Source organism: Sus scrofa, chromosome 8 (genome assembly GCF_000003025.6).
Source record: "Sus scrofa isolate TJ Tabasco breed Duroc chromosome 8, Sscrofa11.1, whole genome shotgun sequence".
In the NCBI taxonomy this organism is placed as follows: domain Eukaryota; kingdom Metazoa; phylum Chordata; class Mammalia; order Artiodactyla; family Suidae; genus Sus; species Sus scrofa.
In genome coordinates, this window is record NC_010450.4 from 19,529,553 (window position 1) to 19,673,731 (window position 144,179).

Genomic DNA, 144,179 nt, shown 5'->3' on the forward strand with positions numbered 1-144,179 from the left:
CTGACCTTGCTCAGTTGGTTAAGGATCTGGCATTGCTACAAGCTGCAGCAGAGGCTGGCAGCTGCAGCTCTGATTCGACCCCTAGCCGGAGAACTTCCATATGCCTCAGGTGTGACCTCAAAAAAAAAAAAAAAAAAGAAGAAGGCTGCAAAGGAACAGAGTTGTAGGGGAAATTAAAACACACTGGCAGAGTTCCTGTCGTGGCTCCGTGGTTAACGAATCTGACTAGGAACCATGAGGTTGCAGGTTCGATCCCTGCCCTTGCTCAGTGGGTTAAGGATCCAGCGTTGCCGTGAGCTGTGGTGTAGTTTGCAGACGCGACTCGGATCCCCCGTTGCTGTGGCTCTGGTGTAGGCCAGTGGCTGCAGTTCGAATTGGACCCCTGGCCTGGGAACCTCCATATGCCAAGCGGCCCAAGAAATTGCCAAAAAAAAAAAACAAAAAACCACACTGGCTTATTTTTTATTTATTTATTTTTTGCCTTTTTGCCATTTCTTGGACCGCTCCCGCGGCATATGGAGATTCCCAGGCTAGGGGTCGAATCAGAGCTGTAGCTGCCAGCCTACGCCAGAGCCACAGCAACGCAGGATCCGAGCCTCGTCTGCAACCTACACCACAGCTCACGGCAACGCCAGATCCTTAAGCCACTGAGCAAGGGCAGGGAACGAACCCGCAACCTCATGGTTCCTAGTCGGATTCGTTAACCACTGAGCCACGACGAGAACTCCCACACTGGTTTAATATTAGCAAATATCAACCAGAATTTCATTTCCTTTAACACCTGTGCTTTTATTTAACTTTTTATATTTCTTGGTCTTATTTCTGCAAGTAAGTGAAATGCTTTTTCATCCACTGGAGTTTCATACACTGTTATTTACACAGTAAAGGAACATTAGAAATAAAATTTTACAGCTTCAATGAGGTATAATTGACAGGAAATATACCGCACATATTCGAAGAGTAAAACCTGATGAGTTTTGAAATATGTCTACAGAAGTACATCCATCATCACAATCAAAATAAGGAAAATATCACTCTGAGACATGCAAAAACATCCATTCTCCTACATTCACTCCAATCTTTACATGTTCTAGGTAGTCATAGAGTAGCTGGCATTTTCGAGAATTTTATGTTAATGGAACAATTTGATATGCATCTTTTTTTTGGTCTGACTTCTCTCATTAAGCATAATTACTTGATGTTCATCCACGTTTTTTGTGTATCAGTAGTTCATTCCTTTTTATTACGGGATAGAGGTCCTTTTTACGGATGTATTGTAATTTGTTTATCTACTCTTCTGTTCATGGGCATTTGGGCTGCGTCCAGTGTAGGGCTATGACAGAGAAAGCTGCTATGAGCATTGGTGTACCAGTGGACACGTATTTTTATTTTTCTTGAGTGAAAACCTAGGAATGGAGTGGTTAGGTTGTATGCGAAGGAGGGTTGCCAGATTATGTAAATAAAAATGCAGAACTCCCAATTAAATTTGAACCTTAGATAAACAAGTAATTTTTTAGTATAAATATGTCCTGTGGGATATTTAGGACATGCCTATATTTGTTCACTGTTTATGTGAAATCTAAATTTGCTCACTGCTTATGTGAAATTTAGATTTAACTTGGTATCTTTTATTTTGTCTGGCAACACTAAATTTTGGAATATACTACTGACTTTTTAAGAAACTGCCAAACTATTTAAGTGATTGTATCTTTTTACATTCCCATGAGCAAGAAAGGAGAGGATCATTTGCTTCATGACCTTGTGAGCACTTAGTGTGATCAGTCTCCTTAATTTTAGCCATTCTGGTGAATATGCCGTGGTATTTCAATGTGGTTTTAATTTGCATTTCCATTATGTCTAATGACATTGAGTGTATCTTCAGTATGCTTACTCGCCATCCCGTAACTAGCTTGAGGAGGAGGTTGTTTCATTGAGTTTGTTTCTCCCTTTTTTTTTGTATTGAGTTTCTGGTCTTTTATTATTGAGTTGCAAAAGCTCTTTACATATCCTATATTCAAGTCCTCTGCCATATACATTTTTGTTTTGCAGATATATTCTCCCACTTTGTGGCTTGCTTTTTCATTTGTGTAACAGTGTCTTTCAAAGAGCAAGAGTTTCTCATTTTGATCAAGTCCATTTACTGATTTTTTCATTTACAATTTGTGATTTTTTGTGTCCTACACACACACAAAAAGTCTTTGCCATATTCAGGAATACTAGTATACTCTTCCAGATGCTTTACAATTTTAGTCTGGACATTTAGATCTATGATCCTTTTTGAGATGATTTTTTTTTTTTAGAGCCCCACCCACTGCATAAGGAAGTTCCCAGGCTAGGGGTTGAATCAGTGCTACAGCTGCTGTCCTGTGCCACAGCCACAGCAACTCCGGATCCAATCTGCATCTATGAACTACACCACCGCTCTCAGCAACGTTGGACCCTTAACCCACTGAGCGAGGCCAGGGATCAAACCCGCATCCTCATGGATACTAGTTGGGCTGTTACACTGAGCCACAACGGGAACTCTCTATGAGGCTGATTTATGAAACGATTTTTCTTTCAGTTTTCTTTTCTCGTAATATTTTGTCTGATTTTAAAGGTAATGCTGGCCTCATAAAATAGGTTCAAAAGTATTCCCTCCTCTTCTATTTTTATAAAAATATTGGTATAGGGTTAGTATTACATTTTTCTTAAATGTTTGATAGACTTCACCACTACAGCCATCCGGGCCTGGAATTTTCTTTTGGGAGGTCTTTAAACTATGAATTCAATTTCCTTAAAAGCTGTACCTCAGCTTATCTATTCCTACATTAGCTTTGGCAGTTTATGACTTTTCTATTTTATGTAAGATGCCGTATTTGTTGGTATAACATTTCCAGAATATTCCCTTACTATTCTTTTTGTGTCTCTAGAATTTGTAGTGAAATCATTTATTTCTGACATTGGCAATTGTGCGTCTTTTCTCAAGAGCTTTATCAGTTTCACTGACTTTTTTCCAAAGAGCCAGCTTCCCACGGTGTTCTTCTTGGTATTATGGGCTGAATTGTGTCCTCTCAAAATTCATAGTTGAAGGCCTAACACCCCGCTCTTCCCCGCCTGACTGCAGCACCACAGAATGTGATTGTATTTGGAAATAGTGCTTTTAAAGAGATACTTTTTTTTTTTTCTTTTTAGGGCTGCACCTGTGGCATAGGGAGGTTCCCAGGTGAGGGGTTCAATCAGAACTCCAGCTGACTGCCTACACCACCGCCACAACAATGTAAGAACCAAGCCATGTCTGCGACCTACAACACAGTTCGTGGCAACACTGGATCCTTAACCCACTGAGCGAGGCCAGGGATCGAACCTGCATCCTCATGGATACTAGTCGGATTCGTTGCTGCGGCTCCACGATGGAACTCCAAGAGATGCTTCAAGCAAAATGAGGTCATTAGGGTGGGTCCCCATCCACCAGGACTGGTGTCCTGGGAGGAGGAGTGACTAAGACAGAGACACACACAGAGGGACCACCACGGACGTCACAGGGAGAAGACAGCCTTCCACACACCAAGGTCTCAGGACGAGCCAGCCCTGCGGACCCCCTGATCTTGAACTTCTAGTTTCCATACTGCAAAGAAATAACTTCCGTTGCTTGAGCCACAGTCTGTGCTACTCTGATACGACTAAGCTGGCTGTGCTCCTTGGAAACAGACTCTGAGGTGCCGAGCTGTACGTGAAGGTTTATGGCAGCAGTGTCAGGAGAGCCTATGCGAACGCTGGGATGGGGCAGAGGAAGAAATTGAACTCTAATGACAGCGCCGCCAAGGTGTTATTCTGGAGTAGGGGTGATGCTTCAAGGACTGTTCCAAACCGAGGCAGGGAACCTTGGCTTTCCTACATCAATCATTACCAAGGTGAAGGGGGGGGGTTGATTTTGCTCCCCGGGGAGTATTTGCAATGTCTGGAGACATTCTCGGCTGTCACAGCTGGGGGGTGGGGGGATGGCTGCAGGCACGTCTGGCATCTAGTGGGTAGAGACCAGTAATCCCACTGCTTTACAACCTAATGCACAAGACAGGCTGCCCACAGCAAAAACTGCCTGACCCCAAAAGAGCTGAGACTGAGAAAGCCTCCTGACAGCAATGAGCCATTGGCCGTGAGCTGCTCTTGCAAGGATTTAACCTTGGGCAGCTCCCTGCAGCTGATGGCAAAGCCCAGGGAAGGATGCGGCCGGGAACTGTCCAAAGCCTATGTTTCCAGCAGCTGGGGAATGGGTGTGCTTGCCACAAAGAGGCTCTAGGAAGATCAAAGAGCCCTTGATCTGGCTCCTCAGACTTCTCTTGCTCATAAATAACCACCAATCTTGTCCAGGGCACTGTCCTGAGAGTTTTACATATGTTCTCCCGCTTAAGCCTCACAAAAAGCCCAAGAGGTGGATTTTATTGCCCCTAGTTTAGAACGCAGTAATCCGAGGCTCAGAGAGGTTAATCACTCACCCAAGATGACTGAGCTGGTAAGCTACCTATCAGAATTTGAATCTGGAGCTGTCTGACTCCAAAGTCTGGCTCTTTCTCAAGCAGGAAGGCCAGCCTTTGCACAAACAAGACCAATACACACAGCATAGGCAGGAGAAAGAGGCTGGGCCACAGACTTAACCCAGAACCGATATCAGTTCAGCCTCAGAACAGCCAAAACAACGGCTGATGCTGTGCAAACATCACAGGGCAGGGCCCTGAGCTTGGGATTCTTGCAGAGGTGCCTCTGGCCACCTCTATATCCACAAATGTTAATGGTTGCTAGAAATAAGACCTCTCATAAAGGAACTTTTTTGCCGCCTTAAGGAGAATGCATGGACCTTAGGGCTTTGTATGATGACAACAGTACCTATGAGAAAGAAAAAAAAAGCCACTTTCCAGGAGTCAATGGTATAAAAATAATTTTTATTTACTACTGTAAATAAAGTAGTGCAAAGAGGAGTTTGAACCCACAATATTGCATTACTGATTTATTTATTACCTTAGCAACATACAGTGTAGATAGTCTGCTCATCCCCAATCTCTCTCTCTCTCTCACACACACACACACATACACACAGACACAGACACATACACACAGACACACACACACCCCTACACAGATGCAGGCAGGCATAAAGGGTGGGGAATGAGACTATGAGCTAAAGGCTTATTTCCTGCCTATTCCACGGCTGCCAGTCTATTCTAACGGGTGATTCATGGAGAAGACTACACTTAAATACTAAGAATTTTCTACATGTTATTTTACGGATTGCAATTGAAAAGTAAACGATTGCCAACAGCATCATTAAATGATTCGGAAGCACTACGACCCTAGAAAAACTCAAGGAGAGAAATGTAAACCGATTTACAAAGCCATCGCCTTCCCTGTATTTCCAGCCATAACCTATTTGCTTCAAGATGCCTTAGAACTGCTAGGTCTTGGAAATCCAACTGAAATCTGTCCATGGGACTGCGAGGAGCAGGGCAGCGGCAAACACAAGTACCAAAATATTACCATGTTCTGTTCTTTAAGAAAAGGGAATGAACAAGGGATGGAGATTCTTAAAATACATTTCGGTGTGTAAGGATTCAGATGCACCTTATACACCCTATATGTCTACACCTTATACAGGGCAAACTCTGGCTTCCCCCACACACATTCATCAGCAGCAGACATCTCCGTGACGCAGTGTACCTCCTGGCATGCCTGCGACCAGGAAGCTCCTTGTATTTATTTGATAACCTTTGGTATAACCACTGTCTGCTCTGGGTATTTCCTTGATTAAAAAAAAAAAAAAAAAAAGATAAAGACACCAAGTGCAAAATTCGCATCCAGTTGACAAGACATTTAAGGTGCCGAATGCCCTGCCCAGCTTTCCAATACCAGCGGTTGAAAGGCTTCTTTCTCATCAGGAAGGACCTGGAGGGCACAGTTCACCCACGTGGCTCTGGATTATTAGTGAGCGTGGGCTGGTCCTGAGCAGAGGCATCTGTAGCTGGAGTCACAGCTGGACTTGCAGTGGGGGCAGGAGGGTCTGAGGAAGACTGGGCTGGTGTTGGATGGGAACTGCTGGCTGCAGAGACACAGGCACAACAGGGGCTGAATATTCAAGACGGTGCATATAGGACACACCCCCATATCTCGACCCTAGCAAGCACGGTGGTCACGCTCAGTACAAATGATTGCTAGTTTGCTTTTACGCAGTGCTCTTAATCCAGCTCGGCAGCCCTTGAGTCTTAGACAACCTTCAGTAGGTGGGACCATTTTTAAAGGTTCCCAGAAATTCCTGTCGTGGCTCAGCGGTTAACAAGGCCAACTAGCATCCATGAGAAGTAGGTTTGATCCCTGGCCTGGCTCAATGGGTTGAGGATCTGGTGTTGCCATGAGCTGTGGTGTAGGTCGCAGACGTGACTTGGATCTCATATTGCTGTGGCTGTGCCGTAGGCTGGTGGCTACAGCTCCTACTGGACCCCTAGCCTGGGAACCTCCATATGCCTTGGGTGCAGCTCTAAAAAGACAACAAGATATAAAACAAGAAATAAATTAAAAAGGTTCCCAAATGTCCATCCTGAAATGTATGGACTTGCAGAAGATGCCACTACATATTGACAATCTGACTTCTAGATAAACCCTTCTGGAGGAGTTCTACCTACAAGAGGCTGTTCTAGGAAATTCAGGAATAGGCTTGAACGCCCTTGACCTCTTTGAATATGCAAAGGAATTCTCCAAAGAGCACCTTCTAGTATCTGTAGAAGACCTTATGACTCCAGAGATTGTTCTGAAAGAATAGGACAGTGGTCGCGGTGGTGGTGGTGATGGGAAGGCACCCAGGGTTGAATAATAAATGAGGCTTCTAGGTCAAAGCCGTCACTTTGACAAGCGATCTGACCATGGCAGGGACCATGAGGCCCATTGATGGAGTACAAAATGATTTGCTGGAGTCAGGAGACCTGTTTTGGGCAAGTCTCATTTATCTACCAATAACAAGTGACTCTGGGGTAGATATCGAACAGCAGACACCTCAGTCCTAAAATCAGGTCTCAGTTTCCTCATCTGTGAATTGGGGGGCTCAGATCAGGCAGTATCCAAGACTTTTTTGGGCCCTAAGATTTATCTTTCTGATGACTCTCTGCGAAAGTTAATGAAGTACGAAGGCGTGTATTTTTCCTTTTCCAGCTCAGGGAAATGTTTAAATCACCATGGTAACAAGATAAATCAGCAATCAGTTTTCTGATTAAAACAAAAAAGTGCCAATGAGTAAATGCAGAAGGAATGCCTAATTACTGTTGCCACCGCTTAAATCGTCTTGTTGGAGCAGAATAAAAATGCTCCATGTTTCAGCAGTAAGTTTGTTATTATCCATGTGAGAACTCTCGAATTTCCATCGGGGATTTGCAATCATGGACAAAACCCCCCACAGCCCATCATAATTTTAAAGTGGCCTCTTTGTCTCCACTCACCTGGAATCCGTGCTAATTTGATTACCGGACTAGAATCAAGGTAACCAGGAAAATCAGCAGGCTGCTTAAGAAATTACAGCATATATTCCAGAGCCAAAGAGAAGTGATTTTTTGGAGCCTTTGCTGCTTGGGGGACCATTTTCAGTACATTAGTGAGAATAAGCAAGAGCTGGCCCTGAGCTGGCAGACTGCAGCCCGGCTGCCTAATGTGGCTTGCTGCCTGTTTCTGTCTGGTTTGCCATCTAAGAACGGGTTTTTGCATTTTGACATGATTGATCAAAAATCAAGAGCAGAGTGTTATTTTGTGACATGTGAGAAACCTATGAGATTCAAGCCTTCAGGTCCACAGGCAAGTTTTATTGGAGATGAGCGGAATTGTTCCCTGTGTTTTCCAGAATCATCCATGGCTGCTTGTGCGCCATAATGACAGTTGAGTGGCTGTGACAGAGACGGCCCTCACAGCCCCAAATGTTTATTATCTGGCCCTTTCACAGAAAAACTTTGCCAACGTCTATTGTGAGCCAATGTAGGAAAAGTATCTGTGTGCCAGTTGACCAGATGGGAGCATAAAGGAAAGAAGAATAGGAGAGAAAATATTGGTTGAATCTGGAGATAACAGAATAGCTACAAAGGGTTTGCGGGGGAGTGGGGGGCAGGGTACAGAGGTGAGGGAGGAAAGTTCTGGAAATCATATGCTGTGAATCAGATCTAGCCTCTGGATCCAGAACGATCCAGTCCACGTACAAGATCCATGTCATTTCAACGTGTCTTATGCGTCAAGACACCTGGAGGGCATGAAGGGTAATGAGACAGGAGAAAAGTAAAATCTCACCATTAAATCACTCTGACTTTAAGGCTACTGCTTTTTTTCATGAGCGCCACTTGGTGACATTTTGCTGTAATTTTAGTAGAAACCTCATTAACTGGAAATGCGGAGGACAGGAGAAGAGTCGGAAAAGGTTTAATGAATCTTGTTCACATCATCTGACTCTTTGTCAAGACCACTAGCCTCACCACTTAGACGAAAAGGATGAGTAGGCTTAAATTATGAATGTTTTGAATAGGAAATCATGAATGTTTCCAACATGCCGGCACCGGTGCGAAAGGATGCTCCCGGTGCTGGGGTTGTCAGATCTTGCTCCTGGCTGTCTATTCTGTTTAGACATGATGGTCACACTAAGACTAGGAAGGCAGGACTCTCTCTTCAAAGTGGTTGTTTACATTTCTTCCCTCTATTCTTTTTGTCTTTTTAGGGCTGCACTTGTGGCATATGGAACTTTCCAGGCTGGGGGTCGAATCGGAGCTGCAGCTAGCTGCCAGCCTATGCCACAGCCACAGCAGCACAGGATCCGAGTTGTGTCTGTGACCTACACTGCAGCTCAAGGCAACACTGGATCCTTAACCCACTGAGCGGGGCCAGGGATCGAACCCGAGTCCTCATGGATACCGCTCAGGTTCTTAACCTGCTGAACCACAGTGGGAACTCTGTCCCTCTATTCTCTGCTTGATTTTCTGCCAGGTGGCCAGCTGGGCTCCACACTTTTTCGGTCTCAGGGGAGATTTGTGGCAGGACAGCAATGGAGATGGTTCTAGACATACTTTGGGATTTTTTTTTTTTTTTTCCAAAAGCCCGAGTCCTTGAAGGCAGTTATGCTCAGTGTCCTTGACAGGCAGGGGGAGGGAAAGTGCCTGAGTGATGCAATGAGGCTGGGCAAGCAGGCTTTCAGAGTGTGGGGAACTGACTGAGCCTGGCTGCGGGGGTACCCACCGTGGAGCCCTCACCTTTTCCCTTTTGCAATCTGAGAAAGGAAAACCTGGATGAAAAAAAGGCTAGGTGCTCAGCTTTCGTAAAAGATGATGGGCCTCGTAGGTGCCCAGGAGCTGCGAAGCCGATGGACCTGAGAGAACAGGGTAGGTCTGGGGCAGTAGTGTATTCTGCTATCAGATGGCTGAGCTGCCCGTCTGAGCGGTTAGTGCTGCGCAAGACCTAGGGCCTTTGCACTTCCTGGGAGGCATCAGCGTCAAGAAAGGCTGAGCCCCCTGGTGGAATGCAAGCTAGGAATCAAAAACAAGTTTCCATCAAAGAAAAATGAAAGAGGTTTTTTTTGGATACAATATTTTTTGTGTACTTGTTTTGGTATGCTTGCTAGGCTCGTCAATGTCTTGTTTAGCTGTCTTTTAAAAAAGAGTTTTATGTCTTAGAAAAAGTCCAACAGCCTAGAAAAGCATGCTAGACTCTGGTAATAGTGTCTGCTACTTACTAAGGTAAACTAAGCGCTCGAAGTGTGGGTGCTACCTGCTGTCAGGATGCTTGAATTGCAGGTAAAATGCCCCAGAGAGCATCGTTCCTTAGGAGCTAAGAGCTAATCTTTCTTTTTTTCCCTCCTTTCCTCTTCTTTCCTCATTTCCTCTTCTTTTCTCTTTTCCTTCTTTCTTTCTTTCTTTCTCTTTCTTTCTTTCTTTCTTTCTTTCTTTCTTTCTTTCTTTCTTTCTTTCTTTCTTTCTTTCTTTCTTTCTTTCTTTCTTTCCTCCCTCCCTCCCTCCCTCCCTCCTTCCTTCCTTCCTTCTTTCTCTCTCTCTCTCTTTTGTCTTTATAACTGGCTTATTCTTTTCCCAGCTAAGATTTCTTGAGTTCTAAGTACTTTATATGTATTCTCTCAACTACACTACAGAGGCAGATATACTACTATTTCCACTATTTTAGAGAATGGGAAACTGAGGCACAGAGAGGGTCCCTCCCTCGGCCAAGGTCACACAGCTTGTGGCGGGCCAGAATCTTAGCAGCCTGTGCTGTTAGCTACTGTGCCGCATCACTGGCCTTCTGAACACAGGGCAATTTAATGTGGCAAATGTGCTGAAGTGTTGACTATATATCACAAAGTGTATAAACTCAAGAGGCAGAGGAAGGTAGCTGGAGCTGAACACAAAATGGATGGACAGCTCAATTTAAAGGTTCGACCATAAGTCATTCGTTTTTAAAACAACTGACTGGGGAAAAAATGCAAATCACAAAATGATAAAGATCCCTAGCTTACAGCACAAAGCAACCTGAAAGAGGTTTCTAACTCTTAAATCTGGTCTCTCTACGCTGGCAGTCGGCACCCAGGCTGCATTCCTGTGTCTGCATCACTGCACTAAGGCTGCTGCCAGCAGCGAAGACACCTGCCCCCTTTCCATGGGGAGGCTTATGGCACTGGCTCATCAGGGAGGTGCCAGTGGTAGAAACGTTGCCCTCGGTGGGCCCGACACAGTGCACCTCTCCTGCTTTTTTGTGCCTCAGTGGCCCCTGCCCCGTCACCCACTCATTGATGGAGCACCCTCTTATTTCAAAGTGACTGACTCATTTGTACTTATGTTGAGGACTTTAAAAAAATATGGAAATAATTTACGACATAATTTAAGTCAATGCTAGTCCTTACAGGGCTGGTAGGTGCCCCTGTGGGGGAACATTTTGGAACTATGTGGAGACTTTTTATTTTTTTATTTATTAAATTTGGGGGGAGCGCTTTTGGGGGCCACACCCTCAGCATATGGACGTTCTCAGACTAGAACGGGGTCTAACTGGAGCTACAGCTGCCGGGTCACAGCCAAGCCTCATCTTCGACCTACCCCACAGCTCACTGCAAAGCCGAATCCCCAATCCACTGAGTGAGACCAGGGATCAAACCCACATCCTCACGGATGCTAGTCGGATTCATTTCCACTGCAACACAACAGGAACTCCATGTAGAGACTTTTTAAAATTTCTAGGCTCTAAGCGTGGCCCACGGAGTGTCAGGTGGTCTAGGTGGACATAACCTGAAGCCTTGTAAGAAATGCTGGATCCCAGAGCCATCCCCAGACTGACTGACTGACTCAGAATATGCATTTAGGAGTTCCCTTGTGGCATGAGCAGGTTAAGGATCCGGTGTCATCACTGCAGTGGCTCGGGTTCTATCCCTGGCCCGGGAACTTCCACAGGGGGGAGTTTGGCCAGAAAACAAAACAAAACAAAAATAATATGAATTTAATCAGATCCCTGGTTGATTCCTGTGCACATCAAAATAAGAAGCATAATGCTAGAATTTACATATTGAAATACTTATTATTTTATTATAATTGCTCTCTTTCTATTTCTTCTTTATATTGCTGGTAAGGCATTTTTGATTTGTTTGTTTTGGCTAAGCCACGGCATACGGAGCTCCCTGGCCAGGTATCAGATCCAAAAGCTGCAGCTTTTAACCTAGGCTGCAGCTGCAGCAATGCCAGATCCTTAGCCCACTGTGCTGGGCCAGGGATCGAAGCTGCATCCCTGTGCTCCAGAGATAACATCAATCCCGTTGCACCACAGAGGGAACTCCAAGGGCATTATTAAAAGAGAAAGTGTGGGAGTTCTGTTGTGGCTCAGTGGGTTAAGGACCTGATGTTGATTCTGTGAGGACGTGGATTCAGTCCCTGGCCTGGATCGGTGGGTTAAGATCTGGTGTTGCTGTGGCTGTGGTGTAGGCAACAGGTTTAGCCCCTCGCCTGGGAACTTCCATAAGCCATGGGTGCGGCCATAAAAAGAAAAAAAGTAAATGAAAGCATGTCTGCAAGTGTGTGCTTGCCATTCATTTCAGGGTACCGAAAATGGTTGAACAATGCATCTTCTGTAAGGGGACATGGGTCAGAGACAGATGGTAGCCACTGTTTTAAAGTATTGTGACAGTGAAAAAGTTTGCAATTCTGCTGCCCTTCATCTTTTCCTGCACTTTATTTTGCGGTTTCGGGCAGACCACTTCATTCCTTGAGCCTCAATTTATTTATCTGTAAGATGATGGGCACAGAATTAAAATTTTTTTTTGTCTTTTTGGGGCCGCACCCGTGGCATATGGAGGTTCCCAGACTAGGGGTCTAATCAGAGCTGTAGCTGCCAGCCTACACACAGCCACAGCAATGTGGGATCCGAGCCGCGTCTACAATCTATACCACAGCTCACGGCAATGCTGGATCCTTAACCCACTGAGCGAGCCCAGGGATCAAACTCACAACCTCATGGTTCCTAGTCGGATTCATTTCCACTGTGCCACGACGGGAACTCCAGAATTAAATTATTTTGAAGGTCCTATCCTGACATCGCCAATGTGTACCAAGAGTGGAAGAGGTACTTAGAGGAAGAAGTGAGTGAAAAAGTTTGAAAAAAAATGTGTGAAAGAGCAAAGGATACAGAGAAAGAGGAAAATATATCAAAAGGTGGGAGGGACGGGGAGATGGGAATGCGGAGGGATTGATAATGAAGCCGGAGAAAGGAAAAAACAAGACGACTTCTGATAAAAGCCATTCCACCAGCCCATGAATTTTCATGGCTACCAGCTGGCATAAAATCATAAAGACAATTTTCAGCTCCTCTAACGGAATTGCATTTGTAATAATCATAACAATATTTCTACAGAATAAAAATGACAAAGATAATTTGAAATGGAAAACACTGACAAGATGCAAAATAAATGTGCTATACCTGGCAACAAATTTAGGGACAGGACAGAATTTGCATGAGGAGAATTTATCAGCCAGCATAGCACAGGGCATCTAAGCTGGAAGGGCTTTTGATGGTTGCCTGTTAACTTCCTCAGGTAAATCAGGGGAAATGATTCTGTATTCACCTCTCGGAACAGAGGCTTCCGTTTCACCCTCCAACCTGTGCTGAAATGCGCTCCTTTTGCTTTTCATTATCCGCCACGCAAATAACAGCAGCTGTGCCAGTGCTCCAACGTCATGTCCAGTCCTTACAGACCCATTTGTAAGTGTCCCTACTGGTCTTGGTGAGTGATTCTGACCCTCTGCAGCCATTCAAGAGGGTGGGGAACTGGAAACCTCCACTGAGAGATGTTTGCAATTTTTTTTTCTTTTTTTTTGGTCTTTTTGCCATTTCTTGGGCCGCTGCCTTGGCATATGGAGGTTCCCAGGCTAGGGGTCCAATCGGCGCTGTAGCCACCGGCCTACACCATAGCCACAGCAACACGGGATCCGAGCCGCATCTGTGACCCACACCACAGCTCATGGAAACGCCGGATCCTTAACCCACTGAGCAAGGCCAGGGATTGAACCCGCAACCTCATGGTTCCTAGTCGGATTTGTTAACCACTGCGCCACAACGGGAACTCCAAGACGTTTGCAAATTTGTGCACCTACTAAGGGTGAGGTCATAAGAGCTTCCTCTGACTCAGCGTATGGTCTCGTAGGGAAGAGGAGACGCTTGACAGCTATCCTTATCCGAGAGGGTTTTAGCTGCCAAATAAATAGAACAGCTAACATTTAACTACCGTAGTTATTCTGGTGTATTATGTGCATTTTTTTCTCCCACTGAACCTTCTTAACATCTCTGAGAAACAGCTACTATTATAACCTCATTTTACTGATGAGAAATTGAGGGGTCGGGAAGGTGAAACAATTGGCCATAAGTTACATAGCTAATGAGTAGCTAAGCCTGGATGTTAGATCCAGCTGGAAAGGACCGGGGGTCCATCTCCTTAACTACTGCCTCACACTAGCTCAGAAGAGTAATGGTGCCTGGGAAGCCACACTAGACTAGATGCTGGCTTTACAGTCTTCCTGGCCCCTCCCTCCGAATCTAAATGGCTGAGTATTTTTATTCATTGCAAGTGCTTGTTTATCGTCCACACATTCCTTGACTAGGATAAATAAAAATACGTGGTGCTGGAGGGGGCCTCAGAACTGTGTTTCAAGGCACACAAGATGTAGTTTTGAGAGCAGGTGTATTTTCTTCTTTTTGAAGCTGTACCTGCGGCATATGGACGTTCCCAGGCTAGGGGGTCGAATCAGAGGTGCAGCTGCCAGCCTACGCCACAGCCACGGCAACTTGGGATCCGAGTGGCATCTGCGAACTCTGCCACAGACTGTGGCAATGCGGGATCCTTGACCCCCTGAATGAGGCCAGAGATCGAACCCATATCCTCAGGGACACCATGTCGGGTTCTTAACCCACTGAGCCACAATGGGAACTCCTTTTTTTTTTTTCCTTCTCTAGCAAGTGCATTTTCAGTGGGAGGGACATCTTTGTTGAGTTTTTTAAGCGTCTTATTTAAAAAAATACTTGCTTCCTTTGAAGAATATAATTGGAGCCTCCCATCAGCCAGAGATCACGATACAGCCCTAGGGGCGACCCCCACTCTGTGAACGACCCTTGTAAGGAAAGGAAATGGCATGGCCAAGGGCAGGAAGAGGGAGAGCATCATTTTTCTAGTAGGGAAAAGGAATCCTTTCGTTTTTTATATTGCCCTGGCTTGTTATAAATCTTTACCTGAGACAGACTGGACATACTGCACAGTCCAGGCGATCAATACAGACAGCAGGAAGGTTCCCAGAAAGTAGATCTGCAAACGTCCAAAGCACATGTCAGATGACCGATAAAAGGCAGGAACCACGAGGGCAGGGCTGCGGGGAGACGGTTCTTACCAGGGCGGAGTGCAGGACGGCGCCCCACATAAGCCGGAGGTTAAGGTAAAGCCAGGCCAGGGAGCAGGGGCTAAAGGACTCCTCGCTGCTGTGGCTCCAGCACCTGCACACAAGAAGCACAGGGCATCCAACACGCTGGCAGACCTTGGTAAGCATTACTTAACGACTGGTATTTGCAGACCCTTGAGCCCACGCCCTTTCGCTTTGGGTCCAACAAGCACATGGAAGATGAGAGAAAAAAGGAAGCAAGCCAGTTCTGAGAGGTTTGAGCCTCCCCAGAAATTCTAGGATCCTGGCAGAAATCTCAGAAAAAAAAAGTCAGTCCAATCCTTCATAAAAAGATAGGACAAGGAGGTCCTTGCAGCCTGGGGGCTGCTGAGCAACACTTTGGTCCAAAGTCCAGACACTGGAGAATTCCCATCTTGCAGAAAAGCATCATCTAATGGGACATTTTAACTTCAGATCAAGCACATTCTATATCCTAAGCCTCAGAATCTGAAAAGGGAATTAAGTTTGGGTCCAGCTGACTGTTCGCTAATGGAAACAAATCCTGAGCCCTTTAAAACCACCTACATGAGAAAACAAGCGGGAAGACCAACTCGAACCAAAAAGCAAACACCACCCACTTGGCTTCCCCGCTGCAGCTGCCCCAGGATTACAGAGACTCTGAACTCACCTTTCGTACAGTTCCTGGAGGATGGAGATGTTATTAGAATGGATGGTCGGGTCAATTTCTAAGAAATCCAAAATATGATGTGGGATTATAGCACCTTCCTCGATTAGCAGGGCCAGGTTAAAAAATCCCTGCAAACAAGCCACAAACCAAACTCCATATAAGAAAACTTGGACACGCACCCTTCAGCAGAATGTCAACTTTTACAACCTCGAGATTTTTGTTTTCCAGTCCCTAGAGCCAGATGGTTTTGTCATCCGTCACTGATGAATTGTTTCCCTAAATATATGCATCTGAGAAACTTATTTGCAGGAGAACCAGGAGGCTTTCAGAGAATGCTGTGTCCCATCTGCTCAGAAGCCAGTCAACCGGGGGCATCTGTCCTTTGCTGCTCATGCTTTCAAAACAGAACTCTCTGGAAAATGTGCCCTCGGATCATCTACAAACCGGAATACTGAGTCAAGGGTGACGTCCATCACAGACCATACGCTGGGTCACCATTCGCATGTCAGCAGTGTAGCTAATTACGGCTGGGGCGCTGCTCATGGCTGACCTTCCAAGTAGACAGGGTCTCTCTGCAGAGGATAATGCACCAGTGTCTGTCTCATCTTTCCTAGGCCAGGATGGAGAATGTGCTCTCTTGATGCCCCTTGGCACGCTGGCACACTTTGCTACCTTTTCTTTATTATACATCGTGTTCATGGCTCACAGGGGTAGGACCTGCCTTATTGGGCTGCGCAGGTCCAATAAATAACAGTTAAGAGCCTGACGGTGAGGTGCTTCATCAAGGATGGAAACTATTCGAGCACCTGGAGGGGATGGACTGTCCATCATGAGCTGAGCTCGTGGCCAGACCCCAGGAAGAAACAAAACACGACACGTTGCTTATCGTTAGAGCTTTATAAATCCCCAGAGCATTTTGCCCATCAAAGAACTGAGTCATGCTTTAATGACTTATATCCTCCCTTCTTCCTTTCCTTTCTTTGGTTGATTCTGAGTAAAAATCACCATTCCCTACCCTGTAAACACCAGGCCTCTCACAAGCATGCTATGTAATGATCACCATAAAAATAACTGCAGCCAGCATTTCCTGAGCGTTTGCTGTATGTGAGGCATTGTTTTTTTTCTAGGGATTCATTTAATCCTCCTAACAACAAACTGAGATAGGCTCTATCATTGTCTACACTATTATTACGAGGCCCTGGGTTAAGGAATTTGCCCTAGGTCCCACAGCTGGAAAGGGGATTAAAATGCAGACAGGATTCAGTCTCAAATCTCAAGCTCCATCAAACTGCCAAATAACCTTTAAATTGATACAAGTGTTAGGTATCTTTAAATTTCACACACACACACACACACACACACACACACAAAATAGACTGTTTCTCTACTTCTGAAAAGATTGTACACTTAAAACCTGAGATATTAGAAGAAAAGAAGAATATGACTTTCTAAAAGTTTAAAGTCTCTGAACAATGGCAAAATAACAAGATTAAAATAAAGTGCGGGGTGAACTAGGGGAATGTTTGTATGCAAGGTAATAGCTTAAGGCTCATCATCTATGGGCCAAATGTGTAAAGAACAAATTATACTTTAAAAAAAAATCTGAACTCCAACAGATAAGCAGACAAAGAGAATTCATGTAAGAACATATGAGGAGTAAATTATCTTAGAGAAGAATATGTAGAAGTGCCAATCCCCAGTAGCCGCTAAATAAACGCAATTTAAAAAATATGGAAGCATTACCTTATCATCATTCAATTATCAAAATTAAATCATGAAAACATCCAGCACTGACAAGATTTCAGTTATCTTTTTATGCTTAAGCACTGCTTGGTGGTGTATTAATTGGGAAACAGTTTCAGAAAGCAAGTTGTTAATATACTATTACTACGTAGCCATAAAACCATTTAGACTGTTTGACTCAGTAATACTACCTCTCAGATTATAACAAAATGATTCAAACAAAAGCAAAAGATGGAAATACAAAAATGTTCACTGTGGCACTCACTGTAATTGCAGCACAATGGAAGATGACTTTCATGTCCTCCTTAATAGACTCTAAATACCACGAAGGCAAAATATTTCACTCTTGTGTCCCCACCACTAAGCAGTGGTTCCTTTCGAAGCTCAGCAGTAATGAACCCGACTAGTATCTATGAGGAGGCAGGTTCGATCCCTGGCCTCGCTCATTGGGTGATGGATCTGGAATTTCTATGAGCTGCAGTGTAGGCTGCAGACGTGCCTGGGATCTGGTCCCATGGCTGTGGTGTAGGCCGGCAGCTGTAGCTCTGATTTGACCCCTAGCCTGGGAACTTCCATTTGCCACTCTGCAGCCCTAAAGGAGAAAATAATAATAATAATAAAAGACATGGCAGATGGCAGAACCTACATACACGTGCCAAGTCATTGGATACATCAGCAAATGAGAATAAATGTCCACCCATAAGATAAAACTTAGTAAACTGGAGCTCCCGCTGTGGCACAGTGGGTTAAGAGTTGGACTGCTGCAACTCAGGTTGCTGCAGAGCCAAGGGTTTAATCCTCAGCCCTGCATCCTGGGTTAAAGGATCCCGCATTGCTGAGGCTGTGGCTCGGAATCCATCTGTGGCCCGGGAATTTCCATGTATTGCTGGTGAGGCCCTTTCAAAAAAAAGGTTAATAAATTACAGTCTACCAACTCAACAGAATGAGGGCAGCAGTTAAGTCAAAGCTGCAAACACTAGGCGATAGAATGTACACGTTTGTATAGTATGTGAGAAGGGGCAGACTTTTCAAGCGGCCGGTGTGCTCTGGTTGCTGTTACAGTGATCCTCTTGCCTGTGGCCGGGACTAGAAAGGGATACGAAGACTCAAGGACTAAGGCCCCTGACATGGAATTGTGGGTGTGTTCTCCGATTTTTTTTTTCTCTTTACAAATTATTCTTTAATGTTTTTAATAACATTATCTTTCAAAAAAATTAAAATCAGAATTAAGAATTAGGTCCAGGCTGGATTCGGAGTAACAATTAATATCATCTAGGGGAGTTTGGCTCTCTAGCCAATCCTTTGAGGCACCAACTCTTATTTCCTTCTGGAAGAAATAGTAAGAGAATAGATCCTGTCCACTGAGCATGAGCAGTGCTGGGCTCCAAACATGTCACCTCATAACCTAGGAGGTTCACGAATGAGAAAACAAAGACTCAGGGACTGCGTGACTTGCCATGTATGTATTTCTATGAAGGTGACAGAGATGTGGGTAAAAAAAAAAAGTACCTCCTTAAAAAAAAAAAAAAAAGACCGAGTAGGCATAAGATTCCAACTTTTGTTCTGTGATCAGATCACAAATCACAATGCCACACTGAGAGAGGGGAACACAGCTATTCCAGCTGCCCTCGTGAAAGAGCCCTGAGAGCCTCACAGGGAAAGCCGACTGGCAGATGCAGAAGGAACGAGAGAAAGAGAAAAGGGTCGTTAGCACCCGGCAGCTGTGGCAAGATTTACCGAAGGAGACGAAAGTCAGGGGGCAGGAGTCTGGGGGGAAAGAGAATACTCACATCGCCACAAACGATCTCCCCAAGAAATCTACAAATCAGAAAGAAAAACCCGGCAGAAACCACCTTCGCCGAGGGACTGAGATCAACCTCACCAGTAACGCGACATCCTGACGTCACGAAGGCCTCATATGACACAGTGAGAAGGACGCATGGCATCCAGGCTCTTCTTACCCCAAAGGCAGAACCTCAATCCATTCATAAGAAAGCAAAAGTCAGCCCCCAAAATGAGGGACATTCTACAAAGTATCTGACAAGTATTCTTCAAAGGTATCCAGGTCATGAAAGACAAGCAAAGATAGAACCTGTTCCAGATCGAAAAAAGACTAAGGAAATAGGACAAATGAAATGCAATGCGGGACCTTGGGTGGGACCCTGAGACAGAAAAATAATCTTAGTGGAAAAACAAGTGAACTTCAAATAAAGTCTCAAGTATAGTTAATCCAACCAACATGGATTTCTTAGGTTTTTTTTTCTTCTTTTTTCTTTTTAGGGCTGCGCCCACGGCATATGGAGGTTCCCAGGCTAGGGGTTGAATTGGAGCTACAGTTGCCAGCCTACACCACAGCGTGTGACAAGGCTGGATCCTTAACCCACTGAGCAAGGCCAGGGATCGAACGCACGTCTTCATGGATGCTAGTCAGATTTGTTTCTGCTGAGCCACGATGGGAACTCCTGCTATGCAACTTTTCTATAACTCAAAAAACATTCCAAAAGAAAAGATCCTCCCCCACCAAAAAAAAAAAAACAAAAAAAACAAAGGTCACCCAGAGGAAAGTCCTGTCGCCAAAGTATTGGCCCAACTATGCAAGTAAACTGCTTCTCATTTTGACCGTTTCTGATTTCTTGAGTTCCTACCTAGTGAGTGAGTTTGATGGAATCTGGTAGAAAGACTCCTGGGTTTGGCTCCAGAAGACCTAGGTTCAGGCTCTGGCTGCTTCACCTGTTTGGCACTGAGCAACTTACCACCTTGTCACAACCTTGGTATATAATCTCCACTATAAAATAGTCTCCATTCCCACGAGATTGCCATGAGAATGGCATGGCCAATACAGTACATGTTCAAGAAAGGTGCGCCATTCCGCTGAGAGTTGTCCGACAGGTGCTGGAGGGGCTCATGAACCTGGATGAGAAGTGACTTTGCAGAACTGACGCACACACAGACAGCTTGGGAGGACTCCCAACCACGCAAATGAGCATCACCAGCAGCTCCTTTTTGTTGCTGTTTACCTGGGAATCTCCATCCAGAGCTGCTTGGGCGTACATCTGCACAGACAGCTCCAGGTCTTGGGACTGGTTTTGGTGGCCGTAGTAGTAAAGGTCTCCCATTTTCAAATAGGCTGCAGGACAAGAAGCACAGGCTCGTGGGTGAAGTGGTCTTATTTCAGATCGACATTTTAAATGATCGGCCCATTGGCATGACTGCAAGGGAATTTGAATAGGGATCCATCTTTAGGGTTCCCTGATGTCAGAAGGGGGAAAAAAAGGTTTTTGCACTGGGTACCCCCATTTCTAGACATATTCTTTTTTTTTTTTCTTTTTTGGCCACCCCATGGCATTTGGAGTTCCCTGGCCAAGGATCAGATGTGAGCTGTAGTTGCATCCTACACTGCAGCGGCAGCAACGCTTAACTTGGGCCGGGTATCGAACCCGAGTCTCAGTGCTCCCAAGACACCGCCAATCCCACTGTGTTACAGCGGGAACTCCTCTGGACATATTTTCTTGCTTGGCTGGGTAGCTCTCCTGATGGGTCTCTTGGTGAGAATCACAGTCTGCACCTCACAGTCCAACCAGCCAAGGTGGTTTGGGGCACCAAGATTTTGCTGCCTGGGTCTGAGGACTGACAGATAGGGTTTTTTTTTTTTTTTTTTTTTTTTTTTTTTTCACTCTGTTTAAGCTATATGTTTTATTTTCCCTCTGAGAAAAAAAGTTTTGTTCAAAAGTGTATGTATCATCATTCAACGTCCAATGAGCAAAATAGAATCCTCTTCAGGTACTTCAAAAGCAGGATTTTAAAACTGGGAACCAGTTACCAGGATGTTGGAAGGGTTGAAAGGGCAAATGGGGAACAGCAGGTGACCCAGAGATGAGCAATGCCAGAAGCTACTACGTTCCTAGGGCTGGGGGCCAACTGAGCTACAGAGGAGAGACCTCCAGGCAGGAGCTGGGGCCATGGAAATTGCAGCCATGGCCAGAGACACAGCCCAAAGCAGAGAGAGAAGGGGAGAAATACTTGGCTTCTCACTTCTTCCCACCCTGCACTTTGCTGCCAGTGACTCCTATTGGCTGAAATTAATCAAATGCCTCAGCGCAAAGCGGTCTGGGAACTGTAGTTCCTGAGGGTCTGTTTCCTATCAGAGCAGAGCCAGGAAGACAGGGAATCTGTCTGAGGGCAAAAAGGCAGGTGACTGGCCCAGGGAGTCTCTCCAGAGTAGCTGTCTCTTTTGAATCCCTGCTGATTCCTTAGAAATGCCGGGTCCAAGCATTTGATGGACAGTGGAGGAAGAGAAGTACATTGCTTGGGGCTGAGAGCAGAGTTTAGGCAAGATCTTAATAGCTGAGATTTTTCACTCTCTTTCTTAATTGTTTAGAAATATCACACTTCACACAAAGCTGTTAGATGTTCCCTGTTACTAAAGATTAAAAGCCTCCAATGGTTCAATTTAGCACCCGTTTCTCTATACATACCAAATGAAGGAGCATCGATTTGAAAAACAGAGAAATTATAGTATCTCCAAACACAATTAACACCCAAGTATCTCTTGGCCAGGTCCTGAGGGGGCGAAGGGGGAGAGAAAGTTAACTCATTAATATTTCTGCCAAGTGGCTAATTTTGCCTCCATAAACCCCAATTCATTCTCCTTAACCTTAGAGCTTCTATCTGAGAAGAATACATTTACTTACTGGCCTCTCCTCACAGATGTGTGCTAAATTTGTCTGTGACACTTCAATTCCAGTTTCTGCTGCTAAAACATAATACAGCAAAGCTTCGTGCCTAAAAATAGATGATTAATAATAAACTTCACATAGTGGCTCTTACTAATATTCACAGAGGGCTTTACAGCCGCACATAAGAGGGCACAAAATAAGCATTTTTTTAAAACCACAAAATCATGAATTTTTTTTTTTTTAAATAAACACTGTTGTTAAAAATACTGCACTGATTTATTTTCTCTCTTAAAGGCTGAACTCACAGATAAGGTTGGGGAGCTGGTTGGTACAACAGCTACCTCTACTGGCCGAATGCTATGTCGAGGGCTGGCTGGGGAATAGTCTATTAGCTTTTGGTCCTTGAATCCTTCCATCCTCGCTTAGAGGAGATAAGTGGTATTAAGAAAAAGCGCTGCGCTTTCGAGTCCTGTTTTGTGAAAGGCTTTATGGGGCTTAGGATTCTGAACAAGCTTAATTAAAGCTGAGCTTTTGTGGTACATTAAAAGTTTGGCAAAGGAGAGGCAGTTTACAAGGGGCTTGATACCAATGGCCAAAAACACGTCTGAAAAAAATAACTGTTTGACACCACGGGTAATTGAATGATTGCAAAACAATGAGACCACTTTTCATCTGTTGAAAGACTGGCACCCAATTCATAATACAGATAATGGTAAGAGCTTGGAAGAGCAGATAATATACTCCTATAACCACTGCTAGTGAGAAGCCAATTAATGCCACGCTTAAATGGGGAGGGTCTTAAGACTGTACATGCCACCTGGCCCAACAGTTTTTGCCTCATGAGGGTTATTCTACAGAAACAATCAGAAACATGTGCAAGGAGTCATGGCAACAGAGGTCGTGGTGGAGCTGTTTATGTGAATGAAAACAATTTTTTAAAAAATCGAAAAATCGGTGACTAGTTAAATTAATGGGACAGCTCCTTTCAGGCCAGGCCATTTAAAATGATGTTGAGGAAGAGTATTCAAAAAAGTAGAGAAGTTCCCATTGTGGCGCAGTGGTCAATGAATCCGACTGGGAACCATGAAGTTGGGGGTTCGATCCCTGGCCTTGCTCAGTGGGTTAAGGATCCGGCGTTGCCGTGAGCTCTGGTGTAGGTTGCAGACGTGGCTCGGTTTGCATAGCTGTGGCTGTGGCGTGGGCGGCGGCTATAGCTCTGATTAGACCCCTAGCCTGGGAACCTCCATATGCCATGGGAAGCGGCCCTAGAGAAGGCAAAAAAAAAAAAAAAAAAAAAAAAAAAAAAAAAAAAAAAAAAAAAAACCCAAAAAGTAGAAAGATGTCTATGCAAAATTTTCCATGGGCTGAAAAACAAAGCAGGATCAAAAACAATGCAAAATTCCATTTCTGTAAAACAAAAATAAAATTGAATATACACGTGTACCCACATACACACATGTACAGGTACATATACGTAGAGAAAAAAACCCCAAACCCCCAAATGATCTACCAAAATGCTAACAGTACCCATCTCTAGGTGACGAGCATGCAAGTGATAATTATTTTTTTGGACTTATCTGATTTCCTCCATTTTCTTTGCGTTACTCATTTCATGAGTTGAAAATTTATCTTAACCATAAAGAGTTGTTTCTAAACCTTTTTTATTTTCTCATTTTCAGTAGCTGACATTAAGAACTCCTTCTTAATCTTAGCCCCATCTAGGAACTGGTTTAAGCCAGGGCTGGGGAGGCTGGGCTGGGGGAATAAGGATGCAGATCTGAAGGCATCTTTTCTACACGGTCAAAGCAGCTGCTGGCAGCCTATCCCCTGGGGACAGACAGAGGTGACGGGGGAGGTCAGATCAGGACAGGCAGACCTGCAATCAGACCTGCGGCGGGTCACGGCCATGTGGCTGCTGAGTGTGCTGATTCTCCGCCTCTGAGATACTCAAGGAGGCCGACCAATTAGTCATGACTCACGCTAAAGAGACGAGCTGGCTAAGCAGCATCCCCAGCACAGACAAGCCAGATGACAAGTCCGCAACTGCAACAACGCAAGAGACCCCCAGGCATTTTCTCACACAGCCTGCAAGAATCATGCTTGGTGACAAGAATCCTCAGAGCACACCCCAGATGGAGGACGTGTGGGGCGGGCTTTGCAGGACGTCTCCACTGTTCTGTGGTGAAGTCCGGTTCCAAAGCATGATCATTTCAAGCTTCTTGGAGACACGTGGGTTTGCACCTGTGCCTCAGTTTCCCCCAAAGACGGATGAAGGAATGAGATGATTCCAAGTCAAATATCAGGCCAGCAGCTTCTGCTGCCGGAACTGGATGGAATGGGGCTCCTGTGACTGCAAAGTAACAGGGCAAGTTTGTCCTCAAGAGCAGTTGGACAGACTGTTAGAATTGGGAGGGGGTGTGTCAAGGTTGACACTTCCTGTAAGAATAGAGTGACTATGATAAAGCTTTTCTTTCTTTCTTTTTTATTTTATTTTTTTCCAGCTGCGCCCATGGTATTGGAAGTTTCTGGGCTAGGGATCAAACCCACATCACAGCAGCGACCCGAGGGGGATTCTTAACCTGCTGTGCCACAAGAGAAATCCCAAGAACAGATTCACTACGAAAAGTTTATCAAGACAGTACCTTGCCTCTAAAGCTACTTGGGTGACAGGGGAGGGAAGAGAAACACGTTTTTAAGGAAGATTTCCACGGTCCGATTATTGCGTAAGCCGAGAGGAAATGTCACAGAATTCTCAAGCGTTTCCTTTGAGGAGGCACTGAAATCACCCGGCAGAGGTCTAAACGCATGGATATCAATAGAAGCGCTGCACAGAGCGCCACCTCTGGCTTCCATCTTGCAGAAGCCACGAGCAGAGGTCGTGGACCCCAGACCTACCACCAGCCGTGTTCCTCCATGGAAGGTGATCTCTAGGCGGGGGGTCAGAACGCTGAAGACCAGACTTTCTCAGCTTATTAAAACTTCGGACACACGACAGACACCCTTGCAGAAACCCCACGTGCATTCAGCTTCCCCGCTTTGCTCTCACTTCATTGTGTCTCAGCTGAAAGTGTCTGTAAGTATTAACTACAGGTATTTCTATCCCTGTATTCCCAGGACACACATTTACTCAGCATTTGCTCCGTGCAGGAAGCCCAAAGATAAACCACAACACTCTACGGTCCTTCTGCGAATGTCCTCAAGGTTTAGGAAGCCGACCAGGGCATCCAGCTCTATTTCCAATGCTCTAAAGTGCCCTGGGCCATCGTTCTGATGGGCGTGGGTGCGGAGAGAGGGGGTTCAGAGTCAAGAACGACTTTAGAGGCACGTTTGCTACCCGCTCACTTCTGACTCAGCCCATCCATTTACAGAACATTTATAATGCTGCATTGTAATCTCCCACCCTTTGGCTGCTTGCTGTGAATCGTGAATTTGAGTATCTCTGAGCGGTTTCTCAAACAATTCTATTTTTTTTTTTCTGTGCTCTTTCCCATCAATGCCTGAAGCAGCTCAAACTGGAAAGATTAAAAAAAAAAAAGATCTGGGGGTCTCAGTGGAATTTAGGAACCCTGCTCTCTGGCAAAAAGATGAATCTCTTTCCAGTGGAATTCTGCCTGCCTGCTTGTCTTGCCTCGAGCTTCCCAGAATCTGGCTCACCTTCTGGGTTAAGTGTTTGGGGTATATTTTAAGACAGAGGACAATAACACACAGCCCACGGATAAGACACACAGAGAGGTGAGGCGGAGAGAAATGAAACATGACAGGCGGCCTCTCCTTAGCCGACTTCTCCTGGTGTCCAAGGACAGCCTGAGGCACGACAACATCTCCCATGTAATGCCTCTACAGCAAAAAGCCCTTTTCTCAACCACGCTCCTCTTTTAAACTATCCCATATAAATCTTGGAACAACCCAGAAAAGCACAAGCTCATCAAACTGACACATGTAATTTGAAAATAACGTCCAGAATAAATTCACTCACGGAAAATGAAAAAAGGGGAGGGCCCTGGGACACTGACGGCTGATTTAGTTCTGTTCCAGCAAGAGAGATGGTACCCCCAAAACACCACGCTGTGGTCTGGGGAGGCCAACGCTCATATAGTTCCTATTTAACTCCTGAGGCTCTTGGAGGCTCGGAGAGAAGGATGTGAGCAAGCATTTTGTCTTAAAGATATTTTGGCAAAGATAATCCCATCGTAATGGGTACTGGGTGTTTCTTCCTGTTAATAGGAAACGCTCTCAAGTCCAGGTTAAGACATATCTTTAAGGATACTTAGCATCAGCCTCAAGACTGGCAAAGACATGGAGACACAGAAATGTATAGGTGGTTGACAGGCGTGTGACTTCATAAAACACTTTGGAAAACAGTTGGCATTATCTTGTAGACTTGAACTTATGGCCAGGCTGTGACCCCACTCCTAAGCTTATATTTTAGAGAAATTCTTCGTGTATGTGCCGGGATAGACATAAAAATATGTTCATGGCCATGCTGTTCTTAAAAACAGCTTAAAAAAAAAAAAGGGAAACTGCCCAAACGTGTTAATATGAGACTTGGTAAGCAAATCGTGGTATAGGACAGCAACAAAAATGAATGACCTACAGGCACATGTATCAAAAGATATGAATCTCAGAAACATCAGGTTAAGTAAAGAAGAAAAAAGAAGAGTTGAAGAATTATATAGAATATGATTCTAATGATATGAAGCTCAGAAACAAGTCAAATGTATTGCTTAGGAATATATCCATATAAGCAAAACTATAAAGCAAGCCTGAGGCAGAGCAACAACAGGACCCAGGATGAGGGTTTGTTCTCGTTCTGGGGGAGGGGGTAGGAGGTGGGTTCAGTCTGGGAGGGAAACGAGGGGGGCTATGACAGCTCTTTTTCTTAAGTGGGGTGGCGGGGTTACAGGTGTTCATTTTATTGCTATGCTTTGGGATTTACATGCATGTCACCATTACTGTGGGATAAAAGAGAAGACAACTTGCCTGGCTCAAGCCACAGCTCCACCTCAGAAGCTCAGCTCCTTGAACCTGGATTCTGAACTCGCTCCCCCTTTCAGGCCCTCCCTTTGCTTTGCCATCATTCACAGGTGTTTGGTAAAGCATCTCAGAACCCAGCTCTGTCACGTCACTGTCCTCTCCCCCAACTACTGATGGCTCCCACTGCTTCACAAATTAAGGAAAAAGTACATGACCCGCTATTCAAAATTCCACAAGGCAGCACCTCGTTGGCCTTGTCATGTATCACTCCCTTGTACAAATTTTACCCTCAAGGCAAAATTTGGGTGACTTGAAATTTTCTAGGCACACCCAGAATTTGTCATTGTCTTTGCTTTCGTTCCTGTGATTCCCTTCAGCAGAAGTGCTGTTCTCTGCGTGAGTAAATGGAAATTCCACCCACCCCCTCAAGGTCATATCATCTGACCTCCATTACAGAGGTTGACCTAAGTCCCCCAAAGCAGGTGGCACTTTTTCTTCCTCCAAATCCCCGATGCTCTTTCTATCCTGCTCAGGGCTTCTGAGTTACAGTTGTTCTGTCTCTTTTCCTTACTTCATTCTCTCAGTAGTTTTTTGCTTTTTTTTTTTTTTTTTTTTTTGTCTTTTTGCCATTTCTTGGGCCACTTCTGTGGCATATGGAGGTTCCCAGGGTAGGGGTCGAATTGGAGCTGCAGCTGCTGGCCTACCACAGCCACAGCAACGCCGGATCCTGAACCCACTGAGCAAGGCCAGGGATCGAACCTGCAACCTCATGGTTCCTAGTCAGATTCGTCAACCACTGCGCCACAACGGGAACTCCCTCTCAGTAGTTTTTGGGTACATACCTTCCAGGTGCCCCTGGGTGCTAGGCACTGGGATACATGTTGGAGGGCAAGCAAGTAAAGAGCAATCAGGACCCAGGCAAGGACAAAAGGGAGGAGGGGCTGGGCAGGATTTCTGGGTTGAGGGAACAGCAAGTGCAAAGGCCCAGGGGTCAGAGAGAGTATGGGCATCTGAGAAACTACAGTTTAGCACGAGAAAGAGATGAGGTGGCAGATGTCCCCTAGCCCTTCCTGTGGCATCCTAGGCAGCTACAGCAGGGCACCCTGCATTTAAGGTAAGATCTCAGATACTCAATAAGATCTGCTAAACTGAACCCAAACTCCCCAACAGTGTAGAAAACACATAACTCCCCCCGCCCCAAATCAACTGTGAAATGGCTGAATATTCTAAAAAGGACAGCAGGCCACCAAAACCTTAATTCCTCTGACCTTTACAGCAAATGTTCCTGCTCTTTTTGCTGTGGCATGCGGTGGGCTTGATGTGGGATCTCAGTTCCCAGACCAGGGATTCAACCTGGGCCGCAGCAGTGAAAATGCTGCGTCCTAACCCCCAGACCACCAGGGAAAGCCCGTTCACAGCAAACTCCTTGAAGTGCTTCATGACGTTCAGTTCAAAAGTAGGCAAGAAAGCTAAGCTATTAGCAGATACTCTCATTATGGGAAAAAGTGTTAGGCTGTGTGTGTGTGTGTGTGTGTGTGTGTGTGTGTTGGGGAGTATTTACAGATGTGCTGTCCCTTTTGGAAAAACCCCACATATAAACACTTTGCTATCTGAATGCTTACTTTCCCCCTAGACGTTGTGGGGCGTAGAGGGTGGGAAATTTGGAGAGTGAGAAGCAGAAATGAGCAAAAGTCAGATTTGGGAGTTTTCTGAATTGAAGTTCACTTGGGAAACAAGATACAATAGCCCCTAAATTGGAAGGTATAACAACTGGAAAAATGATCATATCTTTAAAAAATGTTCTGATTATGCAGACTGAGGCCACAGATAATAAACTTTCACAGGATGATAATAATAATAAGCATTTTTCCTCAGTGCTTTTTTTTTCCCACCAGGCTCATTTTCCCTGCATTCTCTCATTTGAGATTCTCATTCACTGAGGTGCTATCTGTTGATTACATGGGCACCCATGGACCAAAGAAGAACATGGTATTCTTTTGGGCTTCTATTTTCCTTTTTAATTAAGGTTCAGATCAGGGTATGATAGATGATGTGTCTGGTCTAACGTCCCTGAGGCAGTGGCCCAGCGGGCTGTGTGCTGATTTACATATCCTTTTTCGGTATTACAGAAATACCTGGATCCTTTCGGCTATAAAGGAGCCAGGAAAATGTGGCCCAAGGAAAAGTAAGACGGAGTGCGAGGTCCAACAGAAGAAACCAGGAAGATGGACTCAGGTGGAGTTTGGAGAAGTGTGCCCTTATTTGCAAAATCAAGGAACTGCAAATGGGAGGCGTTTACAGGTGCTTATGGGTGGTGTCTCATTCCATCCAGCACAGGTGAGATTTGAAAGGGGGAGCCTGTTGGGCTGTGACACTGAGGCCTGGTGGGTGACTTCCAGCAATCCTGGGCTCCTGGTCATGGAAGAGACAGTAAAATATTGATGAGGAGGAGTTCCCTAGAGGCTCAGTGGGGTGAGGATCTGGCATGATCACTGTCGTGGCTTGGGTTGCTGCTGTGTGCAGATTCGATCCCTGGCCTGGGAACTTCCACATGCCATAGGTGTGACCAAAAAAAAAAAAAAACCTGATGGAAAGATGTCGCCTGAACCTGCAATATATGGCTCTCACGCCTTCCCACGAACAAGGTGGAAATCTTAGCCTTTCTGCGGCCTGCCGGTGAGAGGCAGAGGGTCACCTAGGATCCCCCGTGCTGTCCCAGACTCTGAACCCGGGAAGAGTGAGCCTCAAGGAAGAGAAGTCAACGTATTCCCGTGTCTCTCAACTTGATGAATGTGGACGCTCCCCCTTGAGAACTAATTTTTGTGTATAATTAAACATGGAAATGCTATGTTTTCCAATCAACAGCCAATCAGTCAGTGATACTCTGAATATCATTACTGAGAGGCTGTGATTTCCCTGCAAATTGCTTTTGTGGTTGCATTTTAAGACTCCATCTCTGAAGACTACACCAACAGATTGAAAGGTAAGGGCTGAGACAGTTCAGCCTAACTTACCAAGAGCCCTCCAGGTAGGCGTTGAGGCCTTTGCGAATGACGTGGCCCAAGTAGCCGTTTTTCTCTGCCACGTGCTTTGCCCATCTGAAAAGGAAACAGCAGAGAAAATATCCAAACTGTGGCAAATTAAATAATTGCTTTTTACTTCATGTGATTTCAATCAATCCCGTTGGGGGAATATTTTGCTTGTTAGAATTTTTATGGAGCAACAAACCAGAACTGAATATTAAGAAGGTAAAGAAAGATACATTTTGAGAGCCTTGCATTCAATTCCCTTTCTTTCTTTCTTTTTGTCTTTTTAGGGCCGCACCCACAGCATATGGAGGTTCCCAGGCTAGGGCTTAAATAGGAGCTACAGTTGCGGGCCACAGCCACAGCCACAGCAAGGAGGGATCCGAGCCACATCTGCGACCTACACCACAGTTCACGGCAACACTGGATCCTTAATCCACTGAGCAAGGCCAGGAATTGAACCCGCAACCTCATGGTTCCTAATCGGATTCATTAACCACTGTGCCACGATGGGAACTCTAAGAAATACAATAATTAAAAAAAAATACTTGATTAACATGAAGGAAGGGCAAGAAAAAAGAATTAAAGTACAAAGAATAGATGGGACAAATAGAGAATGAGTGGAGTAAAATGGTAGATTTAAAACTAAATACAGCCATGTTTACATTAAATGTAAATGAACTTTAAATATACCAATTGGAAACCAAAATTGTAAGACTGCATGAAAAATACACAAAGACCCAATTACAGGCTGCTTACAAGAGACACGCATGAAAATTAAAGGACAGAGAAAAATTGAAAGGAAAAGGATGGAGAAAGACAGCACATGCAACTGTCATAAAAAAAGGCAAGTTTAAGTAAACCAACTTCAGAAAAAGCAGACTTTAAGGCAAGGACCATCAACAGAGATAAAGAGGACACATTGGAAATGATAAAAACGTCATGAACGAGGTAAAGCAACTCTCTGCCTGTACGATCCATTATATACTCAAGATGTATACTGCAAAATGGGCAGACTTGAAAAACCTAGATAAGCATACATCCACAATATGACACTTTTTAATTTCTAATTTTTTGCTTCTTTTAGGGCCGCACCAGAGGCGGATGGAGGTTCCCAGGCTAGGGGTTCAACTGGCGATACAGCTGCCAGCCTGCACCACAGCCACAGCAACGCCACATCTGAGCTGTGTCTGCAACCTACACCACAGCTCACGGCAAAGCGGGATCCTTAACCCACTGAGCGAGGCCAGGGATCGAACCTGCAACCTCATGGTTCTTAATCAGATTCATTTCCACCGCACCACAATGGGAACTCCTAATATGAGATTTTAATGCACTTCTTTCAATAACTGATATAAGAAGAAAAGAAGTCAGAAAGTATATGGAAGATCTGAACAGCACAATTAACCAGCTTGATGTAACTGATATATATGTGGAACACTGTGCCCAACCAGTCCAGAAAACACACTTTTTTTCAAAAGACGATAAAGGCTATGCTAAAATTGACCATATGCTGATCGTAAAGCAAGCTTCAACCCATTTCGAAGGACTGAAGTCATCCCAAATGTATTCTCTGATCTCAGTGGAATTAGGCTGGAAACCAATAACGAAAGGATAATAAGAAAATCCATGAAACTTAAGAATGTTTACACAAAATTTCCTAACTAATAATGATAAAAAGCCCCAAGTCTAAATCCAGCTTCATCACTGAGGTCAGGGCAGATTAAATTTGCTCTCGAATGTCCTGGGAAAGATGACCTTTAGGGGAGCCAGACCATCAGTGTGCAAAGGGTCTAAGGCAGAGGTCTTCAAACTTTTTCTGTAAAGGATAAGATAGTAAGTAGTTTAAGCCTTGTGAGCCACATGTGGTGTCTGTTGTACTACTTCATTGTTTGTTTTACAATCCTTTAAAAATGCAAAAAGCCTTCCTAACTCTTGGGGCCACGCAAGATGGGCCATGGGCCACATGTTATCTGTGGGACATGGTTTGCCAACTCACGTAAAATAGCTTCAGATATGCAAGACCTCAAAAATGTGCCTCCTAGTTACTGCTCCTCAGGCAGCTACTGTAGGAGATGCTCCACCAGCAGGTAGGCGTCAGCGAGGGAAGAGAAAGAAAAGGGATCCAGCAAAGAGGAGAGCCCAAAAGATGGAGACAAAGGGAAAGGGAGCCCCACAGTGATGACAAGGTGAATTTCAGGAGGACGGCTCTTCCTGAACCAAGACTCCAGGAGAGATGGTGCCAAGAAAATTAAATGAATGGAGCACCTGATGGATGCAGACACACTGAGAGGAGATTCAGATGAATCAAGGAGAACGCGGAGATCGAGTCATAGGACACGAGACACAGAGCGCTAAGCAAATAAGTAACCATGGTTACTCCATAGAAAACAAAAAGCTAGTCAAGAAAGAAAGAGTAGACCTAGTATACCATATGGCTCAGCTGCGAAGAGCGCTAACTGGTCATAAGAATATAAATCCCGATATGGATCCAACCAAACTCGGAGTGGGGGGGCTTACTGGGAGGATGGGAGAGGGCAGGAAAGCACGAATGTGCAGGGCAGGAGGCGGCAGAGTGAAACGACGATGCCTTTCCCAGTGATGCATCGTTAGACCATGCCTATAATGAGTAGAACAAGAAACAGTGGTTTCCGGAGTTCCCACTGTGGCGCAGTGGGTCAAGAATCTGATTGCAGAGGCTCACTGCAGAGGCACAGGTTCAATCCCTGGCCCAGAGCATGGATTAAATAAAGGATCTGATATTGCCCCAGCTGGGGCATAGGTCACTGCAGTCAGATTCAGCCCCTGGCCTGGGAATTCCCATATGTCAAGGGTTTGGCTGTAAGAAAGAAATTAAGGAGGAGAAATGGGAGGAAGGAAAGAAAGAAAGAAAGAAAGAAAGAAAGAAAGAAAGAAAAGGAAGGAAGAAAGAAAGGAGGAAGGAAAGAGTGGTTTAAGCAGGTGATTTAGACATAGAGGTGATTGAAAAAGAAATAATTAAAAGATGAAAAGTGATTTATTCTAGGAAGCGGGAAATGGAATGGGGGTGGGGGGGAGGCAGACGGTTCCTGGTTTGTCTTGTCAAATGATTTTTTAACATTCTGAACAAAACTTTTGTTTTAAATTTTTGTCTTGTCAAATGATTTGGCTCTGTATGTGCAGGTGTAACGGATAAAAATAAAAACGAAAAATATAAAATGCCAAAAAAAAAAAAAGAATAAAAGGAAAAAGAACTCTGTTTTCTTGGGCATGGGGAATAGTGTCTATGGCTTTGCCTTCATTCGCAACATCTGATGGGTTCTTACACCACAGCCTTCTCGGGATCTCGAGGGAAGGTCTCCAGGTTGCCTGTGATATAGTAGAGCGAGCACCACAACGTTCCTTCTATGTGTCCGCCTTGTGCAGCCTTATGGAAATATTCACCAGCTAAAGTCTGTAAAGAGATGAGCACACGTCACGCTCATGAGTCAGAAAGCCTCCAGGGCTGGTTTTAGCAGAGCTGAGGTAGGGGAGTACTTAGGGGCTGATACTGTCACAGGCTTATAACTACAGATACTTTTTCTTTTTTTTTTAAACCAAGTCAAGTTCCAGGAAGACAGCCAATCCCAGAAGCTGGCTTCTTGACCTGCTAACCTTGACCGCAGCTCTTCTGCAGATGGGTTACCCAATACATCAGATACCGTGACACCACGAATATCGTTGTCATCTCATCGGATCCTCACATAACCCCCTGCCAGCTAGAGACAATATTGCATCAAAAGTCACACCGGGTGCAAATGCAGGCATTTGCTTTCGTAACCTTGCTTCATATCTTTTTTTTTTTTTCAAACTCAGACGCAAAAACTGCATCTCAAGTAGGTAGGTGAGAATTAGAATATGACAATAAAAAAATCCCTGCTCGCAGATGTGTGGGAGGGCTAACAGATACTGGCGGTGCATAAAAATATCCAGCCTCCTACATAGTCAGGGAGAGGCAGAGGGAAAAAAGAAAAGAAAACAAACACTTAGATGAGTGTGTGTTCGCTGACTACTATTATTTCCCGCAGGCTGTCATTTTAAAGCATGGGATTTGGAGTCAGACACATTTGGGTTCAAACCCCAGCTCTGCTCCTTGCTCTGTGACTTTGAGCCCGTTAGTTAATCTCTCCAACTAAGAGAAGAATTCGATTTTTGCAAAACAGAAAAACGTGGCTTCTGAGAGTAACTGGCATGAAAGTTTGTCATGAGGATTAATTGAGATAATACATTCTCGAGACTTGGTATGGTGCTTTATAAAGAATACTCTTCTGATTTCTCAGCCTGGTATCTGCTGCCAAAGCTTGCCCGTCCCCTACATGCCCCCTCCTTTCTTCCCTCCTCAAGAAATGCCCAACACTCTGGAGTCATCCTGACTGCTCTCCCACACCTCCCACCTCACATCCAACCATCAGCCGAGCCTGTTGCCTTGACCTTCAAAATACATCCAGAATCTACTCACATCTTAGCCCCCCTTCTGACATTGCCCATCCTCTCACTTGGATTCCGCATTAACCCCCTCCGCCTGCTCCCGTCTCTCTCAAGCCCAGTTTCCACCAGAAGTCAGGGGGAGCCTTTTATTTTATTTATTTTTCTTTTTAGTGTCACACTTGCGGCATATGGAAGTTCCCAGGCTAGTGGCTGAATTGGAGCCAAAGCTGCCAGCCTACGCTACAGCCATAGCCACACCAGATCCGAGCCACACTTGTGATTTATGCTACAGCTCACGGCAATGCCAGATCCTTAACCCACTGAGCGAGGTCAGGGATCGAACCTACATCTTCATACACACTAGTCGGGTTCTTAACCCGCTGAGTCACAACGAAAACTCCAGGAGGAGCCTTTTAAAGCCCAGTGTGCGACTGCCCTGTTCAGAGCTGTCCCATCCCGCTGAGAGCAGCTGCGTGGTCACAAGGACTTGGGCACCTGCCTCCTCGAGCTCATCTCCACACACCCAGCCCCCCACCCCCCACCCCCGCTGCCTTCTCTGCCCTCGGCTCTTGCCCGTTGGGCCTCCTTGCACAAGCACGCCAGACCTGCTGGTTTCTTCTCAGAGCTTTTGCCCTGGCCATTCCCTTTTTCTAGAATGTTCTCTCAGGGATTCACAAGACTCCCTTAGGCATCTGTACAATGTTGCCTTCTCAAAGCAACCCTTTCTAATCTCCGTTATAAAACAGCATCCCCCAGTCTCCACCCTCCCGAGCCTCCTTGTCCTGCTTTATTTCTCCCCATAGCACTTCTCTCCGCCTGCCCTCATACCATAGGCTTGGTTATTATTTGTCTGTCCCACCGGAATGCTAGCTGCCCCACGCAGGGGTTACTTTGTCTGCTGCAGTATCCCTGTTGCCCGCAAGAGCGCCTGGCATAGGGTGGGTATTCAATTAATTTGTTGAGTGCTATGGCGTTCGGATTATAATTATCACCATCAATATTGTTAGGAATAATGAGGGGCTTCCATTTCACACAAGGACCAGGTCCTGACTCCACTACGTGAGGTAATCGTTCAAAGCCTCAGTTGCTTATTCTGTAAAATGGACATAAATAATAGTAACTATTCCAGAAGGTAGTTAGGATGACCCGGGGAGGGTTTGTGAGTGTCTGACCCAGAGGAGAGGTGCAGCAAACACTAAAGATTGCCAGTGTTTTTTACATTATTGTTAAACCTGCTGTCATACCAGGCAACCCTATCTGGAACCAGCTGTCTTTGCTTCCAGTAAGACCAGGCATGAATCTCCATTCTCCCTCTCTCTCTCTCATTCTCACCTTGCATCATCTCCCTCTTTTCTCCCCAGCTCAGGCCTCCTCCTCCATGAAGCCTTCCTGCCTGCTTCAGCCTTCACGGTTCCCCTTTCCAGAACTGTCTGGGGCGCAGCAGTTGGCACACCCTTGGCACTTGGCTAATGCCAGCCTTTGCTCTTCATTCTCTTGTCTTCCTAACTGAGCCCTGGAGCCCCTCAAGATCATGGTCTGGGTCTTGAGGGGGTGTGTGTACCACCCACGGGGCCTCGTCTGGGCTGGGCAGACAGTACACTCCCTTCCTGACCCCGTGATTGGCCAGCTGCCCAGCTGGTCCCAAGTCCTACTCACGTGATTCCTTCCAGGAATTCCGGGGAAGATGCCATCCAAATACAGGACTCCAAGATTGTATGATGCATCTGGGTTCCCCATTTCTTCTGCTTTTAACCAGTACTTGGCTGCTTTGGCATAATTTTTCTTGAATTTGTGGTAATACCAGCCCAGACCATTGACTGCCTGATGCAATCCCTAGATTTCAGAACAAGCAAGAAATTATACTTTTTTTTTTTTAAATGAAACCTAAAAAGAATCAATTGTTGTGAAAGCCTCCTGCCTAAACCTGAGCGAAAACCTTCCTTGTCTCCTTTTGGGGGGCAGATGGCATTAAAGGAACGCTAAGTGCTAGAAAACACGCGGCCGCCTCCGCATCCTCCCAGGAGGATTTCTGCCGGCTGCTGCAGGGCTTGCCGCCTTCTGGCTCGACCGTGACGCTGGCCCCCAAAATCATCGCTCAGCCTCTCTGGGCTCTTTCGTAAAGCCGGGGTCTGCAAAGGCCTCTAATGGCCCTGCAGTATCAACAATGCCTTGAAATTCAGGAGCGCTCAACGGAGACAGGAAGCCCGAAAAGAAACCTGCCCTGGCCGGGAAGGTTTCTAGGTAACCTGCCAGCCCATCTGTTGATGATTCTGCCCTGAACACCAGCAAACCCTTTGTGGGAAGCAGCTGCAACAGCCTACCTGGGACTGCTTAGCATCCTGCCTCTGACAGGTAGAGGTGGGCTGAGGCAGAGGGGAGGGTGGTGGAGAAGGGAGGGCGCTTTCAGGGCTGTGTCTAAACCTGGGGCTGTACCAGCAAAGGGCTGGTTCGTGTGAAGCTAGTCTCAGGCCTGGTTGTTCTTGCTGATTCACGCTCTCAGGTGCCCGCCTCTGCTCGCCACAGGTGCTCCCACCTGCTTCTAGGCGGCAGCCCCCTGCCTGGTTGTTGAAGGCTCAGGAACCCTGCAGAGGTGTAAGTGTGCAAACCTGGGTATTCAGGGCACTCATTGCTCCTTTCCTGCTGCGTCCATAAGACCACGGACAAGCAGAGGGGGGAGAAGCACACAGTGAGTGCCCTGGCACCTGCAAGACAGGTAAGTTCAGGCATGGAACCAAATCTCTTTCGCCTCCCCTTTCAGACGTGATGGGGCACATTCAGGATGATACGGCTGTAGACATGCCTCCCCTTTCAGAATTGAGGGACCAGTTCCCCTTATAAAGGATGCCAGGACCCCAGCCTGAAGCTTCTTCAAGTCTGCAATGGCTCCTAACACAACTTCCTCCTAGTTTTTATGTTAGATTCCAGACTCCAGGAAGACCAAGAGGAAGAAACTGATAAGGCCCCTTAGAATAGATGCTCCATGGAGTTCCCGTTGTGGCTCAGTGGGGAAAGAACCTGACTAGTATCCATGAGGATGCAGGTTCCATCCCTGGCCTTGCTCAGTGGGTTAAGGATCCAGGGAGGCAGCAAGCTGCTGCAGAGGTCACAGATGCAGCTTGGATGTGGCGTTGCTGCGACTGTGAAGCAGGCCAGCATTTGCAGCTCAGACTCAACCCAGGAGCTTCCAGAGGCTGTGGGTGTGGCCTTAAAAAAAAAAGAATAGGTGCTCCATGAGGGCAGGGATCTTCCTTGTCTCCTATGCACCTATGTTAGTACTTGGAAGTGCTCAATAAATACTTGACCAGTGAACGAAAGCCAGCCTTGGAATGCAGGTGACACGCAAAACGGAATCCAAATCCTCCACCCTGAGGGTCCAGAGTAGGGTCCAGACTGGCAGAGAGTGGACACTTGGGATGGGCTCAGTGCCATGGATCAGTCACAGCCGCATCCCTCCGGAGCCCCGCATGGTACCAGAGACAAGGCAGTCTCCTGAGAGATTGCAGGATGAATGCATTTCCATGAAGTCACAGCCCAGGCCATACCACAAAGTGACAAGAACCAGCTTGGGAACAAGCCTAGGGAATAGCCATCAAAATGGCTTCTTCAGGGCTCACCTCCAGAGGTTTAGGGTTTTTTCAAAGATACCTGTCATCACCAAAAATACTCTAGAACTTTCTGTAGAAATTTCATTGGGACCCAGATCAGGAGCTCCACAAGAAATCTTATTTTATTTCATTATTTTTTTCTTTTCTAGGGCTGCACCCGCAGCACATGGAGGTTCCCAGGCTAGGGGTCGAATTGGAGCTACAGCCACTGGCCTACACCACAGCCAGAGCAACTCGGGATCTGAGCCGAGTCTGTGACCTACACCACAGCTCACGGCAACGCCGGATCCTTAACCCACTGAGCAAGGCCAGGGATCGAACCCACAGCCTCGTGGTTCCCAGTCGGATTCATTAACCACTGAGCCACAACGGGAACTCCTTGTTTTATTTCTTAATGCTCACACCTTATTCTGGACAGCTGTATTCACAGATTTACTTTCAAGTGACTTTGAACTAATTCTCCCAAATCAGACCTTGTGCTTCATCACAGGGTTTGACAAAGAGGAAGGGTTTAAAAGCTCCCCGTGGAGTGAATGAGTGAGCATATCCTGTAACTCTTTTAAGAATTTTACCACTCCAGGTCATAAAATTGCATTCCCTCCAGTATTCATCTACAGTCTGTGAAAAATACATGCCAAATAAAGCACTTTACACAACAATTCACCACCAGCATGGCTAAAGAGATGCAAATTTCACACCTGCCAGGAAGCCCTGTGCCTGCCTCGCTTTCAGGTGCTCTGGAATCTATGCCCTCGGTGGCCACCATTAAGCTGCTTTTCTATTTCTGCCCTATAGCCTGTCTCAGGGTGGGAGCGGGCCTGTGCTTGGGGTGGTGAGGGGGGTTCCATTCTCCCGGCTCGCTTGCCAGGAGACCACCTAGGTGGAGAAAAAGCCTTAGGGCTCTTACTCCACGTTGAACTTCCTGTTCTACAAAAAAAAAAAAAAAAAAAAAAAAGGCCTGCTGAGCTCCCTAAAGGAAGGGAATGAGGAAGAAAAATCACCAAGGTTACTCTGGGAGTCTTGGTTGATGGGGCAAATATTAGCAGCCCTGGGGATAAAGCACACTCAGGAACCTGAAGGGCTCTCAAGGACCTCGTGGAGGCTGTAAAATTACAGTGGTTTCTATGGATCCATTTGTTTGCAAATCTGTCTGCAGGCACATGGGAGTGTGCCCGTGTGGGTGTCACGCATTGGAGGTGTGTTTGCATGCAGAGAAATGTATGCAGGTGTGCATGCATGTGTGTGTGTGTGTGTGTGTGTGTCTCACAAGCGGTATTATACCTTCTACTCTGTAGTGCCAATATTGAAACCAGTTGGCTTGACGATAACTTTGAAGAGTCAAGAGTGACAAAAGGAAGATAATTTCCTAAATCGGGCAATACCCTTGATAGGCAGCCCCTTTATTAAAGCCCAGAGAAGCAAATGAGCTCTGGATACCACAGAGTTAACTTCAGAGGAACCAGGCTTTGGTTTTCCTGATTCAATGGCATTTATACCCATTGCATTTCAAGGAGCCCCCACTGCCGCCGCCGCTCGTTATCAGGGCAGCCTTTGATTATAATTTTAGCCTTGGAACAAACTTGGTCTGAGTTCTACTGACTGGCAAGTGAGTTGGGCTTCTGAATGCTGCCATCCCCATTGTGCAGGTTTCTGTAGGAGTTGTAGCTCAAAAATGACTAACCACTGCAAAGCCAGCGACCCCTCCCTCCCCACAGCTTTTTATTTTTTTTATTTTTTTCCTTTTTAGGGCCGCACCTGCGGTGTACAGAAGTTCCCAGGCTAGGAGTGGAATCGGTGCTACAGCTGCCCGCCTACACCACAGCCACAGCAAGGCGGGATCCAAGCCGCATCTGCAACCTACACCACAGCTCACGGCAACGCTGGATCCTTAACCCACTGAGAGAGACCAGGGATCAAACCCGCAGCCTCATGGATCCTAGTCGGGTTCATTACCGCTGAGCCAGGATAGAAGTGCCCCCTCCTCCGCCTTTCTACCTTCCTCAGAAGGCTGGCCATTTACTCGCCAGCGACTCGTGAGAGCGTGGGTGTGTGTGGCGGCAATGTTTCTGTCTGACAATATGCTCAAGTGTTACCTTGGAAGCTGCTTTCTTCATCAGCTCTAAGGCAAGCCGTCTGTTCTTTTTCACTCCTTGACCCTAAACAACGATAAACAGCCATGATCACGAAGAAAATAAACCCAGAGTGCACACAACACTATCACACAGATCCGTCAGTATCCGATAAATGATGCTTCAAAATAAAGCCCCAGCCTTCTCAAGTAAAAACCTCATCTTGGAGATTTCTATAGGCAGAACCACGATCCCGGCATCCTTATTGGATCACCAACATTCATCACCGTTATTTTGCTTCATTTGTAAAACAGAGGCAATAAACCTCACGCTCTCAGCTTAACATCCATACCAAACCCCCCGTTTATCACCCACTGGATCACATTTTGGTCAATCCACAGACGCTGTTGGGAGAAGCCATGGATAAGGTGGTCCTGGTGGCGTTTCTCTGGGGATTATCTAGGTGGCCAGCCAGATAAAGCACTTTATCTGCGTTGGACAGTCAAGAGCTTTTAGGCTGTCCTTTGCAACCTTCCAGGGTCCTTGTGGGAGTCCCCACAGTGGCACATCAGGGCTTCAGAGCCAGCTCGAGAGCCAGCAGTGAAGGAATTGGCTGCCTGAGAAGCTGACAAGCTGATAGGGTTCCTCCAGCAAAATCAAGTTTTTCCAGCAGAGGTGGTTTGTACGTTACAGGGAGAAACGGCTTTGGGGATTCTCGTTATAAGAAAGGAACTCTGGATTCCACACTGAGGGATCTGGAGGACCCCGTGGGAAGATGCTGGGTCTGAGGGTGGGCAGGAGGGTCTCCGGAGGGCTCTCGGACCCAGGTCTGACCGTGAAGATGGCAGGCAAGAGGAGAAGGATGCAAACCCCAGGCTTCCAAGCTCACTTGGAGCCTGCTATTGACTCACACCCCCCAGAGTCCTCCTGGTCTCAGACTCAGCACTTGACAGGGTCACATGTAATATAATGTGAGACGATTTTTCAATGAATATGGCTCTTAACTCAACTCCAGCTGTGGTGCTGTCATTCGCATCTGAGAAATTTGCCCACAATCACACAGCGAGTTATAAGTAGAGGCAGGATTTGAATCCAGTCGGGTAGGCTCCAGAGACCAAGCTTATAAATGCCATGCTATGTCCTGTAGATTTTCTTTCTCTTTTTTTTTCTTTTTTGGCCACACCTGCTTGCTATGGAAGTTCCCGGGCCAGGGATCGAATCCAAGTCACAGCTGTGACCTGTGCCACAATGCAGCAGTGCTGGACCCTTAACTCCTGTGCTGGAGAGGGAACTCCCTCCCCCGTGTATTTTCATTTCTATCCCGAGAAAGATAAATGTTTTGTAACTTCTTTACAGGACACAGAAACCATGCTGCAGGATGTGTTTGTCCTTACAGTTTTCAGGACCCCCAGTAAAATCGTGACTCCAAATCGAGGAGAAATTACATACACGAAAGTCGGATTTCCTCTAGACTTTCACTTACCTATTTAATAAAACCGATGAGCTGCAGCAAAGTGGAAGATGAAAATATTTTTCAGAAGTGCACCATTACTTCGTTTAATTAGAGAGGAAAGGGAAAAGGACGAGAAGGCTATTTGGAGTAACTGGATGGAGCAACGAGACAACCTTTTTGACTTCAGGGAAGCATCAGAATGACCAGAATGCTAGAACGTTAGAACCTGACTGCACTCAAAGTCTATCTTCTCCAACTGCTTTGTTCCAAAGGAATAAAACCAGGTCCCAGGAGTTCCCGTCGTGGCTCAGTGGAGACAAATCTGACTAGGATCCATGAAGACGCAGGTTCCATCCCTGGCCTCACTCAGTGGGTTGCGGATCCAGCGTTGCTATGACCTATGGTGTAGGCCACAGACAAGGCTCAGCTCTGGCGTTGCTGTGGCTGTGGTGTAGGCCAGCGGCCACAGCTCTGATCTGACCCCCAGCCTGGGAATCTCCATGTGCCACAGCTGCGGCCCTAAAAAAGAAAATAAACAAACCCCAAAGCAAAAACACGGGGCCCAGAGAGGTTGACTAACCTCACAATTGGACCAAGAACTAGAATTCAGATACTCCGATGTCTAGGCCAGGGATTTTCTGGTACCACTACGTAATCCAAAGTGGGATGATTTCAGGCACAAAGGCTATACACTACACAGAAATCTGAGTCGTACTGGAAATTGCTAAAGCGAGAGAAATGCCAAGTCCTGATACAGAGTAAGTGGTCGATAACTACCCACTGAATGAATGCATGGGGGACAGTGGCTGCTGTAAAAGTCGAAGCTCCATCCTCTCGTGGACGTGAAATGGGATGGAGCTGACCGTCTTGCACAAAACTACAGCCATCATTGTGGCCTCATCTTTGAATACAATAAACCCCCAACCCCCACAAGACAATATGCCAAGTGTACCTTACTGTTCCTCACTTTGGGGATATTGGGAATATTCGTTTTGGTTTTTTTTTTTTTTTTTGTATGTGATTCTTTGACGTGGAAAACACTCAAAGCCAACTTTGGCCAGAGGTAGAAATCTGCCTTGAGATGTTGGAAGAGACTTCCTTCAGTCCACGCAGAGGTAAGTTAGAAGGCAGGAAAACCAAAAAGGCTTTAAGGTTTGGGAAATCAGACCCTGAAGAAACACTGTCACCTCCCATGTCATTTATTTTCGTCTTTGGCTCGCCCTCTAGATTTCGACCTCCTCGTGGGCAGCAGTAATGTCCAATTCAAGCCTTTAGCGTCTCTGCACTTCGGGCAGTGGCCGCCCCGACTCTGGAGGATGGACTCCTCTCCTGGGTGCCTGTCTCAGTCCTCCGCCTTCCGCATGAGGGTGTGAGACCCCTGGGGTCAGGGATGTGGCTCCTGCATCCATCTGTCCGTCCATGCTCAGCGTCTGGCATTTTGTCAGCCCTGAAGGGGCGTTTATTGCATAAACACACAAATGCATTGGCATATGGCTAAGAGTCAAACCGTTTCTATGTTGATTTGACGACTACAAAGAAAACGTCTGGGCTCTAAATTTGGAACCATAACAACCAATAGGTTTTTAAGACTCTGGAGGGCTGGAAGCATAGCCAAAGTCATGGCTGTTAATTAGAGAGTGGCCACAGTTGTGGTTCTGGCGATGCACCTGCCCAAGTCTTTGAAGACACTTGCTAGATGTGGGTGGCTGCCTCCTTGGGGTCTGGACACAGGGGCCAAGGGTCTTCCTGCCCAGCAGAAAGCTTGCCAACAGCATTCTACTTTTCCAAGATTGGTGAATTGGTGTCTCTGTTTGAGGGCGAAGAGCACAGAGTCCAAAGCCAGACTGCCTGCATCCTAGTCCCAGGTCTGGAATGGACCCGTCACGTGACCTTGGGCAAGTTACAGACCTTTTCTGAGCCGCTGTTAACACACATATAAACAGCGGTCATGATACACGGACGTACCTGCCTCACAAGGTTATCATGGGGACTGAATGTGTTGCTACAGGCACCTCAGGTAATAAGCATCGCATCAGTCAGTGTGAACTATTATTATTCTGTAGAGTATTTTATAGTTTTGAAGCCGCTTCCTTAGGTGATCTCATTCGACCTGTGGTCATTGCCATTGTCTTACAAGATCAGATAAGTCCAAGGACACAGCCGATGGCTGCAGAGGAGGGATCTGAACTCCATCCTCCGTCTCCTGGGCTAATCTTCTCCCCACCCCTCCTCCTGCTCTCCTGTCGGCTTAAAGCCAAGGTCGTTGTTATGACCAACGGGACAGTTGGGATCCAGCCCAAACACACACCGTGTCTAAGCTGGGATTCCATGACAGCTCTGTCTGGTGGCAACTCACGGCGCCTTGGGAGCGGCTGGCTGGGTACCACTCCTTAAAATATGGGTGTCTCCTCCAGAAGGCTGCCGTTCTTGCAAAAGCAAAGGGAATCCAGGTGCCAAACATAAGATGAATGATTAAAAACAAGACCAGGAAACTGCTTCTGATTGTGCCTTTTCAGCAAATACCCCTTTCCATCAGGAAAGAGAAGCAGATACTCAGATTCCTCTGGTACGGACTCCTCTTTGCCAGCAAGCCTGCGGGAAACCGCTCAGGAAGTCTGATAAGAACTGTGCAATTTCAGCACAAATGGAGCGAGTCTTACCTTGAATAAGACGATGGCATAGTCGTATATTAAAGCGGGGTCCTCGGTCTCCAGGGCGCCCTTGGCGTACCACTCGATGGCTGCTTCGGGATTCTTGGCCACGCCTTGCTGGCCCCAGAACAGCATCTGGGCCAACCGTTGCTGCAAGACAGTAGCAATTTAGAATAATGACTTTCCTGTCATGCTTACTATATAAGGCTCTAAAAGGGGGTGGGGGTAGGCAAATCTAGTTTAAAATGTTTTTATATTGGAGTTCCCGTCATGGCGCAGCGGAAACCAATCTGACTAGGAACCACGAGGTTGTGAGTTCAATCCCTGGCCTTGCTCGGTGGGTTAAGGATCCGGCGTTGCTGTGAGCTGTGGTGTGGGTTGCAGGTGCAGCTCGGATCCCGTGTTGCTGTGGCTCTGGCGTAGGCTGATTGGACCCCTAGCCTGGGAACCTCCATATGCTGCGGGTGCGGCCCTAGAAAGACAAAATAAATAAATGAATAAAATAAAATGTTTTGATATTGAGAACCGAGAGTTAGGTAGACACGTTATCTTCCTAATGGGGACCAGAGCCCATGGGTGAACTTGTGTATATAATCCTAAGTCGGAAATGGTGTGTGTGTCCCTGAGTGAATGAATGGATGAAAGCTGGATGGAAACTGACCAACAGCCACACGGTCTCCTGTCCTCAAATGCCCTCTCCTTTGGGCGGTGTCCTCATGGCCCAGTGGATGGCGTGGAGGCCTGTGTGCATCCGTATCAGTTAGGGCATCTCCCTACAGCATCGGCCCCCTCCTCTCCTGGCATCTGTCCACATGCCAGCTCCACCATCAGACTCGGTGGAGTCTGAGAGTCTTTGGGGGTGGGGACCTCGAGATGTTCTTTGTCTGTTCTTGTCCCCTCTGCCCCCACCCAGAAGAATTCAACAGGAACTCACAGAAGCTCTGCAACAAAGATTTGCTGAATGAAGGAAAGAAGCGACCGTCCTTAGGAAAGTTCGTGCAAAGCTCCGGAGCGCCCAGAACCCAGCTCTGGCCGCCGCACTCCAGAACCAGGCCCTGCAATTCCTTTCCGGGAGGAAAGGCTGCAGGCTGGGACAGACCTCAAGGAGGAGCCACAGGCACCGTTTGTGGTCATTCTGGCCCCATGTGGGCCCCTCGCTCTCTTTCCTTCTTTTTCCTTCTCTTATCATCTCCTTCCCTTCTCTCCCCACTCCCCGCCACCCCGCAAAAGAAAAACCTTATAACTTACAGGAAAGCATGTTCTGAGATGCTACTGGAGGAACAGGAGACCCGTCTCACCAGGGTCTCTGGTATTTGCTTGTCAATGTGTTTGTTCTTTGGTTTTCTTTTCTTTTCCTTTCTTTCTTTCTTTCTTTCTTCCCCTTCCCTTCTTTCTTTCTCTCTTTCTTCCTCCCTCCCTTCCTTCCTTCCCTCTCTCTCTCTTTTTTTTTTTTCTGTCTTTGTGCCTTTTCTAGGGCCACTCCCATGGCAACGCTGGATCCTTAACCCACTGAGCAAGGCCAGGGATGGAACTCACAACCTCATGGTTCCTAGTCAGATTCGTTAACCACTGAGCCACAGCAGGAACTCCTCTCTCTTTCTAATGTTAGCTTGTTTACTTGAGATCTCTTTTTCTCTTTTTGGCCATCCTGTGGCCTACAGAGTTCCCAGGCCAGGGATCAGAATGGAACCACCGTTGTGACCTGCACCACAGATGCTGCTCTGTCAGATCCTAATTCACCGTGCCAGGCCTGGGATCAAACCTGTGTCCCTGCACTCCAGAGCCACTGCCGATCCTGTTGCACTATCTCGGCAGCAACTCCTGGTTTTCTTTCTCTTTCCCATCTCTGCTCTTCCTTCTGCTTAGCAGATCCAGAGGTGTTTCCGGAACCTGTGTGCTCACCAGGAGCACAAAGCAAACGCTGAGTCCCTCCTCAGGGAAGGAGGTTTACTCCCTCCAGTGCCATCAGCCTCAGCCGGCTCTGGGAAGGGCTTTCCCTCCTAGTGAAATCGGGGCCAGAGGCCAGCTAGGGCAGGGGACATCCTCCCAGCCCTCAGCCTTTCCTGTACCCCTTACAAGTCCATCCAAAAGACAGGGTGGATCCTTTCGGTCTAAATGCCACACAGATTTTCTCTTATTCTCCTGGCTGAGTTCGTGGCCTTCTTCTCGAGGCCCATCTAATCCCTCCTGCAGCCCAAGATGCTTCATTTTATTTCTGATGCACAGGAAGGTCTGATGGTAATCTCAGCACTCATAAGCACTCATGTCACGGCACTCTCTCCTCTGGGTGTGGGGTCGGACCACCTTTCCAGCCCCTCCAAGTCAGGAGGGACCAGTGGACTTGCTTTGGTCAATGAACAGTGAGAAGTGACTTGTGCCCCTTCCGAACAGAGGCATGAAGAGCCAGCCCTGCTGCAATGGCTTTGGAAACGTGTTTTGGTGAAGGCTCCGTCCTAGGGGTCTAATCGGAGAAGCTTGGGTTCCTAAGGACTATGAGAGGCCAGCCTATGTCAACCCCCAACGGATGGGGAGCGTGAGTGGCAATACACTGGCGTTGGGTTAAGGCACTGGGTTGGGGATATTTTGTTACCGCAGCATAATGTGGCCTATCGTGGCTGAAAGACTTTTCAAGACCTCGGCCGCAGTGTTACCTGAGCTGCCGCGTTGCCGCGAGTAGCTTCATGCTTCAGCCACATAAAGACGTCTCCATCTTCTTTGGTTTGCACCTTGAGTATTTCATCATCCTTTAGTCTAATTGTTTCAACATATGCCTAAAAAAGGAGGCAGGGAGAAAGGAAGGATGGAAGGAAGGAAGGGAGGGAGGGAAGGGGGAGGAAGGAAGAAAAGAAAGAAGGGAGAATAAATGTTATGGGCATGCAAACGACATGACATTCTTTTTTAAATGTAAACTTTTTTTTAAATTGGAGTATAGTAGATTTACATTGTTGAATTAGTTTCAGGTATATGACATTATTCTTTTTTAAATTTAAAAATTTTTTTTTAATAAATTTTTTTTTTTGGTCTTTTTTTTTGTTGTTGTTGTTGCTATTTCTTGGGCCGCTCCCACGGCATATGGAGGTTCCCAGGCTAGGGGTTGAATCGGAGCTGTAGCCACCGGCCTACGCCAGAGCCACAGGATCCGATCCGCGTCTGCAACCTACACCACAGCTCACAGCAACGCTGGATCGTTAACCCACTGAGCAAGGGCAGGGACCGAACCCGCAACCTCATGGTTCCTAGTCGGATTCGTTGACCACTGCGCCATGATGCGAACTCCTAAATTTAAAATTTTTTTAAAAAATTGAATTATCATAGATTTACATCGTTGCACTAGTTTCAGGTATATAGGAAAGTGATTTAGTTACACACACACACACACACACATATATTCTTTTCAGATTAATAATAACCCTTATAAGTCATTACAAAATATTACGTAGAGCTCCCTGTGCTATACAGTTAGGTCCTTGCTGCTTAGCTATTTTATATATAGTCACGTGTATCTGTTAATCTCCAACACCTAAGGTATCATCCCCCCACCCAAGAAACAAGAAACCAGCTTGCTTTTTACCGACATGACATTATTCTTCAAGCAGAACTTGCTCAAGTAAAAACGGTATGCATAATTGAAATATGAGGTGTGTCTGCAACGCCAGAAGATCAAATTCTTTTAAAATGAGTGAATCACATGCCCCGTATCTAAATGGGCATTTTTTTGTTCTTATGGACGCGTTTGCCTCCAGAGGACACAGGTTTTTCCACTGCCACTTCTATCGCTCAAGCTCGTTCAGAAGTCCACTGCCGTGCTGATTTCAGAGCCAGACCCACAGCATCAAAAAAGGTAAATCAATATTTTCTAAGTCTAACCTTATTTTTTTTTATTATCCCGAAGTGTTATTATCCTGCATGACTAACCCTTTTTATTTAGCCGGCTCAACCTCCGATATCTTTTGGCAATTTCCCAAAATTAAATCGACTCTGAAAAGAAGGGGCACATTAACTCGGAGGATGTGAGGAAGAACGTGCGGAGGGTGAAAGAGGAGCCCAAGGGGGAAAGTTCGCAAAACGTTTGAATTTGCACACAGCCTCCCAGGTATCGGCCTCCTTTGAAGAGAATAAAGACTCATTTTTATGTATACATTTCAGCTGCGGGTCAAAAAAGCGCTCTCCTTTCCCAGCCTCCCCTTGGGGGCGACGGGCTCCCGCGCAGTGTTGCGGGTGGGGGCGGGGGCTGGAGAGGGCTTCCCAGCCCCGAGCAGACCGCAGGCAGGTGGTGAGAAACTGGATCTGGATGAGCTCGGGGAGAGAAGCCTCAGGGAACAAGGAGCCGGCCTGATTTCCCTTCTGACCCTCTCTCCGTTTGTCGGTGGAAAAAAGAACTCAGATTCACAAGCCTCGTCTGCAGCCCCACGCCCGAGGAGGTCGCCCGGCAGCCTCCCCCACTGTGGCCGCGTGGGGCCGGAAGTCCCTTTCAGGCAGCAACAGGGAGCAGACTGGGGACCTCGCTAGAACCCAGAACCCAGCAGGTATCAATTCCTGCTGGATGTCCAACCTTGAGATGACATCGAACAAATAGCCACAGGGACAATGACAAAGTTCACTGCCTTTGATGGAACCAACTATGTGCGGGGTGTTTCATAAACTTTTTCATTTAATCCTCATGACAGGGTGGGGACCCCAATATCACTGCCCTCAATTTATAGGCAAAGACACTAAGGCTCAGCAGGTGACTATGAACTTGAGGCCACGCTGTGCAGCTGGCCCTGGAAGCCGGGTTGGCCTGACTCCAAAGACCAGGGCTCTGATGATGTAGCCCTCTAGCGGGAAGGTCCTGGAACCCTGTCTGGGCACGGGCTCTCTATCTCATTGGTTCTTTGCCAAGTGCAGGCCAACAGTCCTCAAATGCCCCTGGACCCAGTGTCAGAGAAGGTCCCACAACGTCCCAGAGCCTGACACTCCATGGGCTCTTCCTCCTTTTTCTCTGCTCAGCCTACAGGCTACAGGGGCAGCGTTCACATCGTGCCAGCTGCTGGCCATCGATCTCGGGAAAGGCAGGGCAGAGGGAAGAGCGGGGAGGGGGTGAGGAGGGTGAGGGATATGGTTGGACTTCGTACCCGGGAAGCAAAGCCTCCCTGGCAGCCTCCCATTTTCCAGAGCATCTGCATGCTCAGAAGCTGTGAAGTATGATGTTCAGCCAGCGCCCGGGGAACTCAGGCGCAAGCAGTTTCAGAGTCCACACTTAAACCACCACTTCCTTCAGGGCCTGTGGCCACCACCGTGAAGAACCTGCGTCTTAGGCTGTTTACAATCAGCTATAATGTTTGGCTCCCCATGGGGGAGTGTAAGTTTTCTCTATGAAACTTAACATTGTGGGATTTCAAGTAGAATGGAGGAGGAGTTCCATCGTGGCACAATGGAAACAATCTGACTAGGAACCATGAGGTTGTGGGTTCGATCCCTAGCCTGACCAGTGGTTAAGGGTCTGGGTTGCCGTGAGTTGTGGTGTAGGTGGCAGACATGGCTCGGATCTGGTGTGGCTGTGGCTGTGGCGAAGGCCAGCGGCTATAGCAATACCAGCAGTAGCGACGGAGGGGCAAGGTTCTTCCAATGGAGGATGCGCCATACAAAGCGGGGCTGCGGGCAAGAGAGGCAGAGCTGAAAGCAAGTGCCCAGGTGCTTGCTGTCGACAATAACACTGGTCGCATCAAAAAGCACCAGGGCAGAGTTCCCATTGTGGTTCAGAGGGTTAAGAACCCAACTAGCATCCATGAGGATGAGAGTTCGATCCCTGGCCTCGCTCAGTGGGTTAAGGATCTGGCGTTGCTGTGGTGTAGATCACAGATGTGGCCCGGCTCCTGGGATACTGTGGCTGTGGTGCAGGCCAGCAGCTGGAGCTCCATTCAACCCCTAGCCTGTAACTTCCATATGCCGTAGGTGCAGGCCAAAAAGGAAAAAAAAAAAAAAAAAAAAAAAGAAGAAGAAAAAGCACCAGGGAGTCAACAGGACCTCGTATCCCTTCATGTCCATTACCGGATACTCTGCACCTGCATCCGTCCAGCATCCCGCCAGTAAACAGTGAGTGCCACTACATGTTAAGCACAGCGCTGGGCACTGGGGTCACTGAAGGGAACAGACAGGGGGGCCCAGAGTCTACTGGAAGAGTCAACTCTGAGAGTGGGTACACAGCACCCACCGCAGCAATGGCAGGGATGTGCCCAGCTGCTGTGGCAGCCCAGCAAAGGGGACATCCTAGGAGGAGGTGACATGTGAGCCCAGCATTCCAGTGGGAGGAGGGGGGAGCAGCCAGAACGGGGGGGGGGGTGGCGTGGAGAAAGCACACCAGGCAGAGGAGACTGAGCAGGACCGGGAGGTGTGGCAGCACCGTGTGATCCAAAGCTTGGCGTTTCCAGGGTGGGCAGGCCAAGCAGGGGTTCTTGACAACTGAGGTTGGGGAAGCCGAGAGAAACCGGGTCAAGGAAAGACTCCTGTGCCAGTGATGAGCGGGCCTCAGTGCTTCCGTACTGAGTCATGTCAGTACTGCACGTGAGCATCATTTGAGGAACTTTAAACACACACACACACACACACACACACACCCGAGTTACATGTCGCCCCCTTCCTCCCTCTGCCTCCCCCCTCCCAGTCACTTGGATAAGAAGGTGGGAAGCTATTCCTTGAGCCCCCAGGTGACGCAGCACGTAGCCAGGTGGAAAACCTCTATTGTCTTCAGCCCACTTTGACCTCGGTGCCAAGAGAACGGGAAGGGACAAGACTGGTGACAGAAAGGCCAGGCAGCAGGCATGTTCATTCGCCGGGGCTGTTGTAACAAAATGCCACAGACGTCGTGGCTTAAACCACGGAAATGAAATTGCTCACACTTCTGGAGGCTGGAGGTCCAAGGTCAAGATGCTGGCAGGTCTCGTTTCTTCCAAGCCCCGCTCCTCAGCTTGTGTCCCCACATGGTCATCCCTCTGTTTCATCTCTGCCTCCTCTTCTCGTAAGGACACCCATCACACTGGGTTAGGGCCACCCAATGACTCCGTTAACTTAATCACCCCTTCAAAGGTCCTATGGACAGATACAGTGTCCCATTCTGAGGCACTGGGGGTAAGGACTGCAACACATGAACTTAGGGGCCAGTTCATTGCATAATTCAGTCCATCACGAGAGGCTCAGGGGAGAGACGATGAAGGGCAGTTGTGGCTGTGACAGCACGTTGGATGGCAGTGGGAGGAGACAGAAACTGGCATGTAGACTGTTGGGGATTATAACTGGTGGGACGATGGGGGGATCTCCCCAGTTGCCGGCAAGGTCAGCGGTGCCACTGGTTGAGATGTCGGCGGGGAATGGAGAGGAGGAGATGGCGTGTTTCCTTTGCAGTTTGTTACCATTGCAGGTGGGGGCTTGGAACAAAGACCTCAGCCCTCAGGCTGAGAGTAAGGTTTGTGTGTCATCCGTCTGTGGACGGCAGTTGCAAGGAGGGGTGGGGATGAGATCCCTGGCTCTCTAGAAGGTGAAGAGAGGGAAGCCTGAGGCCCAAAAGTCTTTCGGAAGAGCAAATACTAAGGACTAAAGAGAATGAGAGGAACCCGTGTGTGATTAAGCCAGAAAAACAAACAAAGAACAAAACCCTAGCAACTTCTTTCTCTTTAACCTGAAGCAGAGTCCCCTACATCATAAGTGACGCGGAGCGAGATTCCTAATGAAGAAGATGAAGGGATGGGAACCACGAGGTACATAAAAGAGACAATGAAACAAGAATCAAGAAAGAAGTTACTGACGGGTCCTTGGTTTGTTAATTAGGGGTCTGGCTTTCCACATCTCCTCATCTGTTATGTGCTGCTGGAGAATTAATAGATATCTTAACAAAAGAACATTTAAATCAACGTACGACACCTGCTCAAATTCTCGAGAAGCCATTAATTACACATTCTTAAGAAAACGAGCTATGATCCAACCTTCTAACTGTATAATTCGTATCTGTGATTCTTAATCACACGACTTTCCAGCTGCAAGATGGATCTTCTCTATTCATCTTCTCTGGTTCTGACCAATTAAACATTTTCTTTCATAATCATAACATTTCATGTGCCAAATCTTCAAAAGAAAAGGAGCTTGTTAGCCACATACCAACTCCCATTGCTAATTTATGCTGAATTAGAATTCCTAAAAGTCTACTGTATACGCAGAGGGCATCATTAACCCATTGAGGCTTAGTGGGACAAAGCCAACATTATTTTGTGGCTTGGTTTTGACGGAATGCCTTTTCAGAAGAATTCTTTTTTAAAAACTTTATCAATTAATGATCATTATATAACTACAGATGTGATCAATTTATTTGAGTAATAAAAAAATAAAAGTTGGAAGACCTAAAAAAAAAAAGTTATCAATTAATAAATCAATTCCTGTCAAAGCAAGGCGAAATTTTGCAGGCAGCTTCTATATCCTGGGAGAAGAGATGATGATGATAATGATAAGAGCGTGTTAGTTTATTCAAGAGATGTCATTATTTTCGAAAGGAACTAGAATGACTATACAGACAACCTCTTGGGGTTTCACAGCTTGACTCGTGCTGCATGTCCAGTGACAACCTGAATCTCTGAGTTATTTATTTCCTAACTGTCCAGTGGCCACGGTAGATGTCTTTTCCAGAAACCATTCATTCCTAATCAGCAAAGTCTAAGTTTGCTGCACATGGCATGGGGGTTTCTGAGTCAAGGCAAGGAGCAGTGATGGGTCTGGATCTTAGTTAGCTGATGTGACTAAGTTTCCACGATCTTGACCTATCCCCCAGGCTCACTAAGCAGAAGCAGGAAAATCATGAATTTATAGCCTAGATCAGGGCCAAATCTGATCATGCAGTAATCTGCTGTCTACGGCTGCAGACAGCCAGGCACCCCATTGGTTTATACATTGTCTCTGGCAGAGTTGAATAGTTGCAAGAGTGACTGTAAAAACAGAGCCTGAAATATTTACCATCTATCTGGCTTTTTAGAGAAAAAAATTGCCAACTCCAGGTACAGATGACTTGGCCTTTTAGACTCAACTGCCTCAAGTGCTAAGACCATCAAAACATCTTAAATCCATTCTGGTGAAAGAGATATAGAAAAATACATTCCAAGAAGCCAACCATGTCATGTTCCCCTCCTACTGAATGCAAATCTACATCTTCTACAGGCAGCTTTCTTTCCTTTTTTTTTTTTGGTCTTTTTGCCTTTTCTAGGGCCACATCTGCGGCATATGGAGGTTCTCAGGCCACTGGCCTACACCAGAGCCACAGCAACGCAGGATCCTTAACCCACTGAGGAAGGCCAGGGATCGAACCTGCAAACTCATGGTTCCTAGTCGGATTCGTTAACCACTGAGACACAACGGGAACTCCAGCTTTCTTTTTTTTTGGCTGCACCCATGGCATGGAGCATTCCCAGGACAGGAATAGAACCCACGGCACAGCAGTGACAATGCCAGATCCTTAACCCACTAGGCCACCAGGGAACTCCAGGGCAGCTTTCTTTTTATCCTTATACTATCATCTTTACTTATACCTTTTTATTCATGGTCCCCCAAACAAACCATCCGTTGGTCCAACGGAAACATGTTATGTTTTGGGAGGGGGCAGATGTAAGCCACTGATTTCTTTGCTTAATGAGTCAATAAGATGTGGGAAGCTGCAAAATTGGGGGCTGGAGTTAGTGCCCCTCATCCAGTCCTTAAATCCAGGATGAGGCAGAATCTTCAAACATTGCCTGCGGTCAGTCAGCTGGGGGCACTGCGCTAGCAAGCCTCACGTGATGGGCAGGTATTTCTGGAGGCGCCCGGCAGCACGGGAGCATAGCTAAGGATGGCGCTTGCATCCTTTCATTGTAGACCCTGCCTGTTTGTGATGTACTGATTGGAGACCTTGGCTTACTGTCTCCGCCCAATTTAACTCCATCTCCCCTGGCATCTCCAGATCCCACCATGTCACGTGATTTTGGAACAAAGACAAGACAAAATGCCTGTTTCTGGTACATATTTTTTTTTTTTTTTTCAAAATCAGCAAAAAAAAAAACATGTACCAGAAATCTGTCCAGGGCTGTATCTACCCTTCCCATCCCAGTCCTCCCGCTCAAGAAAAGCTTTTCACACCCAGATGTAGGCTTGTTCCTGCCTCCAGCCTGAGAACCCAGTGAGGAAACAGGCACTGGGGAATGCAGGGAAGCTGTTCTCTGCATTCGATTAGGCTCGTCCTCGGAAGTCCAGCGAATAGACCGGCCACGGGCGTGGATACAATTTCTCCAATTGCTCATGGAGTCCTAGTAAGCAGGGCCATAACCATCTCCACCCATTTCTCTCGTACCTGATCGCCTTGCAGCGTGTGCTGGTCCAGGGGAGTCTTCGTGGCGATGTTGCTGTAGTAGGCGTAGGACAGCTCCCAGTCCAGGGGGTACTTATCAATACCCTGGTAGTGTTTGTACCCAAGGTTCATGGAAGACAGCCTCTCACTGCCCTGGCCTCCAACCAAACTATACAACATGCCCTGTTTGGAAGAAATCGGCAGCGTTCAGACGATTAGAGGAGGGGATCGTAGTATCCTAACATAGAACAGTCACGTGGCCCCCACTCTACGGACGAGCCTAGTCAGTCCAGAAACCAGTTCACATGCCTTTGAAAAATTTTTTAGAAAAGAAGCCACAAGAGCCTTCTAACGGTTTGCAAAATCCCCAGGTGTTTGTCCTCAATGTCTAAGAGCTTAAAACTCCTTTGCTCTTTTCTCCGTGAGCATGGGGTCTGCCCCGACTGGCCTCAGAGCATCACTCTGTATCTGCTGACAGTTCGAAGGATCCTGGCCTGCTTCAGCTATGTCATCTCTGGCCAGACGATCTGAAGAACGGCCCATGCCCCAGCCTTACACTCTCAGAATAGTACCATTGGGAAGGGTCTTTAAAGATCAACTGGCCCGGAGTTCCCATTGTGGGACAGCAGAAAGGAATCCGACTAGTATCAATGAGGATGTGGGTTCGATCCCTGGCCTCGCTCGTAGGTTAAGGATCCTTCGTTGCCTTGAGCTGTGGTTTAGGTGATAGATGTGGCTCAGATCCTGAGTTGCAATGGCTGTGGTGTAGGCCGGCAGCTGCAGCTCCAATTTGATGCCCAGCCTGGGAACTTCCATAGGCCGAGGGAGCAGCCCTAAAAAAACAGATCAACTGGCCCAACAACCGTATATCAGAGTTGTGGAAACAGAGCTCAGAGAGTTGAAGACATATGTCCTTCTTTGGCCAACCAGGCACTGTGTAGCAGAGACGGGACTAGAACCTTCTACACGGTTCCACCCCGGTGGGGACTGCATCAGGAAAGCATGCCGTCAATCCTGAGCATCCATGAGCAGAGGCACACAAGGAAGTCCCTTGAAGGGAACATGGAGCCGCCTGGGAAGGTCTGAGTCTCTTTAAATCCAGGATGAACGATCCCGTGTGCAAACACAAAAACTAAAAACGATCAGGGACCATGTAGCAGCACTCATCAAAATGGAATTCTAAATGTTAAGACAAGTTGCATAATGAATCTGCATTCTGCACCGCACACAAAACTGTCTAGAATGTCTTTAATTTTAACGGCAGAAGGCTGACTGCGACAGTACGTTGCTTAGAGGTCCAAATGTTTCACTCAGCTAAAAAATCATAGGGGATGATGGACTCACAGCCAGAAGAGTTACAAGAATTGGGTAGCAGGCACCTGTCCTTAAAGGACGGGGGTCCTGGGAAGTCCTGCCCAATCTATTCCTTAGACAGTGGACAATACTATTCCGATGCTGGGTCCAGAAATAGATGAAGTGCTGCTTTCACTCACCAGAAGCAGGAGATCTGTGGTTAATAGAGCCCTAAGCTGTTTTTCTTTCTTTCTTTTTCTTTCTTTTTTTTGTCTTTTTGCCTTTTCTAAGGCCGCTCCCTCAACATATAGAGGTTCCCAGGCTAGGGGTTGAATCGGAGCTGTAGCTGCTGGCCTACACCAGTCACTGCAACTCGGGATCCGAGCCGATTCTGCAACTTACACCGCACCTCAGGGCAACGCCGGATCCTTAACCCATTGAGTGAGGCCAGGGATGGAACCCGCAACCTCACGGTTCCTAGTCGGATTCGTTAACCACTGAGCCACGATGGGAACTCCTGTTTTTCTTTCTTTTTTTTCTTTTTTGTCTTTTTGTCTTTTTAGGGCCATACCAGCAGCATATGGAGGTTCCCAGGCTAGGAGTCCAATTGGAGCTGTAGCCACTGGCCTACACCACAGCCACAGCAATGCCAGATCCTAGCTGCATCTGTGACCTACACCATAGCTCATGACAACACTGGATCCTTAACCCATTGAGGGCGGCCAGGGATCGAACCCTTGTCCTCATGGATGCTAGTGGGGTTTGTTAACCACTGAGCCACGACGGGAAGTCCTAGGCTGTTTTTTTAAGTGTAAAGATTTTAAGGGACTCTGGGGAGCATGAACACGACCAGTGCCACTGGGACATGAGAGTCTTACTCTGCAAATATAATGCAGGTGACTGATGTTTCTAGACCTCATGAAATACTCTACCTGCAGCTGATCCCGAGGTACATTTAATCCAGTTTCATAAAAGACGGCGAGGTAGTAGGATGCTTTATGGTATCCACAGCAGCTGGCATCCATCAGAAAGGGGACGACAGAGCTAATTTGGTGTAGACCATCAACACTGGAGAGTCTCTTTACTGCCTTCTCGAACATCCGCCCACCGACTTCTAACACAGATTCGTTTTGGCTCCTTGGCACTGTAAATAACACAATTCACAGCCCACACAATTAACTACCACGGGATTGACATGGCTTTAAAAAGAAGTGGGAAAAGCCAATTAAATCACCTGAGTTATTAATAGGGTTGGTCCTGCAGTGCTTTGAAATATACCACCTTCTGGGGAGGTAAATCAAACCCGTTGGGGATGCCACGGTGTCATTCTGGAACTAGTTTTTCCTTTGGCACTAAATGACAGCCTCTATTCTGGGGAAAAGGATGTGCCTTCTATAGCTGAGAAAGCGCCTCAAGAGAGCAATTTACTCGGTGTAACTCACCACCATGTCAGGACCACCGAAACTGCCAGAGAGATTTTTTTTTTCCCTCTAGGACTCTGAAGAAGAGTGTGTTTTATCTGAGAAATAGTTCCTAGGTGCTGCAATAAAAAGTTGAGCCCAAGAACGTTCTTTTGAGATACTTTCTTATCATCTTTGGCCTCCAGTTTGCCTTGTGGGTTTCTAAATACAATAAAAAGAATGAGTCGACTTTTACTGAGGGCTTATGAAATGCCAACTATTGGGTCGAGTGTCTTATGCAAATTGTCATGCACTCTAAACAGCTTTAGGAGGTACGTACTACTCTCAGTGTCCCCATTTTTCGCATGAGGAGATTGAAGCCTGGGAAGTCAACTAACTTGTCTAAAGTTACAAAGGCTGGCAAGTGGCTGAGCCAAGCTTAGAATCCAGATGGCAGGTCACAAAAACCAGATTCCTACTCAGTACCCCTACCTCCTAAGTGAGAGGTAACTCGTTATTTTAATAAGCATCTTACCTCCATGGGGACAGACCTCCTTATGCAACTGCTTTAAGCTATATGATACCTTTTATACCCAATCCTCCCATAAAGGCTTAAACCCAAATGAGTGATAATGTATTATCGTGCTCTAAAATCTGCCTATATTATCTGTTTATTAATTCAGCCTCTGAATGTTTGCTATTCTATTCCATTACATGCTATGTTACAAAGGGCTGTGTAGGATTGCGAAAAGGTACTATCTCCTTTTTTAAAAAAAATTAGAGTATAGTTAATTTACACTGTTTCGCTGTATAGCACGGCGACCCAGTCATACATATGTACATTCTTTTTCTCATATTTTTTTTTTTTTTGTCTTTTTGCTATTTCTTGGGCCGCTCCCATGGCATATGGAGATTCCCAGGCTAGGGGTCTAATCGGAGCCGTAGCCACCAGCCTACGCCAGAGCCACAACAACTCGGGATCCGAGCCGCGTCTGCAACCTGCACCACAGCTCACAGCAATGCCGGACCGGTCAACCCACTGAGCAAGGGCAGGGACCGAACCCGAAACCTCATGGTTCCTAGTCGGATTCGTTAACCACTGCACCACGAGGGGAACTCCTCTCATATATTTTCCATCATGCTCTATCCCAAGAGATTGGACCTAGTTCCCCGTGCTGTACAGTAGGACCCCACTGCTTATTCATTCTAAATGTAATATTTTGCATCTACCCTCCACCGGGCAACCACAAGTCTGCTCTCCATGTCAGTGATCTGCTTCTAGTTTGTCTGTTTTGTTGTTGTTGTTGCTGCTGCTGTTGTTTTTCACTTTTACTGCTGCCTCAGTGGCATGTGGAAGTTCCCAGGCTACGGGTTGAGTCAGAGCCGCAGCCACTGGCCTACACCACAGACACACCAAAGACAGACCTGAGCTGTGTCTGCAGCCTACATCACAGCTTGCAGCAATGCCAGATCCTTAACCCACTGAGCAGGGCCAGGGATTGAACTCACATCCTCATGGATACTAGCTGAGTTCTTAACCCACTGCGCCACAATGGGAACTCCAATCTGCTTCTGGTTTGTAGACAGGTTCACTTGTGCCATCTCTTAGATGCCACATATACATGATATCATATGGTATTTGATACTATTTCCTTTTTTTTTTTTTTTTTTTGGTCTTTTGTTGTTGTTGTTGTTGCTATTTCTTGGGCCGCTCCCGCGGCATATGGTGGTTCCCAGGCTTAGGGGTCAAATCGGAACTGTAGCCGCCAGCCTACACCAGAGCCACAGCAACGCGGGATCCGAGCCGCGTCTGCAACCTACACCACAGCTCACGGCAACGCCGGATCGTTAACCCACTGAGCAAGGTCAGGGACGGAACCCGCAACCTCAAGGCTCCTAGTCGGATTCGTTAACCACTGCGCCACGACGGGAACTCCCCTATTTCCTTTTAAAGAGATACTGTTTACATTTAGCCTTAAATATGGCTCATTTAACACTAAAATGTTCTCCCTCACAGAATTACGTCCAACATTTTTCTTGATTTTCTTCTTTCCAGCCCCAATGAAATCATTACTAACAACATGAGATTCCCTCCACCAGCACTCCATTGAGGAATCAACAGAGTCTCCAATGAGGAACAATTCTCAGTGGGAAGATTCGAGGTTGGATTTAAGAGCAATTCCCTTGCAGAGGTTCAGGCTAAACACAGAGGCCAGTAGGATCCAGGAATGAGACTGTGCAACTCAAGCCATTGGTTACGAGCTGGTGCCAGTGGCTTAGCGCACGCAGGTGGGCTGGCTGGCCCTGACGGGGGCACATGCCTTTACTTGCAGAGCTGTGGCAAAGGAGCTCCCCCACTGCCTCCACCCAGCCCAAGGCACTCCCATCTCTGGCTCCTGGAAATCCTCACCCCAGCCCCCTCCAGCAGCTTGGATCTGCTTTTACTGTCTCCGCCCCAAGGAGTAGGGGCCGTAAAAAACCACCTTACCAAATTAGACACAAGGCGTTTGCTCCTCTTTCTATCTTTTGTAAAAATCCCCCCAAAATAGCTGCTTGTTGTTAAAAATTTTTTTTGGAACAATGTAGATTTGTATAAAACAAAAATAGAAGTCCCCTCTTTCCCAATCTTTCTTTAATAGTGAAGATAAACTGCTGAAAACTTGATGTATATGTTCTAGACTTTTCCTTGGCATAGACAATAATTCATTACCCATCTATCTGCCTGCATAGGTACCTGTTTTCTCTCCAAAAGCTTCTATAGATTTTGACTTATTCCCTTATGAATATACATTTTTATTGAACTGTAGTTGATTTACAATATCGTGTTTCAGGTATACTGCAAAATGATTCTCTCTCTCTCCCTCTCTCTCCATATACACACACACATATATTCTTTTTTGGATTCTTTTCCATTATAGGTTATTATAAGGTATTTATAGAGTTGATAAATTAATATATTAATAAGTTCCCTGTGCTATATAGTAGGTTCTTGTTGGTTATCTATCAACTTTTTTTTTTTTGTCTTTTGTTTTTTTAGGGCTGTACTGCGGCATGTGGAGGTTCCCAGGCTAGGGGTCTAATCGGAGCTGTTGCTGCCGGCCTATGCCAGCCACTCATCTGCGATCTGCACCACAGCTCACGGCAATGCCGGATCCTTAACCCACTGAGAAAGGCCAGGGATCGAACCAGCATCCTCGTGGATGCTAGTCAGGTTCGTTAACCACTGAGCCACGATGGAAACTCCCTCAACTCTCTTTTTTCGATTAATCACACACCACGAATACCTGTCCCTGGCAGTCAGAAGCTCATTCTTCCTAAAGTTTCAGGAGTATTGCATTCTATAGCAGTGCCATTTTTTCAACCAGTTCTCTATTTTTAGAGTCTCAGGTTGCTTCCAGTGCTCTTGCAAGAGCCAGCAACCCAGCAATAAACATCCTTGCACATCTCCCTCTGCTCACCTGTTGGGATGGAATGGATAAGAACCCCGCTTTCCACCAGGAGCCTGGAGATCTCATTTTGGATTTTCCCCTCGCATGGTGGAGAGAAGAATCCATCCTACCCAGCCATTAGACAGGGTAAGAACCTTCCCCGTGGACTCCGCATGCACGGCAGCACTCAGATGGAGTTGCAAAAGAAATCCTACTCCTGATGCTTATTCATAGATCTACCTTTAAACACATCCTCATCTCAGCTGTCCCTCTGTGCACATTCTGAGCAAAGCAACATGAACATTTTGTTTACGATTCATTTGAGCTTCACCTGCTCTGCCAAACACATAACAAAGATGATGTGTTTTGCCTGGGTACCCACAGACCTTGGGCTTTGTGGGCTCAGGGGAGAGAAGAGACTCCAAACCAGAGGAAACTCCAAATGAAGCACTTGCCCTTCTGACTTCTGGCACAGCAACCATTAGCGGGAGTGTCTGGGCAACTGTGATTTTTGCGGGGGATAAGGAACAGGAGGGGATCTTTCCTAAAGCCCAACTCCTTAGCAAACACACCAAAAAACTTTGCAGGTTGAAAGGAGGCAGGCTGCAAAGCCTTCATTACTTCTTTTACCTGTTAAAAATCTTAACTCCCCCCACCTAAATATCACCTATCAGTATTTCCTCTGAAAAAGAATCTAGACAATTTTCTGCACTAGTGAATATAATAATAAAGTAATAATAGTTGTCAAGGACAACTGCTGTTTTGCACATTCTTTAAAGTTCGAATTCCAAATGTGGCACAAAATCAAAGCTCCAATGTCACTGGTGATATTGCAAAACTGGCAATTTAAAAATCCGTTTAATGAAACTGTTAATTTCGCCCATCTGGTTTAGCATATGCATTTTTTTTTCTCTCGTCGATCTGTAACTAAAAAACATGCCTTGTTTATGGAGATTGATGGTGTAATGAAACACAAACAAACGAAATAGAAGTAGGAGGGCTTTTCCCACTTTTCTTTTTCCAGCACCAGAAGCTGAAGAAACAAAAGGCACCACGGCCATTAATTAACTCTCACTCTCTTCCAAGCAGCACAGCATTGTTTATTTTGCTCTCTGCTTTTTTTTTTTTTTTCCCAGCAATACCATAAGGTCACCATTTGTGTCCTTATCGTTAAAAGCGGCAAGCAGCAGAAAGTGGGAAGGTAGCCGCCTTCTGAGGGAGCTGAGCTGCATCTGGCTGAGAATTTAGGAGAAAGGCAGACGCTTCCCGAACGTGAGTGGAACGGAGGCATCCACAGAAAGTCATTTTTAGTTTCAAGCTTCCAAAATGTGTCATGCAGCCAGAGTAGACGTTTGAAAGGGAGGGAGAAAAAATGTGAGAGAAAACACCATTTAACCAGAAAAGGAAAGCTCTGTACCAAGTTTACACACTTAAAAAAACATAGCACTTTCCCCATGCGCTTCCTGATCTGTGAGCCCCACTTGGCTCCCGACACCCAAAGAGGCGGCTTGTGTCTCTTTCAAAAGTGAATTATTTGTGCTTTTCTGTGCAGTGCACACTGTCTGCTTTTCTACATAAGGTTTTTCTCCTGCCCTCCGAGCCCCCCCCCCCCCTCCTTCCTTTTCCCTGTTCTCTCTCTGGGTGTATGTTTTTAAAACTATAATGTATCTTTCTTTTCTTTTTTTTTTTTTTAGGACTGCACCTTCGGCATATGAAGTTCCCAGGCTAGGGGGCGAATAGGAGCTGTAGCCGCCAGCCTACACCATAGCCACAGCCACGCCAGATCCGAGAGCATCTGTAACCTACACCACAGCTCATGGCAATGCCAGATCCTGAACCCACTGACGGAGACCAGGGATCGAACCTGCATCCTCATGGATCCTAGTCAGATTCGTTTCCTCTAAGCTACGACGGGAACTCCTAATGCATGCTTTCTTAAATAAAAAAATAAGATAATGGTCCTTCGATGAACAACAGTGAACACAGCTCTTAAAGGACACAGTACCCTGACATGACTAAGTAACATCATTGTGCTTCTATTTTTTTCCATGCTCCGTGTTTTATTAAGTATGTATGTATGTATATATGTATTGCTTTTTAGGGCCGAACTTGCGGCACATGGAAATTCCCAGGCCAGGGGAGAACTGGAGCTGTAGTCGCTGGCCTTCGCCACAGCCACAGCAACACAGGATCTGAGCCTTGTCTTCGACCTACACCACAGCTCACAGCGATGCCAGATCCTTAACCCACTGAGCAAGGCCAGGGATCGAACTTGCACCCTCATGGATACTAGTCAGATTCGTTTCCGCTGAGCCACGACGGGAACTCCCATGCTCTGCATTTTAGCCTCCAAATAAACACCGCCGTTGTTGGCACAACTAAGAAGAGTTAGTCACAAGCTAGCGTGACAGTAGGGCGGCCAGCAAGCCCTGGGCATGCTGTGTAGAGGAATGCCCCCTGCGCTCAGCCCTCCAAAGCCTGGGGCGGGAGTCAGGCTGTGGCTTCAAAGGAGCCATGGGGATGGTGTCAGCCCAGGGAGGAGAGGCCAGCCTCAGACCTGGCCTCCTCCCGGGAACCACTAGCTGGCAGTCCTCAGCCTTTCCGTGGTCAGTCTGCAGCTCCCAGGGGCTCAGAGTGCCCGGTCCAGCATGAAGGCGGAAAGGGAGTAAACAGTTCTGGCCCCTGGGCAGATGTCTGGAGGGGCATGCTGGCCCGCTCACCCATCTCGCTTCCCTCGCTGCCTTGAGTCTCCCCACCCCCGTGGCTCTGTGACCTTTCTCACCCCTTCCCACCATCACCAGCTCCTGGGCCCAGAGTCCTGGCTGGCACTTCCCTGCCGCAGCCTCTTCCCAGCCAGTCCCCACCCCCTCTTTGCCCTGAGGCCAGAGCCCATTCAAAGAGTTTCTGTATCCAAAGTGTTCTGTTTTGACAAGAAAGGTGTGACAGGAGAATAAAGGAAACAGCCAGCATCCCTCTTAAAGAATGAAAGGACGTGCGTAGGAAAATTCCCCCATCTCAGCATTAGCAAAAGCCCCCGTGCTAATAGGGCCACGTCTCTGCTCTGACAGGAGCCATTTTCCTAGAGAATCAGAGGTTCCCAAGGAAACACGGCAGAGATGGACCCATCAGAACGGTCTCCCTGAAGTCTGGACCATGGGTCTCGTGTCGGAGGTCCCTTCACCCCAGCATCTGGACAGCGGTGGACTTTAGAACTGAGCATCACAGGAAATCAGGACGCAGAGCAGTGGTCCCGGAATGCGGGGGCAGGAAGGCTGTCCCATTTGCATGCACGGCAGCCGGAGGCTCCAGGAGCACTACCGTCTTTAATTCAAGTCCTGTGATACTTCCGAGTGGGAACCGCCAGGGGACACAGCTGCATTTTATACCACGGTAGCACATCAGCTGTCACCATGTAAGAAGCCTCCCTCTTGCGTACCCTCTGGCACTTGGTAGAGAGGCAGGTGGGGGCCAATCTGCCCTTTTCATTACGGCCTGGGGCAATGCCTGCAGGTACGCAAAACATGGGTGCCAAGTTGGGTCTGCATGGACTTTAGGGCCATTTCACGTCTGGACACCTGTATGCCTCAGCACCAAGGTTACAGATGTTTGAAAGCAAGAACCCCAGGGCTGTATTTGGGAGTTCTTTTATAACAGCCGTGCACTGACTAAGAAGGATTCTGGTCTTTTTGTTGTTGTTGTTGTTGACAAAGCAGAGTTGGAAGACAGCATCCTGGCTGCCCTGGAAAACATGGTATTTGCAAAAGTGTTTTCAGAGCCAGGATGGCAGCTCCTGATGGGAAGCAGACGAGGAAAGCAGGAGAGAAAGGAGAAAACATAGAGAAAAGGCAAATAAGCCTACGGCCTCCATCGGTCTGGATGGGTGTCATGGTGTGGCTAGTGCCAACCCTGAACGTGTATCTCTGAAAGTCAAATTCCTTGTTCCTTCAGTGATTCACAGACCCCCCCCCCCCAAAGATGTTTTGTTTTTTTCCTTTTTACGGCCGCACCCATGGCATGTGGATGTTCCCAGGCTAGGGGGCGCATCGGAGCACCACAGCCACAGCAATGTGGGATCCACACTACATTGCGACCTATGCTGCGATTTATGGCAACCCCAGATCCTTAACCCACTGAGTGAGGAAGGCCAGGGATCGAAGCTGCATCCTCATGGATACTAGTTGGGTTTGTGACCACTGAGCTGCAACCAGAAGTCCCCGAAGGTGTTTTGAGTACCTACAATGAGTTCACTTATTCATTTGGAGCAGGTTCAGTGGCTCAACAAATACTTACTGAGGGTCTTCAAAGGAAACCGAGATTCTGTTGCTGTCTTTGAAGACATCTGAGCTTCCCTGTGGCATCAGACAGGCAAATCGATCCTGTGATGTGGTAGTGACAGGACCTGATAAGGGGGCACCTACCAAATGGCAAGGAGGGTGCAGGAGATGGAGCCGTCCGCCTAGGGGGACAGGGAAGAGGATGTGCGGAGCCAGGGGTTGAGCGGGGACTTGAAGGCAGCTCACAGGAAGCTGAGAAGCGTGGGGAGCTGGGGTGTGTTCTTTGAGGGGGGTCGGGTCTTATGGAAGAAAGACTAATAACCATGCAGCTAACATACGCCCAGTACCACTGCGGACTCTGCGGGAGAACTGGAGGTAAAAGCGAGACACTTACATGCATGCTTGCAGACACTGGAGGAATTGGAAATGTGCGTGGGACATTTGCACTACCCTCAACAAGCTGTGATCGCTCGAGAAAGGGAGACACAGATAAGACCAAAGGGCTGTCCCACAGGTGAGACAAGCTCTGCTCGGGCCACTTTATCTCTCATATCCATAGGGTACCTTCCGGTCCATCACCCTCTTTCATAGACGCTGTCACTTTATGAGAGCATTGCATTCTCCATTCCTACGAAACCAGGTTTTGCTCTATATGTAAATTACAAACGTAAGTTATACCTCACCCCCAGGAGGTGCTCGGGGGCCCCCATGGCTACTGTCAAAGACCCAGAAAAATCACAAATGTTGGTGAGGATGTGGAGAAACTGGAACCTTTATACACTCTGCTGATGGGAAGGTGAGATGGTGCAGCCCGTCTGGAAAGCAGGATGATGGTTCCTCAAAAGATGAAACATAGACCTGCTGTATGATCCAGCCAGGCCACTTCTAATTATACAGACAGAAGAATTGAAAGCCAAGTCCTGGAGTTCCCGTCATGGCTCAGTGGTTAACGAATCTGACTAGGAACCATGAGGTTGTAGGTTCGATCCCTGGCCTTGCCCAGTGGGTAAAGGATCCGGTGTTGCCGTGAGCTGTGGTGTAGATCGCAGATGTGGCTGGGATCCCTCGTTGCTGTGGCTCTGGCATAGGGCGGTGGCTACAGCTCTGATTAGACCCCTAGCCTGGGAACCTTCATCTGCCACGGGAGCAGCTCTAGAAATGGCAAAAAGCCCAAAAGCCCCCCCCCCAAAAGAAAGGCAAGTCCTGAAGAGATACTTGTACACCAGGTTCACAGCTGCACTACTCACAATAGCCAAGGGGGGAGCACTTCAAGGGTCCATCAAGAAATAAATGAATAAGCAAAATGTGGAATCTGCAAACAATGGACTGTTATTCAGGCCATTCACAGAGTTCCCATGTGGGCAGCGGAAACGAGGCTGCAGGTTTGACCCCTGGTCTTGCTCTGTGGGTTGAGGATCCTGTGTTACTGTGAGCTGTGGTATGGGTCACAGATGAGGCTCGGATGCCAAGTTGCTGTGGCTGAGGCGTAGGCCGGCAGCTGTAGCTCTGATTCAGCCCCTAGCCTGGGACCTTCCACAGACCGTGGTTGCGGCCCTAAAAAACAGAAAATTAAAAAAAAAAAAAAAAAAAAAAAAAAAAAAAAAAAGAAAGGGCATTCGGATGCAGGCTACACTATGGATGAACTTTGAGGACTTGAGGCTCAGTGAAATAAGCCAGTCACAAAAAGACAAATAAGGAGCAATGCACTCTATGAGGGACCTAGAACTGTCAAGTTGGTAGATACGGGAAGTAGAATGGGGGTCGCCAGGGACCGGGGGGTGGGGGCAGGATGGCGAGTTATGGTTTAATGAGTTCAGAGAACGTACTTAACGCTACCAAAGAGTAAACTTAGAAAGGGTTACGACGGGGAATGTTTGTTCTGCGCATTTTACCACAGATTTTTTTAAAAAGGAGTTCTCATTGTGGCTCAGTGGAAGCGAATCTGACTAGTATCCATGAGGATGCAAGTTCGATCCCTGGCCTCGCTCAGTGGGTTAAGGATCCAGTGCTGCCTCAAGCTGTGGCGGAAGTTGCAGATGCAGCTCGAATCTGGTGTGGCTGTGGCTGTGGCTGTGGCCTCCGCTGCAGCTCCAATTCGACCGCTAGCCTGGAAACTTCCATATGCCGCAGGTGTCGGCCTAAAAAAGCAGAAAATAAAAAAGTAAATGAAAAAAATTACAGTCCTGCAAAGAGTGAAGGTGTACCGATTTGGCGATTCTCTTTTGTAAGTAGAAAAACAGAGTTTCATCTTTTGAGAACAACTAGAAGGCAGTGACCATTCCTGACTCACTGGGCAAGATGCAGAGATATCCGACTGGTTGCTGAGGAAGCCCCAGCTTCTGACTTCACACTCCCTGCCACGTTCTGGCATTGTTGGCTTTGAGCAAGAGCAGATGATCCATCTAAAATCTCACAGGTTTGGGGGAAAACGCTCAAGTCTAAAACATACGTGCGTAGCGGGCTGGCAGTGGTGTTGGCCGGATACGTGAGACGATGCTGCCAAGAAAACAGAGAGTCTGTCGCAAAGAACCAGAAACTACACACCATTGTCTCACACTGTCATATGCATATTTTTAATGTCGGAAAAAAATAATCCTACCAATAAATTCCCTTTGCGGAAATGACAGGAGCTGTTTTTCTTTGCCTTTAGCCTAAGTAACTCATTCAAAACACGGCCCCATCTTTGCTCTATCCTGGCTCACAGGGGCCCCTTCTTCAATACTTGTCTGGTGAATGAATGACTGGAAGCCTGCCTGTGAGGTGAATGACAAAGAAGTCACACGGTTACAGGCCACATCTCTGTTACGGCACCTACGCACTTCCTACAGCAGGAATTCCGAGCAGCCTGCATCCGATCCTTGAGCCCCTTCCTGTAGCTCATCTCAGATACGAGACCCATAATATGATGGGGACATTCTAGGAACGTCTACTAGCCAACAGGACCGAACAGGGCAGGCCCGCTTCAGAAAACACGATGCAAACATAGTTCCTATTAACTAGAGTGGTCAGATCCCTGCAAAACCAGTGAGACCCTCACAGAGGGGCCACGAATACACACACAGTCACACCAGTCTGACTAGTCTTTTTTTTCCCTCCCCCTTACGGCTGCACCTGCGGCATATGGAGGTTCCCAGGCTAGGGGTCGAATCAGAGCCGCAGCTGCCAGCCTACGCCACAGCCGCAGCAACGCCAGATCCGAGCCACATCTGTGGCCTACACCACAGCTCACAGCAACAACGGATCCTTAACCCGCTGAGCCGCAACAGGAACTCCCTGACGCCTCTCCTTTTTACAGGAGCCCAAAGTAAAATAAGTAAATAAGGTAAACGCTCTCTCTCTTTTTTTAACCCACAATTTACAAAATCAATTTTTCTGCATTTCTTTCAGGATTGTTAGAAACCGGGTACAGGGAAGGACACCAACCTCTCTCCGGGGTGAGCCAGTAGGACGCTATGACTACCCCGCACAAGCGCAGTGTGCCAGGCAGAGATGCATTTTAATGAAGAGTGGAAGCTCTACTGCCAGAAGCCTCCCCAGTCCCAGAGCGGGAGCCGGAGCTGGGGCGGCGGGCAGGGGGTGGGGGGGAGGCGATGTCAACTAGAAGAATGGGTACCAGGACCAAAAGCAGAATGGAATGGGGCCTGAGGTCAGTTTTGGAGATTTGCCCCCCACCACCACCGCCACCGCCTGCTTCTCATCCCCAGGAAATGGCAGAAAGAGGCAGGATGCAGGTGGCTGAGCGCCCCGGGAGGCAGAGGCCCCTCTGGGTACGTGCCTTGGCGCTGACCTAAGCAGACTTGGCATCACAAAGACTGGACTGGCTGGTTGGGCACCAGCAGAGCCTAAAGTGACAAACCTGGCTCTTAGCCCCCCTCTCCCACCAGAGATGGGGCCCCACAAACCTAACAGAGGTCAGTGGAATGTATTTCTGTTGCAGACACAGGTCCGCGCACCCCGCCCAAACAAATCTTAAGGTATGGGGGCTCGTGATTTGGATTTTTAAATTAGCTCCCTTTCCAGCTCCCCCATGGAGAATAAAATCATTCTGAATTCTTATAAACAAAACTTCTGAGCTGGGGAAATAACACAAAAACGTTCTTTATTAAGAGGATTTGCTCTAAAAAGAATGTTTTGTGAAAATGATTTACTCCTGTTCCCAATCAGCACAACTATATTTAAATACATCTGGTAAGACCAGCTTTGAGGTGGATGTGGTCTCAGCCTACACTTGCCAATATGCATCTCCCTCTTGTGTCCACCTGTCTTTGGGGGTGGCTCCACCACCTCCCAGAAGACCCACGAAAACCTGGGAATTGTCTCTGCAGGGGAATAAGAGTATAACACTTATACGGCAGTGATTCTCAACCGGGGGCGACTGGGCCTCCTTGGGAACACTTGGCAATGTCTGGAGACACTTTTGGTTGTCACACTTAAAAGGGGGGGTCAAGGGAGGGGAGGGAGTGGTGTTGACGTTTCGTGAGTAGAGATCAGAAATGCAGCTAAACATTCTACGATGCACAGGACAGTCCCTCATCACACCGAATTATCCAGTCTGAAATGTCAGGAGTGTCAAGGTCAAGAAACGCTGCTTACATGTACTTTACTGAGCGCTGATACTCTCCTGAGTCTCAGTGAACTTAACCCAACACAAGGGGGAGAGAGAGAGAGAGAGAGAGAGAGAGAGACTATTATCATTCCCATTTTGCAGATGAGAAAACTGAGGCTCAGAGAAATGAAGTAGCTTGCCCAAGATCATACAGCTGGTAAGTGCTAAGTTACAATTGGAACCAGGTCCCCTGGCTGCAGAGGCTATGCTGAGACCCGACTCCACATGGCCTCCCTTGTCAGGACCCTGGCAGTGATGAAGTCCCTCAGAGCCAACCCTGTTATATGCTTTGGCTCCGGCTCCATCCTTCTGCCCCATCCAGGCCTGCATCCTCTCCTCCCTGGACCACGCAATGGACTAGTTCCTGCTTCCAGCTCTGCATCCTCTAGTTCATCTCCCCCAATCTCCTGTTGCTTCCAAGAGTGACCTCAAAAACCTAAATCTAATCACACCTCTGCCCCTTACTTGAAATCCTTCCACAGGTCACATACGAGGTAAAGCCAAAAATTCTCAGGATAGAGTCTGAGCTTGAGTTGGAGTCAGCACTCTCCAGGCCCTCTCCTGCTTCCCAAACCCCCTGCATGTCATTAAAAATGCTGTGCCATCCCCACCTCTCTGTCTCTACTCTGCCTGCAATACTCACCCTCACCTTGCTTATCTGGCAGACACCAACCGACCCATCAAGAATCAATCCCAGTGTCACCTCCTCCAGGAAGTCTTCCTTAAACACTCTAGACTTCCAAGTAGAACTGACCCCTCACTTCTTTGTGTCTCTGCCCATGTCTCCCATAGCTTCTATTTTTAAAAAATGCATTACCATTTCTCTTTGCTTTCAAGTCTGCCCTTCAAGGGCAGGGACCTTGGGTTATTTTCCTTATCTCTGAAGTCTAGCCAAGGCACTGAGTGGTCACTCAGCAAAGAGCAAATGAACCAAAGATGAAATAGCTTGTAGGGCTTGAATTCCTTCAAGATGGTGAAGCACTACTTGGAAGAGAATCTATTCCACTGGATACGGCGGTTCTTAGGAAGTTCTTGTATGAAGTCAGTCTCTGCGTTGCCCTAACTCCAGGGTCTGGTCATGTGGCCCAGGAATTGCATAGGCTGCCACTCACCCTAAGACAGCTCTCATCACCTTCCTCACCATTCCCTTCCCCAGGCGGAACGCCTCCAGCTTCTCTCCTTTTCCTAACAGACATCATTTCAGAGTCCCTCGTGGTCCTCCCGTGCGTACTTAATTACTAAGCAAACCTAACTTGCAATGGACTTCTCGAGAAGCCATCCACATTTGGAAAGTATACACAGATTCTTGAGAGGCTGCTTAAAGTGGACTTCAAAGCACGGGTCCCAAGTTCAAGTGCCTGAGGGCCCAGACACATGAGGCCTATGAATGAAGCAGGCAGGAGATGCTCAAAGAGAGGCAGCGGGGGCTGCGGATGGACAGAGCACGCCTGGGCCAACCGCCCACCTCTGGGATTGCGACCCCTCAGGAACGGGGGGCCCAGGGTTGCCAGATCTTTTAACTTTTTCCAGAAAAAAATGTGCATTTTCATACAAGTTTTTAGATAATGCTAACTAATTTTAATGGACAGCAATGTGTAGGTTGAGGCAATCACATTTGGGGGCCAGCTCTTGCTGCCAGCTGTTTTGCGTGTTGCCTTGGCTTTAAGTAAAGAACTGCTCAAGGAGTTCCCGTTGGGGCTCAGTGGTTAACGAATCCGACTAGGAACCATGAGGCTGTGGGTTCGATCCCTGGCCTTGCCCAGTGGGTTAAGGATCCAGCGTTGCCGTGAGCTGTGGTGTGGGTCACAGACGCAGCTCGGATCCAGTGTTGCTGTGGCTCTGGCGTAGGCCAGTGGTTACAGCTCTGATTCGACCCCTAGCCTGGAAACCTCCATATGCCGTGGGAGTGGCTCAAGAAAAGGCAAAAAAAAAAAAAAAAGAACTGCTCAAGTGATTCCTAAACCTAAGTTTCTGTATTTGGTGTTGGAAATGTGCACAGATATACTGAAAGCTGTGGACATACAAGGGCAGAATTTAAATCTGAAATTAAGCTGGAACACTAGGGTTAAAAATAACTTTGAGGCATAAATCACCAACGAGGCTGAGGGTAGGCAGAAAACCAAGGACCTTTCTAACCAGCGTCCAAAGGCGAGGCACCGACCCAATTACCTGTCACCAACCCCATCTCCAGCAAGGCCTGGAACAAGCTCCGGTGCCTGGCTCTCAGCTCCTTCTCCCAGGGGAAGGCTCTGCACGTCGAGGGCCTCCCGTATCTGCGCTGCAGGTCCAGGTAGGAATTCCGGAGGCCGCCTACGGGCAAGGGTAACATAAGACACCGTTCCTCTTATTTTTAAAAGCCAAAGTCCCACCTCTTTAAACCCCTTCTTTTAAGAGGAACTAGAAGTCAAAGGTCAGACTTAACGTTACTGGAGGTTGGTTTGGTTCAGGTGCGTCAGGGATTTGAAATTGGCTACCCTGCCTCTACCCTTCAGGTCACAAATTCAAAGCCAAGTCCGAGGGACGTGTGCCAACGTTGCTGATAGCTGTTGAATAATTCTACAGAATGAGCAGCTGGCCTCGGACTGGTCCCCAGGAGGCCAATATCTAGGCCATTTTGTTGGCAGCGTGAGCCGAGGAGCGAAGCACAGGGACCCCCAGGGAGGCCAGGCAGTAGAAGATGTTAGAAAAATCTCCCCAATGCCACCAAACGGATCAGCATGCAAGACTGGCCTTCCGACTCCGGGTATCTCTCCTGAAATTACATCAGCTATCAAAATCAGTTTCTTTCCTGTCTGCAATATTACTATTCCTATACACCTTCCCCCTCTTCTGACAGCATCATATTTTCTGGATGATTCAGCGGTGAGAGCGACAGCTGGGGGAATAGTAGAGCCTCTTCTTAAACTGCGGAAGAGTGGCCTTTCTACGCTCACCCATCACCATCTCTAATCGCTTCCTAGGACCGTTCAATGTGAACCCTATATCAGAATGGGGTGTGTCCAAAACGCAGCCCTCCCTCCACGGCCTGGAACGGGGAGTTCGGGCTCTGGAGATGTTGAGCTATTTAAGCAGGATTCAAACACTCAATTCACTTTTGCTGATGGCAAAGGGCCCATAGGAATTTCGCTCTCAGAAGGAACATATGTGACTAACTCTAGTGCCACCATATCATGCAAGAAGATCTATCGCCAGAGAAATTTACAAGTGCTAGATCCAAGCTGGAACACTGGAAGACAGGATGGGATGAATTGTATTTTATTTGATTTATTTATTTTTTGTCTTTTCTAGGGCCGCTCCCGCGGCATGTGGAGGTTCCCAGGCTAGGGGTCTAATTGGAGCTGTAGCCACCGGCCTATGCCAGAGCCACAGCAACGTGGGATCCAAGCCCCGTCTGGAACCTACACCACAGCTCAGGGCATCACCGGATTGTTTAACCCACTGAGCGAGGCCAGGGATCGAACCCTTGACCTCATGGTTCCTAGTCGGATTCGTTAACCACGGCACCACAAGGGGAACTCCAGGATGGGATGAATTTTAGAGCAGATACATTCTCCGTGTGAATGAGAGGATGTCTGTGCAAATATGGGCAGGCATGAAAGCGGTCTGTTTGCACTTCATTCCTTCTGTTGAAGAATTACCCATGTCTTCCGGAATGAGTCAATTTCAAGGATTCAAAAAATAAAAGCCAGCGCCAAACAACAAAGTCATTGTTCAACGTTTCTGAAAGCTAATATTCAGATATTAATGGTCCAAGACAAAAGTGCACCGATGGGGAAACATTTCTAATGATTAATTTATTTTCCAATTCATTTCTATTTTCTTAGACTGGCCCGAGATCCCATTACGGATGGGGATAATGTAATTTGAGGCTCAAAACACTCGCATTTATATTCTTAAACTAAATTACGGCTGGTTGAAGCTACAAGGCAGGTTTGGGTTCTTGCTGGTGGGTGGGCCCGTTGGGATCCAGGTGGAAGGTATGTATACTTTCATTTGCATCCATCTGGGGAGGTCACACTTGTCCCCATTGGTCAAGACACATATGTTCTATTTCAACCCCTTAGAAAGAAGCCAAAGGTGTTGATACAAAGGCCCAGAGCTAAAAACGGCTCACCTGAGGCTCAATACTTACATGCTTCTGGCCTCCCGCTCCCCTGCTGTACGGTGGATGTATACACAGACACAATTTCTTGAACCTCTCCACATCTTTCATAATATAACTTGATTTGCTCAGCAAGTTGCTTCTCAAGGAGGGGATTGAAAATCTACAAGCAGGCAAGAAAACAGAATGAACAACAACTGTTATCAAACCCCCATGGATGCCTATGAGGTGACGGTCAAATGGATTTCCTTCCCCCACTGATATCAGCAGGTGGCCTGTTTGTACACAGGTCATCTGCTCTAGATTCTCAAAGGAAGGGGTTGCTCGTAATTCAAGGACCGGCCGGCTCGGATCGCTTCCCTCCAGCTTCCTTTTGTGGCATCTCCTCTGCAGAGCTTCTTAAATGTCAGGATTTCCCAGGCACCGGGCCTCCATCCTCTTCTCCTCGCTGCTGCATGCTGTCCCCAGAAAACGACATTCATCTCCCCTGAGTTCCCAACAGACTCCACGTCTACCCGGGCTGTGCCTGCTGCCTGGAAGCCCTCCTCCCCCTTTCTTGTGCTTGGAAGGTTCTTGTTCAACCTCCAAGAGCCAGATCCAAGGTCATCACTTCAGGGCTGCCTCCCTAACAGCCCACCCCGCCCTCACATGTGGACTCACACAGAGGATCCCATCTGGGCCCTCCCAACACTGTGCTCAGGTCTGAACTAAAGCATGTACCCTATTCTTCTTCTTTTTGTGTGTGTGTGTGTCTTTTTAGGGCTGCACCAGCGGCATCTGGAGGTTCCCAGGCTAGGGCTCTAATTGGAGCTGTAGCCGCTGGCCTATGCCAGAGCCACACAAACACTAGATCCGAGCTGGGTCTGCAACCTACACCACAGCTCACGGCAACCCACTGAGCTGCCTTAACCCACTGAGCAAGGCCAGGGATCAAACCCGCAACCTCATGGTTCCTAGTCGGATGCGTTAACCACTGAGCCACGACAGGAACTCTAGGTACCCTATTCTTTCATGACTTATGTGTTTAAGATCCAGGCAGGGAATTCCTCATGAGCAGACGCCTTGTCTCAACTCAGTGGTTTTCAAAATGCAGGTTGTGATCCATTGGAGGGTCGTGAAATTACTTCAGCGGTGTGTAGCCAGCAGTGATTTTATTTTTTATAAAGCAGGACACAAAATATCAGAATACACTGAACTGTATCAACAATCTGTATTCTTAGAAAGGTTTGTTTTGTGTTTTTTACATATCAATATGTATATCTATGCATATGCATGTGATGTACGTACATGTGTATTTATATATATGTATGTATGTACTTCTCATGCTATTAATCTTGGATGTCCCAGCATCTTGCACAGAGCCTGGTACATACTAGGTGATTATTAAGTATCTGTTGCACAAATGAATACATGAATTTCACTTTTTTTCCTTTTACTGAAGTCTCTCAACAGGGGCTCTAAGGTGACCCATGGTGATAAGGTGCCCCCATTTTTCCTAATTGACTTTGCCTAGTGACTCCTGCTTTTCCCAGAACAAACCCCAGAAGGTCCCGGGAACGAAAAAATGTCCCTTTTTTAGGTATCCAGTGATCTTCCCAAGACACGAAAAGCAACCAAGTGAAGGTTCCTCTGTCCACCAGCCCCGCTGGAGCTGGCCTGGAGCTGGATGATTCCATTCTGTCTGTGAGTGGCTTTTTTTTTTTTTTTTCTTTTTTTTCTTTTTAAGGCTGCAACTGAAGCGGGTGGAAGTTCCCAGGCTAGGTAGGGGTCAAATTGGGGCTGCAGCTGCCCGCCTATGCCACAGCCGCAGCAATGCGGGATCCAAACCATGTCTGTGACCTACACCAGAACTCACTGCAAGGCCGGATCCCCAACCCACTGAGCGAGACCAGGGATCCAACCCGCATCCTCAGGGATGCTAGTCAGGTTTGTTACTGCTGAGCCACAGCAGCAACTCCCTGTGAGTGGCTTTTGGATATGAGAATTCAGTTCTGACTACAAAGCCCTATGTGACCTCTACCGCACCCCACAGCTCACCCACCCAGTGGGAGCCAAAGGCCCGCGTTTCTGGAGAGAGCAGCAAGCAGAGCCAAGATTCTAATTTGCTGGAATGTCTCCTCTTCTGATACTTTAAATAAGAGCGTATAAAAGAAGCTTTACCAAATAACTAAGATTCTCTCCTTTCATTAGCTTAATCACTGGATAGGCAACAGCCTGATAAAAATCTACTCTATAATTAAGCTACTAGTTATTAAAACAGAGGAAGTAAATGGTTTCCATTTTATGAGTACTAAATGAACCAAATGTTCACAGAAAATCTATTATCCCATTTGCTGGGGGGAAAGGCTCCATATTAATTATGTTTGTGACAGAGCTGATGGGAAGTCAGGCTTGGATAGATCTTTTGTTTGCACTGGACTGGGCTGAGTGTCCCCGAGCCACGTGCCCATCACCCACGAGCACTTGAAAACTCAAACTCCTTGGTCCCCACTGCCACCTCCCCCCCGCCACCACCCGGCTCCAGGGCTCACCTGAGCAGGGTGCAGAGCATGGAGACGATAGTACTTCAGGGGTCCAAAAAACCCTTCAATGCCGGCCACATACCTGCTCCCCCCAATAATGAAGTATCCATCGGTGTCATTATAATGGAAATCTTCACGGAAGCTAGAGACAAAGGATTAAGAGAATTTTGGGTCTGAACAGATTTTTTTAAAGACACTTTCATTGACTCTCCTTGACTTAAAAACCCCCAAATTTTCACAAACCCTTTACACCCCCCCTTTTTTTTTCCCAGAAAAATATCCTGTTTTACTATATTAAAAGGTTAACTACAGGAGTTCCTACAGTGGGGCAATAGGATCAGTGGCGTCCTGGGAGGCCTGGGACGCAGGTTCAATCCCAGGCCTGGCACAGTGGGTTAAGGATCTGGTGTTGCCTCAGCTGTGGCTTGGGTTGTAGCTGTGGCTCAGATCTGATTCCTGGCCTGGGAACTCTATATGCCACAGGGTGGCCAAAAAGACAAAAAAAAAAAAAAAAAAAAAGGTTGATTACAATTAGTCAAACAAACTCTCTTATTTAAAGGTTCAGGAGTTCCCATCGTGGTGCATCGGAAATAAATCCAACTAGGAACCATGAGCTTGCAGGTTTGATCCCTGGCCTCACTCAGTGGGTTAAGGATCCGGCACTGCCGTGTGCTGTGGTGTAGGTTGGAGATGCGGCTTGGATCTGGCGTTGCTGTGGCTGTGGTGTAGGTTGGCAGCTACAGCTCTGATTCGACCCCTAGCCTGGGAACCTCCATATGCTGCAGGTGCAGCCCTAAAAAAGACAAAAGACAAAAAAAAAAAAAAAGGTTCATTAGTACACCTTAAACATTCATGTCTACAACCACTGTTTTCTCCCCTCAGTGGCATTATTTTATTTTTTTTACAATCCATTTTTTATATTTTTTAAATTTAAGTACGGTTGATTTACAGCGTCATGCCAATTTCTGCCACACAGTAAAGTGACCCAGTCACACATATACCAACCCTTTACTCTTGAGTTCTAGAAGATGGGATCACAGTGGGGTCAGGCAGGCTTAGGCTAGGATCCCAACTCTGTAATTTACCAGCTGTGTGACCTTGGATCCGTTGCTTAACCTCTCTGAGACTTAGTTTTCTCATTAGTAAAATGAAACTTCCTCTCTTACTGGGTTGGTACGAGAATTAAGTAGATGTAACAACATGTAGCATCCAGTGGCAGTGCCCGGACCATCATAAGAATTCAGTACAGGCCGGCTATTGATATTGTGACTTGTTTAGCATCCCCGGAATTATTTGGAATTGCTAATCTTAACTGGAAGCATTTTGCTCTGAAAGGAAAAAAGAAAACTTGTTGATTGAGTAGAAGGTGGAGGTGTAGGAAAATAAAAACATATCCTATCAGGAGTTCCCGACGTGGCTCAGTGGTTAACAAATCCGACTAGGAACCATGAGGTTGTGGGTTCGATCCCTGCCCTTGCTCAGTGGGTTAAAGGATCCAGCATTGCCGTGAGCTGTGGTATAGGTTGCAGACGCAGCTCGAATCCCGCGTTGCTGTGGCTCTGGTGTAGGCTGGTGGCTACAGCTCTGATTAGATCCCTAGCCTGGGAACCTCCATAGGCCACAGGAGCGGCCCTAGAAATGGCAAAAAGCCAAAAAGCCAAAAAGCCAAAACAAACAAACAAACAAACAAAAAAAAACCTATCAGGTAAGAACTGAGGTCAAATTCAGAGTTAGCAGGAGGCCACAGCAAGGTCAAAGGGCTTGGCCAAAGATGAAAAGCTAGTGCAGGTGATGTGTTGGAAGTCTGCCTTGTCCTGAAAGACGTGAAGGATCAGGAAGGAAAATAGGGGAAAGAAATGGGTAGGCATGAAAAAATGCACGAAGTTATTCCTTGCAGCATTGCTTATATTCCCAAGACTGGAAAACTCCAGGTGTCCGTCACTGAGGACTGGTGCCCACATCTTTCCAAGAGCTCCTGGGCAAAGGGCTCCGTGTTCTCACCTGGAGAACTCCCTCAAGTACATTGCTAAGTGAAAAAAATAAAAGCGAAAGAGCAGAACAACATACATCCTTTTTTTTGGCCGAGCCTGCAGCATGTGGAAGTTCCCAGGCCAGGGACTGAACATACACCACAGCAGCAACCTAGGCTGCTGCAGTGACAACAGTGGATACTTAACCCACGGCGCCACAAGGGAACTTTGAATCAATGCACTTTTTATCCAAGTTGAGGAGAATGGGTTTTTTCTTTTTTCTTATTTATTTATTTTTTTTGTATGTGAATTAAAAGAATTCTGGGAGTTCCCATCATGGTGCAGTGGAAAGAAATCCGACTAGGAACCATGAGGTTGCGGGTTTGATCCCTGGCCTCGTTCAGTGGGTTAAGGATCCGGCGTTACCACTAGCTGTGGTGTAGGTCACAGACACGGCTCAGATCCGGTGTTGCTGTGGCTGTGGTGTAGGTTGGCAGCTACAGCTCTGATTAGACCCCTAGCCTGGGAACCTCCATATGCTGTGTGTGCAGCCTAAAAAGAGCCAAAAAGACAAAAAAAAAAAAAAAAAAAGAGAATTGTGAGAGCATACATAGGAAACTAATAAAAGTATTTCCCCATAGCATAAGGGAAGGGAGCAGAGGATGGAGTGGATGGGGGCAGAGCTGAAAGCAAGACATCTAACTCTATACCTTTTTGCACGGTTTTGATTTTTTTTTAACCATGTGCATTTATTACCTGTTTAGAAGGTAAAATAGGAACAGGTGGACAAGGGCCATCAGAGCATATGTGAACAGCAAGAGGGGGTCAAGACTGGCATCAAGTGAGAAGCCAGGCAAAGGTAAAAGAGCCAGGCAGCACAGAGGGCAGATGGCAGCAGAAGGAAAGGACACAGCACGTCAGGCGGGACGCCAGGAGCCCCGCAGCTCAAGAGCGATGGTCCGGGGTGACGCGGATAGAGACGGAGCAGCCACCAGTGGTTGGCTCAGAGAAGCCGGGCAACCCAGGGTCATCCCAGGGGAGAGGATGGGCTGACTCTGAGCCCGACCCTTAGCAGGTGCTCTGGCTGGAAGACAAAAAGGTGAAGAAATGGGCGCTCTGAAAACATCAACCGATGGCGGCAGGAGGGCACACTTAGAAATTAGCTTTCTGCAAAGGCAACTAAAGGGGAAAAGAAATGCTTTCTCTCATGTTATTTCTTTGTCCAGAATCTCAGCCTTGAAGGGGGATGAGAAGATAATGGCCTCTTGTGTTTTAGGTGGGACCACAAAGTTATTATCCCTGAGAGCTGTGAATTGATTCTGTCTTTCAAGAACTTTGAAAGATTTGAATATTCCACCCACCCTCAAGAGATAACACTGGGCACTCAGTGGACACGAAGCAATGTTTCTGCAGAAGAAGCTCTCGTAAGGAACTCTGCTTAACCAGCTCACCAGCTCACCTCATGGCCCATCCCTACAAGATGCTGGATGCTTGCCAGCTGAACGTTACCCTTTGGGGCCTCCGTCTTCCGTTTTTTTTTCCTTGTTGGGGTCACCCCCGAGGCACATGGAAGTTCCCAGGCTAGGGGTCAACTCAGAGCTACAGCTGTCAGCCTACACCACAGCCACAGCAATACCGTACCTGAGCCATGCCTGTGACTACACTACAGCTCATGGTGACGCTGGATCCTTAACCCACTGAGCGAGGCCATGGATCGAACTTACACTCTCATGGATACTAGTCAGATTCGTTACCACTGGGCCACAATAGGAACTCCCCTAGTCTACTCTTAAACCTTTGCTGCCATTTCTTGAGCTGGGTGCTTAGCAAGAGCAAGATGTGTTTGTTGCCAACTGTATGATCATTGTAACCATGCAATCTGATTAAATCTTACGTAATGCAATAAAATATGGATCGGGAAGAAAGAAATATGCATTCCATAAAAATTAAGTTGAATATTTTGGGTAGACTCAGGATAGAATGGTTACTAAAAACCTGTTGTGGAATTAGGACAGCTGGAAAAGGCTGGAAAAAGAAACTGAAGAAGTCTAGATGGATTTGGGGCTCTGCTAATTTCACATGGCTTTGTTTTCTTTCCATTGGAAGAGACATACAGAAGCTGGGTACCATATATGCAGGAAAGATCACAGGGAACTCCAATCAGTAGATCCATACTCAAAGGAAAGGCCCTAATCAGAAAGATTGGCAAATGAATGTACATTTCTATTTTTCTTTTTTTTTTAATGGTCACACCTGCAGCATACGGAAGTTCCCCCAGGCTAGGGGTCGAATCAGAGCTGCAGCTGCCAGCCTACGCCACAGTCACAGCAACACCGGATCTGAGCCATGTCTGTGACCCATACCACAGCTGCAGCAATGCCAGATCCTTAACCCACTGATCGAGGCCAGGGATCGAACTCACCTCCTCACAGACACTATGTCAGGTTCTTAACCCATTGAAGCCACAGTGGGAACACTTCCACTTTTTGAATTAAAATAAAACACTTCCGGAATCTTCTTTATGGGTCTTTGCTTTCACTGAATTTTTTATCCTTACTGTAATACTACTCCATTTCTCCGGCTTGCTCTCCCTCCACATGGATGCCTCCACATTTTCTCCTCTAAAATTCTCAGTAGCTGCACCAAGATTGCAAGAGATTCCTTGCACTGTTGGATGGTCATCATTTTCGTTGACATAAAAGCTGAGCTAGAAGGTTCAAAAGCCCAAGCCTGTCCCTTCCGCAAGCCTCAGACACGCCAGCAAACCATCTTTACTCTTATCTGGCCGAAGGAGAGTGCCCTGCTTTATTACTTAGAGGATGGCAGCGGAGCAGAATTGCCTCTGCTGTTAAATAGGCCTTGCTTAGAATTAGGAACTAGTTTTGGCTCGAGGGTTCTTAGCAGGGGAACTGAGAGCCTCGAATGAGCTTAAAGTAATTCCCATCTTAACGGTCACTTCCTCAAGACCTGGTCTAAATTCTGGCCCCTAGATCCTCTCAAGCTAACCTATTTAATTCTTCCCCTGCCTGCACTGCAATGTGTAATGTTAAACTTATTTGTGAATGTATTTAAGATCCGTCTCCTGCCCCTAGATTGTTTAGCTCCATAAAGGCAGGGATGGACTGTATTCTTGTTGTTCATGATTTTATTCCCAGAGTCCAGCACTGTGTCAGGCAGGTGGTAAATGTGTTGGGTGAATGGAAAGCTACTGGAGGATGGATGGATGGATAATGGTTGGAATTCAACACTAGACAGGTCTGCAATTGTTATTGGCAACCTTTCTCTCCGTGCAGCACTGCGCTTCTGAGCATTTAATTATGATCTTCCTCATGACCTTTGTGGGAAACAGCTATCATTATGTTTACATTACAGAGCAAATAAAAAGGAGATTAAGAGGCTTTCCCTGGAACACCTACGACCATTTGGAATATCTGATGTTTAGTTGGCTGGCGTGGTCCATTCTGAAATCTCTCTGATGAATGAGATTCTAAAAGTCTAGCCACTGGAACCCCAGGTGGGTCCAATTAATTAATTGGTTAATTCTTAGTTGTTCAATTGATGAAGGGGGTCCCAGGAGTAGGGAATGGCAGCTGGGGGGAGTAAGAAGGGGCATTCTTGGCTCGGGACTTCTGTTACCAATTAGGCATCTTTTCAAGCTTTCACTGGGATGTGGACTGGGTACATACCTGAAAATCAGTCCTGACCGCTGAATTTATATGATCACACTGAATTCTGCCTTCACTTAAAATTTTTATTTTGTTCATCATAGATTCTTTTTTTTAAACATCTGCTTTATTTATTTATTTATTTTTCAGGGCCACACCCGAGGCATATGGAGGTTCCCAGGCTAGGGATCGAATCGGAACTACAGCTGCTGGCCTACACACAGCCACGCAATGCCAGGTCCAAGTTGCATCTGCAACCTACACCACAGCTCACGGCAACACTGGGATCCTTAACCTACTGAGGGGAGGCCAGGGATCGAACCTGCATCCTCATAGATATTGGTCAGGATCTTAACCCACTGAGTCACAAAAGGCACTCCCAGAATATGACCTTATTTGAATATAGGGTCATTGCAGATATAAGATGAGATCATACTGGCACAGTGGGCCCTTAATCCAATATGACTGTATCCGTATATAAAGGTGACATGACGTTTGGACGGAGACAGGCATTCACGCAGGGAAATGCCAAGGGAGATTGGAGTTACGCTGCCACAAGCCTAGAACTACAAGGCTGCAGAGACGCTTGGAAAGAGCCTCTCTCTGTCCTTCGAGGGCGCATGGCTTGCCTACACCTTGATCGTGGGCTCTAGCCTCTAGAACTGCAAGGCAATTAACCTTCCGCTGTTTAAGCCCCTCAGTTTGTGGTACTGTGTTCCGGCAGTCTTGGCAGACGAATGTAATTGCGGAGGCTTTTTGGGTGCCTCCTTAAATTTTATGCAGAAGGTCTATGCTCGGCCACCCCCTCCCTGCTCACCCCGCTCCCGGCCTTGGATCTTCCTGTGATTCACTCCACTCATGTCAGCATCTATGTTTCTGAGATTTTAAGAGCAAAGAAGCCCTTATGGGGAAATGAAAAAGAAAAAAAGAAAAAAAAAAAACCTCATGAAAGTCAATTAATGGTCAAAAGTGTCTGAGGTTGGAGGTGAGCATCAGGGGAGGAAGGGCAGATATTACTTTAGATTTGAAATTAGATTTGAGATTAGACATGCCCAAACCCCTTCACTTCTGGGGCAGGATGCAGCACTTGAGAGATTTCTAAAATTCATTTCTTTCTCCAAAGCAATCACCCAGGCCTTTCTCTCTTGAACTCCTCATAGAGGATCCCGGAGCTCCCACTGTGGCTCGCGTAATGAACCTGACCAGTATCCACGAGGACACAGGTTCAATCCCCGGCCTTGCTCAGTGGGTTAAGAACCAGCATGGCGGTGAGCTATGAGGTAGGCTGCCAGCTATAGCTCCAACTCATCCCCCTAACCTGGGAACTTCCATGTGCCTTGGATACAGCCCTTAAAAAAAAAAAAAAAAAAAATCCAAGGCCACTGTTTATATAAGAAACTCATAACCACTGAATTCTTTCTGACTGGTCTAAGTCTGCCTGGTCCATTTATGAGGCTTCTGCTCTGCTCCTTGGCCTCAGCCTCTATGCTCAATATAGCTGTCAAGTCACCCCTGCCTTGCTTCCCTGCAGGCTGAGGCCCAACACTTCTTAGCTCCCTCTGTACCTCTAATCCTCTAATCCGGTCATGGAAATAAGAATTTGTTCTATGTGCCCAGGGTCTAAAGAAACTGTCTGACTTAAATGTAAACAGAATGGTGGAGAAAAAAAAAAAAAAAAGCCAGAATGTACGTTCCCCTTTCCCCATCATCACCCCTCTTTCTTTTCTTTAATCATTGGTTTCCAAGATAACTGGGACAGTGTGGGGACTCTGATGTGAATGGAGCCTGTTTAGAAAGACAGCTGTAGTGAAATGACTGGCAAAGTGAAATGACTAAAGGAGGAAGAAATGAACCCCCCCCAACCCCCCAAGCAAAGTGCGTAACAATCTGGACACATTTTTCAAAAGTATACATACGAGCTAATAACTTTTTTGTTTCCGTACTTTGGACTTAATTCTCGAGCATTTGATTTTATAATATGTACGTGTGTGAGCCTGCGTGTGTATACACATAAATCTAGCTATGATGAGCTTCATACAATCCTAAAGAAAGTTACCCATAATTCTGTCACTATAAAACCCATCCTTTTTTTTGTCTTTTTGCCTTTTTCTATGGCTGCACCTGTGGCATATGGAGTTCCCAGGCTAGGGGTCCAATCGGAGCTGTAGCCGCTGGCCTACGCCAGAGCCACAGCAACAAGGGATCCGAGCTGTATCTGCAACCTACACCACAGCTCACGGCAACGTCGGATCCTTAACCCACTGAGCCAGGCCAGGGATCAAACCTGCAACCTCATGGTTCCTAGTCAGATTCGTTAACCACTGCAGCCACGGCGGGAGACTCCCTAAAACCCCACTCTTTAACAGAGATGTAGGAGCAAATTAAAAGAAGCCATACAAGGAACAAACCTGATTCATACAATTTCACTGTAACTCTTGTAGGGAATGGTTTGAATAAGGAGTGAAAAGTTACCAATATCAAGTGGTTACATACATTTCAAATGTTAGAATATAACCATAAATATGAAGGCTGTCCTGCTTTTATGTTTTATACTAGGCCAAAGTTCACTAATCCCTTCTCAACAAGCAACACTTAATTAATTTGATTTATTTTTCAAGAATGCCTTTTGTAGAGATAATTTTTCAAGGAAAATGAATTATAAAGCTCCCATTGACAGGAAGAATTTACAATGCAAGGCTGGAGAGAGAACCTAGTTTCTTTTGCTTAGAAACAAAAAGAATGTGTGGGGGGGAAACAGGAGAGTGAGTGGATTTAAAATAAGGAACTGGCCTAAGAAAACTTTTGTACGGTTGATATCCGGAATGTCTTGCCTCTGTTCTCTTCTGGGAGTTTGATGGTGTCTTGTCCTACGTTTAAGTCTTTAAGCCATGTTGAGAGTATTTTGTGCACGATGTGAGGGTGTGTTTTAATTTCATTGATTTACATGCAGCTGTCCAGTTTTCCCAGCCCAGTTGCTGAAGAGACTGTCTTTTCTCATTACATTCTTGATAGAACATGATGGCGGATAATGTGAAAAAAGAATGTGTATATATATATATATATACACACATATATATATATATATACACACACATATATATATATAGCTGGGTTACTTTGCTGTACAGTAGAAATTGACGGAGCATTGTAAGTCAAGCATATTAGCAAATTTTTAAAAATTAAAAAAGGGGGGAAAAGTGCACAGATTAGCACAGGGCAGACTAGTTAGAGTCTCTGCCTGGAAGGAGGAAAAAAAATATCTTTAGGGTAAGCTGAAAAGAAGTCTTACCTCACGCAAAAATTTAAGAGAGATCACCTTACCTAATGGTCTGATTATGGTAGTTTTCAAATCCTGCCGCTGCTGGCGGTTACTACGATCTGCGTGGGAAGAGAAACACAGGGGTCAGTTATGTCTCCACGTCATAAACACGGCCTGGGTAAAAGTGTCTTGTAACACCGCTTCCCGTCTGTCTCCTGATCAGTTTCTGCAAAATAAATTACTATTGCGTATTTTAAGACCTAAAGAGATTCAATGTCCCCAAATGACTTGATGTGATAAAAAAAAAAAAAAAAAAGATTGACAATGCAGCAGATTTCAGACCCTTCCAAACTACAGCCAAAGGTCTGGGCAGGTATTGTGCTTGAAGCTTGTTGCAGAGAAAGACGAGGAATGTGTAAGAGCCCAGAAAGAGGTCTTGAATTTGAGTCTGATTCCGTGAGAGCCTGAGGCGAAGAACAAGACTGAGGATGAATGTTCTTCACGCACTGCTGTTCCTACCAGCTCGGGGAAGCGTCACTGTCATTTCAATGGTGACAGTGTTTTCAGCATGAGTGTTGTTAAGCTGTCATGTTATTCTTCCCCCTGTCTGGGACTATGCCACCAGCCCCCTGAGGGTCAAGGGCTCTTCACTCCCCCCAGGCCAGCCGAGAAAGAGTTCGGGAAACACATTCTGGCTTAATGAGAGTCTCTAAGACGTGGCTTCCCACCATGCTATGCTAGGAAAGCTAATCCAGAAAACCAACCCAATTCGGCCATATGGAATTGTTGGTTCAGAGAAGAAAATGACACAGACCATTGTTTTCTAAACCAATATTTACTTAAGGCATTCTGTCCATTTAGTTGAAGCAATGAATATGTAATCTCACCCCGGAGGTGGCTTTTGCGTAGAGAAACAATAGCATGTTTTGGACCTATAAGTATTAGGGAGACCAGATAGGATGGGAGAAAAAGGGACCAAATGGCAAGTCTACTTATAAAAATACATATATAGGGAGTTCCTGTCGTGGCGCAGTAGGTTAACGAATCCGACTAGAACCATGAGGTTACGGGTTCGGTCCCTGCCCTTGCTCAGTGGTTAAGGATCCGGCATGCTGTGAGCTGTGGTGTAGGTTGCAGATGTGGTCGGATCTGCGTTGCTGTGGCTCTGGCGTAGGCCGGTGACTACAGCTCTGATTCGCACCCCTAGCCTGGGAACCCTCCATATGCCGTGGAAGCGGCCCCGAAGAATAGCAAAAAGACAAAACAAAACAAAACAAAACAAACAAACAAACAAACAAAAAATATATTATATGTCTTTTTTCTTTCCACACCACTAATCTACCTCCTCCATTCCTTCACTTCCTAATCTTCTCTTTGGCTTTACCGTGTCATGTACCTTGCATCTCTCATGCATCTCATGCATTCTCTTCGCATCTCATGTAAACTCATCTCTTTATGAAAGGGCTACTTTGATTTACTCTTTCTGCTCAAAAGCTGCAGTGATGCCGTGCTAACATGCAAGTGGAAATTCAAATTCCCTGATACTCCAATATTCTCCACATTCTAGCCCTAAGGACATTTTTCTTCTATTAGTGTTCTGCAGTCTGCAAATTCTACTTCAAACTGGTTGTCTGCTAGCCCCCAGTGCTGCACCAAACTGCCCCCTCCTCGCTTCTCCATCTAACTCTGCCATCTAGGAACCATCTCTAGGAACATTCCTGAGCGTCTCAGCATGAAGTGCTGTCTCTCTGCTGTGAATCAATATGAATCACTTGGTAATTAAGTTTGCTTCTGACACCCTTACTTGCTAATGTAACTTCCATAAATAGTCTATAAGCGCCTAGTGCTTGTGTACAGCAGTGCGCAATAAGATCTGTGATTTGCTCTGATGACTCGATACCTGCTAAGTGACACACAGTACTGAGCTGACCTTTGGGGAAAGCACCAACATGCTCTAATGCCATCATAATCCTCATGCAAATGAGAAGCTAAAATATGGACCATGGCAATGTCACCGAACATCATTCAGGAAACATACTAAAAATGCTAGCTAACATCTTAGGGACTCTTCTCAGAAGATACAAGGACTGACCTGATTCCTTTTCTCTTCAAAAAAAGAGAGGAAATGTGATAGACCTAACCGCCAAGGGAAGTCGGGTATTATCTAACCCACAAGACAAACAAAACGTCTTTTCCAGTTTTGTATCAAAAAATCCAAATCAAAGAAGTGCTGGTGAGAAAATAAAGTAACCAGAAAAAAAGTAGCATCGTGACATCGGATCTATCAAGAAATGGAATTATCTTCAATTATAACAAGAGACTTGCCATAATCCATAAAATCTGTGTTATGAGGGCTTGAAACGGTTATGTGCAGTGTTTTATAGTACAAAGTGGATAAAGAACTTTCATCTCTCCAGAATTACCTCTAGGTTCGTTGCTTATTATTGTCTGTTTAATGCCAAGCATAAGCAATTGTTTTAACTGCCAAAACCGTCAAGCAGTTCTTGGCTGTACTAACCAATAATTTCAATAAGAAAGTAGTAGGTTGATAACCCTGTATAAACATGGCCAAGGCTATTTTACATTTATCTCCCCAAAGCCGATCTCACTAGGAGAAAAGACCGAATTGCTCAAATCATTGTGGCTATATAGCTGGCTATATTATGTACTCATTCACCACAGAGTTGAAAGAAGCACTTTAAAAGTAATTAAATGGGATAGAATTCTGATGATTTAAACCTCCAACTATAAAAATTTGATTTAAAAAAGTGTACGCTGTAAAAGTTTATCAGTTACCACAATTTTTTTTTTGCAGATTCCTAGCTCCTGATTTACAGCACACTTAACGTAAAGGAATGATGCTGAAGTGATCATGGTGGAGCGGGCTTTTGTACCTGGCCGCGTTAAAAGAGATATCCAGCGAAGCCACTCCTTAAAGGTATGGTGAATTTCGTTTTACAGCAAGGTCGTCTCCTTTGACAAGATGCATCTGAATGTGCAGGTGGCCTAAAAGGAAAACGCATGAAACAACAAAAACATAGGCGTGAATGAAGTGGCTACACCTTTTCAACAATTGCCTAAAAACCTACAAGGCTAGACTGCATTCCTTCTTCCTTTCAACAAAATAAAGCAAGAAACCAAACCAACCGACCAAACCAACCCACATAAGTGCATTCCTCTGTAAATAAGACTTTCGTTTAAGCTTCCAGAAAAAGTTTCACTTGAGTCTATATTGGAAACCATCACTCTCATGCACTGCCATGCTGACACCATCCTTCTATTCTAGACAGATATCTCTGTCAATAGACAGAGCATAAGCAATCCCACTATCATTCTAATCGTTCTGTTTCCTACTTACCCTCTTCGGTAGAAATACAGAAGGCGTGCCGTACATCTCATTGAATCGACAAAGTACAGGATCCACAGAGATTGGCCTTGCAATAATGGAGCAAATAAGCCACAATGAAACAGTAACCTAGAAGAGTGAGGGGGGAAAAATTTGCAGATTGATATCATCCAAGACAGGTAATTACAGTTAACAATGACCGAGTAAATGCTTTCTTTCCAATGAAGGGATGAATGTGACTTCGTGTTCATCCTGGGAGATCAGCTTGCAAAGCTTGATTTGAGACAAAGGAGTAGTTATAGTAACTGCACGAGATAGGAGTTAAGCATCACTGTATGAAACCAGCAGACATTGTACCTTGCACCAAAACTCTTTTTATGCCTTTTTGAGAATCGTACACGCTTGCCATTTGAATTCTTGATTAAGGCTCATAGAAAGCCAGACACAGAATAAAATCTGGATTTTAATAAGAGGTGATTGATAAGAAGCTATTCTAATTTCAATGATTAAAAAAAAAACATAATTAGGGCTTTTTGAGCAATTTTGTTTCTTTCAAAGATAAAAGCCCAAAGGCAGAAAATGTCATAGTCTGCAAACGGCATCACTATATGCTAATTGGGATCGCAGATACTATTTTAATGCACTTATTAGTGTTCAATATCACAGTTCTGGCTGACCGATATGGAACAACTACTCTAATTGTTCCATTTCTGGACGAGGGCTATTTTAGTTGAAAAAATATTGTCCATCTGTGATTTGGGAAGGAGGATAAAATAACGGTAGTCAGCTTATCTAGGACACATCTAGCCAAGCTATGTCGCCACCGATCGTCGGCAAATATGTTTAAACACTTGCTTGACACCACACATGTGCTAGTGACCAGCAGTTCAAAGATGAGCTGGAGTAGTGGCATTCTGCATGTCAAGCAGGAATCAAGGTCAAACCAGTACAGGGCGTGCGCTCCATGAGCCCGTTACCAATTCACAGTTTGGGTTAAAGTGCAGCGCCCAGGTTCTTTAGCAAGACCTTTTAGAATATCTGGCTTTATAATCTGGCCTCCAAATCAGTGGTAAGATATGCAAACAGATGGTGCACACAGCTCCCTCCTGACCACCCAGCTGAGCAAGCTCATGAAGATAAGTTATTACAGGAGGCTTAGCAAGAACATACGCTTAGTTAAGTGACTCAAGATCTTTCTACAGCAGCAGCATGGGAAGAATTAAATCACTCTGCTAATCCATCCGTTCCAAGGTGAACCAGGAACCGTTTCAGCATCTTCCATTCAGCAGAAGGAAAAAAATATATCTGGGTTTTGCTGAAATCAATGGAGGAGATCAGATGTCGTGAGATTTCAGCGGCTCATCCAAACTTGCAAGACAGAAGAGGCAAGCAAAGGCCGCGATCTGGCAGGGCTGTGGCTGGCTGCACCTGACGCCTTGCAGAGCCTCCGGCTCCAACACTGACTCCTTCCTCCGGTCCTTCCCAGGACGACATACAACGTCTGAGGCAAACTGCGGTCTGCTACATGCAAGAGTAATTTCAGAACGAGTTGAGATGTTCTGTCCACAAATTCTGCCTAAGCTGGTAGATCTCAACATTTTCCCAAAGCATATGGCACAGGCAGGTCCTCCTAACTGGCTCCACTAGCCTGCCCACCGATGCCCATCACCAGCCCCTGCTTACACTGGGTAATCTATCCGCTGGCGTCGGTGGCCTCCAGCTCTCGGTTCCGAAATCTCAGGAACTTCTTCACGATGCCTGTGTTTTCTCCACTCGAGGCATAGAGAAAGCTCAGGAGGGTGACCGCATCTGTAACAGCAAGATGACTGCCCTTTAATTATTTCCAGAAAAACACTACTTCCAACATCACATTCTTCCTGGACCCTCTGCTAGCTCCGCCAAACATTTCAACAAAAAAGTCTGAAATATGAGCAAACTTTCATTGCACACTGAATATATGCTAGACGCCTGAGAAACATTCTACAGAGCTAGCTCAATTCGTGTTCATAGCAACATACAAAGGAGATTTTTTTTGTTTTGTTTTATGTTTGTGTTTTAGGGCCACATCTGTGGCATATGGAGATTCCAGGCTAGGGGTCAAATTGGAGCTGTAGCCGCTGGCCTAGCCACAGCCACAGCAACACCAGATCTGAGCTGTGTCTGTGACCCACACACGGTCATGGCAACACTGGATCCTTAACCCACTGGGTGAGGTCAGAGATCAAACCCATATCCTCTTGGATACCAGTTGGGTTTGTTACGCTGAACCACAACAGTAACTCCTATAAAGGAGATTCTTAATTAGTCCCATTCTACAGATGAAAACCCGAGGTATAGAGAGGTAAAATAACTTGCCTAAGTTACGGAGCTAAGAATGATAGAGCCAAATTTCAAGTTTCCAGCTTAGGTCTGGCTGCTTAACTATTTACATACTGACCTTCTAATGCTAAGAAAAACAATGATTGTTTTAATAGAAACAGTTAAGGAGTTCTCATTGTGGTGCAGCGGAAACAAATCCAACTAGGAACCTTGAGGTTTCAGGTTCAATCCTGGCCTCACTCAGTGGGTTAAGGATCCGGCATTGCCGAGAGCTGTGGTGCAGGTCGCAGACACGGCTTGGATCTGGTGTTGCTGTGGCTGTGGCATAGGCCAGTGGCTACAGCTCTAATTGGACCCCTAGCCTAGGAACATCCATGTACCACAGGTGAAGCCCTAAAAAATTGAAAAAAAAAAAAAAGTAACAGTTACCACTTGAGTAGCACTCACTATGGTCACACTGCTATAAACATATATACAGGTCCACTTAATCCTCATTCTTATCCCAGTCTATAGATGAGAAAATGGACACACTGATGCCAAAATAGTAACTAATATTATTTAACATTTAGAATATGCCAGGCGACATGCTAAGCACATTTCAGGAGTAATCTCCCTTAATTTCACAAGTTATGAAATAGAATCTATTCTTTTTCTTTTAACAGATGAAAAAACTGAGTCTTAGAGAGGGTAAGTAATAAGAGGTGGAGCTGGGATTCACACTGGTGCAGTCTGGTTTCAGGATCTATGCACTTAAAATTGCACGCCTCTTTTTTCTTCTGTGCAGATTTTCCATATAACCTCGCCATGTTACCCTATGCAAATATACTAACCAGACCCCTTTAAAGGAAGGAGCCTTCCACTTTCTTTTTTTGTTTTTGTTTTTTTTTTTTTTTTGTCTTTTTGCTATTTCTTGGGCCGCTCCCGCAGCATATGGAGATTCCCAGGCTAGGGGTCCAGTTGGAGCTGTAGCCATCGGCCTACGCCACAACCACAGCAGTGTGGGATCCGAGCCACGTCTGCAGCCTACACCACAGCTCACGCAACGCCGGATCCTTAACCCACTGAGCAAGGGCAGGACCGAACCCGCAACCTCATTGTTCCTAGTCGGATTCGTTAACCACTGCGCCACGACAGGAACTCCCTTCCACTTTCTTTTGCAAATGTGAGGGAATTCGATAGCTCTAGAAAAGAGGGTGTTCATAAAGAATCTTAAAGGGAAACAGTTATTTCATCTGTATCTAATCCCTATATGTCTAATTTTTTTATACTTCCTATACCCAATTCCCCTCCAAAGAAAAAAACAATTCACTGAACAGAGCCTAGAAATAAAAATCACTTTTCCCTTTCTGAAATGTTCCTTGGTTGACATGTCCACAATTAAATGGTGGAAATAATCGATTTTCCTGGGCTCCTTCAAGAAGGAAGAGTTGACTTCTGTGCAAGTTACCAAATTACTGATGTTGGCAAAAATTAGAGGAGCCTCAGCCTGGGATATTGGACACACCGGCTCTTGTTCCTCAACAGGGAAAATGTGTTCTCTACGGCGGTCCCTCTGGTTCATTATAACTTGGAAATCATAAGAGCAATGTTTTCATAGTCTCAGAGATGCATTTGGAAACCCGAAAGGGTGGAGTTAGCGATGCCAACGGAAACACTTCAAACTTTTTTTCTTTGCAACTTGAGCTCAGTTTGGGCACACTGGACTTGCTAGCTGGGGAGAGGGGATTAGAAACGGCAAAACTGCAAGGGTGTCTTCAGAATCCAAGGAACATTTTTACCAAGAGTTTGATATCAGCCCCACTTTAGTTGGCTCTCACCATGTTGAGTGGAACCTAAGAGACCAGATGGTCACAGTCGCCCCCTGGGGAGCCTTCTGCCAGGGACTGCTGCTGAGCTGTCTAGTGCGGAGTAGAAACACTTAACGCCACGAGTGGGATTTGATTCTGCCCCACCCGATGCCAGCAAAAGGAAGCTCCATAAAGGAGGTTTCTAAAGTGAAAGGGGTTAAAAAGTGAATGTTGATGAGACATCCCCTTATCCAGGGATCAAAGCAAAGCTGGATGAATAGGAGACGTTGCAGCAAAAGACCGTGGAGGGAAAATCTAAGACCCAAAGATCTAAAATAATTTCACAGAAACACATACCTTTTGTATCCAACCAAACCAACATGATGGTGGTTTTCTTGTAAAATCTGTACCCTTAATAGCTCTCAGATTTGGAGTTCTATTACAATTTCCCTCAATATAAAACTGTCTTCCCATCTAACGAGAAATAAGAAGAATGAAATTTTGGAGCAGGGAAGGATTTGAGCATTCAGCTAGCTCGGGATAATATTTCCAGGAACTACCTGGCTGTTTGGAGTGCTATAATTGATTAGGGCTGCTTGTCATAGGCTTTAGAATGGGGAGTAACAGTACAGTGCCATTCTCATTAAAAAATTTACAGGTAGGTGGAGTTCCCGTCGTGGCTCAGTGGTTAACGAATCCACCTGGGAACCATGAGGTTGCGGGTTCAATCCCTGGCCTCGCTCTGTGGGTTAAGGATCCAGTGGTGCCATGAGCTGTGGTGTGGTTGCAGATGTGGCTCGGATCCCAAGTTGCTGTGGCTCTGGTGTAGACCGGCAGCTACAGCTCCGATTAGACCCCTGGCCTGGAAACCTCCATATGCTGTGGGTGCGGCCCTAGAAAAGACCAAAAAAAAAAAAAAATTACAGGTAGAAAAATGGAAGTCCAAAATGTGGGCCCAAAAAGGTTAAATGGCTTGTTGACCGAATGTAAGCTCCAAGAGAGCAAGGACTTTGCTTCATTCATTATTCTATCCCCAGAGTCTGAACAGTGGCCAACACTTGATACAGGCTCCATAAATGAAGGAATGAATCAGTGAAAAAAATGAACATAGTTGTGGCCCAAGTCAGGATTTCAACCTGTCTCTCTTTTGTCCAACACATTCCGTAATTTTATAATGTGCCCCATGCTGCCCAGGCCAATTATTAAATAATTAATAATAATACTTTTCAGATCCCCCCCAATCCATTTCTTTCTCTAATCTCAAATGAGGAAGTCAGGCAGAGAAAAAGCACAAAATGCCAGGAAAACAGTTCAGGTTTGGAATTCACCTCCTTGGCCACTTTGCTTGTTTTATTTCCTTAAATTTTAGAGAAAGAAGAGTCATCTGATATAACATGGTACAAACTCCTTCATCTGGAGACGAGAAAAGTGTCAGCGCCTTGTTGAAGGCTGCATAGCTAAGAAGAGACCCAGGTATGACTCCAACCTGGCTCCTGCTGCAAACCCATGGGCATTTTATTAAACCACATCGCATCTCACAAGTCCTTCCAGAGAGAACTAAGGCTGATATTCAGCTGGCATGCCCTGTGAGGCTGCATGGTTGTTAAAATACTGAAATATGTTCACAGTGGTTAGATGGTTGGTGTTGCCTTGAACCTGCAAGGTCTCTCCCCCATTGCCCACTCTGCCTTCTCCTTCAGAGGGGAGCCTGCCTCAACAAGGATCTTCACCAACCTGCTTCAGCACCAGGGCCAGTGCCCGGGGAGCCTGGGGTAGGGGGCCCTCCACATACAATAAGTTGGGTATTTTGAGTATCACCCTTAGCAAGGTGGCTGGGGGTGGGCCCATTCTCCAGTTCAGCAGAGGCATCAGAGCCCTGACATAGACAACTGCTCTGGAGAGGGTCCTGTTTCTACGTAACAAAGCCCCCTCTCTCTATTCACCCACCACAAGGATGAAGCTGAGACCCTTGGTCCCTGCGTGAAGAAGTTAGAAATAGTCTTGGGGCAAAGAATAACGATGGCTAAAAGTTTGTAAGGAGAGCCTGGCGGAAAAGAAGCTAAGATGTGCCAACCCGGAGAAGTAAAGTTAGAATGCCAATAACTCAATCTGCTTTCCAAACGCAGGACACTAAACAAGCAGTGATGATCAGGAGATTTATCTTCCTTAAAGCTAAAGCCTGAGAACAAAAGCTCTACTTTCTAGCAAGTAGGATTTAGGTCAGAACTCCCCCTCCTCTCCCAAGGGGTTCTAGGCAGTGAAATGAGTGACTAAGGAAGTTTGTAACATATGCAATACTAGGAGTCCTGAGGATACATAAATTCCACTCCTGGCAATTTATTCTCCAAACATAATTATTTGTATGCACAGAGATACAGGTGCGAGGATGCCTGCAGAAAGCTTGCTGTTAACGGTGAGAGACTAGAGATGACCTGCTCGACCATCAGCAGTGGGGAGGTCAAATAAATGATGGGCTCTCAGGAAATGCCGTGCTAAGGAGCTGCTGAAAAGAATGGGGTTGTGTAACCTGCGCTGCCACGAAAAGATCTCTGCCGTATTGTTAACGAGCACAGGGCAGCGTCTGCAGTGCCCTCCCCCCTGTGTATGAAGAGAAGAGGCTGGCAACTTCATGCCTCCATGAGCAAAGACCATCTCTGGAAGGAGACACAGAAACGAGTGCTGCTGTGAGTTTGCCTCCAGAAACAGGACCAGGAGAGTAGGATGGGTGTGAATTTCCTCTTCCCCCAAACCTTTGTACACGGTCTGAAATTTTGACCGGGTACATGGATTACTTTTCTGGCTACAAAGCACGAGAACAACATCTCTGAGCCTTTCCACGCAGACAGGGAGACCGTGCCCTCCACATCCAGAGCCCTCCCTGCCCCAGGTTCCAGGGCCGTTCAATCCACTGCAAGGAGGCAAAGTCCAGTGGGTGAGGAAAACAGGGTGATTCATGTTGGCTAAAAAAAAAAAAAATCCACTTTAAAAAAAGCATATTCCTTCTAATTTAGAAGCTGGGTTAGCATATTTCAGAGAGGCGGCTTAGCAAAGTGGTAAGAATCAAGAACTTGGACTCTGTTAAGCAAGTTCTCTAAGCCTCACCGTTTCCCCCTATGTAAGGAGAGAATGAGAATGCTTTCCTGGGGCTGTTATGAGGCTTAAATGAGACCCTGTGCAAGGGGAAGGTGGTTTGAAAACTGTAAAGGGCAAGGCAGATGCCAGGCATCAATTAGTGGTATTACTAAAAAATCCAGTCTACTGTATTAACTGGGGGAAAGAAAGAACTAAGTCCCTCTTTTCCTGTAAGTGTCAACTGTGTGGCTTTGTAGGGTTTTTTTTTTGTTTTTTTGTTTTTTTAATTTTTTTTTGGCCGAACTATGCAGCAGCTTGTTGTGGGATCTCAGTTCCCAGACCAGGGGCTGAACCTGGGCCACAGTGGTGAAAGCACTAGGTCACCCAAGAACTCTTATGTGGTTTTGTTGTTGTTGTTGTTTTTGTTTGTTTTGCTTTTTAGGGCCACGCCTGCAGCATATGGAAGTTCCCAGGCTAGGGGTCGAATCAGAGGTGCAGCTGCCGGTCTACACCACAGCCACAGCAACGCGGGATCTGAGCCACATCTTCAACCTACACCATAGCTCATGGCAACGCCGGGTCCCCGACCCACAAAAACGAGGCCAGGGATCAAACCCACATCCTCATGGATACTAGTTGGATTCGTTTCCAATGGGCCACAATGGAACTCCCTCCTGTGTAGTTCTTAATAACAAAAATTTTCATTTTCATCATGTCATTGACTTGACTTGTCCCACTGAAGAAACTGTTATTTTCACAGAGACAGGTAAAGTCTGCATCCAAAATTTGTCTTAGTCTTCTATGATTTTGTGGTAATGGAATTTTGTTGTAAGAAATCCTACTTCCAATCTGTTGGATCTGGAGATGAGAATGAGTTTTTAAGGAAAGGTAGAGAGTGGAGAAGGAGTTTCCCAGGTTCCCCAGTTTCTAACCTAAGAGAGAAGGTCAGAAAAACATCCCCACGTCCCCATCAGCCTGCATTTCCTCCTCTTTCTTTCCCTTCTGCCTGGATGCCTTTCCTCCATTCCTTTTCTGACCATGAAGACTCTACTCATTCTCCAAATTTCTGTTCAAATGTCCCTTCCTCTATGAAGAACCCTAGCAAAGTACCTAACTCATAGGCTGCTCAGTAACTTTTTTTTTTCCATGAATGTAAGTGACTAAAATAAATAGCTTCACGACCTCACCTGCCAGTATAGCTTCATGGTCAGGTGTGGTGTTTGGGAACCAGACCACTTGGGTTCCAGCCCCAGCTCCATCATTAGCTGTATGTCCTTAGACGAATTACCTCCTTGAGTCAGTTTCCTCCTCTGTAAATAATGACAACAGAGCACTAGGCAGATGAAATCAGATACTCTGTACAACGCACTTAGCACAGTCCCTGACACACAGCGAGCGCTCAGGAAGGGAAAACAGCTGTTAGCATCAGTAGCTCTGTTCACCTCTCAGATCCACCTTAAAGAGAAGGACCATGCCTGCATCTCTGAGCCTGCAGGCTTAGGAAAGAATTTGGTGCATGATAGGTGCTCAATCAATCTCTTTCAAATTGAACATGATACACATCATAAGGGGTGCAGAGAACTAGGGGAGGCTGGAGAATAGAAAGTATATTTATGATGTGAGAAGAAAAAAAGAAAAGAAAGAGAGAGAGAGGAGGAAGGGAGGGAAGAAGGAAGGAAGAAAGAGAAGAGGAATTCCCATCGTGGCGCAGCGGAAATGAATCCAACTAGGAACCATGAGGCTGTAGGTTTGATCCCTGGCCTCACTCAGTGGGTTCAGGATCCAGCGTTGCTGTGAGCTATGATGTAGGTTGCAGACGTGGCTTGGATCTGGCGTTGCTGTGGCTCTGGCGTAGGCTAGCAGCTGTAGCTCTGATTAGACCCCTAGCCTGGGAACCTCCATATGCCTCTGGTGCGGCCGTAAAAAGACAAAAGAAAAAAAAAAGAAAAGAAAAGAAAGAGAAGAAAAAGCTTGTGGGGAAGGAGTGGAAATGTGAGCTGGCTACTGAAATATGAGTATGATTTTGCCAGGAAGACACGCAAGGTGACAGTTGGAGATGGAGGAGTTTGGGGGAGAGGGAGGAGCCAGGGACAGCAGCTGCCAGTAAAAAGAACTGTTTAGCCAAGGCGTAGGGGTGGGGGATCACAGACTCAAACTAGAGGGTAGGTGCAGGGCAAATGGGAGCTCCCGAGTGGCTGCAAAGGAGAATCCTTTCAGCCCAGCCCAAAAGGGCTCCACCTGGGATGTCTCAATGCATGTGGGCCCCAAGGAAGGCATACAGTGGGGCCCCCACTCCCACATGCTCCCTACCGTAGCCACATGAGGATGCTGGCAGTGTGACAGTCACACATAAGCTAAGAGAGAAAGAGTCCTTGGCTAAGAGCACTCATCACTCAGTCAACAAATAGTCACCATGAACCTGCTGTGTGCAGGGTGGCACACTGGGCACCAGAACCAGACAAACCAGGACCCTAGCCTTATGGAACCTGTGTCCTGGTATGGAGACACTCAACAGGCAAATAAGCCATTAACTATATTTAATTACATGGTCTGGTGGTGCTAAGGCTATAATGGAAATAAAAGGTGGATACCGACCGGGTCGGGAGCGGCAGGGGTGCGGCTGCCCTCTTAGATAATGTGGTCAAGAAAGTCCTCTGGGGTGAGATGACATCTGTGCAGAGGTAGGAGGGAGATAAGAGAGCGAGCCCCATGGGGACCTGGGGGAGGAACTGGAGGGGACAGTAAAGCAAATGTCCCAAAGTGAGAATGAACTTGGTACATTTAAAGGGAAGGAAGCAGCCCCGTGTGGCTGGAACAGGAAATGAGGCCTGCGAGAGGACAGCAACAAATTCCGCAGCCCTGCTAAGGGACCTGGCGGGCCCTTCCTAATGTGATGGGAGGAGCGGCCTGCAGGGGGTGCTGTGACCCGCTCGCACTGGCTGCAGGGTGGAGAAGGAGGGAGAGGCAGGGAGGCCATTTGCAGGCTAGGGCCAGAGGCCAGACAGGGACAATGGTGGCTTAGACTAGGAAGAATGCAAACACGTGGTGAGAAGCGACTGAATACGGAAGATGGGCTAAAGACGCAGGCAGCAGGGTTAGCTGGCCTCTGACTCCAGGACGCGGGGTCCAGGTGCCCCAGAGCTATTGGTCTGTGTGCATGTCAGGCACACCCGTGTGACTGGGGAGGGACAGCAGCTAACGCCTGGTGCCCTCCCCCGAGGGAAGGGACAAAGAGCGGGCCGCATGCATGGTGGACCTCGCCGCCGAGGTCCACGTGCCCAGAATGCAAGAACAGGGGCATCGGAAGGTCCCCAGGCCGAGCCTTGGCACACACGTGTCCTAAAGGCTGCCAGCCTCTGATCTGGGGTAGGTTTACTCAGCAGGGCGGGACAGACGTCAGCCGCACCTCCACCGAAAATCACACCACCAGCCCAGCCAAGGAGGCCGGCTGCGGAGCGTCAGCGTGCACCGCCCTAGCCCAGCCCAGCCTCCGGCTTTGGTGGAAAGGCGCTCCAACCGCGCTCACGGAACAGCCGTGCACGGGACTCGGCGCCCTCTCCTTACAGAGAAAAAAGAAAATGCAGGCAAGTCAGTGGGTACTTAGTTCAGACGCAGAACTCTTGCAGGACGCAGGGCACTCAACACAGGAAACGTCCCCCACGCCCCACGCAGGGCTGGCTGCCAGAGGCCAGGCATGAAAGTGCCCCCAAGGCGCCTTAATGCCACCTTGTTGTTCCGATCTGACGCTTGTTCCTCAAACGCTGAATAAAGAAGCCCCTGCTGGGGAACAAGGCAGAGGCCTGGCCCCCTTCCACGCGCAGCCTGGCATCAAGAACAAAGGTCACGGCCACTTTCCACCCGCGGCTGCAGACACGCTTTTGATTTGTCTTCGCAAGAGAGGGAGAGGAAGTGCTCCCCTCTTTTGCGGAGCAAATCACAGCCTTGAAAGCAGCTGGTTTTGAGGGTGGACGAAGCCCCCCGCCCACACCCACCCATTTTCAGCGACTCTGACTCTTGGAAAAGGTTTTCCTCTGCTTTCCGCTTTTATTAGATTGGTTCTCACCCCAAAAGGAATGGACTGAAGGAGGCAGGGAGAGAAAGAAAAAAAAAAAAATCCCACTGTGCTATTCCTGAGCCCTGTGAATACAGCCAGGAACAACAAAAGAAAGAAAAGACATTTCACATTTTAAGGGTATGTTCAGGCGCCCTAAGAACTCACGCCGGTTCGTAAATGGCTTCATTTGAAAACTTCCAGCTTGCGAATCAGTCATTCTTCAATGAGAAATATGTGATTTGCCAAACATGAAATGGAATCATTAAGCCCTGACAAAATCAATCGGAGGCCAAGCAAAACTGTGGCTGCGTGTGCCCCGTGCTTCCTTCTCCTTAACAAATTAGGTATCCCTGCGGAAGAATCCAGAAGGATGCTGGCATGGGGTTCTGCCTGCAAGAGGGGTGCACACTGCGCATCAAAATGCAGGCAGCTCAATGACTTTGGTTGTTTAATTGCACCCCCCCAATGCTCGTACACACACACACAGAGAGAGAGAGAGAGAAAGGGAATCTGTCTTCTTTTTCTAGATAGCTCTGTATTTAAAGCACTGCACAAACATAAGCCAGATACAGAAGAGGGCCATTAAAACGAAACGTAGATAAAATTGTATAGAACTATGCACGCACACACACAAGTGCATGTAAAAACAGGTGTAATCTAAGATCTGCAGTCTAGTTAAGAGTGTGAGATCAACGTCAGTTTCCTGGTTTCCAGAGTGTACTCTAGTTATGGAAGATGTCACAATTAGGGGAAGCTGGGGGAGGGCTATCAGGGGACTTGCTCTCATTTTTGCAACTTCCTGAAAATCTTTAATTATTTCAGAATAAAGAGGGTTTCTTTGTTTTTTGTCTTTTGTCTTTTTAGGGCCGCACCCGCGGCATATGGAGGTTCCCAGGCTAGGGGTCTAATCGGAGCTGTTGCTGCTGGCCTACACCAGAGCCACAGCAACACCAGATCCAAGCTGTGTTTGTGACCTACACCACAGCTCACAGCAGCACTGGATCCTGAACCCACTGAGTGAGGCCAGGGATCGATCCTGCAACCTCTAGGTTCCTAGTTGGATTCGTTTCCACTGCGCCATGATGGGAACTCCAGAATAAAGAGTTTGTTCTTTTTTTTTTTGTCTTTTTGCCTTTTCTAGGGCCGCTCCCACGGCATATGGAGGTTCCCAGGCTAGGGGTTGAATCGGAGCTGCAGCCACCGGCCCACGCCAGAGCCACAGCAACGCCGGATCCTCAACCCACTGAGCAAGGCCAGGGATTGAACCCACAACCTCATGGTTCCTAGTGGGATTCGTTAACCACGGAGCCACGATGGCAACTCCGAGTTTGTTCTTTTTTTTTTTTTTTTTTTTTGTCTTTTGTTGTTGTTGTTGTTGCTATTTCTTGGGCCGCTCCCGCGGCATATGGAGGTTCCCAGGCTAGGGGTTGAATCGGAGCTGTAGCCACCGGCCTACGCCAGAGCCACAGCAACGCAGGATCCGAGCCGCGTCTGCAACCTACACCACAGCTCACAGCAACGCCGGATCGTTAACCCACTGAGCAAGGTCAGGGACCGAACCCGCAACCTCATGGTTCCTAGTCGGATTCGTTAACCACTGCGCCACGACGGGAACTCCCCGAGTTTGTTCTTTTTAATGTGTGGTTCTATGGCAAGTGGCCTCTGAACAACTCTAACACATGGTTACTCTGGCCCTTTCAGTTGTCATTGCACACAGATTTGTTAGGGGTGACCCCAGGAAATACTTCCTGCCATTGTTTTCACCATGTCCTGAAGTCACCTTGCTCCAAACTGGTTCTCTTAGAGATTCAGAGGTGTCAGGCATGTTCCATAGAAGGGTCTGCTGTCACAAGCCCGTGGATTCCCTCCACCCACCAAGCCTGCCCCGGGGACCCGGCTACTGCAACCATACCTAGAACAAAGTCCCATCAGCTCTACTCTTGCTCCAGAGGTTCTCAAGCTTTTGGGTGAATCAGAGTCAAGGGAATGTATTTAAAACGTGGATTCCAGGGCCCTGTGCCCCACGGATCCTAGCTGAGTAGGTAATGGATGAGGCCTGGGAGCCTGCATTTACAACGAGAGCCCTGGGTGATTCCGTTGCAGGTGGAGCAGGGAGCCTGGCTTGGCTCTCTGCTGCAGGATGGGGAGAGGAGCTGGAAGGTGCTCAGCACCCATATAGCAAGGTGCTGCTGCACCAGTGGAGAGAACTTCAGCACTGTTTTATTTTATGTATTTTTTTTTTTTGTTTTTGGCCACACCCATGGCATGCGAAAGTTCCTGGACCAGGGATCGAACCTGAGCCAAAGCAGTGACAGTGCTAGATCCTTAACCCACTGAGCCACCTGGAAGTCCTCAGCCCGCTTCTTCTAACTGCATGCAGCCAGAGTGCTCCAACTCTGGTGCTTAAAGGAGGCTGAGAAAGGGCACAAGTCCTCCTCTTCTGTTGACCCTTCAGTGGCTGTGACCTTATTACATTTAGGATAAAATATACAGTTTGCATTCTATCATCATCACAGATACTTTTTACTGAGTGCTGATTATGTGCTAAGTAAAATACATCTCATTTAATTCTCACAACACTGCCCTGGGGGAATCGTTACTTATTATTCCCATTTTACAGATAAGAAAACTGAAACTCCACAGTTCCAAACTGTCGCAGTTACAGAGACAGAAAGCGGCAGAGCCAGGAGTTGAACCCAGGCTGGCTTGGGTGAAAAGGCAATGCTGAACTAAAACTGACTCTTGGGGAGTTCCCGTTGTAGCTCAGCAGTTATGAACCTGACCAGTATCCATGAGGATTTGGGTTTGATCCCTGGCCTTGCTCAGTGGGTTAAGGATCTGGCATTGCCGTGAGTTGTGGTGTAGGTCACAGATGCGGCTCGGAACCCACTTTGCTGTGGCTGTGGTGTAGGCTGGCAGCTGTAGCTTGATTCGACCCCTAGTCTGGGAACTTCCATATGCCACAGGTACAGCTCTAAAAAGAAAAAACAAAACAAAACAAAACTGACACTTGGGGGTTTTGGAGGGAGTCTGGGAAGATTTTCTGATCCTGCGGCACTTCCGCTCCTTCCCAACTTAAAGCGATCCAAGCCTCTCGAGGGCCCCCTTCCATAGGTCTCTCTCTCTCCATCTTCAACCCTATTCTGTCCTACTTTTCCTTTTCTTTTCACCTTCTTTTTTTTCAGCCGCACTCCCGGCATATGCAATCTCCCAGGCCAGGGTTTGAATCCGAGCTGCATCTGTGATCTACGCCACAGCTGTAGCAAGGCTGTGCCAGGAACCCATTGAACCGGCAACGGCACAGAGACAAGCGGTGCCCTCAACCCACTGCGCCACAGCGGAACGCCTCTTTTCGTCTTTGCATTGTCCCCCTTTTGTCCCCAAAGTCCAAAATCACTGACTCCGTGTTCCCTGTGTCCCCCACCGCTCATGCAAGAATGTCCCCCTGCCTTCCTTTTCTGATCCAGGCTGTGGGAAGAAATGAGAATTCGTTTCCCAGCAAAGCCAATGACCTACCATTCTCAAGAGGACACTGAGGAATCTTGTTTGCACGGAGGTTCCAAATATAACCCAGGTTCCACTCAAGGCACACTTGATGATCTTTGAAAGGGCGTTCAAAAGGTGGGACGGTCTTCAGCAGAGTATAATTCTTCGCCACGGCATGCAGCAAATTCTCCTCCCATTTGACATTCAAGTCTCCGCCGCTATACTGGTGAGTAATCCAGGCGCGTAGTATCACGGCAGACACCGAGATGGAGTGTCGGATGAAATAATCATCTCTGTAAACCATGATGCTTGGAAATTTCACATGTACTATTTGTGTCCTGCTGGTGTGAAGATGCTTCTCATTCTTCCACCTTTTTTTGTACACGGGGATGCTACTTCTGAACTCAGACGAGACAACCGCTTCCAAATTGACAACGCAAGGCTGAGAGCATAAATATTCCACCGAGACTTCAGAAACGTTGCGAACATTTCCTTCAAAGACAGTGAAATAAATAAAGTCTTCGTAAGCCACACTCTGCTCGGCTCTGGGTATCACCGACGTCGTCAGGGAAGTCTGCCTGCCCAAAGATGGTACGAAATTCTGAAAAGATAAAAGAAGGAAAGTTTTTAAAGGATCACGTGGACAGATACGTGACATCACACAATGAGAGTAGGAAGATAAAAGATGTCGAAAGCGCACGTGAACAATTGGAGCAACACCGACATACACACAAATGAAGATAAGGCCACATTAAACTCTCTCCCCAGACTTAGTAGCATCTGCTCATCAAAATGGGACTTTCAGCACCATGTGGCAATCATTCCAGGGCCGGTTTTGTCATGGAGGAGCTAGTGCACAACAAATCCAGTAGCAGTGAAGCTGCCTGGGAGTGAAAAAGAGGCAGTTCAGCTCGAGACATTTTTCAAAAGATTGTCCTGACTTCAAATGGCAGTCAGATGCAGCCAAATCAAGGAACTGGGGAGAAGAGTTCAAAGTGCACCCGAGAGGGAACATATCAAGGATGCCAGCCTGGTCCCTCTTTTCTCCGGAAGTTCTGAGCCAGTACAGGCATGCATGATGATGAGTGGGCCAGCAGGAGGTTTTGAAGGCTCCAAATCACACACGGGCAGGCCTGGACCACAGACTGTGTTGTTTGATTCTTTTACCAAGGATGGTGCCACATGTGCCAAGGAAGATGTTAGCTGCGGGCTTATTTACCTCGTTCTTTAAGTAAGGATGCCCTCCTTAGCCCTTGGAGTGTGGACATTCCTTACAGGAGAAATCTGGAAAGTTTGGTGAGGAAATCAAGGCAATGTTTTGAGCATGAGACACGGATGCATGGATGTTAAGAGCTCTTCTAAATGTGACTTTGTGACCTAGACCTTCACAACCCAATAGCAAACAGGCTACTTGGGACTGCTTTACATCTATTCAAATGGCCACTGTGTTTTGTTTTGCTTTTTAATAGAAAATCACAAGCGTTGGAGAGGATACAGAGAAATCAGAACCCTTGTTCGTTGTTGGTGGGAATGTCAAATGGTGCAGCTATTGTGGAAAGCAGTACCGCTGTTCCTAATGAAATTAAGCACGGAATTACCATATGGTCCAGCAAGGTCACTTCTGGGTCTGCATCTGAGTTGAAAGCAGGACTGATGTATTCATACACATACATCCATGTTTACAGCTGCATTATTCATTATAGCGAAAAGGTGGACACAACCCAAATGTCCACTGATGAATGAATAGATAAACAAGGTGTGGTATGTACACACAATGGAATATTACGCAGCCTTAAAAAGGAAGGAAATTCTGACACCTGCTATAATATGGATGAACTTTGAAGATATTATGCTAAGTGAAATAAGCCCATCACAAAATAATGAATACTGTCTGCTTCCAGTATTCCATCCTTATATGAGGCACCAAGAGTAGTGAGATTCATGAAGACGGAAAGTAGAATGTTGGTCACCAGGGCTTGGGGGGTCTGGGACGGGGAGCTGTGGTTTAATGAGTACAGAATTTCAGTTCTGCAAGATGAAAAGAGATCTGGAGACGGATGGTGGTGATACTTGCACAAAAATGTGAATGCACTTACTGGCCCTAAACTGTGCATTTTCACATGGCTAAAATGGTACATTTTTTGCTGTATTTTTACCAGAATTTTAAAGAAAAAGGTCTCTGTGGTCTTCTCCAAAGAAGGAAGAAATAGGGGACCCCTTTCTTTAATTCTGGCCTAGGGCTGCAGGGGGGGCAAAGGTGGAAAACACACCAAGTTGAAATCAGGGAATCATGTTTACATATAGTAGGGACCCGGGGAAGAACACGCCCTGTGCTCCGACTAGCAAGCTCTAAGGGAGCAGAGCACCAGGTGATGGCAACCCTTTCTGGGGGCTCTGGGACAGGCTTTATAGAGCAAATGGCATTTCAGCTGGGCTTTGACAGATGAAGAGAAGTTCTTTAGGTAAAGAGGTCCCAAGAGGACACTGCAAGTGGTGTGAGCAGCTCAAGTAGAGGCAAGAAGGCAGGGAAACACGGCTGTACTGGGGGGGGGGGTCTTCCAAGAGAAAGGAAGGGTCTCAAGATACAAAAGGACATGGGGACCTGGGGGTGAAAAGAAAGGCACAATCCCAGCTCTGGACGACACAACCCAGCAGAATTTTATTCTACCCATAGTGAGTAACGATAAAGGTTTCTATAAAAAGAGACAGTGTTTCCATTTGAAAGAACTCACAATCTATTCAAAATAAGGCTAACAATCAAGAAAAATGAACAGGGAGTTCCCTTCATGGCTAAAGGGTTAACGAACCCGACTAGGATCCATGAGAATGCGGGTTCGATCCCTGGCCTCACTCAGTGGGTTAAGGATCTGGTGTTGCCATGAGCTGTGGTGTAGGTCACAGATGCAGCTTGGATCCTGCATTGCTGTGGCTGTGGTTTAGGCTAGCAGCTGTAGCTCCGATTCAAGCTCTAGCCTGGGAACTTCCCATGCTGTGGGTTCGGCCCTAAACAAACAAACAAACAAAAAAACCAAAAAAAAAATTAAAATAGAGAGAAAGAAAAAGAAAAATGAGCAAAATGACATTGTTCATTGATAAGGAAATTCTCGCTTACAGCAAGAGAAAGGCAAAACTATACTGAAATACCATTTTGAACCTATTAGATTCACGGAGATCAAAAAGCCTAACAACAGTTCAACATGCGCAAATCAATCAATGTCATACAGCACATTAACGAAAGAAGAGTCAAAAACCACATGATCATCTCAATAGATGCAAAAAAAGCATTTGACAGAGTCCAACATCCATTCATGATAAAAACTCTTACCAAAGTGGGTACAGAGGGAACATACCTTAACATAATAAAAGCCATTTACGACACACCCACAGCAAGTATAATACTCAACGGAGAAAAGCTGAAAGCCTTCCCACTAAAATCTGGAAAAGACAAGTTTGCTCACTGTCACCGCTTTTATTCAGTTTAGTACTGGAAGTCCTAGCCACAGCAATTGGACAAACAAAAGAAATACAAGTATCCAAACTGGAAGAGAAGAGGTAAAACTGTCACTGTATACAGATGACATGATACTATCCATAGAAAACACTAAGGACTCAACCCCAAAACTGCTAGAACTGATCAACGAATTCAGCAGAGTAGCAGATGATAAGATTAACATTCAGAAATCAGTTGCATTTCTGTATATAACAATGAAATATTAGAAAAGGAATACAAAAATACAATACCTTTTAAAATTGCACCCCCCCAAAATCAAATACCTGGGAATAAACCTAACCAAGGAGGTGAAAGACTTATATGCTAAGAACTATAAAACATTGATCAAGGAAATTAAAGAGGATTCAAAGAAACGGAAAGATATTCTATGCTCCTGGGTTGGAAAAATTAATATTGTAAAAATGGCCATACTACCCAAAGCAATCTACAGATTCCGTGCAATCCTTATCAAATTACCCATGACATTTTTCTCAGAACTAGAACAAACAATCCAAAAATTTACATGGAACCACAAAAGACCCACAATTGCCAAAGCAATCCTGAGGAACAAAAGGCAAGCAGGAAGCATAACTCTCCCAGACTTCAGGCAATATTAGAAAGCCACAGTCATCGAGACAGTGTGGTACTGGTACCAAAACAAACATACAGACCACTGGAACAGAACAGAGAACCCAGAAATAAACCCAGACACCTATGGTCAATTAACCTTCGACAAAGGAGGCAAGAATATAAAATGGGAAAAAGATAGTCGTTTCAGCAATTGGTGCTGGGAAAACTGGACAGCCGCATGTAAATCAGTGAAACTGGAACACACCCTCACACCACACACAAAAATAAACTCAAAAGTCTTAAAAACTTAAACATAAGACAAGACACCATCAAACTCAATGATGAGAGAGTTTGAACATAGGCAAAAGAGGAAACATAGGCAAAACATTCTCTGACATCCACCTTACAAATGTTTTCTCACGTCAGTCTCCCAAGGCAATAAATAAACCAATAAATAAAAGCAAAAATAAACCATTGGGACCTAATCAAACTGACAAGCTTTTGCACAGCTTTTGCACAAAAAGACAACTTACAGAATGGGAGAAAATAGTTTCAAACGATGCACCTGACAAGGGCTTAACCTCTAAAATATACAAACAACTTAGGCAACTCAACAGCAAAAAAACCAACAACCCAGTTGAAAAATGGACAAAAGACCTGAATAGACATTTCTTCAAAGAAGATATACAGATGGGCAGCAAGCAACATGAAAAAATGCTCAACATCACTAATTATTAGAGAAATGCAAATCAAAACTACTCTGAGGTACCACCTCACACCAGTCAGAATGGCCATCATTAAGAAGTTCACAAATAGGAGTTCCTGTTGTGGCTCAGTGGTTAACGAATCTGACTAGGAAGGGGGTTGCGGTTCGATCCCTGGCCTTGCTCAGTGGGTTAAGGATCCGGCATTGCTGTGAGCTGTGGTGTAGGTCACAGACGCGGCTCGGATCCCGCATTGCTGTGGCTCTGGTGTAGGCCGGTGGCTACGGCTCCGATTAGACCCCTAGCCTGGGAACCACCACATGCCGCCAGAGTGGCCCAAGAAATGGCAAAAAGCCAAAAAAAGAAAAAAGAAAAAAAAAGTCCACAAATAACAAATGCTGAAGGGGGGTGTGGAGAAAAGAGAACCCTCTTCCCACTGTTGGTGGGAATATAAATTGGTACAACTACTATGGAAAACAGTATGGAGGTACCTTAGAAATCTATGCATAGAACTACCATATGACCCAGCAGTCCCACTCTTGGGCATATATCCAGACAAAATTTTCCTTGAAAAAGACACATGCACTCATATGTTCATTGCAGCAATATTCCCAACAGCCAAGACATGGAAACAATCTAAACGTCCATTGACAGATGAATGGATTAAGAAGATGTGCTATACATACACAATGAAATATTACTCAGCCATAAAGAAGAACAAAATAATGCCATTTGCAGCAACATCCATGGAACTAGAGTGAAGTCAGTCAGAAAGGGAAAGACAAATACCATATGATATCACATATATGGAATCTAATATATGGCACAAACCTTTCCACAAAAAAGAAACTCATGGACATGGAGAACAGACTTTTGGTTGCCAAGGGAGAGGGGAAGGGAGTGGGATGGACTGGGAATCTGGGGTTAATAATTGCAAGCTATTGCCTTTGGAATGGATAAGCAATGAGATCCTGCTGTATAGCACGGGGAACTATATCTAGTCACTTATGATGGAGCTTGATAATGTGAGAAAAAAGAACGTATATGTGTATGTGTGACTGGGTCACCTTGCTGTACAGTAGAAAACTGACAGAACACTATAAACCAGCCATGATGGAAAAAAATAAAAATCATTAAAAAAAAAGAAATTAAAACAAACATACAAAAAGCCTAACAACACACGGTACTAGCCAGAGTGGGGATGCTTTTGAGTGGGGATGTGCTTATATCCTGCTGGTGGGAGTGAGCTCTGTGGATGACAGTGAGACAAGATTTATCAAAAGGGTAAATGCCCCCCCACCTCTGGCCCCCAAATTCTACTAGGATCGTATCATACAAATATACACACTCAAATCTGTGCCAAACGGGGTATGCATGGTTTTCACTGCAGCACTATTTGTCATAGCAAAAGATGGAAAATCTAAATGTCCACCAAGAGAAGGCTGGTTCATTAAACTGTAATACATCTCCTCTTCGAGTACTACGCAGCTACTCAAATCAGGAAGAGTATCATGGACAGATAATGGGATGATTTCCAGCACGGGTGGTTTTTTAAAGCAAGTTCGGAAGTATGACTTGCTTTTTTTTTTCTTTTTCTTTTTATGGCTTCCCCTGTTGGCATATGGGAGTTCCCAGGTAAAGGGTCGAATCGGAGCTGCAGGCCTACACCACAGTCACAGCAACACTGGATCTGAGCTGAATTTGTGATCTACACTGCAGCCTGTGGCAACACCAGATCCTTAACCCACTGAGTGAGGCCAGGGTTCAAACCTGCATCCTCACGGACACTATGTCAGGTTCTTAACCCATGGAGCCACAATGGGAACTCCTTTGGCTTTTAAAAATTTTTTAAAGGAAATATATATATATATTGTATACATATTGTGTATATAAGTGTTTATATAGTATATATAAACATATACATTTGCTCCAGTACACAGAGCACTGGTCCCTCACATGGAGAAAGACAAGGTGACCAGGAGAAAGGGTAGCAGATGATGTATACTGTCTTTGCCCATCTTTTGAATTTTGTACGACAAGAGCATTCCTCCCCAAGACAGGCTTTAGAGGGAAGAAAAGCCACAGTCCCATAAGACGAACAGGGAGCATGCCACTTTTCCAAATGGCATTGGGAGGTTAGAAGAGCTGGCCATGCCTCTTAATTAGTCACGGGAAACTTGTGGGAAGAAATTCGTAAAGAGGGGGGTACGGTCCAAACTGCCCATCCCCGCAGGATGAGGTTGAAAGGTTTTATGTTCTCATTTAGACTTCCAAATTACAGGGCAAAACAAACGAAAAATCGTATATACTCAGAAGTAGAGAATATTGGAGCAGATGAGCCCTCAGCGAAAAGCCAGCCCTCCCCGTTTTTCAGACAAGGAAGCAGCAACCCCAGCAACCCCGAGGGAAGGTTCTCTGACATCCCGCAGCTGGTGGCTTTAGCAGAGGTCAGCCGGGCATCCCCGCTCCCTCTCCTGACGCCCACCGGGATGTTCCCCACCCAGCAGCGCACAGCGTGAGAGGAAAGGGTTGCCGCTGGGAGCTCCAGGCTTTGGGAGGAAGAGAGATACAGCCTGCATCTGTCCACAAGCGGCGGTTCCTTCGTGTGGCCGCATGTGCCCAGAGGCAGTCCCTTGTCCAGGTGCGAATCCAGCTGTGGAGCCGCCAGCAGAGCCCAGCCGAGGCCAGAGCTGGTGCTGCTGGAAGCTGGACCAGCGCAGGGCCCCGCTCGCCTCCATCCAGATGCCCCCCCGTGCTCTCCTTTGTCGGCTCCCCGGGAAGGAGACATTTGCTTATTTACTGAGACAACAGAGAACAGAGTCCAAGATTCGCTGTCGTGTATTAAATATCACATTGTGTTCCGTTTCAAAGAATGACTTAAAACTGCTTCCTCGTTCTTTTCACGTACACCCCAAGACCTCAGCCCGGCCCCCTTCTCCCACTCCCAATTTTTTAAAATCACATTTTTATTGCTGACACTAGGAACTCTGGGGAAAACCTCTTTTAAACAGAATTCCGAGGGGAAAGCTATCCGATTTCTCTAAAGTCCACTGGAAAAGGAAGTTACTAATACTGTTCATTCGTTGCTGGCTCGTCCGTGTTAATCAGGGTAGCCTCGTGCTAAATATGGTTTCACTTTTGCTTGGTGACCCACGACTTCCCGGACCCCAGATCGTCATTGTGGAGATGGGTAATGACAGAGGTGAGAATGCAGGTTTGGGACCACTGCCTGGGGGTTCTTTCCAGGAGCTTCTCTTGAAATTCTGTTTTTTGGGTTTTTTTGTTTTGTTTTGTTTTGTTTTCAGGGCTGCACCCGAGGCATATGGAAGTTCCCAGGCTAGGGGTCAAATCACGGCTGCCGCTGCCAGCCTACACCACGGCCACAGCAACGTGAGATCCGAGCTGCGTCTGCAGCTTACACCACAGTTCATGGCAATGCCACAACCTTAACCCACTGAGAGAGGCCAGGGATCGAACCCAAGTCCTCATGGATACTAGTCAGGTGCGTTACTACTGACTCACCATGGGAATTCCTTATCATTATATTTCTAACCAATGGCTCCATTCTGGTTTTGAGGTCAGAGACTTTTCCTATTAAAAAACAAGGGCCATATGGTAATTATTTTGGGTTTCTAGGCCGCTCAATGTACATCTAGTGTGGTGTCAAGAAAGCAGCCATTGACAACGCACAAACCAGTGAGGTCCAGTACCAATTTGTTTATGGAAGAAGGTAGCTGGCTGGTTGGGCCCAGGAGCCATGGTTTTCAGATCACTGCTGCAGATTTGCAAGCTTGATTCTGGATGCAGTTTTTGTGTCATTAGATATTATTTATTTTATCATTTTTATGAAAATGTGTTCTCGTGTCACTGTTTTGAATTACAGCCATTTGGAAAGATGACAAGATCATATAATACTCCAGTGAATTAGAAGACCACTTCAAGTGTTAGACAGAATTTTAAAGAACACACAGCGACAGAAGACAAGACTTTTAAAGGAATAATCACATTGGGAAAATGAGATGAATACCCCAATCAGGCATAATCTCCTATATATGTGTAGTTGATGGAGCTTGATTTGTTATTTTGCCCAGGGTCCCTCACAGTGGTGCTGACACCTTGATAACGTTTCTTTCCGTAAAGATCTCAGTAGGATGAGGGGTTGGAGCTAGGCTGGACATAGAGAATTTCAGGGACTGACGCAGATGATTCGAGTAGTGGGAGACGCATGAGTGACAGCTGGGAAACGAGAGGACAACTCGTTAAGAACATGAGAGTGTGTGGGCCCCAGAGAGGACTTCAGAGGCAGTGTATGTGGCTTGAGGAGCATGGTCTGAATCCCTCAGGAAGGAGTTACAACCTTCGGTCTTGTGGGCACCTGTGTCATGGAGGAAGCTGGCATCTGGTGGCTTGGAGCAGACCCAGTGGACAGCTGCTAAGCCATGGGTTATGGCTACCTCTGTTGTGTACAAAACCAACACCGATTAGCGACACATCACACTCTAAATATTGATTAAGCTGAAGCTGATTTCCTGGCTCAAGTCATGTGTGTGGTTATGAGCTATTTCCTGCCAGGAAAATAAGGCAATTAACTTGAAGAGTTTCAGCTCTGGGCATGACACGTGTCCAACCTTCACAGGTATTTTCACATGCCAGGTTGCATTAACATAAGCTAAAAATTACCCAAACGTTCCTTTGTTTAGAAATTATAAAGTCAGAGTCCATGTCTTATTCATTGTCATGTCCCCGGCTTCTCAGATAAAGCTGGGCCCATAGTAGAATTGGGGTTGATGTTTCTTGCTGAAATAAAGTACTGGCCAGGGCACTCCTGCCTCGGTTGGAGGTCCAACTCAAGGAAACTAACCCACAGCCCTGGGTAGAAACTGAGCTTTACAAGGACTTGATCCAATCTCGAGTCCCCACAAGTTCTTTTGGGACGTGGGGGTGTCCTTGGTACTTTTCTGTTTTCCATCCAGCCTTCATCAATCGCCTTCTGTAAAGCCCTTACCCTCTGGCATCTCCCTGGGCCTCTAGGGGTCACAGCTGGGGGACTGTGAGTGAGGTCATGGAAGGTGACACTCTGGCACCCACCTTCTCCCTCGAGAGTGGACTTCTCCCCGCTATCGCGTCTCTCCAGACCTTTCAGACAACTGCCCTACATTCTAGAACTTTTCCATTTCTCTGTACCCAAAATACAAATCACAATTTTAAAATTTCCGGTCCCTCCACCCCCTGCTGGACTTGTCCTCAGCTGGCAAGTTCATCCATGTTAATGCGATAATGAAAGAATTCTGCGGCATGTCACATATCTGCATTTCTATGCCAGCCTGGTGGCGATAATGCCTTAAAAACAAAGTCCAAATACACTGCAGCTGTCAGCAAGATCTTTGGGGTGTAAAGGGCCTCTCCGTGCCCCTCAAATGATGCCATTTGGGCAGCCACATAGATGTTCCACCTCAGAAGCTGCTGATCTGCTCTGCACACAAAAAGATGCCTGGGCCCTCAAACATCTGTTTATTCCAGAAGGAAGCCCTAATCAGAGTCAAGTCTGACAACACCCCACACGGTCACAAAACATAGATTCCTCTGTCTTTGTGTAATTGTGTACATTTTGTAATTTTTTTTTTAAGAAAGAAATGGGTCATTTAATGTGTGCTCCTGATGAAAGACCCACAATTGGAAAGCCAAATGCCTTCGATTCAGCCTGAGAATCCAGAAACACGAATTTATGTACCTTTGAGCTGGAAAAAAAATCTATCAATACTGCTCAACTTTTTTTTAGGATGAGTGCAGCGCATTTCTTTATAAATCAATAAGAGGAAACTCTATTCAAATAACCTTCCCTTGTCCCAAAGAGCTAAGAAAACTTGGCTCTTTTCTCTATATGGGCCACTTGTTATTTAAGGAAGGGGTGGAGAGATTAGAAAATCTTAACTCTTTCATGTCTCTCCAAGGAAAGTTCATTTACACTTAGAGGGGGACGTGGGCACGTCTGATTGCAAATAATAATGGATTGTTTTCCTCATCCCTGTCCATTCCGCCCCACAGTCACCTAAGAAGACCTTGGCTCTTTTTATTAAGCATTTTGTATTAAAGTATAGTTGATTTACTGTGTTCCTTCAATTTCTGCTGTAGAGCAAAGTGACCCAGTCATACATATATATACACATTTTCTTTTCATACTATTTTCCATCATGTTCTAACCCAAGAGATCGGACATAGTTTCCTGTGCTGTCCCGTAGGACCCTACTGCTTATCCGTTCTTTTTTTTTTTTTTTTGTCTTTTTGTCATTTCTTGGGCCGCTCCCGTGGCATATGGGGGTTCCCAGGCTAGGGGTCAAATCGGAGCTGTAGACACCAGCCTACACCAGAGCCACAGCAACTTGGGATCCAAGCCCCATCTGCAACCTACACCACAGCTCACGCCATGCCGGATCGTTAACCCACTGAGCAAGGGCAGGGACCGAACCCACAACCTCATGGTTCCTAGTCGGATTCATTAACCACTGCGCCATGACGGGAATTCCTGCTTATCCATTCTAAATGTAATAGTTTGTATCTACCTACCCCAAACTCCCCATCCATCGCACTCCTTCCCCCTCTCCTCTGGCAAACACAAGTCTGCTCTCCATGTTCTCGATCTGTTTCTGTTTTGGACGAACTATGATCCACCAATCCCACTCCTGAGCATATATCCAGATAAAACTTTTATTCAAGAAGATACATGCACCCCTGTGCTCTTTCCAGCACCATTCACAAAAGACCTTGGCTCTTGAGCACTCTCTCCCCAAACTGGCTGGATCAAACGTTCCATAAGTCAAAAAGGTAATTGTATTGGCTTAAAAGCGTACATTGCTGATTTCTGCTGACTAGAAATAAGCAAAAATTCTGTTTATGTCAACCAAGCATGCAATTAAGCAGAATGAACGGTGATGTCGCTATGGACTCCGAGGTCAAGATGCGCCTTGGGAAACATTTCCCAGCCGACCAGGGCGCCTTCTGGAACCTGAGAGCTGGCTAGAGAAACGCCATCATGACAATGGTCAATACTGCTTGTTGTGTTGGATCCTCTCCCCCTTTTAATTTGATGTGCTATTTCTTTCCAACACAAATCACAGAGTCACCAAGGTTGGTTCCGTTTCCTTTCACCGAGTACTTCCTCTGTCCAGGGCACTGAGACAAGTGGGGTCTTCCTTCTTCACTGCGAACCTCATCCTCTCGCACTGAACTTCATAGCACTTTTCCCCTCTAACCTAACCCTCACAGCCGCCCCGTGAGGGACACAGCATTTCAATTAACACCGGAGGAAAAGGATTCAGAGAGGGTCAGTAACTTGCCCGAGATCAACCAGCTACCAAAAAAGCAGAGCCAAAATTCAAATCCACAGCTGCTGACGCCAAGGTGGGTGATGGTGTGCCTCCTGCCTTCCGGAAACACCCCGAGAGATGCCCTCACCTCACCCATTTACTTCTAGCTGTCACCACCTTCTGGTTACAGGTGGATCTGGGGATTTTTGCTCACGGCCATCTGGAAAGTGGACTGGGAAGCAAAAATCCCATCAGATCACCAGGCACTGGGTCTAGAGAGGCTAGATATTATCTAAGCCACAAACACACACACTGCACTGAGCTGACTGCTGCGCTAGCTTCAGCCCTTCCTCAGGTGGGGTTGGGAGACAAACAACAAGCCACCAGAGCAGAACCTCCTCGGCAATTCCTCACATCCCGCTGGCCCACCTGCCCCTCCGTCCTTTTGCCAGGGAATGGGATGAACCAATAAATGGGGTAACTGGATTCATTTTTGGCCATTTACGATCTGTTCCAGCCTATCCATCTTCTCTGGGAATTGCCTGGCTTCTTCATGCCTTCTTTTCTCACTTTCCCCAGCCAATTGGTGGCTCCTAGACTTTTGCCAACAGGCAACTGGAAGGAAGGAGAGGCAAGAGGCAAACACCCTCGCTTGGGGAATTTTCGGGCTCTGGTCAGGATGAATGTGGAAGCCACGGACTGATGTGAAGTTTGAGGGTGGTCTCCGTATTTCAAATATCCATAATTATTCTCGCCCAAACTGGATACTTCAGGGTCTCTATACCTTGTTTGGAACGTTCTAGGTCCCGGGTTACACCAAGTAAGGAGTGAAGGACTACTTCCAGAGGGATAACTGATGGTCTGTGGCTGCTTACAGAGAATTCTGTACAAGATGCTCATAGCCATTGCCTGATAATGAGCCTCGTGTACATCTGTGCCGTAATGTCCCCTTATTTCTTTGTCCCCTGGGTGGCTCACAAGTGCAAATGTCCACTCGGAAAATTTCAGCTCTGCAGCTGACATCAGTACCATTGTGAGATGTGTTTTCTCATTTAAGAAAAAAATTATACATTCGAGACCAGAGTTCGGAATAGACAGAATTGCCTTCTACAGGCGCCACCATCCCAGATGGGGCTGGGCAGCCTCGGGCTGTTCTAGCCAAGTCTGGAGGAAAGGAAGAGTTAATGACGGGTGAGAATGGCAAAGGGGTGGGGGGGGCAGAGCAAGACCTGTGTGGACCACACCGCTCAGCACCCATGACCCCGATGGAAGCGGATTCCATTACTGTTTGCTTTCAAGGTCCCCACCCTCTCAGAGGAGGCTCTCTGCATCTTGACCTTTGGTGACCTCAGAATTTCTTTTGGCAGCTGCTGGAACCAGAGATCATCTTTTCGGAAATCTGCCTGGCATCGTTCCGTGACTTATCTTTCAGGCCTCGTCACAATTATTCATGCCTTGGCAGTATCCTAGCTACAGTCAGAGTACTGTTCTCAGGCTGCTCCCGAAGGTGACTCTGTCCCAGCCAAGGGGGGAGGATGGTGGCTCCAGGAAGTAGGCTCCCTCTGAGGGCAGGGACTTAAAGGCATCTGTTGAGCAAGTCGCTCTCCACCTCCAGCCCTTAGTGAACCAACAAAGAGGGAGCGATGACACAAACGGGACTGGGTCTCCAAATCGTGGGCCATTTGTCTCTGGAACCCATTCCAAGGCACCCTTGGCACCACACTTGTACGCATGTTCATACAAATTCAGGCGCTAAACTCGGCCAGCTGCCTCTGGATTATGTAAGCACCCCACCGTTCACCTCTCCATTGTGGGTGGCAACTATCTTCTGGTTTTACTTTTTTATTATTATTATTAATTTTTTTTTCCTCTTTAACATCCCGCTTCTACTCTGTGGCCTGAGCTTCCTGCTTTGTGTATTTTAGGCTACTTTAGACATGACCTCACATCCTGGCCGATGTCACAGCAGCTGCTAATTTTGAGAGCTTTGCTAATGGCCCATACATCTATGAATGAGGGGGACAGGTTACAAGGAGCAAAGTCCAGAAGGCAGTAAGTTAGAAGGCAATGGCTAAGAACTGGGATTCTGGAAGGAGATGGACTTGGATTTCAATCTTGGACTACCTGTGTGGCCCAGGGCAACAAACTAAACCTCTCTGAGCCTCAGTTAATTCATCTGGGGAATCTCCCTAGCACTGACCTCACAAGGTTGTTATTAAGGTTAACACTGGATAATGCATGTAAATAACCTTAGCACCATGCAAACTATTATTATTACAATTATTATTTAGGTTTCCAAAACAGGGGATGGCTTTCTTCCTCCAGTGCCTATATATTCGAGGTTCTGCTTAGCTATTCTGCTCCACTTCTACCCTCTACTTGTCCACCGCCCGACCCTGACCGAGGACCAAGGGGGATTTGAGAGAACAGATCAGAGAGAGGAGAAAAATGATGCTGTGGATGGAAGTATTTTCATTTTCTCTAGGAAGTATTTCTTGATGCACAAGATGCTCACAATTACACATTTTTTTTCCTCAGTTGTTTCGCGTTTTTCATGTGTTCATGCAGAAGGTTTCTGTTTACCCCAATCTGCAACTGAATTTCTCCAAGGTCAAGACGGCTTACAGGTAGCACGTACCTCTAGAGCTAAACCCAATGGCTAGACCTTTAGAACAAAAGGTGAAGCCCACCTTGCAAGTCGCACTTTTGCTTCCCTGGGTTTTGCAAAACTTTCTCATCCGGCTGCAAAGCGGCTTTCTTGCTTATCTAAGTCCCTTTTTTTTTTTTTTTTTTTTTTTTTAAACACAGGGCCATATCCGAAGCCCATCTGAATAAACACACATAGCTAGGAAGCCCTGACATTTCCTTTGCCACGAAAGCTCCAACATCCATTCCCTCCTTGTCTGCCAAGACATCGATCCAGGCTCTAGTCATTTTCCACATTACAGTATTTTCTATGATCTCTCTTTTTGGAGCCCTACCTCGCCTCTCTACTAACTCACCCCGGTCCATCCACAGCATCATTTTTCTCCTCTCTCTGATCTGTTCTCTCAAATCCCCCTTGGTCCATACAGAATTTTTATACCTGCTCCATCATCTGTCTTTGTTCTTGTGGACCACTAGGCCTTTACTGCTCTTTCACTTTAATTTCTTGTAACTGTCAAGAAGTGGTCTCTCCTTGCCAGGTCTTGGGATTTCCACGTGGAACGTTCCCGAACACTTGTACATTAATGTTTCACACGCTGCTCTACTCTATCATTTCTGCCTCTGTGGGTAACCAGTGCATTGTGGATGGGAATCATCTGTTTAAACTGAAACCCTATCATTTGTTATGGCAGTTTTATTTATGAGCCTGTGTGCTGTAACCCTGTGGCATAAATATGAAATAATAATATCTCCTGGGTGAAAAAAAATCATTCATATCAACTGACAACGTCTTATAAAAATATGAACTAAATCCAACCACAAAACCTGGTACTAGCTTATTTCACCATATGAGGAAAAGCATGGATTGCTCAACAGGTAGATGCAACAGCAGAATTACATCCTCTGCATTTTTACATCCTCTCGCGTCAAGAAATGAAACATCCAAGAAGTAAAGCGTGTCAAGAGAAACTTGGCAAATCTCTATGGAATCAAATTCTAATTCCTGCCAGTGTCTCCTAAGCAGTTTTCAGCCTCCAAGAAGAAAGTCTTGAAATAATGGCAATGCCATAGAAATGAAAAGAATCCTGGACAATGACACTGCTCAATTTTTCTTTTTTAAGCATTCTGTGAATTTCCTATTACATCAGTTTCATGATTCAGCATTTTCCATTTCATTTATTTACAGTAATATATGGCGAGATAACCCAAAGGTTCTGCAGGATCCTGGAACATAAGGTAGGCTGGACGGAAAGGGTGTCACCTTCTGTAAATTTACTATTGTTCAGGAGAATTCAAAGCAGAAGAAAGCAAACCATCAAAGGAATTGAGGACTATTCTCCCACCTTGTTGGGCGGGGGTCTACATTGCTCTGGTATTTTAAATGAGTTGGTTTTGAAAACTAGGTTACTGCCATTTAGTTGATGACTAAAAGAGAAGCCAAGAAGTGTGCAAATTGTAAACTGGCATGCAGGAGCCAAACGTGTTCTCTGAAATGACAATGTTCGAGACGCAGCTGAAGTCCCCGCTCCGGCGGTAAGCGTGTTACAAAGAACTACATTTCTTACTGGCATCTGCAACTTGGCTAGAGTGACCATGGAGGAGTTGAAAAGCGCTGGAAATACGAGGTTCATCGCCGGGTGCGTTGGCAGAAAACGGTCCGGGCCGTGAGGACCGGATGGAAACTAAAAGGAGGGTCGAGGCGTTCGCCCACAGAAAGAGGCGAAGTTGGGCACGGGGAGGAAAGGAGCCGCGAGAAGACTGAGGGAAGCCCAGGACCCGCGGGGAGAAGAGGAAACGCGGGGTGGCGGGGTGGCGAGGTGCCCAGGTGGAGTGGGGGACAGGACCGGGTCTCTACGGGAACCTGACCCGGATCTGGAGCGGGTCTCAGAGGGAGAGGAAAGGACCCCGGCGAGAGCGCAGCGCTGCAGGTCCGGTCCACGCACCCCTCTCCGCGCCCTGGGTACCCATCCCAGGTGCCGGGAGCGCCCCGGGTGCAGCGGCGAGGAAGAGCGAAAACTAGCCGCGCGGTACCCGCCCGTGAGGCGGAGGTCCCTGGCCGCCACCACCCGCGTCCCCGGAGCCCCGCGCGCAGGGGAGGACCCGGGCAGGGTCCGGCGCTCACCAGGTAGCAGAGCAGGAGCAGCGTGCAGGCAGGGCGGCCGCCGAGGCCCGGGGGAACGCCGCCGCTCGGGGGGGCCATGGCTGCGGCCCGGGGGCCGACCGCGGGCGGCGGGGGTTGTTGCTGCTGCCGCCGTGGCCACCCGAGCCCCGCGCCGCACCGCTGCATGGCGAGGCCGCCCGGATCCGGGCCGGAACAGGTCACCTGGTGCAGGGACCGGCCCCCGCCCGAGGCGCCACCTTCCCGCCCGCCCCGGCCGGGCCGGCCGCCGCGCGCGGGGCCACCTGCCGCCGCCGCCGCCGGACCCGCCGCCGCCTCCACGGCCGCTCCCGCCGTCGCCGCCCCCGCAGCCCCAGCCGAGCGCCGGCTCCTCCCCGCCTCCCAGTCCCCGTCCCCTCCCTCCTCTCAGCTCCCTGCCCAGCCCGCCTCTCCGCGGCTCCCTCCGGCCCCCAGGCTTCCACCCCGGGGGTGGCCGGCGCCCACGCAGGTGGGGACCGACCCGGGTCCCGCCCCCCCGGCCGTGCCCCCCGCCCCCTGCCCGTGCCCCCGCCCCCGGCTCTCGGGCAGCCCCCTTTTCTCTTTCTTCCCTTTCCTCCCCTTCCTCCCCCGCCCCCCTTCCGCGCTCTTCCTCTCCGCGATCCCTCTCGCCTCCCCCCGTTTCCCTTTTTCCTCGCTCCCCAATTCTCTCACTCTCACCTCTCTCTTCCTACCGCCCTATTTTTTTCACTTTCCCCCTTCTCTCCCAGCCCGTTTCCTCTCTCCCCTCCTTCCCCGTCCCCTTCCAGTCCGCTCTGGCGCACCCTCTCTCTCCCACCCACTCCTTTGGCGGGTCGCGCAGCCCAGTTCCCGCCCGTGCAATGGGTTTTGGCTAGGGTGCTTTTTTGGCGAGGGCGCCATTCCCACCGGGCGCAGGGCGAGTGTGCCCCCTGGAGTTGCGCCACGCAGCGGCCCAGATGCCAGTCCTTACGGAGGGATTTTGACCCCTGCCAACCTCCACCTGTCCACCTGCAGGGGTGGGGCCGCCTCCCAGCACGCACATTTTTTAGCCCGGGTTGCGCCCCACCCTGCCGGCTGGTTCGCCGCACGTTCTGGATGCTTCCCGAGGGTTTTGTGCCGGGGCCCGCGCAGCCGCTGCCGAGCTCTTTGTTTTAATTGTCCAGAGTATCGGCGCCCAAAGCGGGATTGTATCTGATTTGCATCCCTGTGCCCTGGCTTCCACTTTGGACTGAAAAGAAAATGAATTAATTACGCCAATGTAATTGTGCTCAAGCCCCAAGTGAAAGGGGTGAGGCTCTTGAAGTGCATAAACAGCTTTTTATTAAAAAAAAAAAAAAAAAAAAAAGTCAGACACATCTTGGGCCTTAGGAACGAAGGTTGGGACTACCTGCTCCCGACCAGCGTTCTGCCGCCAGACCAACCGAGGAGCCGGCTGGATTCCCCAGCGGGGTGGCCCTGGCGCTCTGGGAAGCTTGTGGCTGTGTCTAGTGGCTCAGACAATTGCTTGGGTCCGCGGCTGCACTGAAACAGTTAACCCACCTTCCAAAGTTCTCAAAAGCTTCCCTTTGGCACTGGTGGATTTGTGCGGATTGGAACTAATAATAGATTGGGAGTCGGAGAGGACACAGTCTTTTCCCAGTGTCAGTGCCACCATAGCAGATCAAGTCCCCGCGGCAGGTGTGGGGAGAGGCTGGTGGTGAAGAAAGGGTGCCCAGGGCGGGATTAGGCCAGCTTTGGCATGCCCTGTGCCTGGATATGCTCTCCGCCTTCTCAGCACAGCCCTGGCCACAATCAGCAAGTCAGCTGAGTCATCCTTTACCTTTTTAGGTCACCTAAGGGCGGAGGCCCTGGGTCAGGCTCTTGGTTCCGTGTCACTCACTGCAAAGTAATGACTTCTGTCACTGGCTCTCGAACTTCAGCCTGCATCTCCATCACCAGGAGGGCTTGTAAACACACATGGCTGGGCAACCCAACTAGAATTCCAGGTTCAGTAGGTCTTAGGTGGGGCTTGAGAGGCTGCCTTGCCAACAAACTGGGAGATGCTGCTGCTGCCAGCCCACAGACCCCATTTCTAGAAACTTTCCTTATATAGGAAAGGGGCACTCTGCTCCTTTCTCATCCAGAATGCACCACATTAAAGCAGTGGCCCGTGTCTTGGTTTGGTGACACCTTGTCCCATTTCCACCAACCCAAAGCACTCAGCATTCTCCCATGTGGTGTAGCAACCATTTATTCTGTTGAGTGTTCAAGGGGATAAAAGATTTGATGGCTTTGTCCTAGAACATGTCCATATGTTTTTTCCTGCCAGTATAGTAGCCCATACTTTTTAATGAATGTGGAAGGAAAACTGTTCCAGTTCCAGAGAACGGGGCATCACCCTCGTTCTGGGGTTTGCAGTCACCCCAGGCCTTCCTCTGGATTTCCTCTCCTCCTTCATTGCTTGTGGTTGGGTTGTCTTTAGGGAACAGGATGCTTCCCTCAGGTTGTTTGTAATCAGGCTTCCAGGAATCAGAGTTTTCAAGCTCATGAGCTTTAATTTGTTGTTTGTTTGTTTGTTCGTCTTTTGACCTTTTAGGCCCACGCCCGCAGCATATAGAAGTTCCCAGGTGACGGGTCAAGTCGGAGCTACAGACGCTGGTCTACACCACAGCCACAGCAACGCAGGATCTGAGCCTTGTCTGTGACCTACACCACAGCTCACGGCAACGCCAGCTCCTTAACCCAATGAGCAAGGCCAGGGATCAAACCCAAGGCCCCATGGATCCTAGTCGGGTTCGTTAACCACTGAGCCCCGATGGGAACTCCCAAGCTTTAAGACTTTGAATTTACTTAACATAGTCAATGCAGGGGCACCCCCTAACCCCCACCCACCTCCACCCTCCACCCTCCACCCCAGGAGCCTGGGCTATTTAGAACCTGCAGTAGCCAGTGTCTTACTTACTCAGCTTCTGCTGCGCTCCTACTGTGCATGCGCCACCCCCCCCCCCCCCGCAGGCCCCGGGACTCCAGAGGAGCAGCAGACATGAAGAACACGGATCAAAACGCAATTTGATCCTCTAAAAGTGACTTTCAGGTAGCTCTGTGGCCCAGGGCAGGGGGTGGCGGGATTGACCGATGAGTTTTGTATGGCAGAGGGGCAGAGAGAGGGAAGGTCAGAACTTCTATTCACAGTGCAATGTGACATTTTGATCCAGGAGGCAGACTCTGCTATTGCCCTTGCCTCCCCTCTAGACGTTTGTGTCAGTAATTTAAAGGGTGGGGTCTGATTTCAGAGGAAGGCCTTTTATTTAAAAATAGCCTTCTTTTCCTTTGCCCTGTGGAAGGGCTTAAAATTCCACCATTACGATTCAGTGGTGGGAATTAAGTTTTAATACTCCACTAAAATGTGAAGGCCCCTGGGGACAGTGTATTAATCTGGTCTCGCTCATTACCGCCAAAGTACAAGGCAGTTCCTCAAGTTCCCCCCAAGGAGACCGTGGCAGAGGACAACGCCACACCTGAACTCGGGAAAGGATGAAGGCACCGCTGTCTGGAAGGATATGGCAGCCTGGCTGTGAAAGGGGCGGGAGAGAACCTGCTTGCTGGGGTGGTGGGCACCGAGGAACACCCGAGACCAGTGGCTCTCAGACTCTGAAATGATGTAGGGTCAGAAAAAAATCTCAGGGACCAAGGCAGCTGGCCAGCTGTTAGCTTGCCCCATAAAACATATGTAAGCCAAACCAACAAGCAAAAACCCACCCCTGAATATACTATCTTCTGTACTCTATTAAGATATACTATAGAATATCCTTTTTTGTTTTGTTTTGTTTTGTTTTTAGGGCTGCGCCTGCAGCAAATGGAAATTCCCAGGCTAGGGGTCGAAGCAGAGCTGCAGCTCCCAGCCTACACCACAGCCACAGCAACGCCAGATCCGAGCCACATCTGTCACCTACACTGCAGCTGGCAGCAATGTCAGATCCTTAACCCACTGACTGAGGCCAGGGATCAAACCTGCATCTTCACAGACGCTATGTCCAGTTCTCTCGAACCCGCTGAGCCACAACAGGAACTCCTAGACTGTCTTTTTTACCAGCCAAAAAATTAACGAAGACCTAACCTCATTATAAAAGACAGTCCTTTACACTGAATATAATCTGCTCGGGAAGAACTCCAAAATTCTTCTCATTTTGCTGAGGACCAACAGAAACTTACCTTTGGGTTGGCACTGTCCATTGCTGGGCATTTGGAAACCACATTTCGAAGCTCCGAGGGTGTGTGGGGTCAAGAAGTCCCTTCCAGAGGTGGGTGGGGGAGGGGCACTGGGTGGGATGGAGGACTGATTTTTTTCTACCCGCTTCTCTCCTACACAGGCCCGGGCAGATGCCCTCAGCTCCAGGGAGCTCCCCCTCGGTGACCACAGGTCAAAATGTCAATATCTTGTAATAATCTATAATGGAAGATAATCTGGACAAATCTGTATATACAGAACTGAATCACCTCGTTGCACACCTGAAACTAACACGGTACTGCAAATCAACTCTATTTCAGTTTTTAAAAAGCCGCTAAGTAATGTTACATACGAATGAAAAAGGAAAAACTCCATTGGTCTTTTCTCTCTGACCCCGCCTGTAGTTGTTTAGTCCTGCTTTCTGTTGCAGCTGCTTCACCAGCCAGTGCTCCTCCTCAGAGTGTTTGCTCCCCGAAAGCCGTGGTTGTTTCTTCATCAATTCTCTGTAATCCCCTCATGCCTTGTATAAAAGTTCTTAGACAAATTCACATAAAATTGAATCCATCCTCTGTGGCCACCGCCACGCCAGATCTGAGCTACCTCTGCGACCTACACTGAAGCTCGTTTCAACACCGGATCCTTCACCCACTGAGCGGGGCCAGGGGTTCGTTACTGCTGAGCCACAGTGGGAACGCCATCTGTTTTCATTTTTTTTTTCCATCCTCCTTTCTTAGCTTCCATCCTCCTTTTCCCGCAGTCCGGGGGTCTCTGGAATCCAGAGCCTTCCCCTCTCTTCCTCCCCACCTTCCTGTCTGTGCTTTCAGATATTCAGAACAAAGCATGGACTGCGACATTTGCCTTTTGCATCAAAACGGAGGGAAAAAACAGAAGAGAAGACCGCTATCAGGCAGTACACGTCCACTGCAATTGGAAGACCATGGCGTTTTTTTCTGCCCAGGATGACCTTCAGGATCCAGGACTATCCACACACACGTGTTTTATTCTTTTGGTTTTGTTTTCGTTTTCTTTTTTTTTTTTTAAGTTTTATGGAAGTATGGTTGATTGACTATGTTGCAGTAATTTCTTCTGTACAGTGAAGCGAATCCGTTCTCCATGGACCTCCATCCATCCTTTTTTGTGACACCGAGCCTGCCCTACATCCTCACCTTCCCTGCATCCAACTTCTGCCTCTGCTCTTCCTATTTTGCATTCTCCACGTTGACCGATTGCTTCTTCTTTCTTCCTGAGGACATTCCACCAGATACCATTCCCATGTCTTGGTCCCCAGACCTTGTCTTTTGAGCCTCAGGTCTCTGATGTTGCAGGCGCCCTTCCTGTGGGCCACAGAGCCCTTGCTCTGAGAAGCTGGCATGAAGAGAGGATGCGAGCTCTTGTGTAAGCTCAGACTTTCCCCGTGTCTTTCTGGGGAATGCTGAAGGTCTCGGAATCACTGGGTCTGCAGCTCTGAAATGAGCTCTATTTCTGGGCCTGTCAGATGAAATGCTGTTGCTCCCAGTTATTTTTGGCTCTTTGCCCTTCTGCATAGGTGCATGTTCAGCTCAATGCTCCCCCCACCCTGAGCCGGGAGAAAGCCGGCAGCTTCCCTTAGCCAAGCCTCCTCCCTCCCTCTGTTGGGAACACGCATCCCCTTAAGCAGCAGCTGTCGTCTGCTCCCTGGAGGGTACCTGGAGTGTCTGTGCAGTGTCCAGGTGGGTGGCAGGTAAATAATCCACTGTCTGGCCACCGATGAAAACTTCTGTGAGCTGACCACCCCCGGGGCAGGTGCAGCCAGGGGTCCAAAGCCTCCTCACTCACAGGTACGTCTGCATCCTGTTGGGGGGTGCATGGCCATCCTTAGGGGAACCTAGGATGGAGGGGGGCATTTCAGGCTCAGTGAGAACAGAAATATTTGGACCCTGAGGGTCTAAGGAAGGAAGGTGCCCTGGAATGCAAAAGGTCAAGGGCGCATGTCTGTAGGTGGAAGGATGTCTTTGGCTAAGCTTGTTGAGAGGACACGTGTGTGGAAAAGGAGCAGAGTGGAGAGAATTTGGGTGTGAATGTGAAGATCCGCTCGGGATGGAGAATGAGAGGAGAGAGGGACTGGGCACCCGAGGGAGAGAAAGTCAGTGTAAATAATTGAAGAGGGAGAGCGAGTGCACGCGAGAGCCCAGGGAGAGCGGCTTGTGTCGACAAGTCCTGACGATATTTTATAACGACATCCCGAAGCTAAAATCTTGATGCGCAGGGAGTTCCCATCATGGCTCAGCAGAAATGAACCCTACTAGTATCCATGAGGAGGTGCGTTTGATCCCAGGTCTCGCTTGGTGGGTTAAGGATCAGGTGTTGCTGTGGCTGCGGCATAGGCCATCAGCTGCAGCTCTGATTTGACCCTTAGCCTAGGAACTTCCATATGCCGCAGATGCGGCCCTAAAAAGCATCGATAGATAGATAAATAAATGAGATCATGATACTCAGGCGGGCATTAACATCGACTTAGGGCTTTCAGTCTGTCCTGTGCTATGTAATGAGCAGTACAAGAATGTCGATATCTGCTGGGATGCTTAGCAAGGTGCATATAAAATCAAGAAAGGCAGGAAGAAAGGGAAGCTAGACCAGAGTCCTCTTAAGAGCTACTTATCTCTACAGCTTTTCACGGAGCGATTTCTTTTGAAAGTTCCTATCAAGTATGACTTTGCTGCATTAATTCATTTCATCCTCATGACAACCCTGAAGGAATAAGCACCATCAGCAGCAGCCTCATCTTACAGACGAAGAAACTGAGTCGTTGGAAAGATCCCAGGTCCACAGTCAGGAAGCAGCAGAGTTTTGGATGGAGTTTTGCACTAGGACTCCTTCTGCACTAAACTCAGCCGGGGATGGATGATGGAGAGGCAAGCAGGTGCTGTGCAGCGTGTCTGGGAGGCACACGTGGGTTTTAGATTCAGATCTGTCAGGGCTTCACCTGGTGCTGGAGGATGTTTCAGATGCCCCTGTCCAGCTGTGCCATCCCAGCTGTGTGACCTTGGACTTATCTTTTTCAAAATCATCTCCCCCTCTGTAAAAATAAGGATAAAGTCACAGGGTCTGCCCATTTACCTAATGTTGTGGAGGCCAGGTAAGGTAGCACAGGTGAGTTCATTGTCAATGATCAAGCCCTAGACAAGGATAAAGCATCATTTAGATGTTATTCATATTCACCTACAAAGGCTCACAAAGAAAGATACATCCCTGATAAGACTGGAAAATAATTAAAAGTTAATAAATAACTATGGTATATGTTTCCAAGGATGACCCCACCCATGACCCACATCTCCCCTCATAACTTTGCAGGGTAGGAATTTCCCCAGTATGACCCCTGGGGGAAGCCAGTGGCCATGTGTGAAGGGCAACCACCATACATGATGTGAGCAAGCCCAAGCTAGCCATCTGGAAGCAGAGAGCTAGCCAGCCTCCAGCCATTCCGGCCATCTCAGCCCAGGTGACACATGTGTGAGTGAGCAAACCATCTTGAGTATTTTTCCCAGTTGAGCCTTTAGATCACATCAACCCCAGCCACCCTCGGGCTGAAACTGCCAGCATCCCCAAGCAAGAGCTGCCCGGCTGAGTTCTGTTAACTCATGAAACCATGGAAGATAAAAATAAATTGTTTTGAGCTACTAAGTTTGGGGGTTGTTTGTTCACAGCAGTAGAAAACTGAAAGAGTTCCCTAGGCTAATTTTAATATTTTAAATGAACGGTGGAGTTGGCTTTGAGCTTCCTGGCATTCAAAGCAAAAAGGGGAACCGGGTGAATTATACACACTTCTTACTGACTTGAGGCATTATAATTTACCTGAAAGGACAGTTCCCCTGACCTGTCTTCTTGCAAGCAAATCAAAATGAAAATTAAACCATCTTCCTTACCTGAGAATCTCTTCTATCTCTACCAGAATTACAGTTGCACAAATGCTGGAATGTGCCCTGCTAGAGCCAACCAAAGAATGGCAGTTGTCATCAACAAGAAACTGTCCCCTGCATCTAGCCCAGATCTTTCAGAATGGAACCCAAGCCCGTTTTTCTCCTGTTTGGGTCTCAGTGCACCTTCTGCCTCCTGCCTCATTCCCATCCCAAATTAAATCACAAACAGGCTCAGTGACTCCGGGGTCCTAAGCAGCCAAAATTAATGATTAAAATAGAAAGGCTGAAAATAGTGGAAACTGAAGCAGATTGGATGATTTATTCAAACCTTCAGGAAAAATTACTACTCAGCCCAGAACTGAAATTTAGACTTGTGGTTCCTAATCAACTAGAATGCAATGCTTCCCTGGTGCTAACACCCCCAGAAAGGGAAAGGAAAAAACACATCAAGTATAGACACGGCTGGACTCGTGCCTGGCATCCTTTAGAACCCATGCTCTAAAAGGTCAGGAACTGTATCTTCTGAATAACATGGCATCGAACACCCTACTGATGCTTATTCAAGCTTTTCTTCATTAAGTGACCTTCCAAGTCTATGATAATAAAATGCCTAACGTGAATGTGAATGAGTGATTCCCCTCTCTCCTGGGTGGCCTCGACAAATGGGCCCAGCTGTCAATCAATGCTTGGGACCTTCCGGGTTAGCCCATGGGGTATTTGAGGTGACCTCACTGGCTTGGGACTGGACTAGGCCCAGGCAGCTCTGTCAAAGGAATGAATCTTGTCTTCTAGGCCCTGGACCCCATTTTCTCTACTCTTCCCGCTCCTGGGCCTTCACGCTCGTAACTTGGAGCTCAGAGTCCTCATGCTCAGACTCTCTGTGGGCAGCCTCATGGTTGGGAGGGAGGACCAGACTGAGGTCACGATCCTACATTTGCATAAATACTCTCCCATTATCAAGACATTTCATAGACGTATTTCAGCGCAACAATCCTGCGAGCACGTTGTTCTGGGTTGAACAGCATCCTCTCAAACTGTTGGCGTCGTAACCCCTGGTACCTGCCTACGGTGTGAGTATTTGAAAGTAAAGTCTTTGCAGATGAATCCAGTTGAGATGAGATAGGATGGCCCTAATCCACGGTGACTGCTGTCCCTGCAGGAAGAGGGAAATGTGGATGTGACATGCACAGGGGGCTGACGAGGGGAAGATGCGGGGGAAAGACAGCCGTGTGAGGGTGGGAACCTGCATCCTTGTGGATACTAGTTGGGTTCATCACCGCTTCATATACTTGTTAACCCAATGTTATTGGGTACCTACTGTATACCAGGCTCTCTGTTGAGCTCTGGAACCCAGACCCCGGGCTATAGGTCAGTACCAAGCAAATCAGAGGTATTGAGCCATCTGGTGACTCTCCACACACAATCCATCGTGTCCCGGGCTCTCCCAGCCGTCCCCAGCCATCCGGTGTCCGCCTGTTCCCGCAGCGGGCTGAGGGATAGACAACACTGGCGGTGGAAGCTACTTGATCCGTCTTCTTGGTTTTGCAGGTACGGCCACTGAGGTTCAGCGGGGTCTTGCCACCAGCAGAAAGGCAGCTTTGGGCCCCAGTGCAACGTCTCACTGCCAGACTCTGATTAATTCATGTTATGAATAAATTCAACCAACAACAAATGTTTGTCGAATGAACACTAAATTATTAATGACGGGTAAAGAGAATGCGTTATGCCTCCCAGAGGTATTCGGAACAATGCCTTCACCCAGAGAAGGGAATTTCAGAGAGTCGACTGTGCGGTTCGGGTGGGGGGAGCCAAGCAGGGCGGGAGGTTCAGAGGCGAGGAGAGCAGGGTCTTTCTCGGACCTTCTCTCCTCTATCCCTAAAGCAGCTTCTGTGTCTGCTCTGGATAAAGCTGGCCGCCTTGGAGGATCCTGGAAGTGGGCCGAGGAAGAGCCGGGTCTCCTCCGTACTTTGAGAGGCCGTGCAGGGCTGTGACCAGGGCGCTCCTAGATGCAGAAGGAAGTGCTGGCCTCATTATATGCATGTACCACGGCTGCTGTTTTAAACTCCAATACTGCTGAACAATTCAGAAATAGATCCATTATAGGTCTGCTTTAGCCCCAGGGCTTTAACACAGGTCACTAGAAAATCCAAGATTGCACAGTAAGTCCAACTCTCAAGGGGGAAGGAAAAAAATTCTCTTCAGCCCTTCTCGAACCCTCCCCCCTTCTCCGCCCCCTCCCCCCAGCATAACAGAGCGCCTCTTCATTTCTGTAGTGCTTTGGAATAAAGAGCCCTTACAGTGAACTTGAAATCTACATTTTTCTTCGGCTATTAATTGATAAGAGCAGCTCATTTTACCTCTCATGCTCTGAAGTAAAATGACAGTATGAATAAACTGGGTCAGGTTTAGCAGGATGGACGTGAACGGGTCCCTAATTCCTCTTAATCTCTGGTAAAGGAATAACTAGAATGTGGCCGTCAACCTTCAAGAAGCAATTATGTGGCCCCTTCGGACTCCATCTAAATTAGTCCACGGTTCCCGCAAAGACAGACCAACGAACTGCCAAACCATGCTCTTCAATTGCAATAGCTTGTTTTGTGCTCGCCCCTGAGAGGAGTCATGAGCTTGTAGGAGGATTTGATTTGATTTATATTAATTTTGAGAGTAGCAGGGTTCTCTTGTTTTACTTGACACAGATCAGAGAAAAGGGGTCAGCCACAAGATTCTCTCAACCCGTGATCACCACGACGTGCTCGGCATTTCATGAGCCTGGCTCCTCATTGTCACTGTGCCTTAGAATCATTATCTAATTATTCATCTCACCCTATAGTTCGGAGGAGCTTATGATGCCCGCCGAAGTTAATAAAGTCTTTTACCTATAGGCCTGGCGCTAAATCAGTATGATTGACTGAGTGCCCACAATAAGGGAGGCCCTGATAGAACTGGCAGGAGGGAAAAAGAATTCAACAGAAGGAAATCAAGACATGGGGAAGAGAGAGAAGGTGCCGAAAGGCGGAGGCTCGAGAAACCAGGCCCAGCCTGGAACTTCAGAACAGCTCATTAGGAAAATGGGGCCGTTCAGGAAGAACTCACCAAGCCATCTGCTTAAATTGTAATTAATTATTCATTTATATATATTTATGTGGCACACTTTCTCTAGGGAATCCGATATGCTTGGCAAACGTACTAAATAATTAACTCTCTCAAATCTGAGCGAAGTGGAGACACAGCCACATTTATTCCGGAAAGGCCGAGTGGGGCCAGGAGTGATGGCCAGATGTCTCCCTTTGAAAAGGCAATCCCATGCGGGGCTTGGCAGAAACCAAGAGCCTAAGACTGCTGGGGCTACTACTCTGGTGGTCTGTCCTAGCTCCTTGAAGCATAGTAATTGTGTTTATAGAGATGAATGATGCCAGAGAGACGAACAGACAGACAGATAAGGAGATGTGAATTACTGCAGGAATCCAGTGTCTTTTGAGAGAGGGAGTGATTAGAAGAACGTCGGATGGGTTAACATTTAAAAAAAATACCGCCTTCAAGATGGAAATCAAAGGAAACATTTCAAATCAAGAACATCGAATACAGCATTTAATAAAATGGGACTGCCAAGGTCCAATGCCAACCGCCGAATGATGAGCCGTAACATTTACAACGTTGTGTTTAAACATATTTTGAGTTCCTAAAATTGTTGCCTCTCTGTCCTGTGGACAGGACACACATTAAAAAATATACCTTTCCCCCACATAGTTTAAACATCTCTCTGGGAAATATACATGTATCTGCCCAATCAGTGGAGGGCAGAAGCAAACAAAAAAAGTTAAGGAAATTAAAAAAGCAAAACGGAGAAGTGAAAGTGGCAGCGGCTTGGATGCCGTGGGCGTGGCTGCCGAGCGAGAAGGGCCGCCCCCCACCCGCCCAGGAGAAGGTCCCCGCCTGCATGGGCTCTGACCTCTTGGCCAGTTAACAGGAACCAACCTCTGCTCCCTGCACCTTAAAATGGGTAAATTGCGATCCACACACGGAGAAGGACGGGGCAGAGTCCTCAGGTGAGATCTTGGTGATTAAAACCACAACACGCAATTGTTGCTGTTAACTATCGCCTGGCGACACAGCCCAGGGAGATTTGGCCACCGGAGCTACAGGAAGTTTCGGTGTGGGGTGATTAACGAGCAGATAGGGGTTCTTACCTTCTTAGCATGAAAGATGGGCACTCGCAGGAAATCAAAATTTAAAAAGGGGAAAGGTAGCGAGTGGGCAGGGAAGAAACTTTTTAAAAAAGCAAACCCTGTGGAGTTCCTGTCGTGGTGCAATGGTTAACGAATCCAACTAGGAACCATGACTAGGAACCATGAGGTTGCAGTTTCAATCCCTGGCCTTGCTCAGTGGGTTAAGGATCCTGTGTTGCCATGAGCTGTGATGTAAGTTGCAGACGTGGCTCAGATCCTACGTTGCTCTGGCTCTGGCATAGGCTGGCGGCTACAGCTACAGCTCCGATTCGACCCCTAGCCTGGGAACTTCCACATGCCGTGGGAGTGGCCCAAGAAATGGCAAAAAAAAAAAAAAAAAAAAAAGCAAACCCTCCATTCTGTTGGTGTCTCAACTTCAGCTGTAGTCCTGACTTCTTTCCATTTCTATTTTATTTCACCTTTTTAAAAAGGGGATTCATCTTTCTTTTTTTTTTCTTTTAAGGGAAGCAACTTGGTGTGTGGGATAGAATCAGTTCTTCACTGGTTCCCGAGCAAGGGCCTTTGAGCAGGTCTTGTGACCCTTGTGAGCAGGCTTTATCCACTGAAAATGATGGAAGCTAGGAGTGCCTGTCACCAAATCTGACTAGTAACGGTGCAGTCGTGGGTTTGATCCCTGGGTTTGCTCCTTGGGTTAAGGATCCAGTGTTGCTGTGAGCTGTGGTGTAGGTCACAGACGCAGCTCGGATCCTACGTGGCTGTGGCTTAGGCCAGAGGCTATGTATAGCTCTGATTCGACCCCTAGCCTGGGAGCCTCCACGTGCTGCAGGTTCAGCCCCAAAAAGCCTCCTCCCACAAAAAAGAAAAAAAGAAAATGATGACAGCCACTCTCAGGATTGTTCTGAGGATTCAATGAAATGGTGGCGGAGAACTGTTTTGCAAACTACACAAATGTGGGGTTATTTGTATCACTTTGGACAGGGATGTGGGGTTATTTGTATCATTTTGTCTTACTGTTCAAGGCACATGTTTCTCAGCATCAAAAACTGGCAGGTCTCTCTCTCCCACCCTGTTCCATAGACCAGCATCCCAGGCTGCAGCCACTGGAGTGTCCCCAGATCACGTTCCAGTTTCATAGCTGTTAATCTCACTTTTATCACTGGCTTCCTTTCCCCCTTGGACTAGCCCCAGTTTAGCTGGTGAATTTCAACCGTAGTCAGGGAGCAGTCTTCAGCCTTAACATAAATGGACCAGCACTTCCCTGCCAAACCCTCCTTCCAGCAGCACAGACCACAAAACAAAATAAAATAAGCCAGGTCTCTGTGTTCTTTCAGGGGCGGTAGATAAAGTCTCCTTCCCCAAGAGAAACACAAAGGCTGCCTGGGCTGACTTCTGTCTGAGCTTTCTGAAAGTCAGACCAAGTTTTACTAACTCCCATTACTTTTTCAGCAGATATCCTAATAACGTCTCATCTAAAATACCAAAAGCCTTTTCAAATCATGTAAGCCATTAAGGTATTATGAATGTATGTTATTGGGAGTTCCCATCATGACGCAGTGGAAATGAACCCGACCTGTATCCATGAGGATGTGGGTTTGATCCTTGGCCTTGCTCAGTGGATTAAAGATCTGGTGTTGCCGTGAGCCGTGGCATAGGACACAGACGTGGCTCGGATCCTTTGCTTCTGTGGCTGTGGTGTAGGCCAGCAGCTACAACTCTGATTCGACCCCTAGCCTGTGAACTTCCACATGCTATGAGTGTGGCCCTAAAAAGCAAGCAAGCAAACAAACAAGCAAACAAAAAGACTATTCTATTAAAGTACTATTAATACTTTTTGGTGGAATTTCATTATTATTTACACTATGAATCTATTCAAGAGTATTTGCTATACCTATAATATAGTCGAATCTATTTCATACATTATTTAGAGAGAGCAAATGACTACATATTAGAGATGAGTTTAAACTCATTTTCTATGTATAAGTTTATATCACTTATATACTTTACATATCCGTGAAGTAAATTAAAATTTGTCTAGATCTAATCTCAACTCAACCAGACTTAAATTTAGGGTGGTTGATAGGTTCTTCCTTGACATTTCCAAATCCTGCATCCTCAACTATACCAAAGAAACACCTGCCTGCCTAATCAATTTAACAAAAGGAAATAGGCAAAATAATGAGCAGGCCCCTGGCAGCATCAAGGTAAAGAAGTCACACCTCTTAAGTGATAACGCCAGATCCCCCAACTGTGATCTCATTAAATCTCACAACACCCGGACGAGAGATTCAGTCACTGCTTTTATTTTCATGCTCAGAAAAAGGACAGTGGAGGTCCAAGGAGGTTCAGCCTGTTTTCAAGGTCATTCACGTACAGCTCGCTACGGAGGGAGGTTGAAAGGCAAGGGTTTTCAGTCTGCCTGCTTGCGGCCACCCCAGCGGGACAGTGATGACTGTCCCAGCAGAGGGGGACACCTGTCAGAGCACTTCACTCTCGGGAAATCTTACAAAGCTCTTCCAATTCCTCTGGACTGTCGGGAAGCAGCCAAACGATCATACTACTGCTTTTAATATCCTCCCATCTCCACCAAAGCGGAGATGGGGAGAAATATTGAGTCTCAAGAGCACAGAAAGTGAACAACCGGTTCCGTTTTTTATTCCTCTCCGAGAGGAAGAAATGGCAAAGCCATTTTCACACTTCCAACTTAAAATTAAAAAGTGAACTTGCAGAATCATAAGCTCCACTTCCCTCGATGAATAGAAAGGGGTCGGTCCCTTAGCTGGGAGGTTCAAGAACGGTCGTTTGCGTCCACATGCTCGGATGCCTAAATCGTGTGTGAAGTAAAACTGACTTCGGGTTGAAAAACCTCTGGCCACCTTCTATAGAAAATTTCAAACATGATTATGTCAAGCAATCTTTAGGTTATGGGCAATGCTTACTTTTGGTCTTAGCAGTGCTTATTTTTATCTCACAAAGACCTCTTACCCCAGATGTATTCATTATGGATCCTCGAATACCATGGCTCAAAAGGCGGGGGATGGACTTTGCCTGCCAGGGGACATCTGGTAATGTCTGGAGACAGTTTTGGTTGTCACGTCTGGGAGAGGGGATATTGTGCCATTGGCCTCGAACGGGTGGAAGCCCGGGATGTGGGTCAACATGCTGCAATGCACAGGACAGCCCCCCAACAAGAATGATTCAGCACCGGGGCCAGGAAACTCTGTTCTATGACAATGCCCTTGGATATTCCGGAAATGGGTGCCCCGCCCCTTCCTTCCCCCGCCCAGAATTCTGTTTGAATTCTCATTGTTATTGCTGTTGTTTTCTTGGCATTATCACAGCTTGAACCAAAAATTTTTTTTTTTTTTTCAGATCTTTTGCATCTCCAATTGTTGAATACCTGGAGTCTGAAAATGCCATTTACGATGTCATTTATGTTTAGCATTATAAATGGGGTCAAGAATGTTTATATTTTGAATGTGTCTCTATTTAATCCTGATTGTCAATGGAAGCCCCAGCATACAAAAGCCACACATTATGTTTCAGGGGAGAGATTATGCCAGTTGGTTGGGTGCCTTGTGTTCTATTAAAGCTGAAGCCAGGCTCCCTGTCAGACTGTTACAGATCAACACGTTGGAATCTTCCAGCAGCGAGCACAGGTGTCTTGCACCAATGGCTCCTTGTGCGCAGAGGGGAGAGCAGATCCGGACCACTGGAGCATGGCTCTCGGCCACCCTAGAACATTCTCCCTATTATCCAGTCAGGCCTGGGAGAACCAGCCTGCCCGACAGCTAACAGCTGTCAGGGGACACCTGTAATTGAGTCAAGTCAACAAGCAGGGACTGCGTAAGGCAAGAACGAGAAGTTTCCAAAACCCTCTTCCTTGTATACCTCACACTGTGCCCACAACTCACGCTGTGAAACCAGATCTCTTCTTCCCTGTGTGTCAACTTTGCCCTTAAGATAAGGACAAAGGCTCCTTAGGGCCTGCGAGGACCTGCCTAAACTCTTTTTCTCTCTACTCCTGCCACACCAACCTTCATTCCAATCCTCACCTAAGCTATACGGTCCCACCTCAGGGCCTTTGCACATGCTGTTCTCATTTCCTCAAGCTTCCCTGCACTATCACCATGTCACCTACTTAACTCACCTGCTCCTTTAACAGGTTATTAGCCCAGCCATCACTTCCTTGAGAACAGGTCCCAGACCTCCCTCAGTCAAATCTCTCTAATACACATTTCCTTCAGAGCTCCCCTCATACTGATGCAGTTTTACAACTATGTAACTATTCGAATAAAATCTGGCTAGGATGCATCACTGCACTCTGAGCACCAAGCACAACCCTTGGCATATCGTAGACGCAAGGTAAGCATTTGTTGCTTGACCATTTAAACACATGGACAAATGAATGAAACAACAGATGAGTGAATGAATGGATGGAACTACCCTAAATTCTAAAATCAGCAGCAAAGCCATAGGTGTGAAACTCTGTCTATGCCGAGGTCCAGATAACCATCTGGATCATCAGTATTTGGCGTTTAGATTATTGAAAGAAGCAGAAGAGACACCTTGCCTGCAAAACAACTGAGAAAGAAATCGTATACCTTACTTAGAGCATCATTATGTTCGAGAACAACTCCCACACTGTGATTTAAGATGAAGCCAACATCCAGATTCTCACTGCAAACTTGGCTCCCCTAGAATTCTCTTCTTTCCCCTCATCCTGCTGCTTCCAAAACGTGAACTATCCACAGCTGCGTCATTGCTTCACTTTTTTTTTTTTTTTTTTTTTTGGGCGAGGTTAACCTTCCTTCTTCAGTTGTATGTTGTGCAATACCCAAGAGGCCAGCACTAGCGTTGGAGATATTTAAATATGACTTTGAGAAATGAGTCTGTCTTAGATATAAAAGCCTACAGTCACCACGATGAACACGACTGCAATGTTGAAAATCTCTAAATAAAGAGATGCGGCACTTTTTGCATATTCATTGCTGAGATGAATATTATATACGATTCCTGATTTTGTAAGCATTCAAAGAAGGCAGGAGAGGGGAATGTGGGTTCACTTATTTTTATCAATGAAAATAAACTGCACTTGACCACAGAAAGAATTGTTTCCTCTAAGATAAAGAGCGATGTGTATATGGGAGGCAGTTCTGTGTATTAGTCTCTGAGCAAAGATTTATTTTTGTATTATTGTGTCATTTATGCGCCATCCCCAAGTGCCTTGTCTGTGACGGGCCACTCATTAAATCACTTAAATGATCATATAAAAATAAAGATGGAATTTAAGCTACACTGAGCCAGGCAGTCCGTTAGCCAACACTGATTGCTCTCCCTGGGGTCCCAGGGATTCCTGCAGGTATGTATTAAGTATATGGTCCGTTTCCTTGAAAGGACTTAGAGGCACATCTAAGTGGCAAATAGATGAACGTGTCCTCAGAATAAGATCTTCAGGTAAGTGCTATCTGGGAAAAATGAATTGAAGGTCCATAGCAGACCCTCTCTATAGGCAGAAAAGGAAAGCTGTTCCCTGACATCAGGCAGTTTGATGAAAGGCAAGAAGTTCTGATTTCTGAGTGAAGAACTTCCAAGAGGCCAGCTTGGTTGAACTCTTCTGCTTGGGAGCAGGTAAAGGCACAGGATGAAATTGATTCATCTTCCAGAAGGGTCATCTGCCCTTTTTGGCAAACACGTATAACTTTTTTTTTTTTTTTTGACATGGAAACAGACATGGCAATATATGAAGAATAATTTTTTTAAACGTGTAAATATGTGAAGCCACAAGAACTCTCACAAAGATCAGTTCAGTCACTCTGGAAAACTGTTTTCTGGTTTTTTTTTTTTTTTGTCTTTTTGCTATTTCTTTGGGCCGCTCCCGCGGCATATGGAGGTTCCCAGGCTAGGGGTCTAATAGGAGCTGTAGCTGCCAGCCTATGCCAGAGCCACAGCAACGCGGGATCCGAGCCGCGTCTGCAACCTACCCCACAGCTCACGGCAACGCCGGATCGTTAACCCACTGAGCAAGGTCAGGGACCGAACCCGCAACCTCATGGTTCCTAGTCGGATTCGTTAACCACTGCGCCACGATGGGAACTCCTCTCTGGAAAACTGCTTGGGAATATGGACTAAGTTGAAATATGCAAAAGCCACGATGCACAAGTGCCCTTCTAGGTATTTACAATCCCAACTTCGTGCTCAGGTGCACCAACAGTTATTTACAAGAATGTTCATGGCAGCATTCATCATGATAACCAACCAGGGGATACAGCCTAAATGCCCATCCACAGCGAGATGTGTGAATAGATGGCGGAGTCCTCATATAATGGACAACATGGCAATGAAAGTGAGTGAACTAGAACGACACGCAGCCCCATAGATGAATCTCACAAGCATATTGAGTAGAAGAAGCCGTACACAGAGGAATAAATAGTGTTTGATTCCATTTACTTAAAATCCCCAAATAGGCAAAGCCAACAGTAGAAGCCGGTGTCCTTTGGGCGGAAAATAGGCACGCAGGGGTGATGTGCTTCTGGGGCATTTATTTACCTGGTGGTCACATACCTTATGATAATTCTTTAAGCTGTCTATTTATGTTTTGTGTACTTTCTGGAATGTATGTGGCACGTAAATCGCACTCCCATGATTAAATTTTTTCTTAAAACATGTGACCCTTTGAACACCAGCATTCACAGAAATGTATTGCTTGTAGGTAGGACTACCTCCCACCCCGACTGCCCCCAATTTGCTGAAGTCTGTGTTCACCCTTTGTGATTAAGTTCAAGAAGTATTGGGCAAGGAAGAGACGTCATCATATAAGGCCTGGAAGCTGGAAGTTAGGTGGGAGTTGGCCAGGTTCTGTTTTTCTAGCCCTGGCGGGGAATCCATCGGGGATGGTTCAGTTTACATTTACTGGCAAATGGAAACACCAGACCAGGGTAACCTGCAGAGAGTGGAAACGGCTTAATCAACAATGGAAGAGCGCTTGGATTTGAGCATCGAAGTCAGAGGGTGGAGCCAGATAAATGGTAGCAAATGGCAGATATAAATGATGAGACAGTAAAGAGGAACAACTGGAGAGAAGGTGCTGAGGAGTCCCAGTGCTGTCAGGAGATAGAAAGATGGGCCAAGAGCTAGGACCTGGGGGACTAGGCTGGCTCTCCCATACTGTCAAGTTCAAGAGAATTCTGAACTTGATTCGAGACTTCTAGGTGGTGTCAAGATCAGAAGATAGGACACATTTTTTTTTTTTCCTTTTTACAGCCATACCTGTGGCATATGAAAGTTCCCGGGCCAGGGGTTGAATCGGAGCCGCAGCTGGAGCCTACTCCACAGCCACAGCCAGATCCGAGCCACATCCATGACCTATGCCGCAGCTTGCAGCAATGCCGGATCCTTAATCCACTGAGTGAGGCCAGGGATCAAACCTGCATCCTCAGGGATACCAGTTGGGTTCTTAACCTGCTGAGCCATGACAGGAACTCCTGACATTTTTGTTTAGAATTGCGTTAGACTGATTTAGCATTTCTAAATATCTGGATACACAGGATGCTCGTCCTCATTTGTACTCTTGCCCCAGGGCCCAGGAATGTTGGGGGTGGACCTGCTCCTTTCTCACGTAGGAGAGTACATTCTGCTCTCTGCTCTAGCTTATCAAGAATTTTTTGGGACAGAGATGCTGACATATTAATGTCAGTTATTAGCTATCCCCCACACCCTGCAAACTGCACATTGGTAACATAGCTTCTGATTTATTTATGCCCATAAAAATGCTGAACAGGACAGCAGTCCGGAGCATTGTGAGAGCTTGTGAGAGATTTCCAACACGAGCATCAGCCCATTCATCCATTGTTTGACCATCAACACAACCACCTCATCAGTTCCGCATCAGGATGCGGTGAAAGCTTCTGGAGCTCTGAGGCAACCAATAGACCTGGCAGGCTGCTGATCTCACACGTGGGGGCTCCTGCCGAGAGGAAATGGAGTGGTTTGACCAGACATGCCTGGTTCCTGGTGCTCAGGCTCTCCCTGCCGCTTTGGAACGTGATGCTCCATTCTCATCTCACCACTGGCTGGAAGAGCGCTGTCAGGTTGGCCACTTTCGAAAGGCAGAGGTGAGCAGTTCAAGAGGAGACGAGGCAAACCTTGAAGGTAATCTCCGAAGTTTCTGGTCTCATGGGAAAGATGGCAATGGTTTTGGAGCCCCAGAGGACAAGGGTCAGCATGCTTCTTCTACAAAGCAGCAAATCATGACTATTTCAGACCTTGCAAGGCATCCAGCTACTCAGCGCTGCTTTGAAACCAACCATAGAGCAAAAGCAGCTACTGCGAATGATGGATGAAATGACAAGGCTACGTTCTATTAAAATTTTCTTTACAAACACAGGTGGTGAGCCAGATGTGAACTGTGGGCCATCGTGTGCAGACCCCTGTTCTAGGACAGAAACACTCCCTGAGAATAAGCAAAGAACTTTGGGAAGTTATTAAATTTCTGAATCAGTGAAAAAAATACCACCTGCATCTCCTTTAAGGTGGGTCTCGTTGAGAGAGGCTTTGCAGATCAAAGACCATTGGAAGTATCCATCTAGAACACCAGCCTGCTTGCAGCTTTCCCAGTCTAAAAACCTTCGGGGCTCATGTTCCCACAAAGAGCCTGCCCAGTCACCCTGACTTCTTCCCCAGCTTCATCCGTCGTCGCTGTCACATACCCCCTGCCGTCCAGCTATGCTGACCTCTTTCGTGTTCCCTCATTAGCTGTGCAAAGTCCTGACTCCAAACCCTTGCCCATGCTGTTTCTCTGAGAAGCCTCTTCGCTCCATTTTCAAACTCATATGCATCCTTCAAGACATCATTCAAGTGTCCCCGCCTTGACATTTCCCCCGCTCTGTAGTTTGGGTTAATTGCCACCTCTGTGTCCCCAGTACCCTCGATACAGAATCTCTGCTTCATCGGTGCAGCTTCAGGGTGACCCCTTCTCATGGATCTCGAATGGTTTAACCTTATCTTGTAGGGTACGTTTAAAATCCCTTTGCTCCTTCTCCACTGGGCTGTGAACACTTGCAGACAAAGTGGTGCCTCGTGAATCTCCTGTCACCTGAAATTCGCCGTGGCTCTGCCGGGGAGAGGAGGTTGAGCTCACGCTTGCAGAGCCGTACGGAACCCTGAGCGCAGAATCCAATTGCGCTGGGGCCACCAGGGCTTCGTGAAATGATTCATAGTTTAGATCATCTGCTATTTTTATAATATATTTTCAGTGGCTTAATAAGTGACTCTTTTTGACAAGGCACTTGGGAACTGTTCATGAATGACAGAATGACATTAAAATCAAGTCAGGTTCGGAGGGAAATTCACAAATCTTTCCTCCACCTACATCTTATGCTATGCTCCCTTCAAATCAGAAAGAGAATTGTTTGTTGTTGTTGTTGTTTTGTCTTTTGTCTTTTAAGGGCCGCACCCACAGCATATAGAGGTTCCCAGGCTAGGGGTCTAATCAGAGCTGTAGCTGCCGGCCTATGTCACAGGCACAGCAACGCAGGATCCGAGTCATGTCTGTGACCTACACCACAGATCACGGCAACACTGGATCCTTAACCCACTGAGCGAGGCCAGGGATCGAACCCACTACCTCATGGTTCCTAGTGGGATTTGTTAACCACTGAGCCACGACAGGAACTCCTGAATTATTTATTTATTTTATAAAGAGAATTGTTTGAGTTCATATAACTGTTGTGTATTTCTGCATGTGTTTTTTTCCCTTTGGAAGACATCTCATGGTAATCTCGTCCTTGAATTAGTGATTTTTTTTTTTTTCCTTTTCGTGGATTTTCTAGATCTTGTTGATTTGCTCTTCGGTTCCATTTAGAACTCCAAAATGATCATTTCTTCAGTGGAATCCTAGCAGCTCAGAGCATGGCTGCAATTTTTCAAAGTGCCTCCTGGATGATCCCTGGATGGTAGGGTTAAATCCAGGCGAGAATGGAGCTTAACACAATGACAGGTGTCCCCAGGCCGCCTGCTATATAGTTTGTCCAAGGAAAAGTCAAATTGGCCTTTGAGATGGACAGGCATCGAGTTTTCCTGCAGCACCCACTTTCCAGAGGCTGCTTTTTCTGCAGGAAGGAGCACAGGACGGGGGTGCGGGGCAGAAGTGTTGCTGTGCTCTGTCCCCAGGCTCACCCAAGAGGGCAAACGGGAGGCCACTCGACCTCGCCCTGCTGTTAGACCCAGCTTTGGGCTGCCCAGGGCGAGGGGCCAGGGCCACTGGGTCATTTTTTTATAATTTACGCACAAGTACCTTAAAACCCAGAAGCGGCCCCAAGGAAAACGAAGGCAAAAACTCCAAAGACTGGGCACACCTCAAACGTCCATAAACCCACAAGTCCTGTAAAACTTCAGATGGTCTCATATTTCCCCCATGTTTGCCCCAAGAATTCTGGGGAAAATATTAAGTCTATGGGAATCCCCTCAGCCAGCAAGGTGGGCTTGGTCCTGTCCCCATTAGGTGGCCGCATCATCACCTCTCTCCCTTCATCCCAGTCTCTCCGTCCCCAGGGGCTCCTGCCCCAGTGAAGAATCAGCTCTGCCCACACCATGCCAGCCTGAGGCCCACGCTGGGTAGCTCCTCAAGGTATGGAGGCCAAGAAACAAGAGAAACAAGGAGAAGTGGTGGAAAGCAGTTTCTTTCAGGCTTGTCTGATTTCCTCTGGGCTCTGAGTTTGGCAGGGCATAAATAGATAATCAAAGATTTCTACTTTCCCAGGTAGGAGTTATGTAATCAGAGGCTGCTCCTTCCTTTGTCTTTTTGGAAACTTCGCTGGAAGGAAATTCCCCTTGCATTCTCCACCACACAGACCATTCCCCCTCTGCTTTTACTTGGAAATCTTCAAGCTCAAGTCAACAGCTTCTGAAGCTAACCAGATAATTCTGTGTAAATTAATGCACACACTGGAGTTTTAAAAATACATCCTTTATGATCCTTTGGAGAGAGAGTATGTATGTGTGAAGAGATATCATATATTAGCATGGATAGCTCATTCAAAAATAGCCTTGGGGGGAAAAAATGTAATTGTAATGTATACATGTAAGGATAACCTGACCCCCTTGCTGTGCAGTGGGAAAATAAAAAAATTATAAAAAATAAAAAATAAAAAAAAGAGAAAAAAAATTAAAAAAAAAAAGAGAAAAAAAAATAGTCTTGGGAGGGAGTTCCCACTGCGGTTCAGCAGGTTAAGAACCTGACTCGGATCCATGAGGATGCGGGTTCGATCCCTGACCTTGCTCAGTGGGTTAAGGATCCGGCCTTGCTGTGAGCTGTGGTGTAGGTTGTAGATGAGGCTCCGATCTCGTGATCTCGCGATCTCGCGTGGCTGTGGCTGTGGCTGTGGCTGTGGCTGTGGTGTAGGCTGGCGGCTACAGCTCCAATTTGACCTCTAGTCTAGGAACCTCCATATGCCACGGGTGTGGGCCTAAAAAGGAAAAAAAAACCCAAAAACAAAAGGCCTTGGGAGTTCCCTGGTGGCCTAGTGGTTAGGGACCTGGCATCGTCACGTTGTGGCATGGTTCGATCCCTGGCCTGGGACTTTCCACATGCTGTGAGGGTGGCCAAATAAATAAATGTCTTAACTAAATGTTATGTTCTGCATCCTTATCATAACACAGACATTTAATAACAAAAACAAATAAACAAAAGCCTTGGTTTCTTCTCCCAGATCCACTGACCCAAGGAGCTTGGTCCCACTGCCCTCCACCCCAGGGCCTCAAAGCCCTGTCCCCGCTCCCCTTCTGAGAAGGGGAACTTTTCAACTCCTGTTAACGGAGGGAAGCATTTCCTCCCTTGGTGTACGACTTCTGATTCTCCGAGGCTTGAGCGCCCACTGCTAACGACTCCCAACCCTACCGTTGTCGGGGGACCTACCCTCCTCCTGGAAATCTCC

General features: G+C 46.9%; 1 protein-coding gene across 1 annotated transcript; it reads right to left on the minus strand.

Annotated features, from left to right (window-relative positions):
- Positions 4,899-120,232, minus strand: SEL1L3 (SEL1L family member 3). The gene is given in 30 exon segments (XM_021101079.1): positions 4,899-6,070; positions 14,737-14,809; positions 14,892-14,994; positions 15,568-15,695; positions 20,328-20,437; positions 21,786-21,870; positions 22,002-22,092; positions 29,975-30,058; positions 33,292-33,419; positions 36,089-36,265; positions 40,131-40,193; positions 44,220-44,360; positions 46,862-46,981; positions 54,550-54,729; positions 56,772-56,983; positions 71,717-71,857; positions 73,680-73,812; positions 76,181-76,313; positions 85,128-85,157; positions 85,159-85,184; positions 87,960-88,024; positions 88,027-88,071; positions 88,420-88,467; positions 88,470-88,484; positions 88,487-88,522; positions 88,525-88,540; positions 90,097-90,122; positions 90,125-90,220; positions 103,160-103,730; positions 119,966-120,232. Coding segments are annotated over 30 exon segments (3,381 nt in total). The 5' UTR covers positions 120,131-120,232; the 3' UTR covers positions 4,899-5,930.